Raw genomic sequence first — 144,179 nt, forward strand, 5'->3', positions numbered from 1 at the left:
ATCTCAGGATTGTATATGGTGACATATATATACTTTGATAATGAATTTACTTTGAACTTTAACTTTGGCGGGAGGAATCATGTAAATGCTGCAAAAATGTGCACCTGATCAAAAACATACATAAATATGAATCACGGGCAGCACAGTAACATAGCAGTTAGTGCATCACTTTCCAGTGCAGGCTGTAAGATTGGGGTTCAATAAGGAATTTGTATGTTCTCCCTGTGACCACATAGGTTTCTTCTCAGAGCTCCCGTTCTCTCACACATTCCAAAGACATACAAGTCGGAGTTTGTAAGTTGTGGGCTGCCCCCAGCACATCCTCGATTCAAAGGACCATTTCACTGCAAATTTCAACGTACATGTACAAACCTGTCCAAAGGTCTTAGGCACATATATACAGCTAAGGTGCCGAAGACTTTTGCACAGTACTGTAATAGTTTTATGCATTGCGCTGTGCTGCAGCCACACAAAAAAAAACTAATTTAATGACGTATGTGAGTGATGATAAACCTGATTCTGATATGGGTCTCTGTTGTGGACTGAGAGTGGAAAGGGGGCAGGGAGAGAGGAATAATGGTTGGGAAAGTGGGAAGGGAGAGGGGAGGGAGCTGGAAGCACCAGAAAGACATTCTGTAATGACCAATAAAACCAATTGTTTGGAATAAAATGATCTTGCCTGGTGTCTCAGTGCTGGCTGTGTCTGCATCCTTATCATCCCCCACGCCTGACACTCCTTCCTTGCCACTTGTCCCACACCCCTCCTGATGCACCATTTCCACCATCCTTTGCTCCCGCCAGATTTCCAAGTTCGCTGTCCGCTCCACGTTGACAAATATATGACTGTGCAAAAGCCTTAGGCATCCTAGCTGTATATTAGATTATGAGGACACTCAGTCCTCGTTTATTGTCATTTAGAAATGCATGCATTAAGAAATGATACAATGTTCTTCCAGAGTGGTGTCACAAAAAAAAACAGGACAAACCAAAGACTAACACTGACAAGACCACATAATTATAACATATAGTTACAGCAGTGCAAAGCAATACCATAATTTGATAAAGGAAAGACCATGGCACAGTAAAAAAGAAGTCTCAAAGTTCCGATCGACTCCTGATAGTCCCGATAGCAGGTGGTAAAAGGGAGAAACTCTCCCTGCCATAAAACTCCAGGCGCCGACAACTGCCAATGCATTGGAAGCACCCGACCACAGCCAAATCTTGAGTATGTCCAAAAACTTCGAGCCTCCAACCAGCCCCTCCGATACAGCTTCCCGAGCACCATCCTCTGCCGAGCGCTTTGACCCCTCCCCGGCCGCCGAGCAACAAGCAAAGCCGAGGACTCGGGGCCTTCTCCTCCGGAGATTCTGGATCACACAGTAGCAGCAGCAGTGAAGAAGGCATTTCAGAAGTTTCTCCAGATGTTCCTCTGTGCTCTCACATCTGTCTCCATCAAATCAGGATTGTGCACAGCACCCTACTTGACAGGTAACAGATATCATTCACCGGAGTGTCCGCTGCGCGCTGCATAGCGTCACCATCTTCTCCTCCTCCCTATGCTTGTGTGTATTTGTATTGTTGGTCTAGGGGTATGATCTTCACGTGGAATTCAATACCACTGTCTGTAAGGAGTTTGTACATTCTTCTCCATGAACACGTGGGTTTCCTCGAGGTCTTCCAGTTTCTTCCCACCGTTCAAAGTTAGTAAATGATTTGGTCATTGTAAATAGCAATCATATGAATGGTTTGAAAGAGGAGTTAATGAAGCCATCTTTGTCAAACTGGAAAACCCATCTCTGAACAGAAGGGGTGCGGTATGACACCACTTATCAGCTACTTACAATGCAGTCCTAATATCTCTAACCTACACATCTCCACAACAGTTCGCGCCTCCATTCATGCAAAGATAAAACTAATGACCCTCTCATTACCTCTACGACTCTTAATGACCCACATGTGATTGCTATACCTTTAAACAACTCTCAGAGTTTATAAGCCGGAAAACGACTCACCATGGATCAGAACTGAAGAAGCTTCCTGGATGAGTGGTGAAATGTCTTCTAAACAACACAGAGAGCCCAGTTGCCTTGATTTACTACTACTTGATGTTCTATTTAAGGTTATTCTAGACCAGTGCTCAACACTGAGTCCTGGATTTGAGTTCAGTATGAGATACTGTTCTGTATGCTCAAGTCCCAAGTAAGTGAGCTCAGAGCTTGATTATTTCTTGTCTTATTCTACAAATAAATTTTCATTGCTATTTTCCACTGTTAAATCCTGAGTTTATTCTATGCCTAGGTCTGCTTGTCTGAAGATTGTTACAATGAGAGGAGACATGATTTATATAAAAATGAAGGATATAGATAGGGTAAATGCAACTAAGTTTTTTTTCTGCTGGGGTTAGGTGAGACAAGAAATAGAGGCTACTGGTTAAGGATGAAAAGAGAAATGTTGAAGGTGAAAATGAGGAGAACTTCTTCACTCAGTGGGTGGTGAGTGTGTGGAATGAGCTGCCAGTGGAAGTGATGGATGTGTGTTCAATTTCAGTATTTAATAGAAATTTGCATAGGTATGTGGAAGAGAGGGGTTGGAGGACTATGGTCTGGATGCAGATCAATGAAAATACATGGAATACATGTTCAGTACCAACTAGTTGGGCTGAAGGGCCTGTTTCTGTGCAGTAGTGTTCTATGTTTCTATGACCATGTTTGACCATGTTCTTTTTTTTAACTTTCCTTGGTTAGAACAATAGTCCAGAGGACCAAATCCATACCATTATTCCTGCATTTTGTATTGATCTATTATCATACATGATATATATGATTATGAAGACTCGCAGTCCTCTTTTATTGTCATTTAGTAATGCATGCATTAAGAAATGATACAATATTTCCTCTGGTGTGATATCACAAAACACAGGACAAACCAAGACTGAAAAGAAACTAACAAAACCACATAATTATAACATATAGTTACAACAGTGCAACAATACAATAACTTGATGAAGTCCGTGAGCACAGTAAAAGTTCAAAGTCTCTCAAATGTCCCACATCTCACGCAGACGGGAGAAGGAAGAAAAACTCTCCCTGCCATGCCTGACCACGGTCCAACTCTGAGTCATCCGAAAACTTCGAGCTCTGATCAGCTCTCCGACACCGAGTACTGAGCGCCATCTCTATCCAAATGATTTAACCTCCATCTCGGTCGCCAACGGCAAGCAAAGCCGGGGATTTTGAGGCCTACCCTCCGAAAGATTCTCGACCGCACAGTAACGACAGCAGCGAATGAGCATTCAGAAATTTCTCCAGATGTTCCTCTGTGCTTTCACGTCCATCTCCATCAAATCAGAATTGTCCACGCCCCTATTTAACGGATATGATATCATTTTTCACCGGAGGGCTGCGCACGCGCGTCGTGCTGCTATCGCCTCCTCCCACCTCCCTTAAGTAATCATCAAACATTAATGGAGTTGTCTGTGAAATATCAAGCAATTTATTATAATCTGCAGAAGTCAGGCAAAATGAACGTACGGTTTAAAAAAAATAATCTGCTTGCAGCAACATCACAGACATGCAGGTTCAGTAACACACTACCATTGATGGGGATATACCCTCCCCACCACTGAGCATATCGACAAGGAGTGCTACCACAAGAAAGCAGAATCCATCATCAAGGATCCCCACCATCCAGGCCATGCTCTCTTCTCACTGCTGCCATTGGCAAGGAGGTAGAAGAGCCTGAAGTCTCACAGTTCCAGGCTGAACAATAGTTATTACCCTTCAAGCATCAGGCTCCTGAACCAGTATGGATATCTTCACCCACTTCAACTCTGCACTGATTCCGCAACCTACTGACCCCCTTTCAATGACTCCACAACTCAAATTCTCAGTGTTATTTATTGCTATTATTTGTTTGTATTTGCACAGTTATTTGTCTTTTGCACATTGATTGTCAGCCGTCTGTGTGTAGTTCTTCATTGAATCTGTTGTATTTTTGTTCTAAAATGATTCTCAGGGTGGTATATGGTAACATAAATTAACTTTGAAGTTGAACTTACAACTTTAAATACATAGTAATTAAACAAGTCAGTGATGAAATTTTCTTGGATTGAAAGATTTACAATTTACCTATTTGGGTGTAACAATTGCTAAGAATTATAAACACCTATTTAAAGAAAAAATTCTTGCCCTATTGAATTATGTGAAAAGGGCACTATCACATTAGTCGCCCCACTCTTTATCACTGATTGGCTGAATTAATTCTATTAAAATGAATATCCTGCCTAAATTTATATACCTTTCTCAGGCCTTACCCGTTTTTATTCCTAAGCCCTTTTTGGATTCTCTTGATTCTATCCTATCTTCTTTTTTTTTTAAGCCCATTCTTTTTAATTTTCCATGTTCAGATTGGCTCATATGTGTTTCCTGGAGGAAAGCTATTTGTGCCCTCTCTTTTTTCAATTTAGACATAATCTTATTTCTTTTAATTGGATTCAAAACCCAATTAACATTATAGGAAATTATTTTTACCAATTCAGTTTGCATTTTTCTCTAGTAGAGTGTCAAACTACAAGGAAAAGCTGCAAATATTCAGACGCGAATGTACAGAGAATACAGATTAATTAAGAGAAATGACTGAAAAGAGTAAATCGGACTTAAAAGTAAAATGAAAGCTGGTAACTGAAAATAATCTAGGCGGAATAACTTGAATGATAGCAATATGGTCGAGACATAAATAGGAGAAAATTCTCTATGATTATTCAAACTGCTGAGGGCCCTCTAACACAGGGTGATTTTGAGGTTATCCCTCTGAACTGAGGCGGGTCGGTGCTCAGGCCTCACTGTGGGAAGTCGGGGAAAATTTTCAAATGTTATATCCTATCTTCTTATATATGGAAAAGCAAACATTCTCGATTAAATAAAGTCCACTTTCCAAAAGTTAAAAAGAATGGAGGTTTGGCTTTACCAAACTTTAGGTTTTATTACTCGGCAGTCAATATACGAAATCTTACGTTTTGGTCATATTACATTAAATCGTGAGCACTGTCTAGTATGGGCCTCTTTAGAAGCTAGCTCTGTTTTAAAAAAAACAATTTCTCTTCTTGGATCCTCACTTCCTTTATCTTTTTTAAAAAAAACTGACTGACAATTTGGCAATACCTGAGGATCTGGTTGCAATCTAGAAAATACTTTGGTTCATTGAGCTTTTTCTCTTTCTAGTCCCATCTCTTCTAATTGTTTTTTTTTAACTTTTCATGAGTGATGCAATTTGTAAAGAATGGGATAGATTAGTTATTAAATGCTTCCAGGATCTGTTGTGGAGTAAGTCTCTTTTCATTTGAGCAATTGTCAGCTAAATATAGCTTACCAAACCCCACCCTTTTCGCTATCGACAAATTAGACTTTCTGCAATCTCAATTACATACATTTCCTGTCAGTCCTGCTAAGAAATTATTAGATGTAATTTCTAATTCGTAACTTTTCCTTGATGGTTCAATATCCAACATTTATGGCATGTTGTTGGGAATGAGAGAGGCTCCTTTAGACAAAATTAAAAATGCCTGGGAACAAGGTTTACAGATTTCAATTTCTGAGGAGACTTGGAATGAAATTTTTAAATCAGTTAACTTAAGTATGTGCTTGCCACACCCTCCTACAATTTAACTGGTCCATAGGGCCCAAATGTCCAAAGACAAGCTATCTCGTTTTTATCCGGATATATCTCCCTATTGTGATAGATATAACAATGGAGAGGCTTGACTAATTCATATGTTTTGGTATTGGAGGTGTGGTATTGATGTGGATAGAGAATTGGTTGGCAGACAGGAAGCAAAGAGTGGGAATAAACGGGACCTTTTCAGAATGGGAGGCGGTGACTGGTGGGGTACCGCAAGGCTCAGTGCTGGGACCCCAGTTGTTTACAATACATATTAATGACTTGGATGAGGGAATTAAATGCAGCATCTCCAAGTTTGCAGATGACACGAAGTTGGGCGGCAGTGTTAGCTGTGAGGAGGACGCTAAGAGGATGCAGGGTGACTTGAATAGGTTAGGTGAGTGGGCAAATTCATGGCAGATGCAATTTAATGTGGATAAATATGAGGTTATCCACTTTGGTGGCAAAAAGAGGAAAACAGATTATTATCTGAATGGTGGCCGATTAGGAAAAGGGGAGGTGCAACGAGACCTGGGTGTCATTAGACGCCAGTCATTGAAAGTGGGCATGCAGGTACAGCAGTCGGTGAAAAAGGCGAATGGTATGCTGGCATTTATAGCAAGAGGATTTGAGTACAGGAGCAGGGAGGTACTACTGCAGTTGTACAAGGCCTTGGTGAGACCACATCTGGAGTATTGTGTGCAGGTTTGGTCCCCTAATCTGAGGAAAGACATCCCTGCCATAGAGGGAGTACAAAGAAGGTTCACCAGATTGATTCCTGGGATGGCAGGACGTTCATATGGTGAAAGACTGGATGAACTAGGCTTATACTCATTGGAATTTAGCAGATTGAGGGGGGATCTGATTGAAACGTATAAAATCCTAAAGGGATTGGACAGGCTAGATGTAGGAAGATTGTTTCCGATGTTGGGGAAGTCCAGAACAAGGGGTCACAGTTTGAGGATAAAGGGGAAGTCTTTTAGGACCGAGATGAGGAAAAACTTCTTCACATAGAGAGTGGTGAATCTGTGGAATTCTCTGCCACAGGAAACAGTTGAGGCCAGTTCATTGGCTATATTTAAGAGGGAGTTAGATATGGCCCTTGTGGCTAAAGGGATCAGGCGGTATGGAAGGAAGGTTGGTACAGGGTTCTGAGTTGGATGATCAGCCATGATCGTACTGAATGGCGGTGCAGGCTCGAAGGGCCGAATGGCCTACTCCTGCACCTATTTTCTATGTTTCTATGTCTGAGTCTTGAAAAATACTGGAAGGAAGTATTCCAAACTTTTTCTGTACTTTTTAAAGCAAATTTTAAGCCTAACCCTTTGACTGCCTTGTTTGGTATTGTTGGAGGAAAAAGGTATAACTTGTGGAGACATCCAATTTGCATATATTGGCTTTTATTTCTCTTATAGCTAGGAGGGCGGTGTTGCTTAAATGAAAGGATGTTGCTCTGCCTACTCACGTTCAATGATTACATGATGTTATGTCATGCTTAAATTTAGAGAAGATCCGTTGTTCAATTTCTGATTCTAACCAAGACTTTCAAACATCATGAGGACCATTTTTGAACTATTTTCAAAATCTTTGATTGGTGTTAAAGTACAGATGTTGGCTAATAACATAATTTTATTACATGCTAAGGATTTTTTTCCGTCTCTCTTTACCAAACAGTTTTGATCTTGGTAGGGGGTTTAGATTTTCCTTTTAATAAAACTATCATATTTCAATATTACAATTTAATTTAATTTGCATATTTTATGAGTATGGGGTACTGTGATTGTAAGTGTGACTTAATTATAATGTATTCAGTGTTATTCTATCTTTTTTTGGTTCGTAATATAGATCTTCATGTACTCTGTATTCTTCTATGTGGAAATTAATAAAAATATTGAAACAGAAAGATTTACTGGCTGAGTTCTAAGAGACTAATGAAGCCAATATACAAAATCCTCTTCTGACAGAGCAGTTTATGGCCAATAGCTTAGATGTGTGGGTAGTTTATGGCATGTCCACACTGCCTGACATTAACACAGAATGTAGCAAAAACATTTCCCTTCCATACATTTGTTTCTTTGTGCTTCCAGTACTTGTCATTTATTTGTGTTGTTCTTGTCTCTGTGGGCTCCTGATAAATTCACTGGTATTTACTTATTTAGAGATACTGTCCTCCTGGCCCAATGAGATGTACTGCCCAGCAGCCCACCTGTTGAACAGCAGCTTAATCACAGAGAAAGTTACGATGAACAAATAATCTACTAACTGGTACATCTTTGGACTGTGGGAGGAAACCAGAGCACTCAGAGGAAGCCTTACTCATTCATAGGGAGAAATGTATTAACCCCTTACCGATGATGTCAGAATTGAACTCTGAACTCTGAACTCTGAACTCTGAACTCTGTTGCCCCGAGCTGCAATAGCGTTGCACCAACTGCTAGCTAACACAACACCCTACGTGGTGCCCCTTGCTGTAAACTTGCCACATAGAGTGAATTGCAGTTAATTGTGCCATTAGGTAATCAGGACAGTCACTTATTTGGGACAACTCTTTATATATTTAAAAAAAACAGAAGCTAATTGAGAAAATAGCTGGGTTCCTCTTGTTTATCTCGGTCAGAGCATAATTGGAACAAGAGACTGCTGTTGAACAATTTTTAACCAGCATCTGTTGCACTTTTGTGGTGGTTAGACTGCACTATTCTTGGAGCAAACAGTTTTAGAATAGTCCAAATTTCGACTGTACCTCTTCCTAGAGATGCTGCCTGGCTGTTGCGTTCACCAGCGACTTTGAGTTGTGTTGCTTGAATTTCCAGCATCTGCAGAATTCCTCGTGTTTGAGTTTTAGAATAGTGTCAGTTGTGTGTGTGCTTGTGTGATGTTATCTGTTTGGGCCAACGGACACCGATTGAAATAGCAGTGATTTTTAAATTAGTTTGTTTTCCATTTTTACACTTAAAATATCCGACCATTGCCAAGTTGCCACAACACCTAGCGCAAACGCAGTGCAGATAATTTTGTTCACTTAGTCAATCGAATGAGCATGGCAGCATACACTGGATGAATTCCTCTGATGACCACTAAGAACTAATAAATAGTTTTATGGTACTGTAGTAGTATTAGTATGCTTTTATTTGTCCTGTATTTTGTTTAAATACATGCTTTGTTACTCAGTTAAACGGTAGTTTGTCATTTTTTAAAAACCTTTTTAACTATTTACTTGAAACTTTGTTTAATTGATGCAGGGCTTATTTGGGACAACATGCACTGATCCTAATATCTCCAACTTAACCAGAGTCCATTATACTTGTCCCTGTGTACGCCTGATGTATTGCCTTGAATTTCTTGGCACCAAGCTGGTATTATCTTGACCAAAATTCAAGGTAAATTTATTATTTAAAAATGCATACATTCATCATATGCTGAGATTCACTTCCACACAGACATCCACAGAACAAAGAAATTACAATAAAATCGATGGAAAAACCACACACAAAGTCTGACAAACAACCAACATGCAACAGCAGACAAATAGTGTAAATCCAAAGAAAAGAAACAAATAAGTAAATAAATAATACTGCGAAAGAGTCCTTGAAAGTGAATCCATAAGATGATGTGGGTAAATAGAGGTGCTGTTATCCCTTCTTTGTAATGATGGTTGCAGGACAAATCTGAAATGATAACGCCTAGGAACTTAAGGTTACTGACCTCCTTCATCTCCGATTCCCATGTACCTCCAGTTCCCTATCCCTGCCGTCAATATGACACCATCTTGACCACAGTGGAATATAGTCAGCCCAGGAGAAACGCAGGTTGCTGGAGAAGAAAGAGTTACTGAGGGGGGAGAGGGATTTGCTCCTTCTCCATTTCAAACCGTCTTCAGCTAGAAATTCCCAGGGGGCCATGCAGAATAAAAACAAAAATTCATCAAAAGTGATTTCTACAGAACGTACAACAAAGAGTTCAGTACAGGAATAGGCCCTTCAGCCCTCAATAACTGCGCTAAACACGATACCAAATTCTAAACAAGAGATTCTGCAAATGATGGAAAACCAGAGTAACACACACAAAACCTTTAAAAGAATGAAGGGGGGGGGTCTCATTGAAATCTATCAGATATTGGAAGGCCTAGATAGAGTGGATGTTCAGAGAATATTTGATATAGCAGTGGAGTCTAGGACCGGGGGCACAGCCTCATAATAGAGAAACTTCTAATTAGAAATGATGAGGAATTTATTTAGCCAGCGGGTAGTGAATCTGTAGAATTCATTGCCATGGTTAGCTGTAGAGGACAAGTCTTTGGGTACAACGGTTCCCATCTTTTTTTTGGTGTTGGCGTGTGGCCAAGTGGTTAAGGCGTTCGTCTAGTGATCTGAAGGTCGCTAGTTCGAGCCTTGGCTGAGGCAGCGTGTGTGTCCTTGAGCAAGGCACTTAACCACACATTGCTCTGCGACGACATCAGTGCCAAGCTGCATGGGTCCTAATGCCCTTCCCTTGGACCACATCGGTGGTGTGGAGAGGGGGGACTTGAAGCATAGGCAACTGCCGGTCTTCTATACAACCTTCCCTAGGCCTGCGCCCTGGAAACCTTCCAAGGTGCAAATCCATGGTCTCATGAGACTAACGGATTAGATTATGAGGACACTCAGTCCTCGTTTATTGTCATTTAGAAATGCATGCATTAAGAAATGATACAATGTTCCTCCAGTATGATATCACAGAAACACAAGACAAACCAAGACTAAAAAACTGACAAAAACCACATAATTATAACATAGTTACAACAGTGCAAAGCAATACCGTAATTTGATAAAGAACAGACCATGGGCATGGTAAAAAAGTCTCAAAGTCCCGATAGCCCCATCATCTCACGCAGACGGTAGAAGGAAGAAAAACTCTACCTGCTATGAACCTCCAGCGCCGCAAACTTGCCGATGCAGCACCCTGGAAACACCCGACCACAGCCAACTCTGAGTCCATCCCAAAACTTCGAGCCTCTGACACCGAGCACCGAGAACCATCCTCTGCCGAGAGCTTCGACTTCAACCCCGGCCCTGGCCGCCAAGCAACAGGCAAAGCCAAGGATTCGGGGCCTTCCCCTCCAGAGATTCTGGATTGCACAGTAGCAGTGGCAGCGAAACAGGCATTTCAGAAGTTTCTCCAGATGTTCCGCCGCGCTTCTCACGTTCGTCTCCATCAAATCAGGATTGTGCACGGCATCCTACTTGACAGATTACAGATATTCATTCCGGAGTGGCCACTGCAGGCTGCGTTGTGTCACCATCTTCTCTTCCATGCCTATATTATTAGGTTTTAAGGTGTTAAGATTCTAGAGAAACTCAGCAGTTTAGGCAGCATCTATGGAGAGGAATTATGTCCACTTTTTCAGCTGAAACCTGATGAAGGGTCTTAAAGATTCTTGTATATATAAAAAAAATGATTGCCGTGTGGTAGAATGTTTGATGTTTGTTTGTGTGGACTGAATGGCTTGAAGGGCCTGTTTTCCTATCTTATGACTCTATGATTGTGATTTCAAGCAGTAATAAAGGAACATCAGCAAGAAACTTAAATTGCATCATGAAAAAGTGCTGATGACTTTTAAAGTGCATTGTCTTCATTACATAAGAATTATGTTCTGTGCCTATAAAGACATTGCCTGTGCCATAAATCAAACCCTTTAGATTATATTTTCTTTCTGTTCACACTCGAGTCTTTCTCATGCACAATTAAAAAATCAATAGGTTCAAATACAGGGATACTAAGCACATATTTGAATAGTCATTCACAGAATTATTCAGGGAGATCCAATGTCACTACTTCACTCGCTATTGGCAATACAACTGGAGATAGAAAATTGTTAGAATGGCGGTGGGAATCCTTGTATGTCTTTCACCACCACTATAAGACATGGGAGTAGAATTGGGCCATTCAACCTAGCAAGTCTTGCCTTGGTAGGCATGAGAAACAGCACTGGTAATAGGATGAATCCACCAGATAATTGTCTCTCAAATGAGGAAGCACACAAACCCATCATCCTAAATGAACAAGCTCTCCACAGAGGGCAATATTCAGTGCAGGACCGCATCTCATGAAATGAAAATTTGCCTCCAAGCAAGTTGGATATCATAAAATGCAAGGAGACAGTGTACTGTTAAGGGCAAGACCCTTAACATTCTTGATGAGCAGAGGTTTCCTGGAGTCCAAGTTCATAGCTCCCTGAAAGTGGCTGCATAGGTTGTCAGGGCGGTTAAGAAGGCATATGACTTGCTTGCCTTTGTTAGTCGAGGCACTGAGTTCAAAACTCTGGTCATTAGGTTGCAGCTTTATAAAACCCTTTTGTCTGGAGTACTGCACACAGTGTTGTCAGCTCATTTTTAGGAAGGAGGTTGAGGCTTTGGAGAGGGTTCAGAAGAGGATTAACAGGATGCTGCCTGGATTATTGGGCATGTGCTATAGCGAGAGGTTGGACAAACTTAGGCTGTTTGCTCTGGAATGTCAGAGGCTGAGGATAGATCTGATAGAGTTTAATAAAATTATGTGAGGCATAGATAGAGCAGCCAGGCAGAATCTTTTCCCCAGGGTTGAAATGTCTAATAAAACAGGGGATGCATTTAAGGTGAGGGGGGATAATTTCAAAGGGGAGGTGAGAGGGCAATTTCTTTACAGAGTGGTGGCTGCCTGGAATGCTCTTTTTTTTAGATTATGAGGACACGTAGTTCTCTTTTACTGTCATTTAGCAATGCATGCATTAAGAAATGATTCCTCCGGTGAATGATTCCTCCGGAGAAATGAATTCCTCCGGTGTGATATCACAAAAACACAGGACAGACCAAGACTGGAAAACTAACAAAACCACATAATTATGACATATAGTTACAACAGTGCAACAATACCATAACTTGATGAAGAACAGTCCATGGCACAGTAAAAAAGTTCAAAGTTTCTTGAAAGTCCCGTATCTCACGCAGACGGGAGAAGGAAGGAAAGTCTCCCTGCCATGCCCGACCACAGTCCGACTCTTACTGGAGCGGTGGTAGAAACAGATACATTATGGACTTTAAGAGACATTTAGATAGGCATATGACTGTGAGGAAAATGAAAGGATATGGGCATTGTGTAGGCAGAAGAGATTAGTTTAGGTGGGTATTTTATCACTTATTTAATTGGTTTGGCACAATCTTGTGGAATGAGGGCCTTTTCCTGTGCTGTACTGTTCTACGTTCTGGGCAATAGAGTATGGATGCAGATCCTGCAGTCTAAAGGCTATCTAAGAGAATAATTTTGGGAATGAAAGGGTTAATGCATCAGGTGGTTGGAAGAGTGGAGAGATGTTCCTAACAAAGTAGATTTAAGGTGTTCCTTCCCTCTGTTATCCTGCAGGTCACCCTCGGGCAAGGTGTAACACCTGCTTAGCCTCTCCAATCGGGGTCACATGAAGCCACAGGAGCAGGTGGTGGATGGTCATGTGAGCAGTTGGTGCACATCACAATTCCTGGTTATGTGACCACTGGCACCAGGCAGACTATCTCTAACAAGTATTGAAAACGGCTGAGGTCACCCATCTTGTAAAGGCACTGCCAAAAGAAGGCAATGGCATACCACTTTTGCCAGAAAAATTTGCCAAGAATAATTATGATCAAGGAAAACGTGACCACTCACTATGACATGGCACTTAACGAACGAATGGATGCTTGAGGAACATTGGATGGCCCCAGGCCTGTATTGGCTGGAGTTTAGAAGAATAAAACCTACTGAATATTCAAAGGCCTAGGTAGAGTGGATGTAGGGAGGATGTTTCCTATAGTGGGGAAGTATAGGATAAGAGCACACAGCACAGAACAGAAGGATGTCCCTTTATAATGGAGATGAGGAGGAAAATCTTTAGCTAGAGTGTGGCAAATTAGTGGAATTCTTTGCCATGGACAGCTGTGGAGGACAAGTCATTGAGTATACTTAAAACGGAAGTTGATAGGTTCTTGATTAATAAGGGTGGCAAAGGTTATGAGAAGGCTGGAGAATGGGGTTGAGAGGGATAGTAAATCAGCATGATGGAATGGTGAAGATTTGATGGATCATATGGGTTAATTCTGTTTATTTGTCTTATGGTCTGAATGGATCTTTTGGGTGCAGCTGGTCCTCCCAAATCAATGGCCATTCTCTCATATATGGTTTAATACGGTTGTGGCAGCTGCAGGAATATCAAAGTTCAGCATAAGTTTATTTTCAAAGTACATGTATGTAACCATATACAACCCTGAGATTCACTTTCTTGTGGGCATTCACAGTAAGCACAAAGAAACCCCATAGAATCAATGAAAAACTGTACCCAGGATAGACAATCAATGTGCAAAAGAACAAACTGTGCAAATACAGAAAGAAAACAAGCAAAATAATAATAAGTAGATAAATAATATCGAGAACATGACATGAAGAGTCATTGAAAGTGTGCCCGTGGGTTGTGGGGCAGTTTGGTGTATGGGTGAGTGCAGTTGAGTGAAATTATCGTTCTGGTTCCAGAGCCTGATGGTTGAGGGGTAATAACCATTTCTGAACTTGGTTCTGTGGGATCTGAGCCTCCTTCCTGATGGCAGCAGTGAGAAGAGAGCATGGCCTGGATAGTCCCTGGTGCTTGATGCTGCTTTCATGGAGCATGGAACCAAATTGAAACCTTTGCGCAAGAGCAAAGCATCCTCCATGTACCTTGGCAGAAGGGTTGCTCAGGAGAGCAAGCTGAAGACAGGAGGGCCAAAGTAGTTAACACATTTAAAATAGATGCAGTGGACTCCAGCTTCGAGACCGCTTAGTTCATAATTAGCCTGGAATCCGAAGTGCAGTGAGCTTTGGATGATGCCAGGATTGTGGGAATTGAGGGTTACTAAAAGGTCAATGGATTCTATGAGCTAGCACACACAGACAGTGTGATTTAAGAAAAGAAAAGGTTTTAAATATGAGCTGGCTCAGAAAAGACACTTGGAGCTACGTAGATTATTTCTGTGTGGGTCTATAGAAAGCTTCCACAGTGCAATGAAGAGTGTGCATTTCAAGTGGAAAGACTGTTTTCTGCCCATGCAACTTGGTTGATTTGCATAGAATGTACAGTATGATACAAAAGTTTTAGCCACATATATATAGCTAGGGTGCCTAAATTTTTGCACTGTACTCTAGTAATTTTATGTATTCACTACTGTTGCTGCTAAAAAAATAAACTTCATGATGTGTGTGAGTGATGATAAACCTGACTCTGATATGGGTCTCTCTTGTGGACTGAGAGTGAGAAGGGAGCAGGGAGAGGGTATCGTGGTTGGAAAAAGGGGAAGGGGGTGGGAAACACCAGACAGACATTCTGAAATGATCAATAAACCATTTGTTTGGAATCAAATGACCTTGCCTGTTGTCTCGGGGTTGAGTGTCTCTGCACACACTAGCCCCTACCCCTGGCACTCCTTCTCTGCCACCTGTCCCACACCCCTCTCGAAGTGCTCCTCCCTCACCATTCTCAAAATTTTTGCTCCTGCCAAATTTACAAACTCACTCTCCACTCCAGTTTGACAAATACAGAACTGTGTAAAAGTCTTAGGAACCCAAACTATATATATATATGTGCCTAAGAGTTTTGCACAGTACCGTAGAACATTGCATCACAAGCACAGCCCATTAACCTACTCTCACCCTTCCCTTCTGCATAATCCTCCATTTCTCTATCTTAAGAGCTTCTAATTGTTGTCGGTAGGCAGAACGCCCAGCACCGCATGAACAAATAGGCAAGCCAAAGACTTCAAGGTTTGTAATTTAACGACCAGAAGATCTGTTGGAATTTGAACTCTGTCCAAATATTTATTGATCCCAACAGGCTTGAGGGCGAATGGGATTAGTTAGCTTGGCATCACTGTTGAGGCAGTCCTTGTGAGGTGAAGAACCTGTTCTATGTTACTCTCTGTCAGCTGAAACAATTGAATAATCTAGTTAAAAATTATACTCTTTAGAATTTTCATCCTTATAGTTAACACTAGAAAAAACAGAGAGACAACAGGCAAGGAGAAAAGGGGGAATGTAGAGAGTGCCACCCGAAGACAGACTATTCATTCCCAAGAGCTGGTCCACATTGGCAAAGCCAGTGTACAGTCCATTGGATCTACACTCAAATACTGAAGTTTGTATCAGCTGAGATATTCCTGACAGCAAAAGCGTACATGTAATTGTAATGAACACAGGAACATGAGAAAAATCCGTGCAAGTTTAGGACACTGTCTCTCAGGCCTTCGCTAGAGTGATCGGCATCAATCGTCACTTCCCCACTCGTTCCCTGTAGACTTCAATTCCCTGATATTTCAATAAAATTGCAGCACCTAAACAGAAAAAAAGCCTGACCAACCAAATTGTGTTACCATTGCAGCCGAGGCTCACATACATCAAACAAATGCAGATTTAAAGCCAAAACTCATCGAAAATCCCACAAAGTATGACACACACAAAGTATATGTCGGGCAGAAAATGGACTGCACAGGGGAGAAAAAGCTGAGAAGCGTCATGCTGAAGTTTCAAAAGGTGTAATAGTCTGCATGCTGTTGATGAAAAATCTGATTATGGTGAGAGTGACACAGGACTGTGTTCCCTCGAGATTTACAGTGTGAAAATTAACAATAGGCAAGCAATATGGCTTATGCCAGAAGTGAACGATGAAATTAATTCAAATGGAATTCGACACTGGCTCAGCTGTTTCAGTCATTCCAGAAAATGAATTTTGAACAGCATTTCAAAGATACTAAACTGAAGCCTGCAGATATCTAACTAAAAACTTATGCCACGGAAAAAATGACTTCTAAAAACATAGAAACATAGAAAACCTACAGCACAATACAGACACTTTGGCCCACAATGCTGTGCCAAGCATGTACTTATTTTAGAAATTACCTAGGGTTACTCATAGCCCTCTGTTTTGCTAAGCTCCATGTACCTATCCAGGAATCTCTTATAAGACCCTATCATATCCGCCTCCACTACTGTCACCACCAGCCCATTCCATGTATTCACCACTGTCTGCGTAAAAAAAAACTTACCCCTCATATCTCCTCTATACTTTCTTCCAAGCACCTTAAAACTGTGCCCTCTCCTGTTAGCCATTTCAGACCTGGGAAAAAGTCTCTGACTATCCACACGATCAATGCCTCTCATCATCTTATACACCTCTATCAGGTCACCTTTTATCCTCTGCCACTCTAAGGAAAAAAGGCGGAGATTAACTCAACCTATTCTCATAAGGCATGCTCCCCAATCCAGGCAACATCTTTGAAAATCTCCTCTGCACCCTTTCTATAGTTTCCACATCCTTCCTGTAATGAGTTGATCAGAACTGAGCACAATATCCCAAGTGGAGTCCTATATAGCAGTAAGATTACCTCTCAGCTCCTAAACTCAATCCCACAGTTGATGAAAGCCAATGTACTGTATAAATTTTTAATCACAGAGTCAACATGTGCAGCAGCTTTGAGTGTCCTACGGACTTGGACTCCAAGATCTCTCTGATCGTCCACACTGCCAAGAGTCTTATCATTAATACTATATTCTGCCATCATATTTGACCTAACAAAATGAACTACTCACACTTATCTGGGTTGAACTCCATCTGCCACTTCTCAGCCCAGTTTTGCATTCTATCAATGTCCCGCTGTAACCTCTGACAGCCCTCCACACTATCCACAACACCCCCAACTTTTGTGTCATCAGCAAATTTACTAACCCATCCCTCCACTTTCTCATCCAGGTCATTTATAAAAATCACGAAGAGAAGGGGTCCCAGAATAGATCACTAAGGTACACCACTGGTCACCGACTTCCATGCAGAACATGACCTGTCTACAACCACTCTTTGCCATCTGTGGGCAAGCCAATTCTGGATCAACAAAGCAAGGTCCCCTTGGATCCCATGCCTCCTTACTTTCTCAATAGGCCTTGCATGGGGTACTTTATCAAATGCCTTGCTGAAATCCATATACACTACATCTACTGCTCTACCTTCATCAATGTGTTTAGTCACGTCCTCAAAAGGGTCAGTCAGGCTCGTAAGTCACAACTTGCCTTTGATTAGCCATGTTGACCTATTCTTAATCATATTACGCTTCTCCAAATGTTCATAAATCCTGCCTCTCAGGATCTTATCCATCAACTTACCAGTCACTGAAGTAAGACCCACTGCTCTATAATTTCCTGGGCTATCTCTTGAATAAGGGAACAACACCTTCAACTCTCCAATCATCCGGAACCTCTCCCATCCCCATTGATGATGCAAAGATCATTGCCAGAGGCTCAGCCTCCCACAGTAGCCTGAGATACATCTCATCCTGTCCCGGAGACTAATCCAACTTGATGCTTTCCAAAAGCTCCAGCACATCCTCTTTCTTAATATCTATATGCTCAAGCTTTTCAATCCACTGTAAATCATCCCTACACTGGTCAAGATCCTTTTCTGTAGTGAATACTGAAGCAAAGTATTCATTAAGTACCTCTGCTATCTCCTCCAGTTCCATACACACTTTTCCACTGTCACACTTGATTGGTCCTATTATCTAACATCTTATCCTCTTGCTCTTCACATACTTGTAGAATGCCTTGGGGTTTTTTTTAAAGCTGCTAGTCAAGGCCTTCTCATGGCTCCTTCTGGCTCTCCTAATTTCATTCATAAGCTCCTTCCTGCTAGCCTTATAATCTTCTAGATCTCTATCATTACCTAGTGTTTTGAACTTATCATAAGATTTTCTTTTCTTCTTGTCTAGAGTTACAACAGCCTTTGTACACCATGATTTCTGTACCCTACCATCTCTTCACTGTCTCATTGGAATGTATCTATGTTGAATGCCACACAAATATCCCCTGAACATATGCCATATTTCTGCCCTACATTTCCCTGAGAATATCTGTTCCCAATTTATGCTTCCAAGTTCCTGCCTGATAGCTTCATATTTCCCTTTACTCCAATTCAACGCTTTCCTAACTTGTCTGTTCTTATCCCTCTCCAGTGCTATGGTAAAGGAGATGGAATTGTGATCACTATCTCCAAAAAGCTCTCCCACTGAGAGACCTGATACTTGACCAGTTTCATTTCCCAATACCAGATCAAGTACAGCCTCTCCTCTTGTAGGCTTATCTACATACTGTGTCAGGAAACCTTCCTGAACACACCTAAGAAACTCCACCCAATCTAAACCCTTTGCTTTAGCAAGATGCCCGTCAATACTTCTGTTGAAATAACATTTGTGACCGTGAAATACAACAACCAATGAGCAACATTATGTGCTAAAAACAGAAGAATCAGCATTGTGGAGACATTAGTAGCTGAGCCAACTACCACTCAATTGGAGATCCATCCACCATTTGCATGCTACATCCCCTGCAACAGAGTCGACTGAAAGTAAATTAAGAATGGTATTGGAAGATGCCACAGCTATCTCCATGCTGAACACCATGAACTGTTGCCCACTAGAAGGTGAAGAGGTATTGCTGCTAACCTCTGTACCTCTGGTTGGAAAGCATTTTGGACCAAGGAAGGACGATGCTGCTCAGAGGAGTCATAAAAGTGACGAAAGCTTTGATCCAACTACCTCAGTTTTTGTAGGCAACATATCTGAGAAAGCTTCTGATAGGTTCATCAGGCAGTTACTTGGGATGAGTGTCTTGGTTTTAAGCTGGAAGAGAGTTCAAGGATCTTCAAGAAAGTTACAATTTGGCTTTTGTGAGTATAAAGAACCAAAATCTGCATGCATGAAGGTTATTGCATGAATTTCAAGTGGGAGACAAAAAACTGCTTGTAAAAATAAATGCAATGACCAAAGCCCAGCTGGATGAATGGAAGGTCAAAAAGAAAGGAGTCAATGATTCAAAGAAGGTACAAAAAAAAGAGGATTTGTCAGGAGATTTTGTGGATGAGGAAACCAAGAGAAAAGAAGATAGTAAAGGGACCAATAAAAAGATCAATCAGAGAATATTCCAGTGAACTAAATGCACCTTCCCTAGATAAAGCTGAACTAACTCGAAGCAGTAAAAGGAGGCAAGAAATGAAGAGAAAAAATGTAAAGAAGAAAGGGAATGGTGTGAAAGATAGATGGAATGTGAGAAAGACAAAGGAAGAGATCGCAGTAGATCCAGAGAGAGAAAAGGAGAAGAAAAATGCCTGGAGCTGTCAGAAGAATTTCCTATAGTCTCACTGTCGACTCCTACAACTACCACAGAGGAGGGCCTGGAACCATGGATTATTTTCACAGCCATAAGTCGCAATGGCCAAGCAGAGTGAATATGTAAATACATTGTTTGATTAAGCATTCTTGTTGATATCCATAATTTGTTACAGATTGTATGTATAAATACATGAATTGAATACATCATCACTCTACCACGTGATACGTACATGCCTTGTTTAAAGTAAACTTGAAGTTAAACTCACATTTAAGATTCCCATGTCTTTCTTTGAATTAGCTTAATGTTTTAAATTTACAAAACATAATACCCTGCTCCTTTCCTTTCTCCCATGGTCCACTCTCCTCTCCTTTCAGACACCTTCTCCTTCAGCTCTTTACCTCTTCCACCCGCCTGGCTTCATCTAAAGCACACTAGTTGAACCTCCTTTCCCTTCCCCCAAATTTTTATTCTGGCATCTTCCCTCTTCCTTTCCTGTCCTGAAGAAGGGTCTTGGCCTGAAACATCAACTGTTTACTGATTTCCATGGATTCTGCCTGACCTGCTATGTTCCTCTAGGATTTTGCACGTGTTACTCTTGGTTTACAGAATTTGCAGAATCTCTTGTGTAATGGAACATGAGAGGGAAGGGTTAAATTTATTATGGAGTAGGCTGAAAGATCCAAACAACATCAGGAACCAAAGGGCCTGTACTGTGCTGTAATATTCTAGGTCGTAATACTCTGGAGAACCAGAGAACCAGTGGATGTGGTATATTTGGATTTTCAAAAGGCTTTTGACAAGGTCCCACACAGGAGATTAGTGTGCAAACTTAAAGCACACGGTATTGGGGGTAAGGTATTGATGTGGATAGAGAATTGGTTAGCAGACAGGAGGCAAAGAGTGGGAATAAATGGGACCTTTTCAGAATGGCAGGCAGTGACTAGTGGGGTACCGCAAGGCTCAGTGCTGGGACCCCAGTTGTTTACAATATATATTAATGACTTGGATGAGGGAATTAAATGCAGCATCTCCAAGTTTGCGGATGACACGAAGCTGGGCAGCAGTGTTAGCTGTGAGGAGGATGCTAAGAGGATGCAGGGTGACTTGGATAGGTTGGGTGAGTGGGCAAACTCATGGCAGATGCAATTTAATGTGGATAAATGTGAAGTTATCCACTTTGGTGGCAAAAATAGGAAAACAGATTATTATCTGAATGGTGGCCGATTAGGAAAAGGGGAGGTGCAACGAGACCTGGGTGTCATTATACACCAGTCATTGAAAGTGGGCATGCAGGTATAGCAGGCGGTGAAAAAGGCGAATGGTATGCTGGCATTTATAGCGAGAGGATTCGAGTACAGGAGCACAGAGGTACTACTGCAGTTGTACAAGGCCTTGGTGAGACCACACCTGGAGTATTGTGTGCAATTTTGGTCCCCTAATCTGAGGAAAGACATCTTTGCCATAGAGGGAGTACAAAGAAGGTTCACCAGATTGATTCCTGGGATGGCAGGACTTTCATATGAAGAAAGACTGGATGAACTGGGCTTGTACTTGTTGGAATTTAGAAGATTGAGGGGGGATCTGATTGAAACGTATAAGATCCTAAAGGGATTGGACAGGCTAGATGCAGGAAGATTGTTCCCGATGTTGGGGAAGTCCAGAACGAGGGGTCACAGTTTGAGGATAGAGGGGAAGCCTTTTAGGACCGAGATGAGGAAAAACTTCTTCACACAGAGAGTGGTGAATCTGTGGAATTCTCTGCCACAGGAAACTGTTGAGGCCAGTTCATTGGCTATGTTTAAGAGGGAGTTAGATATGGCCCTTGTGGCTACAGGGGTCAGGGGGTATGGAGGGAAGGCTGGGGCGGGGTTCTGAGTTGGATGATCAGCCATGATCATAATAAATGGCGGAGCAGGCTCGAAGGGCCGAATGGCCTACTCCTGCACCTATTTTCTATGTTTCTATGTATGTCGTACATTGTATGCTTTATGTTCAAGTGACCATCCCCTTGATCTGCAACTATGATCTTTCTTGAAAACTAATGGACGCATCTCAATATTTACAGTACCATAAAAACAAGGGATTCAGAAATCTAGAGTGACAAACACAAATGCTGGACAATCTCGAGCAAGTCAGGTGGTATCTATGGAGGGAAATGTTAGGACGTATTCTGGAGTTAGTTCATGTAGCAAAATCTTAACTTCAGCAACCAATCTTCAGACCTGAATGTGGATTGTAGTTTAAATTTAAATTACAGCCCTGTTTCCTGGAGCTGTGGGCAGCAGTCAATTGAAAAACCAGGCAATGCTGATTAACGTTCATTTTGGGTGTCCGGAGTGTGGGTGCGAAGAAGGAGGTATCTAGAAAATTGTCCTTTGATCTTTAGCATATAAAATGTCATGCAATATTGGGTCAAGAGGTCTCTTCCACCGAGTGTCTCATTTTGTTGAATAAAACTCCTCTGCATCCATTAGCTTCAGTAGCTCTTTGAAGACTTTCTTCACATTACGACATGAAATAAACAATGAACGTTTTGGGCCAGGACCCTTCATCAGGATGGAAAAGGAAAGTGGTAAAAGCCAGAATAAGAAGGTGGGAGGAGGGGAAGGAGTACAAGCATGAAGATATTAATGCTAGTGTTGAAATAACAATGGAATGGCATAATATTCAGCCTTTAATATTATTAGCAGTAATATCAACACTCATCTACTTCAGTCCCTTTGGGGCAAGTTCCATTTATACACTAAATTAATACATGTTTTATTTTATCTACACTTATGCCAGTCAAATCTTTAATTAACAGTTTTCCTTCGACACACAAACATTTCTTTTGTTAAATCTTCAGTTACAAGAAAACCTTCAGCACAAGCCTTAAATGTATTTTGAAACCTTAACTAAAGGTTAATGGGTTATTGGCATCCTGATTGCCAATAATTCAATGGTCTAACGGCCTTCCATTTGATTTCACTCCTTAGTGGTCACATCATAAGCTGATGAAAGAAATTTCTTTAGTATCAGCAAGTTCAGTAAACTGTGATTTAGATTAGACAATGTCAAACTTCATTGTGAATTTAGTTTTGTGTCATTAACAGTCCCATTTTCCAATGATAACGAACAGAATTCTTCAGCCTTTCCAAGCTATACAAATGATGCATCTACATGGTCAGTGCAAGTCTACTGAACTTGGATTTTCATCTTTGAATGGTTGATCAAAAAGGGTCACACGTACTGCTCTGTCTACACTTCTCAAGAGCAGCTTCTATCCCACTTCTTTAGACAATTGAATGAACACAGCATCAGATCGATTGTGAGAATGTGCTGTGCGTGCATGCATCTGATTGATCATGTTGTGTATCGAATGGGCCCCCTACACGCGGAGAGAATCCTCTTTCGGGTGCGGACTTTCAAGGTTGGATGTTTTTGTCTCTGCGGTCCCGGTTCGTAGCACTTCTACTGTAAGTTCCCCAACAAGTTACTAACATGACTCAGTAAAAACATTTAAGCTTCTGAGTTCCTTGTCGTTCCTGCTTTGTGCATATGTAACAGCTTGGATCTCTTATACAATAAGATGGACTCTTGATCTCACAATCTATCTCTTTATGACTTTGCATCTTGTTGTCTGCCTGCACTGCCCTTTCTCTGTAACTGACACACTTTATTCTGCATTCTGTTATTCTGTTCACTTGTACTTTGTTCATTATGTGCCATATTGTATAACGGTGGGTAATCATGGTCTGTCCATGACCATGATTATTCTTGGCAAATTTTTTCTACAGAAGTGGTTTTCCATTGCCTTCTTCTGGCCAGTGCCTTTACAAGATGGGTGACCCCAGTACCTTTCACGGAACGTCTGCCTGGCGTCCTGGCCTCAGTTGTCGCATAACCAGCAGTTGTGATATGCATAAGCTGCTCATAAGACCATCCAACACCTGCTCCCACAGCTTCATGTGACCTTGATCGGAGCGGGTGGGGATAAGCAGGTTATGCCTTGCCCAAGGTTGACCTACAGGCTAGCAGAGGGAATGAGCGCCTTACACCTCCTTATGTAAAGACGTATCCCCACCCCGCCACCTATTACCTCAGTACATGTGACAATAAGAAACCCATTTACATTAGACTTTGCCTCTCTACCTGACAAATGTTTTACTGCTTATTACACCACTGGCAATTCAGGTAGCAATGAAGGTCCTTCATCTTTGCTGATGTTTGGGACTTCCTTCATTGTGTCAGTAGCTCCCTCTTGGTTTTCATTACTGTCAGACCTGTAAGTCTGGGATGGAGACTCAGAAATACCATCACACTTAGATGTAGAAAGATTCTTCATTGCTGGTTCCATACCAGTTTTGCTTTAATAGTCAAGGTTGTTAGCCCTGAGCTGAACTCCTGAACCTGGAGAGCCAATGGACCACTCTTGGTCTGGCCTTTACCCTTTGACCTGTCTGGCATAGGTGACCCAACGAAGTGCCAAATCATGAAGCTCTGACTCCAGCCAACATAGCTCTCCAGGTCATTGAAGGACACAAGCCTCCAAACCAAGACAAGGTTGTGGACTTCTTGGAGGACCTACCTGGCAAATTGTAGGTTGTAAATTTGTTTATTATTGTCACATCTCCTCCCTCCCTGCTCCATCTGTTAGCCCCCCCATTTAATCTCCTCCGATCAGCTACCAGCATCTGTCTCATGCTTCTCTCTGAACTCTTCATACTGTCTATGTGCTGTATGTACAGTACTGTGTAAAAGTCTTAGGCACATATATATAGCTCGAGTGCCTAAGACCTTAGCACAGTACTGTATTTGTCAACATGGAGTGAAAAGCAAGTTTGTAAACCGGGCGGGAGCAAAAGATGTTGGGAATGACGAGGGAGGGGTGTGGGACAGGTGGCAGAGAAGGGGTGTCAGAGTGTCCACTCCAAGGTGGGTGGAACGGGTGCAGACTCACCCAGCCCTGAGATACCAAGCAAGGTCATTTGATCCTAAACACTGGATTTATTGATTGTGACAGAATGTCTCTCTGGTTCTTCCCACTGCCCCTTTCCCCAACCATGATTCCACTCTCCCTTTCCCCTTCCCGCTCTCAGTCCACAACAGAGACCCATATCAGAATCAGGTTTGACGTCACTCACATATGTCACGACTTTTTTTTGCGGCAGCAGTAGAGTGCAAATATATAAAATTACTACAGTACTGTACTGTGCAAAAATCTGAGGCATCCAATCTATGCACACGCACATAGGACTTTTGCACTATACTGTATTTTCAGTCCGGATGCAGGGTTTTCTATTGAAACATCGATCATTTCTTTACCTCTCTTGACCCCTTTCAAGAAGTTTATTGTTAACTTGCTTCAGATTCCAGTGGCTCTAGTTATTCTATTTTGCTGTGCCTCTGAGCCTGATGGGCAGGTCAAGTCCATTGCCCTCCTGGTGCCAGTCTCCTAAAGCAGGCACTCTATCATGAGCTGCGTCACGGGCAGAGAGATAAAGATTCAAAGTGTCCTAAAAGACTCCTTCAGGAAGTTCAAAACAGAAAAAAATTGAAAACAATGATAAAAAGATACAGTTCCGAAACAGGGCCAGCAGATTTCTGAATGGTCCATGAATCCCTAAGCACTGCATCGCTATTCCACTTTACCTTGATTGTTTGATTGATTTATCTTTGTACGTATTAATTTACCTATTTGTTTGTTTCTTTGTTTATTCATTTATTCATTTGTTTATCTTTTTTTTGTTTGTTAATCTACCTATAGTATTTGTTGAAGCCCTTCATTGTTCGTAACAAAGATATCATGTCCAGCTGTCTATGTGATACTCAAGCCAGGGCAGTAGGATATGTAGATCAAGCTTTGTCCATGCAGTAGGCTCCCTGTCTCCATGCAGCTGATAAGTCCAAAGGAATGACAGAGACTGATACAGTTTGGTACCAATAGCATCGCAGGAGTTGCCAGTCAACGTTGAAGTCAACGTAAGACTGCCTTAGGGACTCCAGCGCTGGATTTTTTCCCTCAGGTTTTACTCCTGAAGACTTCTCCATCAGGGGGTATAGCTGCAAGGCGGTTGAGTTTGAGATCAGAAGTTTCTTCCTCCTAGATGAGCTGCCAACCACAGCTGACGAGCTCCATCTACCTGAAGTGGTTGGTTTTAAGGTGCCAGTAACCCACCTTTGCCCCCTCTCCCATCAGTAGAAATGGTTCCACCAGGTTTAGTAGCTAAGCCACACATGAAGGCTAGGGCTTGGATTTGGATGTCTGAGGCTACTTACTTATTATGACCTGTAGTACTTTCTATGTCCTGTACTACTGCCACAAAATGACAAATTTCATAACATGAGAGGCGGAGCTAAGTAGTTATGGCGCCCAACGGCGACTCCTTTGCTTGCATCTTCGAAAACAGTCCTATTTCCATCTTTAATATCTCTCTTTTTCTCTTTCAGTGTTCTTCTGAAGACCCTGACCTGGAGTTACACACTGACTATGATTCTTTGCGGGAATGGGACCCCCTATCGGGGTTCCACACTCAGCCGCTATTCGGCATGCCAAAGGCTTGGCCTAAGATTTTGGCTCGAATTCAGAAGCCTGGGATCTCGAGGAACTGGAAACAGGCGAATCAAGGGTCGGTGTCGCCACTGGAGACCCGTGTGTCGTTGGGGGAGTTGGAAACATCTACTGTGTGCCTGGGGACCTGGATCCTTGCGCTCTCCAGGCACAGAGCTCAGAAAAAGCGACGTAACGGACTTTTAACACCGTAAGCCAGCGAGTTGTTTGTTATCTTTCCCCACTCACTGGAAAATTGAGTCACCTCTTTCCCATTTATTAGGAGAGAGAGAGCCTGCAGCATGTTGAATTATTGGGTGAACAATGTAGTCTTTGGGGTAACTGCAAGTCTGTGTCTTTGCTATCGCTTTGCTCACGCTTGAGTTCTGGTAGTGGGTGCGCTTTATTTTTGCCGGTGGGGGGAGGGAGATTGTCGCTGGCTGCCGCTTACGCACGTGAGGGAGGGGAGTTAGAGGGGACTTTAGGGTTCTAACATTTAACAGTCATTTATTCTTTTGGGGCAATCCTCTGTTCTCGTAGATGGTTGCGAAGAAAAGCATTTCAGGATGTATATTGTATACATTTCTCTGACATTAAATGTACCTTTGAACCTTTGAATGCCTCAATGATATTTAAGCCGATTTCGATGCTGAGATTCCCATGTCCAGGTCTCTGAAGTGGGAATTCAACCCACAACCTGTTGGCCATGTGTTTTACATAACATCAGAGTAATGTTTGACAGCCACATCTGAGACGGGCTGAGATATGACTGTTATCTGCCAAGTCGCAATACACTTTAGTCCTCTCCTTAATGTCCTGGAGGAAAGATCACACAGTTACGCTGCTGCTTAACACATCCTCTCCCCACCTTGTGCTTCTTTTCTTGAGAAGAAAGCTTGCTTCTGATCAAAGGCCAAATAGCAAGCCTAACGTTGCATTCCTGACAGCCTGTCAGCAGTTGAAGTCACATTGGCTGCTGGTGTGTTTCCTGGAAATAGTACAATCAAACCATGGTGTGTCCATGCCAAGGGAGAGCCTTCTCAATCGGTCTGCCTTGGTGTGATCAAAGTGGACTCTCAGTACAAAGCCTGCAGTAAAAGCAAACTCTTATTGTTCTTAACTCCTAGTGTTCCCTGAGTTCCCCAGGAGGTTTAATGATGCATCAGTGTTACCATGTGAAAATCGGATTAGTTCACTCACTTCTTTGATGGTGGTTGTCCATCATGTCTGACAAAGACAGGAAGCCCATGCCGGAGAGTCCTTTTATGTGAAGAAGCCGTTGCACTGAGTCAGTTTAGTCTCTCAACCTCAGAAGTCCGGGTCTGGTGGTACAACCAAGCAACACAAACTGTGGTCGTCCTTGGTTGCAGTGTATGACCATGACATCTTCTGTGCCTGGTCATGCCTTTCAATCTCCATGGAGCATTGAAGTACTGCCTTCCTAGCCGTTGGATCTCACTGTAGATCTCATCCACCTAATCCACCAGAGCTGTCTTCGTATGCTATGACAGGCAGGTCTGTATGTCTCTGGGGTATGAGACCACCGGCTACCCTCGCCTGGTTTAGCCTGGCTGTCAAAGCAGTAATTAGCTGCATGGCCGCTGTTGCTTGCAGACAGCAACTTGGAGCCATGGGTGAGAGCTGAGTGTCTTAAACGCAAAACACTCTGCAGATTCTGGGCTCAAAACAACACTCACAACACACTGGAGGAACTCACCATGTCGGGCAGCATCCGTGGAAACGATCAGTCAACGTTTCGGGCCGGAACCCTTCATCAGGACTGAAGAGGGAAGGGGCAGAGGCCCTATAAAGAAGGTGGGGGGAGGGTGGGAGACACTTTCCTCCAGCGTGTTGTGAGCGTAGCTGAGTGTCTGGTGGGAACTAAAGGTGAGTGAGCTACCTTGAGGTGGATATGACAACCCCTTCACCTGAGGTGCTACCCCTCTCTGGACACTCCATACACTCTTTGATAGAGAAAAAAAATACCGTAACTGACGCTGTGGTCAAAATCTCTTCATAGAGATCCTCCTCATAATTCCCTAGTGATCTCCTTTGTATTTCTGAATGCAGTTTACATAACACTAAAAGCAGATGTCAAACAAATAGTCCTGAAGAAGGGTCTTGGCCTGAAACACCAGCTGTTTCTTCATTTCTATAGATGCTGACTGATCTGCTAAGCTTTTCCACCATCTTTTGCATGCTGCTTTGGATTTCCAGCATCTGCAGAATTTCTCATGTTTGTGCTAACCAAGCAGATGTCATGATAAGCAAACAAGAGCAGCCTACGTCAATGGTTTTCAAACCATAGTCAGGAACTTCAATCAGGTCTGTTTGAGGAAATCTCTGCTCAGTTATCATCAACATATCACCTGCAGCACCAGGGGTCCCAACACACTCGACCACTGTCACACTATGACTAGGAATGCCTGGCGTTCCATACCCAGACCACAGTTTGGGAAATCTGAGCACTCAGCTGTCCTCCTTCTACCTGCATACAGGCAGAGGCTAAAGAGCAAGGGTCCCGAGATAATGACAAAAAATGAGGTTGCCACGTGGGCCTGTGAAGAGGTTATAGGATTGCTTTGGGTCAGTAAATGGGCCACGTTCAAGGACTTAGCAGAGGATCTGAACAAATACGCCATGTTTGTCATGACTTTGTAAAAACAGTCACAGATGAGTCTGTTCCCACAAAGTCATTCAGCGTCTTCCCTAACCAGGAGCCCTGGATGAACCATGAGATCTGCAGTCTGCTGAGGGCAAGATCCGTGGCATTCAGGTCTGGCACCCAAGTTAAATACAAAAGGTCCAGGTATGATCTCTGGAGAGCCTGGTCATGAATGAAGCGGAAATTCCAGACCTAACGTGAGTCACTGGGGGTTGCTCAACAGCTGTGATAGGACTTGAGTGTTATTACCTCTTATAAAGTGAGCTCATCTAGTTTTCACTCCTAGATGAGCTTAATGCCTTTTCTGCTTACTTTGACCAGCAGAACATGGAGGCATCCTCATGAACAGTCCCCAATGACCCTGTGATTTTAGTCTCCAAGGCCACCTTGAAAGCAAGTCTTCAGGAGGGTGAACCCATGGAAAGCACCTGGTCCAGATGGAGCCCTGGACAAGTATGAAAGACCTTTGCTGATAAACACACACAAAATGGAGGAACTCAGCAGGTCAGGCAGCATCTATGGAGAAAAGTACAGTGGGCATTTCGGGCCAAACCCCTCCAGTAGGACTGGAGAAAAGAAGCTGAGGAGTAGATTTGAAAGGTGGGGGAGGGGAGAGAGAAACACAAGGTGATAGGTGAAACTTTGGAGGGGGATGAAGCAAAATGCTAGGAAGTCGACTGGGGAAAGAGACAGGAGGCCATGGAAAAAAGAAGAAAGGGGGTGGGGAGGAGAACCAGAGGGAAGTGATGGGTGGGCAAGGAAATAACATGAGAGAGGACTAAGGGGATGGGAAATGGGGTGGAGGCATTACTGGAAGTTTGAGAAATCGATGTTCATGCCATCAGATTGGAGGCTACCCAAAAGGAATATAAGGTGTTGGTCGTCGAACCTAGGTGTGGCCTTATCTCAACATTGACTGATTGTTTCCACGGATGCTGCCCGACTTGCTGAGTCAGAGGAGCCAGTGCAAGAAGGTGGTGTGCAGTCTAGCAGAGAGTGATCGTCTTAATTGCTTTTCTTGTGGTCGCAGAACCCACCGTTAATCTGAAATGCTGCAAGTTCAATTCACTGATTTATTGGCGGATGGCAGGGGAGATGAGTGGCCTTCCTGCCAGCGAGGGCTAGGCCTCAGGTCATGGTGCTGTCTGCTTACAGCTGCCCAGGGGAGAGGAGGAGTGACGTGGCATCCAAGCTGGAGTCAGTGCTGTCCCCCAGTGTTCACCTGCCAGAACCCCTCTGGTGTCTGATTGTAGATTGCTGCAACATTCATGGATGTAGGATCTTGGACTGTATATTTTTTATGTCTGACTGTACTTTACTGATATCTTGTATGTGCCTGCTCTCTCATGTCTGCTATGTGTGCCTCATGCTGTGTGTGACCGTTGGTGTTGTGTTTTGTATCTTGGCCCCAGAGTAACACTGTTTCATTTGGCTGTATTCATGGGTACTCCTGTATGGTTGAATGGCAATTAAACTTCAACTTGAACTTGAACTATTGTTGTCACATGTACTGAGGTACTGAGAGAAACCTGTCTTGCATACCAATCGTACGGATCAATTTATTAGAGGTAGATTATGAAGACCCTTTTTAATGACAAAGGGTCTAACCAGTAATCCTGTAACACCGGGATAAGGCTGGTGGTATATGCTTGAGCCTAATGGTGCTTCCAGGCTTTTGTATTGTCTGCCTGATGGGAGAGGGGGAACAGAGAATGTCCAGGGTGCGTGGTGTCATTGATTGTACTGACAGCATTGCTAGGGTAGTGTGACATATAGACCCCATAGATAGTCAAGATGGTGCCAACGATCATTAGCAACTTCACTGCTGCCATCAAGTAGAAGATACAAGAGCCTCAGGACTCACACCACCAGGTTCAGGAACAGTTACTACCCCTCAACTATCAGGCTCTTGAACAAAAGGGGATGTTCCCACAACCAATGACCTCACTTTAAGTACTCTTGATTTTGTTATTTCATGTTCTCGGTATTTGTTGTTATTTATTTATATTTTCATGTGCACGGTTTCTTGTCTTCTGCACTCTATGTGATCTTTCATTGATCCTGTAATTGATACTATTCGATAGATTTGAATACACCCACAGGAAAATAAATATCAGGATTGTGTATAGTGATATCTATATATTTTGATAATAACATTTATTTTGAACTTTAGAGGGGAGGTTGATTTCCATGATGTGCTGAGCTGTGGCCACAACTCTCTGCAGTATCGTACAGTCACAGGCAGAGCAGTTGCCGGGCCAAGCCGCAAAGCATCTCGATAGGTCAATGACTGGAGTTTTTTTCACTTTCATTAAGGGGAAGATTTCCATCATGACACCATGCCACTCGGCCCTCTATCTACTTCCTGCACTCCGACTCTTCATCATTTGAGATATGGCCTAATGCGGTGGTGCTTTCTGCACACTTCGTGTGTGGAGTGAGAGCAGAATCTGGCCACTCAGTCGTGTGTGTACAGGGAGTAGAGGACGTGACCTTGTGTCAAGTTGGGGATTTGTGGTGAAGTACTGTACTGCTGCCACAAGGCAATAAATTTCATGACCTTTGTCAGTAATGATTCAAAAGATTGAAAGTACATTTATTATCAAAGGATATATGCAGTATACAAGCCTGAGATTTATCTTCCCACAGACAGCCACGAAACAAAGAAACACTGTGGAACCTGTTCAAAAAAACCTTCAACATCTCCCCCAAATGTGCAACAATTAAACAAATCGTGCAAGAAACAAGAAAAAGCATGCAATAACACAGAATATAAAACACAAAATTGAAAGTGTCCATGTCCAGTGTTCATTATCTGCAGGCTGTCCTGATTCGAAATTGTCTAAAATAGCAACACAAAAAGGAATGAACAGTCCAATCCACAAACTACAGACCCAGAACTTCGGTAACATCCTTGACAGCATTGAGGGGGAGAGAGACCAGTCGAACACAGGGAACGTCCTTCAGCAGCAGCGAGTGAGAGGGAGAGAAAGACTGTCACATGCAGACATCTTCCTCTGGCAACAACGAGTGAGAGGCTGGTAGAAGACGTTACAAACTCCCTCGCCTTCTGCACTCACCTCGATGTTACAACTTTTCTCTCATATTTTAATCAGCAAGATCGGTGAGAAATGGATTCGATCATGGGCTCGTGCCCCATCTCTTAAGCTTCTTGGCCTCAAGGCCACTGTCCTCCTGGAACTTTCTCGGAGACAGCAAAGTGCCAGATTGCTCAATCAGCCTGAAAACACACCATCAAGCTATAGATCACAGGCTCCAATAGTACCAGAACCACATTTGAATGAAAAAGATGTAACAGAAACGAACAAAACAATTTCATGGATCAACTGGAAGATGTTGCCTGTGGTAGTGATGTTTGTAGATGCCATCTTTCTTCCCTTAATAATCAACCTGGTTCTGATTCTGTAAATTTAGAAAAAACAAAGCAGGCTGTGATATTTGGTAAAACTATTGATGGGCATCAAATAGAGTCATAGAGAGATATAGCAAGATAAGAGGCCTTTCAGCCCATCAAATTTGCACTGACGATCAACCACCTATTTACACTATTCCTACAGTAATCCCATTTTCTTCATTCTCCTCTCGTTCCCATCCACTCTCTGCAGCTCCACCGCTCACTTACACATTAGGAACAATTGACAGTGGCCAATTAACCTATCAACCTGCACGTTGTTGGGACATGACAGGTAAACAGCACAACAGGAGGGGTGGCATGGTCGCACAGCGGTTCATGTAATGCTATTACAGTGCAAGCTTTAAGATTGGGGTTCGATTCCCTCTGCTGCCTGTAAGGAGATTCACCCTTATTGATTTTGTCTTCCTTTTACAATACTACTCGTCCTGTTGACTGCAACTTTGCCCGATCATCAGTCTCTCCTTGCTAGGAGCCCCACTACACATTGCCTCTGTTTGTAAACCAGCTATCTCATCTTCAGCATTATCACTTCAGTTCCCACCCTCCGCTAAATTAGTTTAAAGTCACCTGAACAACTGTAGCCAACCTGCCTGCAAGGGTATAGGCTGAGGTACAGTTGACGTTTCGGGCCGAGACCCTTCGTCAGGACTGCCTGACGAAGGGTCCCGGCCCGAAACGTCGACTGTACCTCTTCCTAGAGATGCTACCTGGCCTGCTGTGTTCACCAGCAACTTTTTATGTGTGTTGCTTGAAATTCCAGCATCTGCAGATTTCCTCGTGTTTGCAAGGGTATTGGACCCAGTTCCTCAGCCACACATTCACCCACCAGATCGTTCTATTCTTACCCTCACTGGCACATGGCACAGGCAGCAATCCAGAGATTACTACCCTGGGGATTACTACTCAGGTTTCTACCTAGCTCCCTAAAGTCTCTCTTCAGGACCTCCTCACTTTGTCTGTCCATGTCATTGGTGCCAATATGTACCAAAACTTCTGGCTGCTCACACTGGCCCTTTTCTGAGATGTTTGCATTAACAAGTTGGTGTGCAGCTGCACCTGACAAAGTGGCCACTGAATGCACCAGTACTCTGGTATCCTCCGACAGTCCAAAGATGTAACGGTTAATAGGTTCATTAGTCATTAAAAATTGTCCTGTGCTTATACTGGTGTTAAATCGGTAGCTGGGCATTGTGGCTCATTGTGGCAGAAGGGCTGTATCTCTAAATAAAAATAAATAACAGAACAACAACAGCTGGAAATGTTAAGAAAATGAAGGTGCTGCTGTACAAACTCAGGTTTAAAATGAATACAAAACCTGTCGATATTTTGAGAACAGAAAATGGCCTTTACAGATTGATTTTTTGTTCCCCAACAGGCAGTGATTGAATAGAAAAACACTTGTGTACAACAGCTCAAAGCCACTGAGCCAAATGCCCTTCACTTGGGCTATCATGGTATCCACCACAGCTCAAAGGAGATTTTCTCAGAGTTTGATTATAATTTAATTCAGATCTCTGGCTTTTGGGAGTGAATCAGTCAAAACTGGATTATTAAGAGTTCTGTTGATATTTTTGGCTGAGAGGAATGAGAGCAGAGAAAATTGCATCAGCACAGTGCCTCTGTATAGAGGAAAAGCTGTTTATCTGCATTTTTATAACGAGAGTTTCCACTCGGTGTCCAATTTATTAGACACCTCCTATGCCTATTAATTAGCCACTGAGTGTATGTTTGTGGTCTTCTGATGCATTCCAACCACTTCAAGTTTTGGTGTGATGTACATGTAAAGGTGATCTTCTGCACACCACTGTTATAATGTGTGGTTATTTGAGTTACTGTCACATTTCTGTTAGTTGAACCAGTCTGGCCATTCTCCTCTGACCTCTGACGTCTGTCATTAGCCAGCTGTTTGTTGTCCACAGAACTGCCGCTCACTGGATGTTTTTTGTCCTCCTGGCCATTCTCTGTAACTCTAGAGACTGCTGTGCGTGACAATCCCAGGAGATCAGCAGTTTCTGAGAGGCTCAAGCCACCCCTGTCTGTCACCAACAATCATTCCATGATCAAAGTCACTTAGGTCACATCTCCTTCCCCATTCTGATATTTGCTCTGAACAACAACTAAACCTCTTGACCATGTCTGCATGCTTTTATGCATTAAGTTGCAGCCACATGATTGGTTGATTAGATACTTGCATGAACAAGCTGGTGTTCAGGAGTAACTAATAAAGTGACCACAGAGTGTACTTTTGACTTTTAGAAGTGAATTGTGTAAACTGTTTTGCCCCCAACTTAGCAGAACAATAACAGTTAGAACTTTTAAGAAAATGAAAATGCAGCCGCATAAACTCAGGTTAAAAAATGAACCTGAATACAGACATGTCGATATTTTGAGAACAGAAAATGGCCCGTGTGGATTGATTGTTTTCCCCACAGGCAGTGATAGAGTAGAAAAGCATTTGTGTACAACGCTGAGAAAACCACTGACCATTAATTTGGGCTAACATGGTATTCCACTGCAACTCAGCGTTTGTTAATAATTTAACTCAGATCTCTGCTCTTTGGGAGTGGCTCAGTCAAAACTGGATCACAAAGTGTTTTTTTGGAACTTTGGCTGAGGGGAATGAGAAGAAAGAAAATTCGTCGGCTCAGCGTCCCTACAAAGAGAAAAATATGTTTACCTGCATTTTTATAACTCTATTCTATAAGATTTTTTCCTGCTATTGACTGTCTAAAAATAGCTTATGAAGGAGTCTATGATGTGACTGTTCAAATTAAAGTTTTAATATTATTCAATAACGTTATTTATTTATTTATTGAGATACAGCATGGAATAGGCCTTTTTCCAGCCTTTCGAGCCACACTGCCCAGCAATCTCCCGACTTAACCCCAGCCTAATCATGGGACAATTTACAGTGACCAATTAACCTACTAATCGAATTAGGAGAATGGGCAAGAAATTGGCAAAAGAATTACAATGTTGGAAAATGTATGGTCATGCACTTTGTTAGAAGAAATAAATGTGCAGATTATTTTCTACGTGAGGAGAAAATCCAAAAATCTGAGATGCAAAGGGACTTGGGAGTCCTTGAGCAGAACACCTTAAAGGTTAACTTACCGGTTGAGTCGGTTTTGAGGAAGGCAAATGTAATATTAACATTCATTTCAAAAAGTCTGGAATTTAAGAGCAGGGATGTGATGCTGAGGCTTTATAATGCAATGGTGAGGCCCCTGTTCTCTCGCACACTGCCTTCGGCACCTCCACCATATTGATCATAAGTTTAACTGCAAGATAATGTTTTCACATGTAGCCTTATTTTTTTCCCTTCAGTTTGACTATAGCAGTGTGAAAGATATTACCATCTTTATTAGAAATGGCCTTAAATCCACCGAACAATAGGGATTACGTTTCAGCATTATCAAATATACAGTGCTCTACAGACAATAGTTGGTGGTAGTTTTTATAATAAGGGATTAAGGAGAAAGGACAACTTGATTTTCTCTTCTTTTGCTATTGACTGTTAATGCTTCACTTTGGAGTAACATTAGAATCAGAATCAGGTTTAGTATCACTCACATACATCACTCTGCAGACGTTTTAGGCACCTTGGCAAAATACTTGGGCACACATAAAAAAAAATTCTGAAACTCATCTCTCCCATTTCATGCACATCTGCTCTCACCCCATCCTCTCGCCACCCCACTAGGAATAGGGTTCCCCTGGTCCTCACCTATCACCCCACCAGCCTCCGGGTCCAACATATTACTCTCCGTAACTTCCACCACCTCCAATGGGATCCCACCACTATGCACATCTTTCCCTCCCCCCCCTCTGCTTTCCGTAGGGATCACTCCCTACGCGACTCCCTTGTCCATTTGACCCCCCCATCCCTCCTCACCGATCTCCCTCCTGGCACTTACCCTTGTAAGCGGAACAAGTGCTACACATGCCCTTACACTTCCTCCCTTACCACCATTCAGGGCCCCAGACAGTCCTTCCAGGTGAGGCGACACTTCACCTGTGAGTCGGCTGGGGTGATATACTGCGTCTGGTGCTCCTGACGTGGCCTTTTATATATTGGCGAGACCCGACGCAGACTGGGAGACCGCTTTGCTGAACACCTACGCTCTGTCCGCCAGAGAAAGCAGGATCTCCCAGTGGCCACACATTTTAATTCCACATCCCATTCCCATTCTGACATGTCTATCCACAGCCTCCTCTACTGTAAAGATGAAGCCACACTCAGGTTGGAGGAACAACACCTTATATTCCGTCTGGGTAGCCTCCAACCTGATGGCATAAACATTGACTTCTCTAACTTCCACTAATGCCCCACCTCCCCCTCATACCCCATCCATTATTTATTTATATACACACATTCTTTCTCTCACTCTCCTTTTTCTCCCTCTGTCCCTCTGACTATACCCCTTTGCCCATCCTCTGGGTCCCCCCCCCCATTGTCTTTCTCCCTGGGCCTCCTGTCCCATGATCCTCTCATATCCCTTTTGCCAATCACCTGTCCAGCTCTTGGCTCCATCCCTCCCCCTCCTGTCTTCTCCTATCATTTTGCATCTCCCCCTCCCCCTCCCACTTTCAAATCTCTTACTAACTCTTCTTTCAGTTAGTCCTGACAAAGAGTCTCGGCCCGAAACATCGACTAAACCTCTTCCTATAGATGCTGCCTGGCCTGCTGTGTTCACCAGCATTTTTTATGTGTGTTGTTCTGTAAATTGAAGATGCTTTCAAAAGTTTCTAAATATCAAAGAAATTACTATACAGAACAGTTAATAGTGGAAAAAAAAACTAAATCAAATCAATATTTAGTGTAGCCACTCTTTGCTTTTAAAACTGCATCAATTCTCTTAGGTACACAGTCATGCAGTTCTATAAGGAAATCGGCTGGTAGGTTGACCCAACCATCTTGGAGAACTTGCCACAGTTCTTCTGCAGACTTCATCTGTCTCATATGCTTCTGTCTCTCCAGGTAATCCCGGATAGCCACAATGATGTTGAGATCAGTGCTCTGTGGAGGCCATACCATCTGAAACTACATCAAAACTTGAGGATACCAAATACTTTTGCACAGTACTGTCAATTATACACAATTTTTTATACAAAAAGACATCAGCTAAACGAAACATTGCACTCAGCAGCCACTTTATTAGGTACACCAGTCCACCTGCTTGTTAATGCAAATATAATACTGTGCAAAAGTCTTAGGCACTCTAATTATATATATATATATGTGCTAAGACTTTTGCACAGTGCTGTATATCATGAAATTTGTTGTTTTGCTGCAGCAGTTCATTGCAATACAGAATAATAAAAAATGTAAATTACAATGAGTACATATAAAAAAGAAAATTAAATTAAATAAGTAGTGCTAAAAGAGAGAAAAATATAGTGAGGTAGTGTTCATGGGTTGAGTGTCCATTCAGAAATCTGATGGCAGGGAGGTACAAGCTATTCCTGAAACATTAAGTACGTGTCTTCAGGCTCCTGGACATCCTCCTGATGATAGCAAAGAGAAAAGTCATGCCTTGGGAGAGGGGTGTCCTTAATAATGGCTGCTGCCTTTTGAAGGCATCCTGGGTGCTGTGGAGGCTGATGTTCATAATGGAACTGGCAGAGTTTACAACTTTCTGCAGCTTTTACTGATCCTGTGCAGTGGCCCTTCCGTACCGGACGATGATGCAACCAGTTAGAATGTTCCTCACGGTGCAAGTGTAGTAATTTGCAAGTGTCTTACTTCACAGAGTTCACTAGCTTTTAATAGGGCTGCTGTTTGATTCAGATTCAAATATATTTGTCACATGTAACATTGAAACAGAGTGAACCTCTGCAAGTTTTGCCACACATTCTGGCACCAACATAGCATGCCCACAACTGACTAACCCTAACCCAAATGTTTTGTAGAATGTGGGAGGAAATCGGAGCACCCAGAGGAAACCCGCGTGATCACGGGGCAAATGTACAAAGTCCTTACGCACGGTGGCGTGAACTGAACCTCGATCATGATTACTAGAACTGTAAAGCATTAGGCTAATCTGATGCATATTATCAAGTACTGGAACACGTATTTAAACTGAGAAAAGGAAAGTTTAACGGAGATATGGGGAGAGAGGTTTTTTACATGGGGAGTGGTTGGAGTCTGGAACACTCTTACTTCACAGGGGTAGTAGTGTATGCAGATACAATCCGTTCATTCTTTATATGTTGGTTGTATGTGCATGGCTATGATTGCTCTTGGCAAATTTTTCTACAGAAGCAGTTTGCCATTGGCTTCTTCTGGGCAGTGCCTTTACAAGACAGGTGGCCCCAGCCATTATCAATACTCTCCAGAGATTGTCTGCCTGGCATCAGTTGTCACATAACCAGGACAGATACAACAGGGCATTTAAGAGGCTTATAGAGAGACCCGAATATACCGGGAATGGAGGAATATGGAACCCTCCACGCAGGTGTTGAGGGCCAAAGGGCTTGTTCTTGTACTGTACTGGACTATAATCTATTTCCATCTTTTTTTCATTTACCCTATGGATGCCTCTCATGATTTAATACACCTCGATAAGGTCACCTCTCAGACCCCCACACTCCAACTAAAAGAGGTGTAAGTCAATTTCTAGTAACTTGCATGAGTTACTTTGAACAGGGAAGAGAGTTAACCTTTGTTACAGCAATACAATACAGAACAAGGCATATACACTCAGTGGCCACTTTATTAGGTACACCTGTACACCTGCTTGTTAATGCAAATATCTAATCAGCCAATCACATGGCAGCAACTCAATGCATAAAAGCATGCAGGCATTGTCAAAAGGTTCAGTTCCTGTTCAGACCAAACATTAGAATGGAGAAGAAATGTGATTTTGACTGTGGAATGATTGTTGGTGCCAGACGGGGTAGTTTGAGTATCTGAGAAATTGCTGATCTCCTGGGATTTTCATGCCTACAGCTTCTAGGTTTAAAACAAATGGTGGCAAAAAAACAAAAACAGTTCTGTTGGTGAAAATGCCTTGTTAATGAGAGAGTTCAGAGGAGAATGGCCAGAGTGGTTCCAGCTGACAAGAAGGTGGCAGTAATTCAAATAACCACGTGTTACAACAGTGCTATGCAGAAGAGCATCTCTGAATGCATAACACGTCAAACATTAAGTGGCCCAAAATGTCGACTGTACTCTTTTCCATAGATGCTGCCTGGCCTGCTGAGTTCCTCCAGCATTTTGTGTGTGTTACCTGGACTAATAAAGTGGCCACTGAGTACAGAGAGTGCAGCAAGATCAAAGATAAATTGTTTTTTGCTTTGTCTCATTTTGAATTCTCACAGCAACCGATCACTTGAATTTGTGCTAACTTTGCAGCTGTTCAGAATTAAAATGCACAAAAATTTGTACGTGCTTTGCGCTACCGAATGAGAAATGTGCATTTCGTATCACAGGGCTGTGGTCAGCTGTGGCTGATAAATGATGAAAGTCACATTTGTTCACCCAACCTGATTAAATCCTCTTTCCTTCTAGGGACCCTCTGACAGTCTACTGGAGTAACTAGGGTTTTATTACATTTCTCCCCTTTCAACAGAAGTGTTATCTAAAATATTGATCTTATTTCTGCACCGGGTTTTGTTTTGTGATTAAATGTATTTTGTTTATTTATTTGGAAATACAGCATGGTAATGGATCTTTCACATTTGGAATATTGGGGGCAGATTTGGGTCCTTCGTCTAAGAGAAGATGTGCTGACCGTGGAGAAGGTCCATAGGAGGTTTGGCTTTGTTCCGTGCTGTAAGATTCTACGATTCAACGAGTCTAATATGTTGAAGAACTAAGCACCAAATTAGGTCCCCTACCAAGAACGACCATGTCTTGATTTGACCCCGAAAAAGGCCATTCAGCCCATCGAGGCTATGCAGGGTTTCATATTACTCCCGTCAGTTCCGTGCCTCAGTGAAGCAGCCAACATAATCAGCAATCCCACCCACACTGTAAGTGTTATCTTCTCCCTCCTCAAAAATTATGCATAAGATACAAAAGCCTGAAAGCAGGTACTTTCGGATTCAAGGACAGTTTCTAACCACTGTCCATAAGATATAGGAGCAGAAGTAGGCCATTCGGCCCACCGACTCTGCTTTGCCATTCAATCATGGGCTGACCCAATTTGTCCAGTCATCCCCACTCCCCTGCTTTCACCCCATAACTTTTGATGCCCTGGCTAGTCAAGAACCACTGTCATAAGACTATTGTACAATCTCCTATGAAAATGAGATAGAAATAGACTATTAACCTCACAATCTACCCTGGCCTGGCCTTGCACCTTACTGTCTGCTTGCACTACACTTTCTCTAGAACTCCAAAACTTTATTCTGCATTCTGTTATTATTTTCCCTTGCACCCTCTTGATGTCTTGACGTGATGGCATGCAAAACAAACTTTTTCTCTGTATCTCTGTACCAACTTGGAAGGGAAATGTTGGGGTCCAAAACGGTCTGGTGGTCTGTCAACCCAATGAAGCCATGGACTTCAGGATTGGCTTCATCTGCCTCAGAGCTAAGCTGACTCTGCAGCTTCTGGACCCACTTCCGTGAACTCTGCAGGCTCACGTTCTCAATATTGTCTGTTTACTTTTTTGTATTATTTGCACGACTTGTCCTCTTTTGCACTTTGGATGTGTATTGATTTTTGGTTTTCCATGGATTCCATTGTATTCCCTTGTTTTCCAGTGGGTGCCTGCAAGAGAAATGAACCTCAAAGTTGTATATGGTATAAATCCTTTGATAATAAATTTATTCTTGAAATTTGAACTTTTTGAAACAAAAGGAGATTGCAAAACCGTGTCCTCGTGAAAACTGAGCCACCCTGATAGTCTCTCCCCTCTTACCTAAGCAAGACTGAACTATTGATTATCATGACAGCATTTTACACATCGTTGTGACAAACCTAAGGGGTGTAAACTTTATTCTATTTTAAAGCAATTATATTGTCATCTCAACCATAATGATTTGAGCAGGCATTGAAACTGATGAGGATACCTCAAACATAATTCAAATTTTAATTAAACTAAGAATACTGTATGTGGTTTTAATCCTGAAATATATATAACTTTCTATAATTTGAAGACCACGTGATGGTCCGTGATATTGTGCTAAGGTGCAATTAGTTGAAATTAACTTTAGGATTTCATTAGTGAGAAGCACTATCATTTGAAACATCCTTACGCATCATATCACAATAAAGCAAGTGCTTGGTAAGTGAAAACTATTGTCAATGGCTCCTAAACTAATTGGTGCCCACATCCTATTAGTCTGTCATCTAGAACTATGTCAACAATCCCTTTAACAAGCCTCAAGACTGTTCAAATGTCCTCCAAACTTTTCGTGACTCCTTTGAATTTCTTTTTCTTCCTGTCTGCAGTATTCTGTTTGTTTGGTTGGTGTATTTATTTGTTATTCGAAGATAAAGTAGGGAACAAGCCCTTCTCGCCCAATAAGCTGCACCCCTCAGCAACCCACCTATTTAAACTTACCCTAATCACGGGACAATTTGCAGTGACTGAATAAACTACTACGTGATATGTCTTTGGACAGTGGGAGGAAACTGGAGCACCAGGAAGAAACCCACGTGCTACAAACTCCTTACAGATAGTGCAGAATTGAACCCCAGAACGCTCCAATCTCCAATAGTGTCATGCTAGCTGTAACACTATTGTGACATCCCCAATGGTTATTCCTCCTTTTAACTTTTATTTTGCTCTTCTCTTCTTTTAATTTGCTCAAAAAGTCAAAGACAAAGTAAGTTTATTATCAAAGTACTGATGTAGGGTCTCAGCCCATAATATGTTCTCTTTATTCCTTTCCATAGGTGCTGCCAGACCTGCTCAGTTCATTCAAGCATTTTGATTTTGTTTTTATTGAGATACAGCACAGAACAGGCCCTTCCAGCCTTTCAAGCAGTGCTGCCCGATTTAAACCTAGCCTAATCACAATGACCAATTATCCTACTAACTGATATATTACAGGGTGAGCATACAAACTCCCGACCAGCAGCGGTGGGAATTGAACCCTGGCTGCTGGCCGCCAGTACTGTAAAGCGTAATGCTGACCACTACACAACAGCTTGTGTGTGTGTGTGTATACGTACTCTGGACTTCTAGCATTGCATAATCTTTTTGTTCAGGTGTATCTGTCTGTCACTATATACTACACTGAGCTCCATTCACCAGAGTGTGGTGAATCTGTGGAATTCTCTGCCACAGGAAACAGTTGAGGCCAGTTCATTGGCTATATTTAAGAGGGAGTTAGATATGGCCCTTGTGGCTACGGGGATCAGGGGGTATGGAGGGAAGGCAGGTACAGGGTTCTGAGTTGGATGATCAGCCATGATCATACTGAATGGAGGTGCAGGCTCGAAGGGCCGAATGGCCTACTCCTGCACATAATTTCTATGTTTCTATGTTTCTTGCAGATATTTACAAGAAAATTAAAGGAATATGATAGAATTATGAAAAACTATAAATACAGACAAATAAAAAATGTGCAAAAGAAGTCAGGTCATCCAAATATAGAAAAAAATGAATACATAATACTGAAAACATGAGTTATAGAGTTCCTGAAAGTGAGTCCATAAGTTATGAAATCAGTCCAGTACTGTGGTGAGTGAAATTGTCAACACTGGTTCAGGAACCTGATCGTTGAAGGGTAAGGGCCATACCCTCCAAATATCCCAGCCTGCTTCTCGGTTTTTTTGCACTACCTTACTTCCCATTTTTCGATTTTCTATTTATGATTTATAATTTAAATTTCTAATATTTACTAATTGTGACTATTTTTAATATTTTTAATACTTAATATTTGTAATCCAGGGAGTGTGAAGCGCAGTATCAAATATCGCTGTGATGATTGTACGTTCTAGTACCAATTGTTTGGCGACAATGAAGTATAAAGTATAAAGTATAATAACTGTTCCTTGACACTAGTGGTCTGTGACTGAGGACTCCTGTACCTCCTGTCCAATGGTTCTAGCATATGTCATCATGATATAATCAACAGTGAAGAAGAATATCTAAAACTGCAGTGGGATCTTGATCGTGATCAATTGGGCCTGTGGGCCGAGGAATGGCAGATTGAGTTTAACTCAGATAAATTGAAGGTACTGTATTTGGCTAAAACAAAACGGGGCACAATAAACACAAGAGAACCAGTGGGTATGTTGATAGCATATTGAGACTTACAAGGATATCTGGAGCTACGTGAATTATGATCTTGAATGTTTAATGACATCACTCCAGTTAGTTAGTCTCAAAGCTCGAGTAGCTTAGAGTGAGAGATCTGCAGCTCTGCTAAATTGCTCTGAGCGAGACTTGCATGAAAATTAATCAGGAATGCAAACTTTGAAAGAATAATGGCTTGTCAGGAATACAGTATTTAGGGGTATTCCTCAAAGGTTCAAAAGGTTCAAAACACTTTTTTATCAAAGTATATATATGTTATCCTTTACTACCCTGGGATTAATTTTCTTGCAGGCAGTCAAAGTAGAATATAATAGAATCAATGAAAAACTGCACAGAAACAGACTGACAATAACCACTGTAAAAGAAGACAAACTGTGCAAACACAATAAATAAGTAAATAAATAAACAAACAAACAAACAAACAAATAAATAAAACTGAGAACGTGAGTTGCAGAATCCTTGGAATTAGGCTGTGGAATCAGTTCAGAGCTGAGGTGAGTGAAGTTCGATGAGCTGCAATAATTAGAAGAGGTTGTTCGTAGGTGATGCAGTGCAAGGTTTAAAAACAGTGCAGGCACCTCTGAGGCTTTTCCTGGGCTGAAATCATAAATATCTATTAGACACTTGGTAGATTTGAAAAAGAACAAGCAAGGTGTAAGTGGAGTGGCCATTGAGTGAGTGGACAGTGTTAGAGTGGTCAAGCTTTGGATCAACAGGCTTGGGCAAACACAGGCAGAGGTCCGAAGTAAGTTTCTAGTAAGATTTTTATTTCTGTTTGTACATAGCTAGAGTACTGAGAATGGGTCCAGAGTTAGTGGTGTGTTCCTCGTGTGAGCTGTGGGAACTCTGGGTGACCTCCAGTCTCCCTGATAACTACATCCGCACAAAGTACACTGAGCTGCAGTTTCTTAGAGACCGTGTAAAGGAACTGGAGCTGTAGCTTGATGACCTTTGACCCATACGGGAGAATGAGGAGCTGATAGATAGGAGATAGTCACTTCTAAGTTGCAGAGGCACATATCTGCGTGATTGTCAGGAGAGGGAAAGGGAATAGGCAGCCAGTGCCGAATACACCTGTGGCCATTCCCCCCCAATAATAACTATACCGATTTGGAAATTGTTTGGGGAGGCATAACCTACCAACGGGAAGCTGCAATGACCTGATCCCTGGCATTGAGTCTGTCTCTGTGGCTCTGAACAGAAATAGGTGAGAAGAGGAGTGCAGTAGTGATAGATTATTTCATAATTAGAGGAGCAGACAGCATGTGAAAGAAATAGACATCTGGATGCTATGTTGCCTTCCAGGTGCCAGGATCAAGGATATCTCGGACAGTCCATGGCATTCTGAAGGTGAGGATGAACAGCTGGAAATCATAGTGCATATTGGTACCAACAACATAGATAGGGAAAGGGAGAATATAGTGAGTTAGGTAGAAAGCTGAAAAGTAGGATGTACACAGTAATAATCTTTGGGGGCCTCTCCCAGCCTCGCATCACCAAGATATGTTGCAGGGACCTCAGCGTCCCCACCAGTTGTGATGCTGGTGACCAATGTGAAACAGAGTCCAGGGAGGATGGTCTCTGAGGTGGGATGTCTCAATGGTCCTGGGGAGTTTGCAGTCAACACCCGCCATTGTCTGCGACGAGTTTGTATGTTATCCCCGTGACCCTGGTTTCCTCCAGGTCCTCTGGTTTCCTCCAACATCTCAAGGACATATGGGTTAGGGTCATAATTGGGTGGCATGGACTCGTTGAGTCAGAAGGGTACTTTACTGTGCTCTGCAGTACTGTACACCATATGCAACCCTGAGACTCATTTTTGCAAGCATTTTCAATAACTCCATAATAGAATAATAACCATAATATAATCAGTGAAAGAACGTACCAACTTGGGCATTCAGCCGCTGTGCAAAAGACAACCAACTGTGCAAATACAAAAATAAAGAAGTAATAATAAAAACATAAATAAGCACAAATATTGAGAACATGAGATGAAGAGCTCTTGAAAGTGAGTGCTTAGGTCGTGGGATCATTTCAATGAAGGGCAACGTGAAGTTGAGTGAAGTTATCCCTTTTGGTTCAAGGGCCTGATAGTTGAGGGGTAATAACTGCTCCTGAAACTGGTGGTGTGAGTCCTGAGGCTCCTGTACCTTCTTTCTGATAGCAACAGTGGGCAGAGAGCATGACCTGGGTGTTGGAGTTTCCTGATAATGGGTGCTGTTTTCCTGCAACAACACTTCATGTAGACGTGCTCAATGGTGGGGATGGGTGTGACCGCTTGGGTTTCCTCAGGGTACCCTGGTCTCAACCTTCATTCCAAGGATGTATGGTTCAGGATTAGTAAGCTGTGGCCATGCTATGTCGGTGTTGGAAGCACGGCAACGCTTGTGGGCTGCCCCCAGCAATTCCTCAGACTGTGCTGTTCATTGATGTAAGTGGTGTATTTTACTGTATTATTTTTTCATATAAAGCTAATTTCTCTTTAAGTTTTCATCAGAGCTTCCTATTGGTGGTCCACGGTCTGCTCTAATCCCTCAATGAGGCTACTCTAGGGTTGGAGAATCAAAACCTCATCTTCACCTTGAGTTTCTCTCTCACCTCCCCCCTCCCCACCTTTTAACTCTGACCCTCATCTTTTTTTACCAGTCCTGCTGAAGGATTTCAATCCTGAAACGTCAACTATACTCTTTTCTTTTTTCATTATTACTAATTTTTTATTGCAGCACCAACAAATTACATTCAATACATCCAGTTGCCAGTTACACTTCCACTGTTTATCCCAGCCACCCCCTAACCTTCATTATCATCACCTCTCTCCCCTCCACCAACCAACTGAATAGTAGTGCATACACAGACAAAACATTCCTATTTTAACAAAAGATCTTTTAAGTTAGATATCAAATTTGTCCACATTAAGATTGTGTTTGTTCGTGAATGTACTATTTTCCATGGATGCTGCCCGGTCTGCTGAGTTCCTCCACTATTTTGCGTATGTTGCTTGGATTTCCAGCATCTGCAGATTTTCTCTTGTTTGTGATCTCATATTCCATCTGGGTAGCCTCCAACCTCATGGCATGAGCATCAGTTTCTCTAACTTCTGGTAATTCAGCACCTTTCCTGTTCCCTTTTTCCATTCCCCATTCTGGCTCGCTATCTTACTCCATCTCTTTTCCTCATGTGCCTATCAAATGGTTCAAAGGGTTTAATTTAATATCAGAGAATGTACACAGTAAACTACCTGAGATGCTTACTCTTGATAGAGACATCCAGGAAACAAGAAACCCCAAAGATAGTAACATCAGAACCATAAAGCCCCCTCCCCATCACATGCACAAACAGCAGCAGAAGCATCATCTCTCTCCCCCTCACACCAGCAGGAGCATCGACACCTCTCCACACACCCCACTGTACAACCAATACTAAAGCCCCAAAGAGACCTTGATCTAAAGTCCATCAAAATCTACAGTCCATGACCCAGAACTTCAATTTCTCAGACAGGTTCTCTCTCTCCAGTGAGGGAGAGAGAGAGAGAGAGAGATTGCTCCTGCAACAACAATAGTGGGAGACCTGCAGTTCAATGTTCTGATGTTAAAATCTAGGCGTCGCTTCTTCAAGACCCCGACTCTCAAGGACTGACAGGAGCTCACTCACAGAGAGAGAGGGATCGAATATATCACCTCCCTCTGGTTCCCCTTCTTCTTCCCTTTCTCCCATAGTCCACTCTCTTCTCCTATCAGATTCCTTCTTCTTCAGCCTATTATCTCTTCTATTTGTCACCCAGCTTTTCACTTCATCCCCCTTCCCACACTCACCCACATTTCCCCTCATCTGGCTGCACCTATCACTTCCTATATTGTACTCCTTCCCCTCCCTTCACCTTACTCTGGCTTCTATCCCCTTCTTTTCCTGTCCTGATGAAGGGTCTTGGCCCAAAATGTCCATTATTCTTCTCCATAGATGCTGCCTGGTGTACTAAGTTCAGGAGCATTTTGTGATTGGACCCCTCATAATCTTTGGCACTACAAGGTACATCTCACATTTCAAAGTTCGGAGATGCAGCGGGACTTGGGAGTCCTCGTACAGGATATCCTTAAGGTTAACCTCCAGGTTGAGTCAGTAGTGAAGAAGGCGAATGCAATGTTGGCATTCATTTCTAGAGGAATAGATTATAGGAGCAGGGATGTGATGTTGAGGCTCTATAAGGCGCTGGTGAGACCTCACTTGGAGTACTGTGGGCAGTTTTGGTCTCCTTATTTAAGAAAGGATGTGCTGACATTGGAGAGGGTACAGAGAAGATTCACTAGAATGATTCCGGGAATGAGAGGGTTAACATATGAGGAACGTTTGTCCGCTCTTGGACTATATTCCTTGGAGTTTAGAAGAATGAGGGGAGACCTCATAGAAACATTTCGAATGTTGAAAGGCCTGGACAGAGTGGATGTGACAAAGTTGTTTCCCATGATGGGGGAGTCTAGTACGAGAGGGCATGACTTAAGGATTGAAGGGCGCCCATTCAGAACAGAAATACAAAGAAATTTTTTTAGTCAGCGGGTGGTGAATCTATGGAATTTGTTGCCACGGGTAGCAGTGGAGGCCAAGTCATTGGGTGTATTTAAGGCAGAGATTGATAGTTATCTGTGTAGCCAGGGCATCAAAGGTTATGGTGAGGAGGCGGGGGAGTGGGACTAAATGGGAGGATGGATCAGCTCATGATAAAATGGCGAAGCAGACTCGATGGGCTGAATGGCCGACTTCTGCTCCTTTGTCTTATTTCACATAGGGAGCCACTGATCTGAAGCAATGACACAGTAAGCAGCCTCCATGTAACAAGTGCAGCTTTGGCACTGACTCCAAGGATTCTTTGCCACAGGCAGCTGTGGAGGCCAAGCCTTTATGTATATTTAAGGCAGAGGTTGATAGATTCTTGTTTGGTCAGGGCATGAAGGGATGTAGGGAGAAGGCAGGAGATTGGGGTTGTGAGGAAAATTGGATCAGCCTAACTCTACTCCTATATCTTACGGGCTTATGGCATGAAAAGAAACAGGTAGAAACCCCTGGCAGAGGAATATGGGGCAAACATATACAAATTCAATTAGGTTACATGGGAATCTTTGACAGCATGGCCCAGTCAGTCCAAAGGAGCTATTTCCATCCTGTATAAACCTACGACTCTACGTTTTCTCAGGCAACTTATTCCTCATCTGTGATAGAATTGGCCAATCTCACATTATTATCTCAGAGCTCAGAAAACCAGAATAGAATTAAGCCATCTGCAGTCCAGAGTGGCTGTCTGAGAGGAAATGAATATCCAGGTAATTAGAATAATTAGACAATTAACACAATGCTTTATTCTGGTCTCCAAAGACAGGGCACAGAAAGGCATCACATCAAGGAGAAATAATGTGACTGATGCCATTAACACATGGAAAAAATAGTAGGTTCTTTGTTGTTTAATACGTTAAATATAAAATCTATTACTGTAATAAAATCAGTGCTACGAATGCTGGCCATAGCATTATTATTATAACCAATGATTCAACATAAATCTGTCTGCGCAGTTTAACCTTTTGCTTAGACCCGTCACCTCAAAATATTAAATCAAAGTGATAATGAAATTCACAAGGGTATTAGTTTCTGGAAAAAAAATCACAATTTGACATCAAGGTTCAAAGTAAGACACAACACACAATCAGGAGAGCTAAGGTCACAGAATCAGGAAAACCAGCTACTAAACGAAGCATTTTTTTTTGCTTTCTCTCTGCAGAACTGTGGTTCTATTGTTTGTATTACTCATAGAGAGCACCTTATCTCCTTTGTAACATGGATTACAGTGCGAGCTACAATACAGCATGAGAGCACCAGAATATTAAAGCAAGGATGTAACACTAAGGCTTTATAAGGCATTGGTCAGACTGCGCTTGGAGTACTGTGAACATTTTTCAGCTTCTTTATCTAAGAAAGGATGTGCAGGCATTGGAGTAAGTCCAGAGGAAGTTCATGGCAATGATCCCTGAAATGAAAGAGGTAACATGCGAGGGTGCCTAATGGCTCTGGGCTAGAGTTTTGAAGAATGATGGGTTGGGGGTGGGGATTCTCATGTAGGTGGGAGCCTATGGAATATTAAAAAATCTTGATGGAATGGACATTAAGACGATGTTTCCTAGAGTGGGGGAGTCTAGCACCAGAGGGCACAGCCTCAAAATACAAGGATGCCCCTGTATAGCAGTGATGAGGAGGAATTTCTTTAGCCAGAGGGTGGAATTTATTGCCACTGACAGAAATGGAGAATAAGACATTTAAAGGGGAGTTTGTTTAATTGGTTCTTGATTAGTGCGGGTGTCGAAGGTTACAGGGCAGGAATGGGGTTGAGAGGAATAATAAATCAACCGTGATGGAATGGTGGAGCAGGTCTCAATGGGCCGAATGGCCTAATTCTGCTGTATGTCTCATGGTCATTTCAATGTCTATGTTACGATAGCATCCCGTTGTTGTCACTCTCCCTACTAATTCATTCATGGAGGTATGTACAGCAGAGACACTTAAGAGTTTAAGGTGAGAGGGGGAAAGTTCAAAGATGTCTGGGACATGTTCTTTTTACACAGAGTGGTGGGTGCCTGGAAAACACTGCCAGGGTCAATGGTGGAAGTCTTTGGTACAAATCTATAGCTGGATTGTCTAAGACTTTTGCACAGTACTGTAGTAATTTTATGTATTGCACTGTACTGCTAATGCAAAAAAGACAAAGTTCATGACATATGTGAGTGATGACAAACCTGATTCTGATATGGGTCTCTGTTGTGGACTGAGAGTGAGAAGGGGCAGGGAGAGGGGAATCATGGTTGGGAAAAGGAGAAGTGAGAGTGGCGGGAGTAGGAAGCACCAGAGAGACATTCTGTTGTGATCAATAAACCAATTGCTTGGTATCAAATGACCTTGCCTGGTGTCTCAGGTCTTGGTGTATCTGTACCCATGGCATCTCCCTGTCCTGACACTCCTCTGCGACCTGCCCCACACAACTCCCACAGCATTCCATCCTCATCTTTCCAAACATCCTTTGCTTCTGCTAGATTCACAAACTCACTCTTCACTCCACGTTGACAAATACCGTACTGTGCAGAAGTCTTACACACACTAGTTTATATATGTGCCCAAAACTTTTGCACTGTGTTGTATATTATAGAGGCATTTAAGAGATTCTTAGATCAGCATGTGAATATGTAGAGAATGGAGGGATAGAAACAGAGAAACATAGAAAACCTACAGCACAATACAGGCCCTTCAGCCCACAGAGTTGTGCCGAACATGTCCCTACCTTAGAAATTACTAGGCTTACCTAGAGCCCTCTATTTTATTAAGCTTCATGTCCCTATCCAAAAGTCTCTTAAAAGACCCTATTGTATCTGCCTCCACCACCGTTGCCGGCAGCCCATTCCACGCACTCACCACTCTCTGAGTGAAAAATTTACCCTGGATATCTCCTCTGTACCTACTCCCCAGCACCTTAAACTTGTGTCCTCTTGCGGCAACCATTTTAGCCCTGGGAAAAAGCCTCTGACTATCCACACGATCAATGCCTCTCATCATCTTATACACCTCTATCAGATCACCTCTCATCCTCCGTCACTCCAAGGAGAAAAGGCCAAGTTCACTCAACCTGTTTTCAAAAGGCATGCTCCCCAATCCAGGCAACATCCTTGTAAATCTTCTCTGCATTCTTTCTATGGCTTCCATATCCTTCCTGTAGTGAGGCAACCAGAACTGAGCACAGGACTCCAAGTGGGGTCTGAGCAGGGTCCTATATAGCTGCAACATTAACTCTCGCTCCTAAATTCAAGTCCATGATTAATGAAGGCCAATACACCGTATGCCTTCTTAACCACAGTGTCAACCTGCGCAGCTGCTTTGAGCGTCCTATGGACTCGGACCCCAAGATCCCTCTGATCCTCCACACTGCCAACCATTAATATAATATTCTGCCATCATATTCGACTTGCCAAAATGAACCACTTCACACTTATCTGAGTTGAACTCCATCTGCCACTTCTATGCCAGTTTTGCATCCTATCAATGTCCCGCTGTAACCTCTGACAGCCCTCCACACTATCCACAACACCCCCAACCTTTGTGTCATCAGCAAACTTACTAACCCATCCCTCCACTTCCTCATCCAGGTCATTTCACGAAATCATGAAGAGTAAGGGTCCCAGAACAGATCCCTGAGGCACTCCATTGGTCACCGACCTCCATGCAGAATATGACCCATCTACAACCACTCTTTGCCTTCTGTGGGCAAGCCAGTTCTGGATCCACAAAGCAATGTCCCCTTGGATCCCATACCTCCTTACATTCTCAATAAGCCTTGCATGGGGTACCTTATCAAATGCCTTGCTGAAATCCATATACACTACATCTACCACTCTTCCTCCATCAATGTGTTTAGTCACATCCTCAAAAAGTTCAATCAGGCTCATAAGGCACGACCTGCCCTTGACAAAGCCATGCTGACTATTCCTAATCATATTATACCTCTCCAAATATTCATAAATCCCACCCCTCAGGATCTTCTCCACCAACTTACCAACCACTGTGGTAAGACTCACTGGTCTATCATTTCCTGGGCTATCTCTATTCCCTTTCTTGAATAAAGGAACAATATCCGCAACCCTCCAATCCTCCGGAACCTCTCCCGTCCCCATTGATGATGCAAAGATTATCGCCAGAGGCTCAGCAATCTGCTCCCTCGCCTCCCACAGTAGCCTGGGTTACATCTCATCCGGTGCCAGCGACTTATCCAACTTGATGCTTTCCAAAAGTTCCAGCACACCCACTTTCTTAACATCTACATGCTCAAGCTTTTTAGTCTGCTGCAAGTCATCACTACAATCACCAAGATCGTTTTCCATAGTGAATACTAAAGTAAAGTATTCATCAAGTACCTCTGCTATTTCCTCCGATTCCAGACAAACCTTCCCAGTGTCACACTTGGTAGGTCCTATTCTTTCACATCTTATCCTCTTGCTCTTCACATACTTGTAGAATGCCTTGGGGTTTTCCTTAATACTGCCCACCAAGGCCTTCTCGTGGCCCCTTCTGGCTCTCCTAGTCCATGTCCAGGCAGAAGGGATTAGTACAATCATGCATCATTACATTAATAATTTTGGCTTAATATTGTGGCTAAAGGCCCTGTTCCTGTGTTGTACAACCCTCTATAAATGCTTAAAATTCCTCAGGCTGGGGTATTTTTCCAAATGACATGAACGAAACCTCCAATATTTTCTCCCATCCTCGCCCAGGATGATCAAGGGTTCAGCACACCAGCTTGAAAACTTTTTCCACACAATGGCGCAGCTGGTAAAGCTGCTATCTGGCAGTGCCAGAGACTGGAGGTTCAGTTCTGACCTCAGGTGCAGTCTATGCGCAGTCTGTGCATGTGTGGGTTTCCCCCGTTGCTCCAATTTTCTCCAACGTTCCAAAGATGTACGGGCAAATTGGCCACTGTCAAATGCCCTGAATGTTAAGAAGAATCTCAGGATTTTATGTGGTTACATTTATGTCCTCTGATAATAAATTTTACTTTGAACTTTAAACTTTTAACATGCAGTTGAGTAGTAGAATCTCATTCCCATTCCGATATGTCAGTCCATGGCCTCCTCTACCTGAGGCCATACTCAGGTTGGAGGAACAACACCTTATATTCTGTTTTGTCTCCAACCTGATGGCATGAACATCGATATCTCAAACTTCCAGTAATGGACGCCCCCTTTTCCCTCTTTCACCTTACCTCATTGCCTACCTATCACCTCCCTCTGGTGCTCCTCTCCCCTTTTCTTTCTTCTATGACCTTTTGTCCTCTTCTGTCAGAGTCCCCCTTCTCCAGCCCTGTATCTCTTTCACCAATCAACTTCTCAGCTTCTTTTTTAACCTCCTGCTCCCAGTTTCACCAATCACCTTTTCTTTCTGTCTCCACTCCCCCTACTCCCAACTTTTAAATCATTTCCTCATCTTCTTTTTTCCTCAGTCCTGCCAAATGGTCTTGGGCCAGAATGTCGACTGTACTTTTTTTCCACAGATGCTGCCTAGCCTGCTGAGTTCCTCCAACATTTTGTATGTGTTGAGAGGAACCTGGGTTCTCAGTTGATGAGATGGTGATTAGTGTGGGATTAGTGCAAACAAAGTTATTGAGTCATAGTATAGAAACAGGATCTTCAGCCCACCTAGTGTATATCACTCTTCAGCTTGGTTCCATCTTACTGCAGTTGGACCAAAGCCCTCCATGCCCCTCTCATTCATGTACCTATCCAAGCTGCTCTTACTGTTATACAACCACTTGTGGATCTACCACTTCGGTTGGCAGATCGTTCCACATTCTCACCACCCTCTGAATGAAAACCCTTCCTCTTAGATTCCCCATAAGCATTTCACCTTTCACCCTGAACTTATGACCTCCAGTTCTAGTCTTACCAAACCTAAGGCGAAAAAGACTACATTCATTCAATCCCTTATACCTTTATAAGGTCGCTCTTCATTCTCATGCAGTCAAGTGAATAAAGTTATAACCTATTCAACCATTCCATATGCCTCAGGAGTTAAAGACCCAGCAACATCTTTGTAAAATTTCACTGCACCCTCTCAAGCTAATTGACTTCTTTCCTGTAGGTACCTGACCAGAACTGCAAACAATACTCTGAATTCAGCATCACGAACTCTTATACATCTTCAACACAACATTCCAACTCCTGCACTCAATGTCCTGATTAATAAAGGTAGATGGTGGGTCAACAGGTCACCATGGTCCTATGTTATGGAATATAGGACCATATTATACAATTTCCTCATTGTTCCATGGTCTAAATCCCAGAACTTATTAATAACACTACGGGAGCACCTTCGCCTGAAAGAACTGCAGTATTTGGAGGTGTTAGTTTGCTGCTATCGTCACAAGGATAATTGGAGATGTTGACCTTACAAGAAATGCCCTGTTACGACACGTTCCCAACTATGCCAGCTTCAGGCGTTTATCCGCTCTAACTCTCCAGAATATGGATAACTGGTGCAGCTCCTTTTAGGGTTCAGGGCTGTCCCGATAATTGGCAATCATGTTTTGGGTGCCAACGATTGAATATTTAAAGAGTATCTGAACTGAGGTTTGGTGTTCAATCATAAACCTAACTTGAGATATTATCCAGCAGCTTGTTTTTGCACAGTTCTCCTTTCAGCTTAATACCGTGTCTCAATTCAAGCCTTGGATACTCTAGAACTTTTTTTTAGATTAGATTATGAGGACACTCTGCCCTCGTTTATTGTGATTTAGAAATGCATGCATGCATGAAGAAATGATACAATGTTCCTCCAGAGTGATATCACAAAAAAAGCAGGACAAACCAAAGACTAACACTGACAAGACCACATAATTATAACATATAGTTACAGCAGTGCAAAACAATACCATAATTTGATAAAGAACAGACCATGGGAACGGTAAAAAAAGTCTCAAAGTTCCGATCGAAGGGAGAAACTCTCTCTGCCATAAACCTCCAGGCACCGACAACTATCGATGCATTGGAAGCAACCAACCACAGCCGACTCTGAGTCCATCCGAAAACTTCGAGCCTCTGACCAGCCGTTCGACACCGAGCACCGAGTACCATCTCTGCCTAGCGCCTCGACCCCATCCCGGCCGCCGAGCAACAAGCAAATCTGAGGATTCGGGGCCTTTCCCTCTGGAGATTCAGGATCACACAGTAACAGCGGCAGCAAAAAAGGCATTTCAGAAGTTTCTCCAGATGTTCCTCCGTTCTCTCACGACTGTCTCCATCAAATCAGAATTGTGTACGGCACCCTACTTGACAGATAACAGATATCATTCACCGGAGTGGCCGCGCAAGCTGTGTCGCGCCGCCATCTTCTCCTCTTCCAAACCATTCTCGTCAAGGTCTCTCGTCACACGCCCAACACTCAAATGGATAAGATTATTTCCTCTCATTTCATTGGATCAGCTTTCATCATTCTAACTCTTCAGAGAGCTCAAACAATAGATTATTTTTGCCTCGGCTGAGGTTTTCCCCCCTTTAGAATGTGCATCTGTGACCATTTAATTGAATTTGCAATGCCTTGATCCAATTAATGGCAAACATATTTGTTGGTTCGTTATGTGCCGTGTTGTATGACCTAGGTGATCATGATCTTTCCATTTCTACGATTGTTCTTGGCAAATACTTCTACAGAAGTGGTTTGCCATTGCTTTCTTCTGGGTAGCATCTTTACAAGAAGGGTGGCCCCGGTCACTATCAATGCTCTTCAGAGATTGTCTACCTGGCGTCAATGGTTGAATAACCAGGACTTGTGATATGCACCAGCTGCTCATAAGACCATCTACCATCTGCTCCCATGGTTTCACGTGACCCTGACTGAGGAGCTAAGCAGGTTACCTTGCCCAAGGGTAACCTTTAAGCTAGCGGAGGGAAGGGATGCCTTAAACCTCCTTTGCTAAACACGTGTCTCCACCTCACCACCTTGATAAATATGTACAAACGCAGAAAATAATATTTCATTTTCCAGGTGGAGGTTCATACAGCGGTCTATGCTTATTTACTTATTTATTATTTTGATTTTTATTTCTCAGATATATCAGAGAGAAGACTAGAAAAATAGAGAGAAATTAAAAATTAAAAAAATTAAGATTCATGTAGATGGCGCAGATCTGAAATAATAACAGTGCTGGAAAGTGCTGGAAACACTCAACAGGTCAGTCAGCATCTGTGCAGAGAGAATCAGTTAACACTTCAGATCTGGGTCCCTTCACCATAACTTGGAAAGAGGGTAAACAAATTAGACTGAGGAGCAGAAAAACTGGGGTGGGGGTGATGGGGAGAACAAAGTGAGAATAGCAAAAGGAATAGGGGGACATAATGGATAACTGCAATCAGCACTACTCTGATCTGATCCTACGACCTGCAGACTCACTATCAAGGACTCTTTACAACTCGTGTTCTCAACATTGCATTTGATTTCCACAGCTTGCCAGTCTTTTACACATTGCTTGTCAGTCTTTATCTCTCTATGTATAGCTTTTTTTTTGTAAATTCTATTGCATTTTTTATCTTGTAAATGCCTGTAAGAAAATGAATCCCAAGACAATGTACAGTAAGAAAGGATGTGCTGACATTGGAGAAGGTTCAAAGGATGTTCACAAAAATTATTCTGAGTTTGAAAGACTTTTCATATCAGGAGCGTTTGATGGCTCTGGGCAAATACTCACTGGCATTCAGAAGAATGAGAGGGGATACTTTTGTTGATGAAAATATATCCTTAAAAGTTTTATCTGACTGTTGTGTAAATTTTTTATCTCTGTTATTCTTCTTCCTCCCTCAGTCTTAGGTAATGTTAATCTAAGCACGTTTGAGAGTATCTAGTGTTTTCTAAAATTTGTCATTTCTGTTCTTTTTCTTTCTAAGTTTTACAGATCGGTTTCAGCGCAAGATATTATTCTAAAAGAATACGATAATATGGGTATAATGGAAGCATTTATTGGCTTTGTTATATTTTTATTATTGAGTTCTGTTTGGCAGATTTTCTTAAGCCTTGAAATAAATTCTGTTAAAATTTTCCCCTTACCACACTATTTTCTTTGCTTGTTGATATCCCAGATACTTTGTTTCATATTCATCCATCAGTTGTATTGTATCCTGCTGCTCCGTTTTGTATTCTATTAGCTCTAATTTACCTTTCTTTATGTTTAATGTTCTGCACTTAACTAATCCAAAGTTCATGCTTATTTCGTTCAAAATTAGTTCTACTATTCGATTTGATTGCTTTAGGTTTACTGATGAAGGAGCACATAATTTCAAATTGTTCATGCATAGAAGATGTGACAAGGTATAATTCGCTTATTTGTTTCTGATTTGATACCTAATTTTTGTTCGATTCAATAAATTAGAGAGTGGGTTTAGAACCATTGTGGGCTTAGAGAGTCTCCCTGGAAAATGCCTCGGTTTATTTTGATAATGGTGGTTGTTCTTTTTTGGTTGTTAATAGATAATGTGATTATAGTACACCAAAGTTTCATCAGATGTTGAAGGAATTTCTCAAATACTGGGTGTTGTTTATTATATTATGAATTTCTATTAACCATGTGCATGGGACAGTGCCAAATGCTTTTTGGTAGTCGCTATAACAACATTATTTATTATTATTTCTCTTCTGCATTTGCACAGTTTCTTGTCTTTAGCACATTGGTTGTTTTCCATTCTGTTGACTGCGGTCTTTCATTTGTCTGTGTTTAGCCCTTAACCTCCATCATCAGGGATCCCCACCACTCAGCCTATGGTCTCTCCTTGTTGCTGACATTAGGAAGGAAGGTGGAGGAGCCTCAAGACCCACACCACCATGTTCAGCAACCGTTATTATCGCTCAGCCATCAGGCTCTGGAATCAGAGGGAATAACTGCACTCAACTGCACTCACCCAATCACTGGGCTGTTCCCAGAACCTATGGACTCACCTTCAAGGGCTCTTCCTCCCATGTTCTTTGATGTTTAGTATCATATTTGGTGCAGACATTATTTCCAAAGGGCCTGTTTCTTTGCTGTATTGTTCATTGTTTGGTGGGGAAGAGGGGAAGAGGACCCTGTAGGAGCAATCCGAAAAGCCACAAGAAATTGGTGTTCGAAATTCCGGGTGATATATTAAAAGACTACTGTGCACCAGGAGATCAGTCAAAGGAGATCTACCTGAACATGAACTTGGTACAGCTTTAGCATTCTCAGTTGACGGGAATACCAGTAAATCTACATTTTGGTAATGGGATGGTAGTTACAGAAATACTAAATTAAGTAGCAGGTTACATTTTTTTGAACAGAGATGAGGAAGAATTTTCTTTAGCCAGAGGGTGATGAATCTGGAATTCGTGCCACAGCCAGCTGTGAAGGCCAAGTCATTGTGTATATTTAAAGTGGATTTTGATAGGTTCTTGGTTAGAACACGTGTCAAGAGTTACAGGAGGCTTGGTTGGAGAGGGATAATAAATCGACCATGATAGAATGGAGGAACAGACTTGATGGGCCAAATGGCCTAATTCTACTCCTATGTCTTATGGCTTATGGTCCTGATTACAAAATAAAAATATTATCTACAGGGCTAAGAGTATTACAACAATGGGTGCATGCTATAATATAATCAATGATCTCCCTGAAACCAGGATGTCATCACTGCCGCATTCCACAACTCTACTTCCAGGCCGCAGTTCTCTGTTAGCTCAGTAGCACAGTCCGCGTCTCCAGTTGTAAGCCCTCACTATTCTTCCCCAAGCTTTTGTTGCATTTCACCCTCTTCCGCTTGCTCTGATTCTCTCCCTCCCCACCCCGGCTTCTCCAGCACAAGCTCTCTTGCAGCCTACTCTGTTTCACTGGATATGACCTCGCCTTTGGATGTGAACAGATTATGCAGAACGTAACCTGCTCTCTTCAAGCTATTGCTATATTGTTGTGCCTCTAACAGTGCGAAAAGTTAATGAAATTGACCTTTCCCAGAGCCTATTGCACAATTTCTTATCCATGTGCAAGTTCTGTACCAGAAGTGACGGTAAAAATGAATTGTATCAAAATCATTTTCTTTCCTTCACTGATGTTTCATTAAAATATAAAGGGCAATTCTTGACTAAGTGCGATAGGATAGAAAGGCTGAGAGTGAGACGGCTGACTATGTCTTATCACTTCAGTCAGGCAAGTTGTAATATAAGCGGTCAGCTTGTTATTATTCATTTAACATCACCGTTTCTATACAGTACAGTGCTGTCGGAAGTCATAGACCCATAGAGACATACCCCACCGACATAGGCTCTTCAGCCCAACTGGCCTATTCTGCCCAAGGAGGCCACCTAAGTTAACCCCCTGTCTGCCTGCATTTGACCAACAGCCCTCTAAACCAGGGTTTCCCAACCTTGCATATGCCATGGATCCCTACCATTAACCAAGGGTCTGTAGACCCCAGGTTGGGAACCCCTGCTCTAAACCTTTCCTATCTATGCCCCCGTGCAAATGTCCTTTCAATAATACAGCAGAAGAAAGAGCTGGAGGAACTGCAAGTTCAAAGTAAATTTTATTACCAAAGTATCACCATACATGACCCTGAGATTTATTTTCCTGTGGGCATACTCAACAAATCTATAGAATAATAACTATAACAGAATCTATGAAGGACCGCCCAACTTGGGCATTCTACCAGAGTTCAGAAAACAACAAACTCTGCAAATATGAAAAGAAAAAATAATAATAATAATAATAATAATAAACAACTCAACGGGCCTACCAGCATCTGTGGAAGGAAACAAACAATTAACATTTTGAGCTAAGACTCTTTCCAGTCCTGATGAAGGGTCTTGGCCTGCATCATCAATATCTTATTCCCTGCCGTAGATGCTACCTGACTGGCTGAGTTCCTCCATCATTTTGTGTATGCTGCTATATACCTTGGCTCGCCTTAGTTATAATGGTCCTGGAGAAGCATGCCACCATCCAAGAGAGATCAGTCTACTTGTGAGGGACACCAAGGACAAGCTGACTGCACAAACCCATTTCCCACATTTAACACACCATGGGTGGTTTCTAGTATCAGGGAAATGCTCTGCAGTGTTGCACAAGTGGTGGAGTACCCTCCACTTGTCTACATAAACATATCTCCAACAGCACTCAAGAATCTCAACACCATCAGGGACAAAACTAATTGCTTATTTGATGCACTATCACCCTAACCATTCATCTCCTCCACTTCCTGTAGTATGCATCACCTATAAAATTCTCTGTAGAGTCACAGAGCTACAGAGACCTACAGCACAGAAACAGTCCTTTCGAACCATCTAGTCCATACTGAACTGTTATTCTGCCTAGTTCTATCAACCAGCATCTGGTTCACAGCTTTCCATATCCCTCACACCATGTACCTATCCAAATTTCTCTTATATGTTGTAATCACATCCATCATCTTCGTTGACTCCGTGATGCTATGAAATTGTGGCTCAAATATGAGGAGCTCATTGGTCTCGTCCTACACCAAACTCTCAATAACATGGTAGATATTCAATGCTGCAATATCACACCATGCAATCCAGTCGCTATGGACTCTGTCTACACTTTCTGCTGCTTCAGTAAAGCAGACAACATAATCAAAGACCTCACCCACACTGGTCATTCTCCCTTCTACCCACTCCTGTTGGGCAGAAGATACAAAAGCCTGAAAGCATGCACTACCAGGCTCAAGGACAGCTTCTAACCTGTGTTCACAATTGAAGTGACCTCTTGTATGATAAGATGATTTCTTGGCCTCACAATCTACCTTGCACCTTGTATGCACTTTCTCTGTAACTATAATATCATATCCTACGTTCTGTTATTGTTTTTCCCTTGGGCTAGCTCAATATACTAATATGATGAGATGGAATTCAAGACTCCAGATTGTTTATTGTTACTCTTCAGTACACGAGTATAAAGCAGAATGGATTGTTACTCTAGATTGTTATTTTGGATGATATGCAGAACAAAATTTTTCACTGTATCTTAGTACATGAGATAATAATAAACCAACTTATCAATTTGTCATTGTCATCTCTACTACCAGAAACCCTCCATGACTCTCTTTTCTATTTGTTCCTCCCCACCAGCCTACAACCTGGCACTTATCCCTGCAAGGTACAGAAATGCTCCACCTTTCCACTGCCCTTTTATCTTCTCCCTCATCTCCTCCCAGGTGAGGCAACACTCCACCAGTACATCTTTTGGGCTCGTCTATTATATCCGGTGCTCCTGATGTGGCCTCATCTACATTGGTGAGACTCATCGTAAATTGGGGGACAGCTTTGTTGAACACCTCTGTCCCATCTGCCAAAAGTGGAACATCCCGGTGGCCAACCATTTTAATTCTGTTTTTCTATTCCCATTCCAACATGTCGGTACATAGCGTCTTCTTGTGTCCCAATGAGGCCACTCTCAGGGTGGAGGAGCAACACCTCATATTCCATCTAGGCAGCCTCCAGCCTCATGGCATCGATTTCTCCTTCTGGTATTTTTTTCCCTCACCCTTCCCTCTTCTTCTATTCCCCACTCTGGCCTCTTACCTCTTCTCACCTGCCTATCACCTCCTCCTGGTGCCTCTCTGTCTTGCCTTTCTTTCATAGTCTCCTCTCTTCTCCTACCAGGTTTCTTCCTTTGACGTTCTTTACCTTTCCCACCCAGCTGGCTTCACCTATCACCATCTAGTCATCCTCCGTCCCGTCCTCCACCTTTTTATTCTGGCACATCTGTCCTCCTTTCCAGTCCAGAAGAAGGCAATCAGCCTGAAACATTGACTGTTCGTTCATTTCCATAGATACTGTCTGACCTTCTGAGTTCCTTCAGCATTTTCTTTGTGTTACACTAGAAAAAATAGCATTTTCATCCAACAATAAAGGTTAAAAAAAGCAAACATTAACCAGAGACTAGATGATACAATAGATTGATATTTAATAAGAAAATAGATTTGATGGAACTCAACCAATATATTATTTGTCTCTATCACTTTCACAGCAGAAAGGAGATGGAAATAAATGGGGGAAAAGAGAATCCCAGTAGAACTTGCATTGTTAACTGGAATGCACAATGTGCTTTTACTAGAACATTAGGCTAATAATTTTATCATAATGATATGATAATTATACCATATTCTATGCTCTCAGATGTGTTTCTTTTTCCTCCTGGGCTTAGAATAAATATTCATCTCCCTTCTCTTTGTACGCACCGACTCCTTCACCTGCTGAGGCTGGGCTCAATTGAGATGAGACTATTGAATTCTGCGAGACCCTGATGCATTTTCCAGCTAGTACGAGGAATTTGTATTATGGTAAGTGCTTATTAATCAAATTTCAAAGTTCCAAGTATGGTTATTATCAAAGTACATATATGTCACCCTGAGATTCAATTTCTTGCAGGCATTCACAGTTATATAAACGCAATGGAGTCAGTGAAAAACTATTCCATTACAACGATGGACAAAACAACCAATGTCCAAGAGATGACAAAGTGTGCCAATACATAAAGAAAAACAAATAATAATAAATAAATAAGTAATAAGTAATATTAAGAACATAAGCTGTAGAGTTCCTGAAAGAGAGTATTTAGGTTGTAGAATCATTGTTGGGGAGAATGAAGTTACTGACTCTGGTTCAGGACCCTGATGGTTGAGGAGCAATAACTGTTCCTGAACCTGGTGGTGGGGGTCCTTGATGATGGATGCTGCCTTCCTGTGATAGCTGTCTTTGTGGATGTGCTCAATGTTGAGGAGGACTTTACCCGTGATGGACAGAACTGTAACTATTACTTTTTATAGGCTTTTCCATTCCTGGGCATTGGTGTTTCTATACCAAGCCGTGATGCAACCAGTCAGAATATTCTCCATTGTGCATCTAGAGGAGTGTGTCAAAGTTTTCGATGACATGGCAAGTCTTGGCAAACTTCTAAGAAAGTAGAGGCACTGCTGTGTCTTCTTTGTAATGGCACTTATGTACTAGACATAGAGTAGATCCTCTGAATCCTCTTAATGGCAAATGATCGCAACCAATTTGTAACACAGAGAGATTCCACAAACAGCACAAGAGCACACAAGGGCACAAAAATGGGTGCAGGAATAGATGCAGGAAATATTGCAAATGCTGGAAATGCAGCACAACTCCTCATTCTCCAACCTGATGGTATGAATAGTGATTTTTCTAGCTTCTGGTAATTCCCCCCCCCCCACTCTATTCTCTTTTCCATTCCCAATTTTGGGTCCCCTCTTATACCGTCACTTCTCCTCACCTGCACATCACCTCCTTCTGGTGCCCCTCTTCATTCCCTTTCTCCCACGGCCCAGTCTCTTCTCCTATCAGATTCTTTCTTCATTGGCCCTTTACTTCTTCCACCTGTCACGTCCCAGCTTCTAACTTCATTGCCCCTCCCCTACCCACCCACCTTCTCTCTCACCCAGCCTCACCTATCATGGGCCAGTTTATATTCCGTCCCCAACCCCCATCCCCTTATTCTGACTTCTGCCCCCTTCCTTTACAGTCCTGATGAAGGTCTTGGCCCAGAATATCAGCTGTTTGTTCTCCTCCATAGATGCTGCCTGACCTGGTGAGTGCTTCCAGCACTTTGAGTGTTTACCTCAGATTTCAGGCACTTGCATAATCTCTTGAGTTGACATTTTTGGTGTCCTCTACATTGGAGAGACTAAATGCAGATTGTGTGACTGTTTTTAGAGCACTTACATTGTAACTGCGTTATTATAAGTAGATTAATTTGTCCTCTAGCAGGTACTAATGTTCACACTAGCAAACATAATAGATGCAGAATGGGCCTTTATGTTATAAATTTTAGACTTAAAAAATCTATTCTTGTTGACCTACTGATTCTAATAACTTTACTTAACTTCATTTGCCCCGGCATTGAAATGTTCCCACAACCAACGGACTTACTTTCAAGGACTCTTCATCTCATGTTCATATTTATTGCTTATTTTCTCACACAGTCATAGAAAAACACAGCACAGAAACAGGCCCTTTGGCCCATCTAGTCTATGTCAAACCATTTAAACTGCCTACTCTCATCAAACTGCACCAGGACCATAGTTCTCCATACCCCTAATTTATTTATTTTTTCTTCCCTTCTGTTTTTATTTGCACACTTTGTTGCCTTTTGCACTTTGGCTGAGCAACCTAGAGGGTGGTCTTTCATGGCTATTATTCTATAGATTTTGAGTATCAACACAAGAAAATGAATCTCAGGGTTCTATATGGTGACATACAGCATAAGTACTTTGATAATACTTTGACTTTATGAGTATTGTACCAATGTCATATTTTACAATTTCATTTCTTCAAGTGAAACACATTGAAATAAGAACAAATCTGGTAACCCAGACATCACTGGCATTGATCTGACTTTCACCAAGCCAAATATTATTGTATAAACAGGCCAGTGTATGAGTCACAAACTATCAAACATTTCAGAAAACTTTGAAAATTACACAGAGAGCAGACTAATATACCAGTTTTGCAATAACTGCAGGGAGAAAAATTAAAAGAATGGGATGATTGCAATAATCTTCATTCAGCTCTACTGAAGGTTAATAGAACTTGATTCCATTAAACACCTGGAAGACTCATAAACAGATTTGTGGGTGGAGAGGAAAGTTAGATGAAAATGGAGACCCTTTGGAAGCTCAAAAGGCTGAAATTCCTCAGTCTGTGCTGTATGGTCCAGTGAGTACACCAATAATTTCTACAGTGATCAGTATGTACATAGAGAGATGAATAGACTTAGTTACATATCTTAACAGACCACCATCATTTATTAACAGAATCACTGCTATAAATTCCAACAAAAATACTCAAGATTACACTGGGTTTTATTTAATCACATTTGTTAAAGTGGCATCCCAAGAGTGGAAGCAAAATGTGGATCTTTTGCAAATCCTTACCAATTGGTCTTGTATTGCCATAAGGAACCACTCTGTTTCTGGGATGAGGTCTCCAGCTCGAAGCCAGATGCTGGACACTTCCTTGTCAACATCTAGTCTGCTCCATTTGTGAGGATGTCTTCCATGGAGGGTCATACTCTTCCATTAGTTCACTTTTTCTTCTATAGTGAGAAATTCTTCAGTTTTCTGGATCTTGCCTTAATTTAAGTTTAGTTGTGTGTACTTCTTATCAGAATTGTGTATGCTCATGTGGAGTGCTGAATCCTGTTTTTGTTGATGACAATATATCCTTAGAAGTTTTATCTAACATTTGTGTATTTTTTTTATTTCTTTTATTCCTCTCCCTCCTTCTGTCCTAGGTGGTGTTCAAGTATACAGTACATAGTGTTCTCTAAAATGTCTCATTTCAGTTCTTATTTGTAAATTTTCCAGATCAGTTTTGGATCAAGATATTATGTCAAAAGAATACATTAATATGGGTATAGTGAAGGTGTTTATTGTCAACATTATATTTTTATCATTGAGCTCTGTTTGGTAGAGTTTCTTATATAGTCATAGTCATAGTCATAGTCATACTTTATTGATCCTGAGGGAAATTGGTTTTCGTTACAGTTGCACCATAAATAATTAAATAGTAATGTGTAAATTATGCTAGGAAATAAGTGCAGGATCAGCCTATTGGTTCAGGGTGTCTGACCCTCCAAGGGAGGAGCTGTAAAGTTTGATGGCCTGAAGATATCTTGAAGTAAATTCTGTCAAAAGTTTCCCCTTTAGCACACCCTGATCTTTGCTTGTTGATGTCCCAGATACTTACATGTTTCATGTTCATCCACTGAATGATTTGTATCCTGCTGCTCTGTTTTATATTGTATTAGCACCTTTCTTTATGTTTAATATTCTGCACTTATCCAGTCCAAAGTTCATGTTCATATCTTTCAAAAATAGTTCTACTGTTTGATTGAATTGCTTTATTTTTATTGATGAAAGAGGGTATATTTTCAAATTGTCCATGCATTGAAGGTGTGTCAGGGTATAATTTGTTTGGTTATTATTATTATTAATCTTTTCTCAACTCCAGCTGGTAAAACCAGAGGTACGGGTATAGATAAGCACACTCATTTTGTCAATTGCTAGGAACTTTAGTTGTAAAAGAGCGCCTGAAGGCTTTGTGTGTCAATGCAAGGAGCATTCGTAATAAGGTGGATGAATTGAAAGTGCAGATTGTTATTAATGATTATGATATAGTTGGGATCACAGAGACATGGCTCCAGGGTGACTAGGGATGGGAGCTCAACGTTCAGGGATATTCAATATTCAGGAGGGATAGACATGAAGGAAGGGGAGGTGGGGTGGCGTTGCTGGTTAAAGAAGAGATTAACGCAATAGAAAGGAAGGACATAAACCGGGAAGATGTGGAATCGATATGGGTAGAGCTGCATAACACTAAGGGGCAGAAGACGCTGGTGGGAGTTGTGTACAGGTCACCTAACAGTAGTAGTGAGGTCGGAGATGGTATTAAACAGGAAATTAGAAATGTGTGCAATAAAGGAACAGCAGTTATAATGGGTGACTTCAATCTACATGTAGATTGGGTGAACCAAATTGGTAAAGGTGCTGAGGAAGAGGATTTCTTGGAATGTATGCGGGATGGTTTTTTGAACCAACATGTCGAGGAACCGACTAGAGAGCAGGTTATTCTGGACTGGGTTTTGAGCAATGAGGAAGGGTTAATTAGCGATCTTGTCGTGAGAGGCCCCTTGGGTAAGAGTGGTATGGTGGAATTCTTCATTAAGGTGGAGAGTGACATAGTTAATTCAGAAACAAAGGTTCTGAACTTAAAGAGGGGTAACTTTGAAGGTATGAGACGTGAATTAGCTAAGATAGACTGGCAAATGACACTTAAAGGATTGACGGTGGATATGCAATGGCAAGCATTTAAAGGTTGCATGGATGAACTACAACAATTGTTCATCCCAGTTTGGCAAAAGAATAAATCAAGGAAGGTAGTGCACCCGTGGCTGACAAGAGAAATTAGGGATAGTATCAATTCCAAAGAAGAAGCATACAAATTAGCCAGAGAAAGTGTCTCACCTGAGGACTGGGAGAAATTCAGAGTTTGGCAGAGGAGGACAAAGGGCTTAATTAGGAAGGGGAAAAAAGATTATGAGAGAAAACTGGCAGGGAACGTAAAAACGGACTTTTATAGATATGTAAAAAGGAAAAGACTGGTAAAGACAAATGTAGGTCCCCTGCAGACAGAAACAAGTGAATTGATTATGGGGAGCAAGGACATGGCAGACCAATTGAATAATTACTTTGGTTCTGTCTTCACTAAGGAGGACATAAATAATCTTCCAGAAATAGTAAGGGACAGAGGGTCCAGTGAGATGGAGGAACTGAGCGAAATACATGTTAGTAGGGAAGTGGTGTTAGGTAAATTGAAGGGATTGAAGGCAGATAAATCCCCAGGGCCAGATGGTCTGCATCCTAGAGTGCTTAAGGAAGTAGCCCAAGAAATAGCGGATGCTTGAAGGGCCGAATGGCCTACTCCTGCACCTATTTTCTATGTTTCTATGTTTCTATTAGTAATAATTTTTCAAAACTCGTTAGATTCTGGACTAGTTCCTGAGGATTGGAGGGTGGCTAATGTAACCCCACTTTTTAAAAAAGGAGGAAGAGAGAAACCGGGGAATTATAGACCGGTTAGCCTAACGTCGGTGGTGGGGAAACTGCTGGAGTCAGTTATCAAGGATGTGATAACAGCACATTTGGAAAGCGGTGAAATGATCGGACAAAGTCAGCATGGATTTGTGAAAGGAAAATCATGTCTGACGAATCTCACAGAATTTTTTGAGGATGTAAATAGTGGAGTGGATAGGGGAGAACCAGTGGATGTGGTATATTTAGATTTTCAAAAGGCTTTTGACAAGGTCCCACACAGGAGATTAGTGTGCAAACTTAAAGCACATGGTATTGGGGGTAAGGTATTGGTGTGGGTGGAGAATTGGTTAGCAGACAGGAAGCAAAGAGTGGGAATAAACGGGACCTTTTCAGAATGGCAGGCGGTGACTAGTGGGGTACCGCAAGGCTCAGTGCTGGGACCCCAGTTGTTTACAATACATATTAATGACTTGGATGAGGGAATTAAATGCAGCATCTCCAAGTTTGCGGATGACACGAAGCTGGGTGGCAGTGTTAGCAGTGAGGAGGATGCAGGGTGACTTGGATAGGTTGGGTGAGTAGGCAAATTCATGGCAGATGCAATTTAATGTGGATAAATGTGAAGTTATCCACTTTGGTGGCAAAAATATGAAAACAGATTATTATCTGAATGGTGGCTGATTAGGAAAAGGGGAGGTGCAACGAGACCTGGGTGTCACTATACACCAGTCATTGAAAGTGGGCATGCAGGTACAGCAGGCGGTGAAAAAGGCGAATGGTATGCTGGCATTTATAGCAAGAGGATTCGAGTACAGGAGCAGGGAGGTACTACTGCAGTTGTACAAGGCCTTGGTGAGACCACACCTGGAGTATTGTGTGCAGTTTTGGTCCCCTAATCTGAGGAAAGACATCTTTGCCATAGAGGGAGTACAAAGAAGGTTCACCAGGTTGATTCCTGGGATGGCAGGACTTTCATATGAAGAAAGTCTGGATGAACTGGGCTTGTACTCGTTGGAATTTAGAAGATTGAGGGGGGATCTGATTGAAACGTATAAGATCCTAAAGGGATTGGACAGGCTAGATGCAGGAAGATTGTTCCCGATGTTGGGGAAGTCCAGAACGAGGGGCCACAGTTTGAGGATAGAGGGGAAGCCTTTTAGGACCGAGATTAGGAAAAACTTCTTCACACAGAGAGTGGTGAATCTGTGGAATTCTCTGCCACAGGAAACTGTTGAGGCCAGTTCATTGGCTATATTTAAGAGGGAGTTAGATATGGCCCTTGTGGCTACGGGGGTCAGGGGGTATGGAGGGAAGGCTGGGGCGGGGTTCTGAGTTGGATGATCAGCCATGATCATAATAAATGGCGGTACAGGCTCGAAGGGCCGAGTGGCCTACTCCTGCACCTATTTTCTATGTTTCTATGTTTCTATGTTTCATACTATTCTATTGGTATTTAGAGTTGTAGCACTCTGACGATTTACATAGATATTACTGTGTAGCCCTAATTGTTCAAAGCTATTGTGCAGTGACTTTGGGATGACACCAGTTGTATTATTATTATTATTAAAATTATTTCTCTTTGTATATTTGCACAATTTGTTACAGTTTGTCTATCTTTGCGTGCAGTTTTTCATTGATTCAGTAGTGTTTCCTTGTATTTACTGTGAATGCCCACAGGAAAATGTTGGTAGCATGATAGTATAATGGTTAGCACAACACTTTACAATATAGTTGACACAGGTTCAATTTCCACCACTGCCTGCAACTGACTGTGTGGGTTTTCTCCAGGTACTCTGGTTTCCTCCCACAATCCAAACACCTACTTGTTCATAGATTAATTGGTTATTATATATTGTCCTACATTCCCATTAAAATTATACCACTCACCTACCTAACAGGGGACCAACCATCAACCCTCAAACACCAGCCTTGTGAACCAGAGTAGATAATATCACTCATCCTAATATTGTACTGATGGACTCATTTTCAAGGACTCTACAACACATATTCTCAATATTTATTTTTGATTATTATTGCTTGTTCTTCTTTTTGTATTTGCACAATTTGCGGTCTTTTGCATATTGTTTGTTTGTCCATCTTTGTCTATGTGCAGCTTTTCTTTGATTCTGTTGTGTTTCTTTGTATTTGCTGAGAGTGGCCACAAGAAAATTAATCTCAAGGTCGTATTGGGCACAACAGTAGTATGGCGGTTAGCACAATGCTATTACAGCTCAGGGCATCAGAGTTCAGAGTTTAATTCTGGTGTCATTTGTAAAGAGACACTGTGGATTGTGTAATTTTCCCCGGGCACTCCAATTTCCTCCCACAGTCCAAAGACTTAGTGGGTAGGTTAACTGGTCGATGTAAATTGCACATCGATTATAATTAAATTGGGGTTGTTGTGGGGTTTATTGGGGTGACACATCTTGAATGGCCTATTCCATGCTGTATCAGTAAATAAATACATCAATAACTGTGGTGACATATACAGCACTGTGCAAAAGTCTTAGGCACATATCTGTAGCTGGAGTACCTAACAATTTTGCACAGAACTGTATTTGTCAACATGGAGAAGAGAGTGATTATTGATGTTTGCACATGTGACCTGCTAATTGTTGGTTGCTCATGGCTGTTTGCTCTATTGTCTGGTAAATTGTTGGTTGCTATTGTGTTGTCCGTTCTGGCATTGTCCTGTGTTTTATGCTTGGCACCAAAACACAATCTATTCTGGTATGTCTCATATACTGTCAATAAAGTGATTCTGACTCTGATTCAGACCTCAGTAGCACAGTCAAGGACAAAATTGAGTTTCATTGCCATTACATGAGAGCAGTAAACTGTGAGTGGTGAAATACTCCATCTCAAGGGCTTTTACCATCAACATAACATGGGCTAAAGCTTCTGTATTGGATATTCTTGTGACATTAAATGAGACAGTGAGCTGTGCTGCAGTTTCAGTGACATAGGTTCAATCCTGACAATGAAACATAGAAACGTAGAAAGCCTACAGCACAATAGAGGCCCTCGGCCGACAAAGCTGTGCCGAACATGTCCTTATTTTAGAAATTACTTAGGGTTACCCATAGCCCTCTATTTTTGATTTTGATTTGAAATGTAATCACTTTGATCGTGGAGTGATGATTGGTGCCAGATGGGGTAGTTTGAGTGTCTCAGAAACTGCTAATCCACTGAGATTTTCTCACACACAACAGTCTCTAGAATTTACAAAGAATAGTGTGAAACAGAAGCATAGAAACAGAAATCTACGGCACATTACAGGCCCTTCGGCCCACAATGATGTGTCGACCATGTAACCTACTCTAGAAACTGCCTAGAACTTCCCTACTGCATAGCCCTCTATTTTTCTAAGCTCCACGTACCTATCTGAGTCTCTTAAAAGACCCTGTTGTATCCGCCTCTACCACCTTCACTGGCAGTGCATTTCACGCACCCACCACTCTCTGTGTGAAAAACTTACCTCTGACATCCCCCTTGTACCTACTTCCAAGCACTTTAAAACTATGCCCGCTCGTGTTAGCCATTTCAGCCCTGGGAAAAAGCCTCTGGCTATTCACATGATCAATGCTTCTCATCATCTTATACACCTCTATCAGGTCACCTCTCATCCTCTGTCACTCCAAGGACAAAAGGCCAAGTTTACTCAACCTACTCTTATAAGGCATGCTCTCCAATCCAGGCAACATCCTTATAAATCTCTGCCGCACTCTCTCTATAGCATCCAGAACTATACAACTCCACAAACACACAACTTTTGTGTGTAGAACAAAAAAAATCCAGTGTGCAACAGATCTGTGGCAAAAATGCCTTGATAATAAGAGAGGTCAGAACAAAATGCCCAGACTGTTTCAAGCTGACAAGACGGCAAATAACAATGTGCTAAAACATTGGTGTGTGTAAGAGTTTCTCTGAATGCTCAGCATGTTAAATCTTGAAGTAGATGGCTACAGCAGCAGTAAGCCACACTGGCTTGCACTCTTCTACCTAATAAAGTGACCCTTGAGTGTATACGTACTTTCATAATAAACCTACTTTGACTTCAATGGTGAGCATGGACTTGATGGGCTGAAGGGCCTGTTTCCTTGCTTTATGGCTCTATGACATATCTCCAGCTGTTTAAAATCGATGGCACGTTGTTTGGACAGGACGACCTGCATTATTCAAAGGCTCTGAATTTCATTTGACTGTTCTTGATGAGATTGTACTCTGTTGAGGTGATCACAGAATGAAAAGTTAATATATTTTGACTGTAATCTGAGCCATATTGCTTTCCCCTACAAAAAGGGTTGCTAACCCAAATTGAATTGCGCTGTCTTAATGTCATTTCCCAGTAGCATCTGCTGTGTTCTGCATGTGTGAGGTTGAAAGTACATCGGTATTGATTAATCTATTTTATCTTTGCAATTTCTTTGTGCATCCCAGCTTGCTCAGAGGTTCAAGGATCAGCTGCTTAACCTTGACTGGTTTACTCAAGAATATCGAGAGCAATGAACCTATTCATGATCTGCCCAGAGAGGTAAGTAAGATTATCAGGCAGCAACTCAACCAACCTAAAGGCAAAAGGCAAAAAACAAAATGCTAGAAACACTGGCAACAGATCCAACCCTGTATTTGGAGAGAGAGAAAGAGAGGGGCAGTAAGAAAGGAGAGAGAGAGAGAGAGAGAGAGAGAGAGAGAGAGACAGAGAGGGAGAGACAGAGAGGGAGAGAGACAGAGAGGGAGAGAGAGAGAGAGAGAGAAAGGGGGAGAGAGAAAGGGAGAGGGAGAAAGGGAGGGATGGAGAGGTGGAGAGAGAGAAAGAGGGGCAGTAAGGAGAGAGAGAGAGAACAAGGGAGAGAAGGAGAGAGAGAGAGAAAGAGACAGAGAGAGAGGGAGAGAGAGGGAGATAGAGAGAGAAAGGGGGAGAAAGGGAGAGGGAGAAAGGGAGGGATGGAGAGGGGGAGAGAGAAAAAGAGAGGGAGGGATGGAGAGGGAGAGGGAGTGAGACAGAGAGAGAGGGAGAGGGAGGAGGAAAGACAGATAGTGAGAGAGAACAAAAGAGGAAGAGAATGAGAGAGGGAAAGAGAGAAAAATTGAGAGAGAGTGAGAGAGAGAGGAAGAAAAAGAGAGAGAGAGAGAAAATGAGACAAGGGCATGAGAGGGAGAGGGTGTGGCAGCGCCTCTACTTTCTTAGAAGTTTGCGCAGATTCGGAATGTCAACTAAAACTCTGACAAACTTCCATAGGTGCGTGGTGGAGAGGATCCTGATCGGTTGCATCATGGTCTGGTATGAGAACACCAATGCCCTTGAATGGAAAAATCTGCAAGAAGTTACATATACAGCATAGTCTGTCACAGGTACATTTTTCCACACCGCTGTGCACATCTGCACGGAGCACTGTCGCAGGAAAACATTATTCATCGTCAAGGACCCCTGCCAGCCAGGCATCTCTTCTCATTGCTACCGTTAGGAAGGACGTACAGGAGTCACAAGTCTCACACCACCAGTTTCAGGAACAGTTATTGTCTGCCAACTATCAGGCTCTTGAAGCAACGGGGATAACTTCACTCACCCCAACAGAGAACTGATTCCACAAGCTATAGACTCAGTGTGAAGAACTCTCTAACTTCTGCTGTCAATATTTATTGTTAATTAATTAATTTATTTAGTATTTTTTCATTTCTTTTGTATTTGCAGTTTGTTGTCATCTGCAGATTGATTGGTTGTCCATCTCTGTCGTGTGCGAATTTTCATTGATTTCATTGTGTTTCTTTCTAACTATAATGAACACTCACAAGAAAAAGAATCTCAGGGTATATATATGGTGACATATGTGTAATTTGATAATAAATTTACTTTGATCTGATATTGTGTACAGGTCTGTTTTCTTTATGGGAGAAACACAGAGTCAGTCTCGTTTGCTCATTTTTATTTGATACCCCTCAAAACTCCCACTATTATGTGCTTATCCAAAAGTACTTTCAATGTTAGCTAAGATATCAATAAGCTTGAAAGAGTGCAGAGAATATTTGCAGTGATGTTGCCAGGACTTTGCTGAATCCTAATGTAGGGTCTTGGGCCAAAATGTTGACAGTTTATTGTCCTCCATATATGCTGTCTGACCTGCTGAGCATTTTGCGTGCGTTGGTCTTGTACATTAAGGTGACATGCTTTTTTCTCTTTCGGAGGGTCTCGCATTCCTGAAGCTCCCTTCCCCAAGGTCTTTTCTAAACTAGAGGGCAACAATTCTTAACACATAGAACGTTACAGCACAGAGCCCATTCATCCTATGCTGTGCCAACCTTTTAACCTACCCTATGATCAATGTAGCCTCTCCCTTCCACATAGCTTTCCATTTTGCTATCATCTATCTGCCTATCTAGGAGCCTCTTAACATTCCCTGAAGTATCTGACTCAATGTATGATGTTCCATGCACTCACCATTCTCTGTGTAAAACTTTTACCTCTGATGTTCCCCCCCAAATTTATTTTCTTCCAATCACTTAAAATTGTGCCCCCCCCCATATTAGCTCCTTAATATAAAAGGAGATGAAAGGTTACTGGGCTTAGTTAGAGCTGAGATTACAATCAGATAGTTATGACCTGAATAAAAAGTGGCACGGCACAAAGGAGGGGGGAGCAGTTTGTGGCCAACTCCTTCTCCTCATTTGTATACTCAGTGGCCATCTTTTAGGTACACCTGTACACCTGCCCATTAATGCAAATATCTAATTAGCCAGTTATGTAGCGGCAACTCAATGCATAAATGCATGCAGACATGGTCAAGGGGTTCAGCTGTGGTTATGAATGGAGAAGAAATATGATCAAAGAGACTTTGACTGTGAAATGACTGTTGGTGCCAGGCAGTCTGGTTTGTCTATCTCAGAACCTGCTGATCTCCTGGGATTTTCACATACAACATACGGTAGAGTTTACAGAGAATGGTGCAAGAAACAACATCCAGTGGGTGGCAGTTCTGCGACTGAAAGCACCTTGTTAATGAGAGAGGTTAAGAGATGAATGGCCAGACTGGTTCAAGCTGACAGGAAGGCAACAGTAACTCAGACAACCTCGTCTTACAACAGCAGTGTGCAGAAGAAATGCACAATACGTCAAACCTTGATGGGTTACAGCAGCAGAAGGCTATGGTCATAAGTTAGTGGACACTTTTTAAGTATATGTAAAAAAGTGGCCATGGAGTGACATAGAGTCTATACACATTGTTTTACTCTTCCACCCTAGCACTGGAAGACAATTTTATTTCAAAAATGCTGATGCTGATTTCCTCATTCTTGGTTGAAGGCATTGAAGATAGTAGATTATGCAAATCAGGAAATAATTGATTAGCTGTTGACTATTCAATTCTTGGAATTTTGATTTGCACTGAAGGTATTGTGAAGGGAGATCAAATGAAACGCAAAGCCGTAGCTCGTCACATATCACCCGTCCTACACTTCTACTCAAAGTCAAAGTTAACCCTGTAATTACAGCCCAATTTGCCTTACAAAATTGCCTCTTGGAATTTCTTCTGAGGTACAGTTCTTTAAAGCATTTTCAAAGACCTTGAACACAAAGTCAATGTTATCCAGACAACGTCTGATAATATAATTCAGAAGGCTTGTAGGCAAAATTAAGTGAGATTTTGTTATTATAATGATTGCAAAGGCAATTATAGCTTCAAGTAACTTAACATAGCTCAGATCATAAATTACCTAATTAAAATATGTCAATGGGAAAGGCCATTTAGTAAATTGATCTCCTTTTCTGTACAAAATTAAAAACACAGTTTTTAAATCATAATCTCTCATTTGGTACTTTTTCATCAATAGATACAGCATGATAACAGCCCCTCCCAGCCCAATGAATCCGTGCACCATCCAATTCTACCCATGTGACCAATTATCCTACTAATCCGTACGTCTTGGAATGTGGAAGGAAATCAGAGCACTGGGGGAGGGGGGAGAAGATGACGGCGTGACAACAGCGCGTGCAGCCACTTCGGTGATGAATATCTGTAATCTGTCAAGTAGGGGACCGTGCACAATCCTGATTTGATGGAGACAGACATGAGAGCACAGCGGAACATCTAGAAAACTTCTGAAATGTCTGCTTTGCTACCGCTGCTGCTGTGTGGTAACCGGAATCTCTGGAGCTGAAGGCCTTGAAATCCTCGGCTTTGCGTGTTTCAGCGGCCAGGGAGAGGTCGAAGGCGCTCGGCAGAGGATGGCGCTCGGGAGGCTGTATCAGAAAGGCTGCTTGGAAGCTCAGAGTTTTCGGATGGATGGACTCAAGGTCGGCTGGGGTCGGCTGCTTCCAAGGTATCGGCAAGTTGATGGTGCCTGGAGGTTTATGGCAGGGAGTTTCTCCCTTTTGCTGCCTGCTATCGGGGACTCGGGAGTCGATCAACTCGGGACTTTGAGACTATTTTTTTTTACTGTGCCTATGGTGTGTTCTTTATCAAATTATGGTATTGCTTTGCACTGCTGTAACTATATGTTATAATTATGTGGTTCTGTCAGTGTTAGTCTTTGGTCTGTCTTGTTTTCTACGGTATCACTCCAGAGAAACATTGTATCATTTCTTAATGCATGTATGCATTTCTAAATGACAATAAAGAGGACTGAGTGTTCTCATAATCTAAATCAATGCAGTACAAACTCCTTACAGACAGTGGCAGGAAATGAATCCCAGTCACTGGTGCTGTAAACCATAATGCCAACTGCTACGCTACCATTCCGCCCTGGATTTCAGTCTGCGGTTCATATACTACAACAAATCTTTTATGAATATGAGGTACTTCCATAAAGAGTCACAGAGAAATATAGTATGAAAAGAACCGAGCAAACAGGCCCTTCATAAGTCAATGTATTGAATACAGGAGATGGGATGTAATGTTGACATTGTACGTAATGTTGGTGAGGTCTAACTTGGAGCACTCTGTGCAGTTTTAGACACCTACCTACAAGAAAGATGTAAAGAAGGTTGAAAGAGTGCGGAGAAAATTTACAAAAATGTTGGGATTTGAGGCCCAGAGTTATAAGGAAAGGCTGAATAAGTTACGACATTATTCCTTACAATTTAGAAGATTGGTGGGAGATTTGATAGAAGTATATAAAATTATGAGGGATACAGACAGGGCTAATGCAAGCTGGCCTTTTCCACTGAGGTTGGATGAGACTACAACTGGAAGTCATGGGTTAAGGGTGAAAGGTGGATAGTTTAAGGGGAACATGAGGAGGAACTTTTCACTCAGAGGGTGGCGAGAGTCTGGAATTAGCTGCCAGCATAAGTGGTGAATGCAGGGTTGATTTCAATATTTAAGAAAAATTTGGATTAGTATACGGATGAGAGGGGTATGGAGGGCTATGGTCCAGGTGCAGGTGGATGTTTCAGTATTGACTAGATGGGCTGAAAGGCCTACTTCTATGCTGTAGTGTTCTATGCCTCTATGACTCTAACTCATGCTGATCATCATCCACTTGTTTATGTTAATACTAAACTTACCCCATTTTTTTAATGTTCCCCACAATCTCATTAATTTCTCCCAGATTTTTACACTTTGCCTACACATAGGGTTGATTCGCCATGGCCAATTCACCTACCAACCTGCGTATCTACCTGCATCATTACTGGAAGAATCCACAGGCTTTGGAGAGGGTGCAGAAGTGGTTCACCAGAATGCAGCCCGGATTAGAGAGTGTGAGCTCGAAGGAGAGATTGGACAAGTTTGGCTCACTTGGTCTGGATAGTCAGAGACTGACAGGAGAACTGATATGAGTTTCAAGCATGAGAGGCATGGATAGGGTAGACAGTCAGGATTTTTTGTTCCCAGGGATCTCATTGAAACTTATCGAATGTTGAAAGGCCTCGATAGTGCGGATGTGGAGAGGATGTTTCCTGTAGTGGGGGAGTCTAAACCAAGAGGACACTGCCGCAGAATAGAGGAATGTCCATTTAGAACAGAGATGAGGAGGAGTTTCTTTAGCCTGTTATGTACCCCTGGGATTCATATTTTCTGCGAACTATCACTTTAAAACGTTGGGAGAATGAGACTGACTTTTGGACACTGTTTGAGCTGAGAGAGAGAGAGAGAGAGAGAGAGAGGGGGGGTGGAGTTATTTGATGGACAATTGATGTTATGGTTTCTCTAAAGCGTGTTTATACTTTATACAAGGATGCTGCGTGCTAGTGAGTTCTTACAGAGAGAAAGCAACGAGCAGCTCGTGGGTTGCCATGGTGACCAAGGGCGGCGTTAATTGATGGACAGCTGGTGTTCCGCATGCTGAGATAAATACAAGGTCAGCTGGTTGTTAGAGAGACACACGTGGTTTCGGACACTGGATAAGCTTTGTTGTGCCCACAGGAGGGTGGATTTTTGGAGGATCAATCGGGAGAATCGATCAGTGGCTCTCGCAGTGTGGAAAAGGTGTGACCGGTGGGAAGTGTGCCAACCCTAGCCTGAGTTGATAACTTTACCACAGAAGATGGTCTCCTTTTTGTGGTCACATTCAGTGACTTTAAAGGAAGAGAAGAGAGGAGAGATAGGTTTGAAACAGAAGAAACCTAGTGATTAAGAGGTCACTGTTTGGACTCTCTCCTAAGTAGCCCGTAAGGGTGAGTTTGAGTTCTATTCGAATACGAAGGTGTGACTGTCACTTAGTTAATCCACAGGAGTGGGTTCTCTGGTGAGGGGAAAACCTTTATGAATACGACTTGTGTGTTACCCTTTGGGTGTGGTAGTTCACTGAAAAAAGGCATCCCTGTGGCAAATCACTGTTGGAGTTATTTCGTATGTCATGGAACTGGATAAGTGGCTATTTCGTTGTGTGTTTGGGGTAACCTTGTGGAACCTACCGGTATGTCGACCCTTGCCTGGGTGGTGGTTCCCTTGAAGAGGGTCCCCTTTATGATAAACTACTGTTAGTGATAATCCATACGTGCATTCTGTTGGAGTATCCTGTGGCCACCACTTTGAGATGCCCCGTAGCTGGGTTTAGGTGTGGTACCACTTGTGTTGAAAGGATATTTGTTGAAGATCACTGTCAGTGATATTTCGTGTGTGGAGTGGAACAACTTCAGAGATAAAACCTACTACTATTGTTATCTTGTATTGCTGTTGTGGAATCTGTGGGATATTGACATAATTGCCTTCTCTCGACATTTACCCTGGATTACAAATATCTCTCTCTCATCACCTATTCCGTGGATGAACTGAACTTTCATACTTTACCATCTCAAGACTCTTAGCCTTGTTTGCCCCAAGTTCAATAGTTTGGGAGTTATATTTACACACATACATACATGTAACACTGTTAACCTGTTTGATTTATCTGATTTTATATTACTGTATTGCGTAGTTAATAATAAAATAGCTTTTGTTAATAGCAATACCAGACTCTAGCTGTGTTCCATTTCTGCTGGTTCTTTAACCCGTTACGGGGTACGTAACAAGCCAGAAAATCTGTGAAATTCATTGCCACAGGCAGCTGTGGAGCCACGTCATTGAGTCTATTTAAGGCAGAGGTTGATAGATTCTTGATAAGTCAAGGAATGAAGGGATACTGGGAGAAGAGAGCTTCCTCCTCACTGTGGAACACCCTAGGGTCTTAAAACAGTTTGGCATTAGGCATACCTGCAGTGTTAGTAGACCTTATATTCCTCTGGGTAGCCTCCAAAATAACTGCATGAACATTGATTTCTCGAACTTACGAAAATTTCCCCCCACTTCTCCTTCACCATTCCCCACTCTCTTTTCCCTTTCTCACCTCATCTCATCCCCTGCCCATCAGCTCCCTCCTGTGTTCTGCCATGGCCTTCTGACCTCTCCTAATAGATTCCCCTTCCTCCAGCTCTTTATCTCTTTCACCAGTCGACTTCCCAGCTCTTTACTTCACCCCTCCCTCTCTCCCGGTTTCACTTATCAGCTACTACCTTGTACTTCTTCCTCCCCTCCCCCCACCTTCTTACGCTGACTTCTAATCTCTATTTTCCTGTCCTGATGAAGGGTCTTGGCCTGAAACGTTGACTGTTTATTCTTTTCCATAGGTGGTGCCTGGCCTGCTGAGTTCCTCCAGCATTTTGTGTGTGTTGTTTTGGATTTCCAGCATCTGCAGATTTTCTCTTGTTTGTATTAGTAGACCGTCTATATATATATATAGTAGTTGCGCGCAAATGCGCTACTAAAGAAACACACGAAGGCAGAGAGAGCTGAACTCAGAATGCCTTTACAGGTTCAAAATCGCATGCTTAAATCTCCCCTCCCATGGGCCCCTGCGACCCACGGGGCAGTCGTGACGTCAAACTGTCCCCGGAAGGTCCGCCCCGAGCGGGTAGTTCCAAATGCGCTACCGCGTGTCCCGATGGCAGTTCGAGTCCCGCGTGTGCGGGCCGTCACAATATATATTTTTATTAATATGGGATATTCTAATACCAATAATTGGCCTCTGTGTCATCAATATTTAGCATCAGGATTTGGGTTAGATCTCCAAAATCCTTTCTCCCCACAGAGTTAAGCTGTTCCATGTTAATCGTATTCCGTGGACATTAACGGATTAGAAATTTAACAGTAAGTAATAAACCGGAAAGGATTTTCTGAAATAGTTACCGACTGATAGTAAATACTGACCAATCAACCAGCTCACAAATTCAAGCTCCAACTCTTTTCATTAGTCCAAACTTAAAACCAAAATAATCTCTCCCATTTGAAGCCAACTGATATTGTTGCAGAATGTTGAGATTCCCAACAGATGGGAGCAGGGAGAAAGAGAAAGCTGAAGTTAATTAGAACTCTTGGTAACTGCTTTGTCCTTCACAATGAATAAGACAATCATAATTTATTCAAAGTGATGACAATGAGGAGCTAGCTTTAATGTGAAGGCATGATCTTTGTCAATTAACCAAGATCAATGAAGTAAATCAGAAAAGACTTGAAATACTCAGCAGATCATGCAGTATCTTTGAAGACAGAAAAGAAAACAAATGTAGCATTTTAGTAAATGACCTTTCACCAAAACTGAGAAAAGTTGAGACAAAAAGTTAGGAGTTGAAGAAGGAAGGTCTGTGATGGGGTGGAATTAGCTCAAAGTTCAATAAAGTTCAAAGTAAATTTATTATCAAAGTACATATAGGTCACCAAATACTATCAAGAGATTCATTTTCTTGCAGACATTCACAATAGAACAAAGAAGTACAATAGGATCAATGAGAACCTAGACAAAGACTTACAAGCAACCAATGTGCAAGAGAAAGCATTGATAATAATAATAGTAAATAAGGACATTAATAATACTGAGAGCATTGGTGGAGAGTCCTTGAAAGTGAGTCTATAGGTTGTATTCAGTGATCAGTTCAAAGTTCGAAATAAATTTTATTGTCAAAGTATATATATGTTACCATATATAACCCTGGGATTCATTTTCTTGTGGAAAAACTCAATAAAATCTATTGAGTAATAACCATAACAGAACCAATGAAACAGTGCCCAAATATGGCATTTTATGAAAGTGCAGAAGACAACAAATCATGCAAATACAAAAATAAGAAATAAAAGTAATAAATGAATAAACAATAAATATCGAGAACATGAGTTGAAGAGCCTTCGAAAGTGAGTCTATTGGTTGTGGTCAGTCCTGATGAAGGGTCTCGGCCTGAAACGTCGACTGCGCCTCTTCCTATAGATGCTGCTTGGCCTGCTGCGTTCACCAGCAACTTTGATGTATGTTGCATTGGTTGTGGGGACATTTCAATGATGGGGTAAGTGAGGTTGAGTGAAGTTATCCCCTAAGGTTCAAAAGCCTGATTGTTGTGGGGTAGTAACTTTTCCTGAACCTGGTGGTGTGAGTCCTAAAGCTCTTGTACCTTCATCCAGTAGCGAGAGAAGAGCACGTCCTGAGTGGTGAGGGTCCCTGATGCCAAATGCTGCTTTCCTGCAAAAATATTTTAAGAAGATGTGCTCCTTGGTTGAGTGGGCCTTACCTGTGATAGACTGAGCCATATCCACTACCTTTTGTAGGATTTTCCATTCAAGGGCATTGTTGTTTCAGTTCCAGGCTGTGATGCAGCCAGTCATACAGACATTGAGGTGAGTGAAGTTATCCAGAGTGGTTCAGGAGCCTAATGATTGAGGGATAACAACTGTTCCTGACCCTGGGGTGTGGAACCTAAGGCTCCTGTTTCTCCTTCCTGATGGTAGCAGTGAGAAGAGAGCGTGACATTTTTGGTGGTTGTCCTTGAGAGGTGGATTGTCAAATAGTGTTGGCACTGGCTGCAGGGAGACCAATGCTGAAAAATAATTTTAAAAATCGTCCTGGGAGACAGGTAAATAAAAAACAAATGAATTCTGAAATTGCAGCAGTGGTGGTGCCGTTGGGAAAACGTTTCAGTTATTATTTTTTCTCTCATAAGCACACCTCCCACAAACTTATCTCTTCAAATTCTCCAGTCTTTATATCACATTGTACATAATCTATTCCTCCTTTTTTTGTCACCCACCAATGATCTGCTTGGCTATCATAGTAGTCATGTGAACGCTCAAATCAAGTATGATGTTCTCCCAAATGGATATCTCTTGACAAGTCTTCAGATGACTGTTTGTAGAGGCCGTTCTGGGATCCTCATATACAAGTTGGATTCTTTAATGGAGAATGCCTGTGATTGACTTTGTTTAACATAGGCAGCCTGATGCACCCACAGGTAGCCATCACACAGTCCTTGACAGATTGGGGTCAGCGTCTAGTGGCATGGAATGCAAGATGACTGGAGACTCTTCAGTCTTCATCCACCTTCACTGCTGTTTTGATATATCATCATCTTCTGCCAGCTCTGCTGTTGAGGTCCTTGTTGGATTGCTGTTTGTCTGGAAGCTCCCCCTTGACTGTACCATCATGGGTGGTCCTACCAAGAGCTAAGCTCCAGACAGCACTATACTCGGAATCTCAGGAAGACACAAGCCTTGGATCCTTAGCTGCCAAGTTCTATGTACGTGTGAATTAGGGGAGGAGTGAGATTTGGAGGAACCGTGTGGCCCCAGATGAAATTATCCAAAGCCTTAAAACTTTGCAGAAGAGGAGCTTGAGACCACACTGAAGACACAATGGTTAATGCCCTTTTCTACCAGTACTGTCTCATTGTAGGAAGTCAGCTGAATGTGTTGGCTTGTTGTTCAGTCCACTGATGCATGTCATCTTCCCTTGGCCTTTGATCTGTAACTGGATATCACCAGTCTAATGAGAACTCTCACGGCCTCCCAGTACAAGATTCACAGCTAACATCCTGACCTCTTCTGAGTGTGAGATACCCTTGCATCCAAAACCAAACAGTGAGAGTGGAAAAAGATTAGATTTTCAGAGACATGAGCCAGCTCACAAATCAGGCTGACTTCCAACACACCAAAGGATTTAATTAGTGGTATTTCGACAGACTGGTCTGTGAATTCAACTGAAAGAGGCAGGAAACATCAAATAAATATGAAAATTGAGAGACGGAGACTTTGAAAGAGAGAAAGGGGGAGATTATGAGTGAGGAAGAGAGAGTGAGTGAGAGAGACAGACAGAGAATAGGAGAGAGACTGAGAGACAGGCAGAGGAAAAGACAGACTGGCAGACAGTCAGCCAGAGTCAAAAACAGACAGCCAAAGTCAGAGATAAAGAGACAGACAGAGTCTAAGTAGCTCTGAAATAGTCACCTCATTATAGGAAGAGTGTGAAAGTTTCAGAGAGGCTGCTGAAGAGATATACCAGGATCATGCCTGGATTAGGGAGCATGTCTTATGAGAAAAGGTTGAGCAAGCTTGGGATTTTCTCTTTGGAGGGAAGAAGGATAAGAGATGATTTGATACAGATGTACAAGGTGATAAGAGGCATCAATAGAGTGGATGTCCATTGCCACATTTTCAGGATGACAATGACTTATACAAGAGTACATAATTTTAATGCACTTGGAAAGAGATGTCAGACAGGCTTTTTACAGAGTAGCGAAATGGACGGACTGCACTGCCAGGAATGGAGGGAGACGCAGATGTATTAGGTACATTTAAGAGACTCTTAGGTAGGTATATGGATTAAAGAAAAATAAGGACATTACTGTGTTATGATGTGTGTAGATAATAATGAACTTTGTTTCCAGTGTGCAATGTGGGCAGTTCACCCGGAAACAGAAGTGGCATTAGTGAGCAGGGTCACACGTGCTCATGACAAGCAGATGGTAGTCTGTAAATAAATACATTAGTTTTACCCATGCTAAGTTTGCCTTTAATCAAGAACAAACATAACAATTACAACAGGAGACTGTGTTACAAGCTTGTCAGAATCAGAATCAGGTTTATTATCACCAGCATGTGTTGTGAAATTTGTTAACTTAGTAGCAGCAGTTCAATGCAATGCATGATAATATAGAAAGAAAAGAAATAAATAAGTGAATCAATTACAGAAATATATATGGGTATAAGAAATAGATTGAAGATAGTGCAAAAACAGAAGTATATATTTTTAAAAATTGAGATAGTGTTCATGGGATCAATATCCATTTAGGAATCAGATGGCAGAGGGGAAGAAGCTGTTCCTGAATTGCTGAGTGTGTGCCTTCAGGCTTCCGTACCTCCTACCTGATGGTAACAGTGAGAAGAGGGCATGCCCTGGGTGCTGGAGGTCCTGAGTAATGGACGTTGTCTTTCTGAGGCGCTGCTCCTTGAAGATATCTTGTATACTACAGAGGCTAGTACCCAAGACGGCGCTGACTAATTTTACAACTTTGTGTAGCTTCTTTTGATTCTGTGCAGTAGCCTTCCCCTCCATACCAGTCAATGATGCAGCCTGTCAGAATGTTCGCCATGGTACATCTATAAAAGTTTTCAAATGTTTCAGGTAACAAACCAAATCTCTTCAAACTCCTAATGAAATATAATCACTGCCTTGTTTTCTTTATAGCTGCATCAATATGTTGGGTCCAGATTAGATCCGCAGAGATCTTGACATGCAGGAACTTGAAATTGCTCACTCTCTCCATTTCTGATCGCTCAGTGAGCACAGGTATGTGTTCTGTTGTCTTACCCTTCCGGAAGTTCACATCAGCTCTTTCATCTTACTGACATTGAGTGCACGGTTGTTGCTGTGACACCACTTAACCAGCTGGTATGTCTTGCTCTTTTACGCCCTCTCATCTCCATCTGAGATTCTACCAACAATGGTTGTATCATCCACAAAATTTGTAGATGGTATTCGAACTAAACCTAGTCACACAGTCATTGGTATAGAGGGAGCAGAGCAGCAGGCTATACACACACCCGAGGTGTACCAGTATTGATCATCAATGAGGAGAAGATATCATCATCAATCCACACAGATCATGATCTTCTTGTTAGGAAGTCAAAGATACAATTGCAGAGGGAGGTAAAGAGGCCCAGGTTCTGTAGCTTATTGATCAGGACCGTGTGAATGATGGTGTTGAACGCTGAGCTATAGTCAATGAACAGCACCTTGACATGGGTGTTTTTGTATTGTCCAGGTGGTCTGTGTGAAGAGCCATTGTGATTGCGTCTGCCGTAGACCTATTGTGGTGATAGGTAAATTGCAGTGGGTCCAGGTCCTTTCTGAGGCAGGAGTTCATTTTAACCATGACCAAACTCGCAGAGCATTTCATCACTTTGATGTGAGTGCTACTGGGCGATAGTCATCAAGGTAGCTCACACTACTCTTCTTAAGCACTGATATAATTGTTGCCTTTCTGAAGCAGGTGGGAACTTCCACCGTAGCAGTGAGAGGTTGAAAGTGTCCTGCCATTTGGTTGACAAATGTTTTCCAAGTCTTACCAAGCACTCCAGCAGAAGTGTGCCACCTTGCGAGGGTTCGCCCCCCCCCACCCTTAAGGGCAGCCTAACATTGACATCCAAGATGCTTGTGCACCTGTTTCTCAAGTAACTGCATCCTTCCATAAGCATGAGGAATAATATGCACACAGTTTCTGAGTACACAGTATTATGTATACTGTACACAATATCTAACAGGTGTCAAGGTATCAAAATGGCTGTAAAAAAAGCATTATATAGAGGGGTGAATATTTGTCTGCAATTGTTGGTACTAATCACACAATTTATGATGGCTGCGCATTGTTGCCAAGTTACTGGAGTCAATATTATTGTTGGCAAGATGTTAGAGTCAATAATTAAAGAGGAAATAACCAATCATTTAGGAAAGCTGAATATAATCAAACTGAGTCAACATTGTTATATGGAAGATAAATATTATTTGAAATACTTGATTGAATTTTGGAGGCTGTGACAGAGAGAGTTGATGGGCGAACCTGTAGCTGTAGTATATTTAGATTTCTTAAAGATATTTGACAAAGATGTTAAAGAATAGCTTCACTTTTCACATTGAGACTTTGAAACATGCAGGAAATTGTGTTGCTTGTGTCGAGAATGTGCAATGGGCAGACTGCAGGTGTTGCAATGCTTCCCGCACCATCATAGCATGCACAGGATTTACCATCCTAACCTGTAATCTTTGGAATGTGGGAGGAAACCAGAGAGATGTCACTTAAGAAGCTAGTGCATAAGTTAAGAGTTCAAGCTATTGGAGGAAGTATAGACTGAAAACTAGCTCTCATATTGAAAATGAAGTGTTGGAATAAATAATAAAAACAAGAGATTCTATAAATGCTGGAAATCTTGAGTAACAAACACAAAATGCTGGAGAAACTCAGCAAGTCAGTCAGCATCCATCAAGAGCAGGGTTTCCCAATCTTTTTTTATGCCATGAAGGATGTTGCTTGGATTGGGGAGCATGCCTTATGAGAATAGGTTGAGTGAACTTTTCTTCTTGGAGCGATGGAGGATGAGAGGTGACCTGATGGAGGTGTATAAGATGATGAGGGGCATTGATTATGTGGATACTCAGAAGCTTTTCCCCAGGGCTGAAATGGCTAGCATGAGAGGGCATAGTTTTGAGGTGCTTGGAAGTAAGTACAGAGGAGATGTCAGGAGTAAGTTTTTTATACAGAGACTGGTGAGTGCATGGAATGGGCTGCCAGTGACGGTGGGGAGGCGGAAACGATAGGGTCTTTTAAGAGACTCCTGGATAGGTACATAGAGCTTAGAAAAATAGAGGGCTATGAGTAACCCTAGGTAATTTCTAGGGTAAGGACATGTTCGGCACAGCTTTGTGGGCTGAAGGGCCTGTATTGTGCTGTAGGTTTTCTATGTTTCCATGTTTCTAACTCCTACTATTAATTGAGCAGTCTGTAGACCCCTGATTGGGAATTCCTGATAAAGATGAATAAACAGTCTTAACAGTCATTCTAAGATCCTTCATCAGGACTGGAAAGGAAGGGGGAAGAAGTCAGAAAAAGAAGGCAGGAGGAGGGGAAGGAGTGCAAAAGGACAGATGAAGCCAGGTGAGGGGGAGAGGGGATGAAGTGAGAAGGTGGGAGGTGATATATGGAAAAGGTAAAGGACTGAAGAATGAGCAACACACATCAAAGTTGCTGGTGAACGCAGCAGGCCAGGCAGCATCTGTAGGAAGAGGTGCAGTCGATGTTTCAGGCCGAGACCCTTCATCAGGACTAACTGAAGGAAGAGTGAGTAAGGGATTTGAAAGTTGGAGGGGGAGGGGGAGATCCAAAATGATAGGAGAAGACAGGAGGGGGAGGGATGGAGCCAAGAGCTGGACAGGTGATTGGCAAAAGGGATACGCGAGGATCATGGGACAGGAGGTCCGGGAAGAAAGAGAAGGGGGGGTTGGGGACCCAGAGGATGGGCAAGAGGTATATTCAGAGGGACAGAGGGAGAAAAAGGAGAGTGAGAGAAAGAATGTGTGCATAAAAATGAGTAACAGATGGGGTACGAGGGGGAGGTGGGGCCTTAGCGGAAGTTAGAGAAGTCGATGTTCATGCCATCAGGATGGAGGCTACCCAGACGGAATATAAGGTGTTGTTCCTCCAACCTGAGTGAGTTCCTCTGCCACCCTCAGGTTGGAGGAACAACACCTTATATTCCGTCTGGGTAGCCTCCAACGTGATGGCATTGAACATCGACTTCTCTAACTTCCGCTAATGCCCCACCTCCCCCTCGTACCCCATCTGTTACTTATTTTTATGCACACATTCTTTCTCTCACTCTCCTTTTTCTCCCTCTGTCCCTCTGAATATACCTCTTGCCCATCCTCTGGGTCCCCCCCCCCGTCTTTCTTCCCGGACCTCCTGTCCCATGATCCTCTCGTATCCCCTTTTGCCTATCACCTGTCCAGCTCTTGGCTCTATCCCTCCCCCTCCTGTCTTCTCCAATCATTTTGGATCTCCCCCTCCCCCTCCAACTTTCAAATCCCTTACTCACTCTTCCTTCAGTTAGTCCTGACGAAGGGTCTCTGCCTGAAACGTCGACTGCACCTCTTCCTACAGATGCTGCCTGGCCTGCTGCGTTCACCAGCAACTTTGATGTGTGTTGCTTGAATTTCCAGCATCTGAAGAATTCCTGTTGTTTGGACTGAAGAATGAGTCTGATTAGAGAGGAGGGTGGACGATGGGAGAACGGGAAGAGGGAAGGGTACCGGAGAATGGTAATAGGCAGGTGAGGAGAAGATAAGAGATAAGAGGGGCGCCAGAACAGGAAATTTAAAAAGAGTGAATAGGAAGGGCAGAGAAATTATGAAAGTTAGCAAAATTGACATTCATGCCATCAGATTGGAAGTTACCCAGATGGAACATGAGGTGTTGTTCCTTCCTCCAACCTGAGAGTGGACTCATCATGACAGTGGAGGAGGCCATGTTGTAATGGGAATGGGGAGTGGAATTAAAATGGTTGGCCACTGGGAAATCTAACTGGTTGACAATGGAACAGTGGTGCTCAACCTCCGCAAAAGATTTCTCAGCTTGCCAATGATGTGAAAGAAGGTGGAAGGGATTGTTGTGATGTAGATATTGTAATTCTGCAACAAATTATACACTCAGTGGCCATTTTAGTAAGCATCTTCTGCACGTTATAAAATGGCCAATTGAGTTTATGTTTGTGGTGTTTGCTGGTGTAGCCCACCAATTCAAAGTTTGATAGGTTGTGTGTTCAGAGATGCTTTTCTGCACACACTACTGTTGTAACATGTGGTTATTTGAGTTACCGTCACCTCCCTGTCATCTTGAACCAGTCTGGCCATTCCCCTCTGACTTCGCTCATATTCATGACATTTTCGCCCACAGAACCGTTGCTCGCTGGAATCTTTGTTTTGTTTCTCATACAGACTATTGTGTGTGAAAATCCCAGGAGATAAGCAGTCTCTGAGAACATACCGGACATACTTAAACCAAAAACCGTGGATGAAACAAGAGATTCATATTCTGCTGAGGGCTAGATCTGTGGCATTCAAGATCAGTGATCCAGAACTTTAAAATAAATCCAGGTATGACCTACGGTAGGCTATTTTAAGAGCTAAGAACAATTCCAATTGAAGCTAGGTTCAGAGTCAAATGTTGCATTAGTTCTGGCAGGGTTTGCAGGCTATTACATTGTACAAAGCAAAACCTAACATCATTAATGTCTGTGATACTTCACTCCCAGATGAGCTCAACATCATGTATGCTTTGAAAGGGAGAATAAAACTGTGCCTATGTGAATCCCAGCAGGATTTTTTGACCCCACGATCTCCGTCTTGGAGGCTGATGACAGGACATTTTTCAATAGGTTGAACCCTTGTAAGGTGTCAGGCCCTGATGGTGTATCTGATAGGGCACTGAAAACCTGTTCCAACCAACTGTTGGGGGTGCTCAAGGAGTTCTTCAATCTCTCACTATTGCAGTCAAAGTTTCCCACCTGCTTCAAAAGGGTGAACATCATTTCCAGTGCCCAGGAAGAGCAGGGTGACCTGCCTTAACAAGTATCACCCAGTTGCACTCACTTCTACTGTGATGAAGTGCTTTGACAGGTTGGCGCCAGGATCAACTCCTGCCTAAACAAGGACGTGGACCTGTTGCAATTTGCCTAGTGCCACAATAGGTCTACAGAGTATACAGTCTCACTGGTTCTCAGCCTGAGGTCACCTGGACAATAGCAACACCTATGTTGGCTGCTGTTTATTGATTACAACTCATCTTTCAGCACCATCATATCCTCTGTTCTAATTAGCGTGTTCCAAAACTTGGGCCTCTCTACCTCCCTCTGTAATTCAATTCTTGAATTCTTCAGTGGGAGTCTGGAACTGACATCTCCTCCTCACTATGAATCAACACTGGCACACCCCAAGGATGCGTGCTTTGTCCACTGCTCTTCTCTCTCTCCACCCATGACTGTGTGGCTAGTCACAGTGCAATCACCATGTACCGTATAAATTTGCTGACGACACAACTATTGTGAGCAGAATTTCAGGTGCTGACTAGGAGGTGTACAGGAGTGAGATAGATCAGCTGGTTGAGTGGAGTCCCAACACCAACCTTGCACTCAGCGTCAGTAAGACCAAGGAATTGATTGTGGACTTCAAGAAGGGGAAATCAAGGGAACACACACCAGTCCTCAGCAAGAAATCAATAGTGGAAAGAGTGAGCAATTTCAAGATCCTGGGTGTCAACATCCCTGAGGATCTATCCTGGGCTCAACATATTGATGCAATTACAAAGAAGGCATGACAGAGGTTGAAAATATCCTGCCATTTGGTTGATAAAAGTTTTCCGAGTCTTACCAAGCACTCCATCAGGAGCGTGACACCTTGCGAGGGTTCACCCTCCTTAAAGGCAGCCTAACATTGACATTCACCTGTGTTCACAACGTGCTGTAGCATTCTTCTTAAGCAAATCCAGGATAATACATTACAAGTAAAGGAGGGAGGAATAGGACTTGTTTTGCTGTTGTTCTTTTGTTGTGTAGTGTGTCACTTAGGCTGTGTTGGTTGTTAACACGAATGACACATTTCACTGGATGTTTTGATGTGCATGTGGTAAATAAACGAATCTGAAATCTTTCCTTTTACAATTACACACAGTTCTGTTGAGGTCACACCTGGATTACTGGCCACAGTGCTGTTCCCATTACCGAAAAAGGATTTTGTGATCTTTGAGGCAGCCCAAAGGAAATTTATCAGGCTATTTCATGGGATGACATGGAGAAAGATGAGACAATTTGGGTCTATATTTTGTGGATATGGTAGAAAAAACGTGACCTTATACAATCATAAGTGTGTTTGACAGGGTTTGACAGATGTTCTTTCTGGTGGAGAAGTCACAAAAGAATATAGTTTGAAAATCAGGGTCAGGCATTTAAGACTAAAACATTTCTTCCCTCAGATGGTAGTGAGTCTCTGAAACTCTATGCTCCCAAGAGTGGTGGAGGCCGGATTAGAAATATTAAAGATGGAGAAAATAAATTTTTGGAGGATTGAGAAATTAAGGTCTGTAGCACAGAAGAGATGGGGTCTGAGATACTCCATCTGATACTATTTGACCCACAGATTTCCACAAGAAGATTGCTGATGCCATGAGATATATCAGCCATGTTTATGTTGGATGGTGGGGCAGGCTAGGCAACCTACTCACACCACAGGGTGTGGCACAGTAGTGTAACAGAAGTTCATTGCTTTATAGTTTCAGATGGTAAAAAATACAAACTAGTTTGTTTGGTGGAACACAAGCCGGATTGCATTTGTCTGCATCTGCCCTAGTGCATGATGAGGAACTGCTGCGTGCTTGGTCTTGCAGAAACGTGGCTCCAGGACAACATCCCATGCACCATAAATCCACAGGCCATCCCACTCATGGGCTTTATTATTTATTTTTATGACTGTATGATTTTCTTCTATTATAATTACATGTGTCTTATTCTGTGTGTGACTGTTGATACTGTGCTTAGCATCTTGGCCCAGAGAAATGCTATTTAATTCGGCTGTATTCATGTGTACAGGTGAATGACAATTAAGCTTGAACTTAAACAGTGCCTGCAATCCTGTACTGCATTCTATTCCTGCTGCTATCTGTGAAGAGTTGTATGCTCTCCCTATTGACGCAAACACGAGGAAATCTGCAGATGCTGGAATTTCAAGCAACACACATAAAAGCTGCTGGTGAACGCAGCAGGCCAGGTAGCATCTCTAGGAAGAGGTACAGTCGACGTTTCAGGCCGAGACCCTTCATCAGGACTAACTGAAAGAAGAGCTAGTAAGAGATTTGAAAGTGGGAGGGGGAGGGGGAGATCCAAAATGATAGGAGAAGACAGGAGGGGGAGGAATAGAGCCAAGAGCTGGACAGGTGATTGACAAAAGGGACATGAGAGGATCATGGGACAGGAGGCCCAGGGAGAAAGAAAAGTGGGGGGGGGAGCCCACAGGATGGGCAAGGGGTATAGTGGGAGGGACAGAGGGAGAAAAAGGAGAGAGAGAAAAAAAATGTGTGTATATAAATAAATAACGGATGGGGTACGAGGGGGAGGTGGGGCATTAATGGAAGTTAGAGAAGTCAATGTTCATGCCATCAGGTTGGAAGCTACCCAGACGGGATATAAGGTGTTGTTCCTCCAACCTGAGTGTGGCTTCATCTTGACAGTAGAGGAGGCCATGGATAGACATATCAGAATGGGAATGGGGCGTGGAATTAAAATGTGCGGCCACTGGGAGATTCTGCTTTCTCTGGCGGACAGAGCGTAGGTGCTCAGCGAAACGGTTTCCCAGTCTGCATCAGGTCTCACCAATATATAGAAGGCCGCTTCGGGAGCACCAGATGCAGCCTCCAACCTGATGGCATGAATATTGACTTCTCAAACTTCTCTTACTAGCTCTTCTTTCAGTTAGTCCTGATGAAGGGTCTCGGCCCGAAACGTCGACTGTACCCCTTCCTAGAGATACTGCCTGGCCTGCTGCGTTCACCAGCAACTTTTGTGTGTGTTGCTCTCCCTATTACATGTTTTTTTTCCTTTTGCTCTAGTTTCCTCCCACATTCTAAAACATACTTTTGGGGTTAGTGTTAGCAACTTAGAGGCAACTCTGGAAACTAAACCCTTGAATTAGGGTTCCACGAATTCACTTGTTTGAGGCAGCATGTGAAGAAATATTAAGATGAAAGAGGATTCCCACAAAGAGTTATCTGTGTTAAGTGCCACTACAGGGCCTGTGTGGCTTCATTTCAATATATAATAATTTTGATATGATTGGGATCATTCTTTCTCCTTCATCAGCACCCATTTCATACATTTTCCTGGTTGCCAGATGTAATCAGTAGAGTATTAGAGTGGATGACTTTCAAGTGGTTTGTCATCAGGCACAATTGATCGTCCTGTGCAGTGGAACCCTGGCTCTGTGCTGCCTGGGAAGAGTGTGTGATTGTCAAATTATTTACTGATTATGATGCAAACAGTGGAGGAAGCAATGACTTTGAACACTTTAAAAGAGTACAAGTGTCATTAACCAGTTCTTTCCCTCTGTCACTACTTAACAGCTCTCAGTCCTGCATTGTGGCAGGTCCCCGGGGTGATGAATGAATCTATGTCCATGACACATAATTGTTTCCACTGGTAGATGAGACCAAATCTGGAGGACATAGCCTCAAGATCTGGGGGAATAGATTTAGGATGGAGATAAGGAGAAACTGATTTTCTCAGAGAGCCCCAGAGTAGCATTGGGGGCTAAAATCACAAACAAGAGAAAATTTGCAGATGCTGGAAATCCAAGCAACACACACAAAATGCTGGAGGAACTCAGCAGGCCAGGCAACATCTATGGCAAAAAGTACAGTTGACGTTTCGGGCCGAAACATCGACTGTAATTTTTTCCATAGATGCTGCCTAACCTGCCGTTCCTCCAGCATTTTGTGTGTGTTGAAGCAATAGAGGCTATCACATTAAATATATTTCAAATTTAAAAGTACATTTATTATAAGACCATAAGACAAAGGAGCAGAAGTCGGCCATTCGGCCCATCGAGTCTGCTCCGCCATTTTATCATGAGCTGATCCATTCTCCCATTTAGTCCCACTCCCCCGCCTTCTCATCATAACCTTTGATGCCCTGGCTACTTAGATACCTATCAATCTCTGCCTTAAATACACCCAATGACTTGGCCTCCACTGCTGCCCGTGGCAACAAATTCCATAGATTCACCATCCGCTGACTAAATAAATTTCTTCGCATTTCTGTTCTGAATGGGCGCCCTTCAATCTTTAAGTCATGCCCTCTCGTACTAGACTCCCCCATCATGGGAAACAACTTTGCCACATCCACTCTGTCCATGCCTTTCAACATTCGAAATGTTTCTATGAGGTCTCCCCTCATTCTTCTAAGCTCCAAGGAATACAGTCCAAGAGCGGACAAACGTTCCTCATATGTTAACCCCCTCGTTCCTGGAATCATTCTAGTGAATCTTCTCTGTACCCTCTCCAATATCAGCCCATCCTTTCTTAAATAAGGAGACCAAAACTGCCCACTGTACTCCGTGAGGTCTCACCAGCGCCTTATAGAGCCTCAACATCACATCCCTGCTCCTATACTCTATTCCTCTAGAAATGAATGCCAACATTGCATTCGCCTTCTTCACTACCGACTCAACCTGGAGGTTAACTTTAAGGGAATCCTGTACGAGGACTCCCAAGTCCCGTTGCATCTCAGAACTTTGAATTCTTTCCCCATTTAAATAATAGTCTGCCCATTTATTTTTTCTGCCAAAGTGCATTACCATACACTTTCCAACATTGTACTTCATTTGCCACTTCTCTGCCCATTCTTCCAATCTATCCAAGTCTCTCTGCAGATTCTCCATTTCCTCAGCACTACCGGCCCCTCCACCTATCTTCGTATCATCAGCAAACTTAGCCACAAAGCCATCTATTCCATAATCTAAATCGTTGATGTACAATGTAAAAAGAAGCGGCCCCAACACTGATCCCTGCGGAACACCACTGGTAACCGGCAGCCAACCAAATAGGGTCCCTTTATTCCCACTCTCTGTTTCCTGCCAATCAGCCAACGCTCTATCCAAGTATGTAACTTTCCCGTAATTCCATGGGCTCTTATCTTGTTAAGTAGCCTCATGTGTGGCACCTTGTCAAAGGCCTTCTGAAAATCCAAATATACAACATCCACTGCATCTCCCTTGTCTAGCCTACTGGTAATTTCCTGAAGTATATCTAAGTATATACTGTACACTTTATATAACCTTGAGTTTTGTCTTCTACAGGCAGCAACAAAACAAAGAAACCCAATTGAAGCCATTAAAACAAAAGACAGTCAAACACCCAATGTGAGGAGGAAAAAAATTGTGTAAACAATAAAGAAAACAAATAACATTTTGAACTGAAAGTGAGTCCACTTCCAGGAAGCCAGACGTCATTTCAGCCGGCTCAGGAGCCCACTAGTTGCAGGCCACAGCGTCAGTTCAGCGCTGAGACGAATAAACCTCTCAGGTCATTCCTTGCTGTCCTATCTGGGCCCTGTTGCTTCGATAAGCTTGTGCCCCCAAGCCCCACCGCCTCAGTGCGACCCATATCCACCCTGACACAATTAGATAGGTTTTTGCATGGCAGAGGAATTAAGGGTTATGGGGAAAAGGCAGGAAGGTGGAGTTGAGTCCATGGCCAGATCAGCCATGATCTTATAGAGTGACAGAGTAAGCTCAACAGAACAGATGGCCAACTCCTGCTCCCAGTCGCGCCACACTTTACAGCACCAGTAATGACTAATTGGGGTTCAATTCCCATCCAAAGTTCAAAGTAAATTTATTATTGAAGTACGTATATTTCACCATATACATCCCTGAGATTCATTTTCTTGCGGGCATACACAGTAAATCCAAGAAACACAATAGAATCAGTGAAAGACCACACCCATCAGGACGGACAAACAACCAATGTGCAAAAGACTACAAACAAAAAAAAAAGCGATATATAATTGAAAACATGGTATGAAGAGTCCTTGAAAGTGAGTCCATTGCAGTCTGTAAGGAGTTTGTAGATCCTGACCAGCATGGATGGGTTTCCTCTGGGTGCTCCCACTTCCTCCTATATAAGAGGTAGGGCAAGTATGCTGTGGGCAGGCTATCTTGGCACCAGAAACATGGCAACATTTGTGGGCTGCGCCAGCGCATTCTCGGACTATGTTGGTCATTGATACAAAATATGCATTTTACTGGTTTTTTTTGATGTTATGATACACGTGACAACTAAAGCTAAACTTTATCAGATTTTTATCTTAATTCTTACATTCTTATAATATCATGACACTTCTTCAATGGTTGTGGGTTCAAGCCCTGAGCACAAAGTTTCGGGCAATCTAGGTGGTTCCCTGATAGAGTTAGATAGGGCAAGGAGGAATGTACTTAGCACGCTGCCTTCATCAGTCAGTTCACTGAGTCGAAGGGTTGGGACGTTATGCTGCAGTCATACAAGACAACTTGGAGTGGTGTTCACAGTTCTGGTTACCTTGCTATAGGAGATGCAGGATTAAACTGGAAGGGGTGCAGAGAAGATTTACGAGAATGCTGCCAGGACTTGAGATCCTGAGTTGTATGGAGAAGTTGCTCAGGCTAGGCCTTTATTCCTTGTGACATAGCGACTGAGGGGTGACCTTATAGTGGTGTGTAAACTCAGGAGGGTTATAGGTAGTATGAATGCACACAGTCTTTTCTCCAGGGTAGAGGAACGGAGAGCTAGAGGGCATAGGATTGCACTTTTAAATACATCTTTCCTACAACAGGTTGACCAAAACTACACAACACTCCAGCTGCGGCCTCACCAATGTCTTCAAAGTTCAATGTACTTTGAAGACATTGATAGAGTTGAAAGTACATTTATTATCAAAGCATGTATACACTATACAACCATGATCGAATTTAGATTGAATTCTTCTGTGTATCGTCAGTGATTTCTGTTCGTCAAGATTCTGTATAGTTTGCCTGAGCTCTTGTTTGTTTTTCCAATTAATTTCTGTAATAAATTTTAAGTTTTATTTGAATTAACAAAGCTTCTGTGATTCCTGCACTTGAGTTTGCTAGTGACCCTAACAATGCTGGAATTGAACTCTGAACTCTGAGCTTTAATAGCTTCACGCTAACCGCTATTCTGTTGTGTCACCCTATGATTGTATAGGTTGTATATGGTATGCATACTTCGATAATAAATTTACTTTGAACTTTATACTTTGAAATTTCTTAATTTTTATGAATTGTTTAACTTCTGTGAAACATTCCTCGTGTAAGACATTTAATCAATGACACTTAACTCTACTACTGTACGATTTGGTTCAAATGTGCACAAAGCACTCAAAAAAGGGACAGAGAATTCCAAATGACATTGAGAACAACACCTCAAAAACTTCAAAACAAGCTTCAAGATGGAGCCAACCAAAAACACGACCAATGGTGAAGTCTTGCAGAGAGTTCACAAGATTGCTTCTTTTATGTCTTCTTCTTTCAACAATAATCCTACTACTAAGCTGCATGTGATTGTGTGTATTTGTACCAATTCAGCGATCTGGTGCTTTCCTGTCTCTAAGGGAGTTCGATGAGGTAGGGAGTGGAGAATGCAGTCTGGTGGCCTGGACGCCTGGAGATGGGATGTAAGTCATGATCAACTCCACTGAGTCGCTTTGATTGAGGAGTTGAGCTAGGCTGAAGTCAACGAAGATGAGAGTAGAGTGTGAGTGGATGACTGGCGCCGCCTGGCTCCGTTTTACCAGTCTTCCTCTCCCTCTTGTGAGCTGTTGTTGGAGAAAAGCACAGCAGTCTCAGAATCCACATTGCAAGGATTGATTGACAAAGCTCAGTGCTGTGGACTCGATTTGGGGGTCTTTGAGGTTCACGTTGTGTGTGCTTATGAGTTCAGGTTACTCTTTTTTAGCTGTTTTTGAATGGTTTGATAGGGGGCGATCGGTGAAGACCGGGTCACTTTGGTGAAGACTGGCTCTGTAGCCGGCAGCCAGCAAGGGGCGCAATGCTGGAATGAACTAAACTTAATGCTCTGGGACTCTTGGTTTGTCATTTAATATTCTATGTGTTGTTCAATCACTTTTTGCTTTTGGTTTTTTTGAACAGGTTCGTTTTTTTTTGTGGCTGCCTGCGGGAAGATGAACCTCAGAATTGTGTTCTGTATACCTACTTTGATAATAAATGTACTTTGAATCTCTGAAGCTTTTCAACTACTGACTCTCACATCAAGGAGGCCCTGCTTCACCTGTGGCAGTATCTGTCCATCACACAATAGCTTCATCAGCCACTTTGGAACCCCCATGACTAGAATAGACGGACATCAAAATTCAAAGTTCAAAGTAAATTTATTATCAAAGTACATATATGTCACCATATACAATCCTGACATTAATTTTCTTGTGGGCATACTCAATAAATTCAAATATAATAATAACTATAATAGAATCAATGAAAGACTGCACCAACTAGGGTATTCAACCAGTGTGCAAAAGACAACAAGCTGTGCAAATACAAAAAAGAAAGAAATAATAATACTAAATAAATAAGCAATAAATATCAAGAACATAAGATGAAGATTCCTTGAAAGTTAGCCCAAAGGTTGGGGGAACATTTCAATGATGGGGCAAGTGAAGTAGAGTGAAGTTATTCCCTTTGGTTCAGAAGTCTGATTATTGAGGGGTAATAACTATTTCTGAACCTGGTGGTGTGAGCCCTGAGGTTCCTGTACCTGATGAGGCACTTAAACCAGAAAGAGAAGCAAGAAGCACACATCAAAGTTGCTGGTGAACGCAGCAGGCCAGGCAGCATCTCCAGGAAGAGATGTAGTTGACGTTTCGGGCCGAGACCCTTCGTCAGGACTAACTGAAGGAAGAGTGAGTAAGAGATTTGAAAGTGGGAGGGGGAGGGGAGATCCAAAATGATAGGAGAAGACAAGAGGGGGAGGGATGGAGCCAGGAGCTGGGCAGGTGATAGGCAAAAGGGATACGAGAGGATCATGGGACAGGAGGTCTGGGAAGAAAGACAAGGGGGGGGGGACCCAGAGGATGGGCAAGAGGTATATTCAGAGGGACAGAGGGAGAAAAAGGAAAGTGAGAGAAAGAATGTGTGTATAAAAGTAAGTAACAGATGGGGTACGAGGGGGAGGTGGGACATTAGCGGAAGTTAGAGAAGTCGATGTTCATGCCATCAGGTTGGAGGCTACCCAGACGGAATATAAGGTGTTGTTCCTCCAACCTGAGTGTGGCTTCATCTTTACAGTAGAGGAGGCCGTGGACAGACATGTCAGAATGGGAATGGGATGTGGAATTAAAATGTGTGGCCACTGGGAGATCCTGCTTTCTCTGGCGGACAGAGTGTAGGTGTTCAGCAAAGCAGTCTCCCAGTCTGCGTCGGGTCTCACCAATATATAAGCAAGAAGGATGTTCAGACCTGAATGGTATTTGCTTATTTTTCATTGTTTGAATAATTTGTTCTTTTTTATGCACATTGGGTATTTGTCATTCTTTTTAATGGGTTCTAAAAGGTTTCTTTATTTTGCTGCTTTCTGTAAGAAGCTGAATCTTAAGGTTGTGTATAGAAACATAGAAAACCTACAGCACAATACAGGCCCTTCAGCACAAAGCTGTGCTGAACATGTCCTTACCTTAGAAATTACCTAGGGTTACCCATAGCTCTCTATTTTTCTGAGCTCCATGTGCCTGTCCAGGAGTCTCTTAAAACACCCTATCATATTGAGGTTGTACAAAAAGAGAAAATAATAACAGAATGCAGAATGCAGTGTCACAGTCACAGAGAAAGTGCAGTGCAGATTGACAGCAATGCGTAAGGGCCACGACCAGGTAGAACTGAAAGATCATGTGTTCATCTTTACCAACAAGAGTTCTGTTTAAGAGCCGTATAACAGCAGGACAGATACTGCCCTTGAACCTGGCAGTACAAGTTTTCAAGCTTCTTTATCTTCTGCCTGATGAAAGGGGTAAGAAGAGAGAATGGCCAGGGTGGAGGTGTCTTCCTTTGTGATGGCTGCTTTCTCAGGCCCTGGAACATCTGGACAGCAAAGATGCATACATCAGGATGCTCTTTATCAATTACAACTTGGCATTTAACATCATCATTCCCTCAAAATTGATCAGCAAACTCCAAGACCTGGGCCTCAATACCACCTTGTGCAATTGGATCCTGGATTTCCTCACTTGTAGACCCCAATCAGTTCGGATTGGCAAAAACATATCTCCTCCACAATCTCCAACAGCACAGGGATGTGTACTTAGCCCCTGCTCTACTCACTTTACACCTATGACTGTGTGGCTAAGCACAGCTCCAACATCATATACGCGTTTGCTGATGACACCATTGGTGTGGGCTGTATCAAGAGTGGTGATGAATCAGCATACAGGAGGGAGATTGAAAACTTAGCTGACTGGTGTCATATCAACAGCCTCTCACTTAATGTCAATAAGACCAAAGAACTGATTGTAGACTTCAGCAGAGGGAAACCAGAGGACTATGTGCCAGTAATTATCAGATGATCAGAGGTGGAGAGTCAGTAATTTTAAATTCCTGGCTGTCACTATCTCAGAGGACCTGTTCTGGACCCATCATATAAATATTATTGCAAAGAAAACACGACAGGTTCTCTACTTCAGGAGTCTGCAGAGCTTCAGCATGTCATTGAAAGCTTTGGCAAACTTCCACAGATGTTTGGTGGAAAGTGTGCGGACTGGCTGCATTATTGCCCAGTTTTGGAACACCAATGCCTTTGAGTGGAAAACCCTACAAAAGGTAATGGATTTGGCCCAGTACGTCATGGGTAAAACCCTCCCAACCATGGAGCATATCAACATGAAACTTTCTGTAGAAAAACAGCATCCATCATCAAATATCGTCAGTGCCCAGGCCATGCTCTTTTCTGACTACTGCTATCAGGTAGAAGGTATAGGTGCCTCAGGACTCATACCACCAAGTTCAAGAATAGTTATTACCCCTTCCTCAACCACTGGGCTCTTAAACAAAATGGGATAGCTACACTCGTTTAACGACTCATTTATACTGTTATTTCATGCTTGTTAATAGTTCCTGATGTTTAGTATAAATTACCATTCTATAGCTTTGCTAAGTATACCCGCAGAAAAATAATCTCAGGGTTGTATGTGGTGATACGTGTGTACTCTGATAATACATTTTACTTTGAACTTTGAAGTGTAGGCAGAGTCAAAGAAAGGAATGTTTTAGTTCATTGGAAAGGGTACAGAGGAGATTTACCAGGATGCTGCCTGGTTTAGAGAGTATGCATTATGATCAGAGATTAAGGGAGCTAGGGCTTTACTCTTTGGAGAGAAGGAGGATGAGAGGAGACATGATAGAGGTGTACAAGATATTAAGAGGAATAGATAGAGTGGACAGCCAGCGCCTCTTCCCCAGGGCACCACTGCTCAATACAAGAGGACATGGCTTTAAGGTAAGGGGTGGGAAATTCAAGGGGGATATTCGAGGAAGGTTTTTTACTCAGAGTGGTTGGTGCGTGGAATGCACTGCCTGAGTCAGTGGTGGAGGCAGATACACTAGTGAAGTTTAAGAGACTATTAGACAGGTATATGGAGGAATTTAAGGTGGGGGTTTATAATGGAGGGAGGGTTTGAGGGTCGGCACAACATTGTGGGCCGAAGGGCCTATACTATTCTATGTTCTATGTAGTTCTGCAGCTCTCTGCACTTTCTTCTGGTTGGCAGAGCAGTTGCCAAACCAAGCTGTGGTGCATCCGGATATGATGCCTTCTCTGATGCATCTGTAAAAATCGGTGAAGGATTTTTGGAGACGTGTCAAATTTAATTAGGCTTCTGAGGATGTAGATGCACTGGTGCATTTTCTTGGCTGTGGCATCTATGGACCAGGACAAGCCAGAGGCGACATTTAGGATCTTGAAGCTCTCAACCATCTCTATCCCCATCCCATTTCTTCGTTGGCAGGTCCCGGTCTTTAATTTTCACAGCTGGGTCTCTATCTGGGAAGGCAAGATTACCTTTGTTAAAAAAAAATCTTGATATAACAAATGAAGTCACCTTTTGGAAGGGAGAAGAGTACGTTTTTAAACTTAGCAGAAGCAAGTATATTACTTTGTGAAGTTTATCCATAGGATCACTTAGTCAAAGTCTCTCAGGCTTAACCATGTCTATAGGCTCACATTTTTTCTGAGCACTAATTTACAACCCGTTCTGTACTCATCTCACCAATGGGATGTTTTGTAACTCAGAGCCTTTAAAAAGGCATCTGCTGACTTTGGAAAGTGAGCAGTGTTTATTAATAGTGCATTATTGTTAAGTGCAGGTGAAGTGTTATGTGCAGCTGGATGAACAAAAGTGAAGTACAGGCTGCTGGTTCTTGGGACCACTATCAAACTGGACACCAGTAAGATTAACTGAGGGAGTTTAATTGATTAAAGCTGAAGTTTTCTTTTCCCCCTGTGGCTTGCTGTGGTATTGAACTCCTTTATGTCTCCATGTGAAATCACTTTCGGATGATTGCAATTAGCTGATTTCATCAAGCCACAGGAGCAGCTATTTACCTCTCAAGAATAGAACCAACCCCTTTACAATTAACTCTGAGGGGCAGCCCAGTGAGTTAATAACCTAGTGGATCTTTTATGCTGAGCTGCTTAAGCTGGTGGAGAAAAATAGTGGGGACCAAACGCAAATGATCCATTGTAGTTGTTCAAAGTACATCTACTTACTGCATGATATGCCACTGATGTTTAGGGCAGCAATGAAGGTCCTCCATCCCTGATGGTGTTCAGAGCTTCCCTTATCCTGTTGGTTTTCACTACTGTCAGTCATGCATTTCCCAGGTGGAGACTCAGGAATACTGTCACACTCAGATGTAGAAGGATTCTTCACTGCTGTTTCCATAACAATTTTGTTTTACCAGTCAGGATTGTTAGCCTTGAGCTGAACCCGCAAATCTGGAGGATCACTGGACCAATCTTAGTCTGGCCTCTACCCTTTGATCTCAGTGTGGGCATGTGGCCAAGTGGTTAAGCCATTGGACTAGTGACCTGAAGGTCGTGAGTTCGAGCCCCAGCCAAGGGAACATGTTGTGTCCTTGAGCAAGGCACTTAATCACACATTGCTCTGCGACGACACTGGTGCCAAGCTGTATGGGTCCTAATGCCCTTCCCTTGGACAACATCGGTGTCGTGGAGAGAGGAGACGTGCAGCATGGGCAACTGCTGGTCTTCCATACAACCTTGCCCAGGCCTGCGCCCTGAAGAGTGAAGACTTTCCAGGCGCAGGTCCATGGTCTTGCAAGACTAATGGATGCCTTTTACCCTTTAACCTGTTTGCTATTGGTGACTCTACCAAAAGCCAAAGCAAAAGCTCTGACTTCCAGCCAGTATAACTCTCTGGGTCACTGAGGCACGCACACCTCCAAACTAAGGCAAGGTAGTGGTCCTCTTGGAGGAAATACGTATAGGTATAGGTACAGGGTTCTGAGTTGGATAATCAGCCATGATCATACTGAATGGCGGTGCTGGCTCGAAGGGCCGAATGGCCTACTCCTGCACCTATTTTCTATGTTTCTATGTAACTATATACTGCCCTGTGATACATTATTAAGCCACATTCACAGTAGATACAAGGAAACACAATAGAATCAATGAAAAACTACACAGAAACAAAGATGGACAGCATCCTATGTGCAAAAGGCAACAAATTATGAAAATACAACTATTGAGAACATGAGTTGTAAAATCCTTGAAAGTGTGTCCACAAGATGTGGAATCAGTTCAGTGTTGGGGTGAGTGAAGTAATCTATGCTGGTTCACAAGCCCGATGGTTGAGAGGTAGTAACTGTTCCTGAACCTTGTAGTGTGGATCTACCACTCCTGTACCTCTTTCCTGATGGCAGCAGCAAGGAGCGAGCTCTGCCTGGATGGTGGGGCTCCTTGTGGATGGGTGCCACTTTCCAGCGACAGCACTCCTTGAGGATGTGCACAGTGGTGGTGAGGACTTGACCTGTGATGGATGGGGCTTTAACCACTACTTTTTGTAGACATTTCCATTCAACGGCATTGGTGTTTCCATACCAGGCCGTGATCCAACAAGTCAGCATACTATCCACTGTGCATCTATAGAAGTTCTCAAAAGTTTTAGATAACATGCCAAATCTTTGCAAACTTCTAAAAAAGTAGAGGTGCTGTTATGTCTTTTTTGTAATGGAAGTTACCTGCTAGACCCAGGATGGTTCCTTTGAAATAACAACACTGAGGAATTTCAAGTTGCTGACCCTCTCTACCTCTGATCCTCCGATAAGACTTAGCACCTCCGATGTCCTCCTGAAGTCAATAATCAGCTCTTTGGTTTTGTTGACATTGAGTGTGAGGTGGTTGTTGTGGCACCACTCACCCAGATTTTCAGTTTCCTTCCACTGTGTTGATCCGTCACCACCTTTGATCTGGCCAATGACAGTGGTGTCGTTGTTGGGACATACATTATCAAAGTAGACGGGAGACACAAGAGAATGTGTTTGGAGTGTAGGAGAAAACCAGAGAGGAGAGCATACAAACTCCTTACAGACAGTGTCAGGAATCAAACCCTATCTTGTATAATTGTGTTACATTACATTGCTGCTGCCAGTAATTTGTCATGCTGTTGGACTGTGCTCCCATGATATAGTCATAGCATAAGTAAATTCATCTCATCTAAAACGCCACCCACCAACCCACAAGGCCACAGGGCTGTGTGCTGAGTCCCCGGCTCTACTCACTTTATACTTATGTGATGCTAAGCTGAGCTCCAATGCCATATTCAGTTTACCGATCACACGATTGCCATTGTCTGAATCAAAGATGAATCAGCATATAGGAGGGAGATCAACAATCTAGCTGAGTAGTGCCACATCAACAACCTCTCACTCAATGTCAGCAAGACAAAAGAGATGACTATTGACTTCAGGAGGGGGAAACCAGAGGTCCATGAGCCAGTCCCCACTGAGGGACCAAAGATGGAGAAGGTCAGCAACTTTAAATTCCTCAGTGTTATCTTTTCAGAAGGTGTATCCTGGGTCCAGCATCTAAGTCCCATTAAGAAAAAAGCATAGTAGCACCTCTACTTCCTTGCAAGTTTGTGAAGATTTGGCATGTCACCTAAAACTTTGACAAATTTCTATTGTGTGTGGTAGAAAGCATATTGACTGGCTCCATCAAAGCCTGGTTTGGAAACACCAATGCCCTTGTACAGAAAAGCCTACTAAAAGTAATGGATTCAGCCCAGTCTGTCATGGGTAAAACCCTCCCCACCACTGAGCACATCTACTTGGAATGCTGTTGCAGGAAAGCCATATCCATCATCAAGGACTGCCACACACCCACCACCGCCAGCCATCCAGGCCATGGTCACTTCTCGCTGCTGTCACCAGGAAAGTATAGGAACTTCAGGACTTGCACCACCAGGTTCAGGAAAAGTTATCATCCCTCAACCATTAGGCTCTTGATGGGGATAACGTCACTCAACTTGTGCCAGCACAAAACATTTTCTACAACCAATCATCTCACTTTCAAGGACTCTTCATCTCATACTTGTAATATTTATTGCTTAGTTATTTATCACTATAATTTTTTTAATCTTTTTGCATTTGCACAGTTTGCTATTTATTTCTTTTGCTCATTGGTTATTGTCAATGTTGTTGGGTGCAGTCTTTCGTTAATTCCATTGTGTTTCTCGAATTTATTGTGGTTGCCTGAAGCAAAATGAATCTCAATGTTGTACTGTATGTACATGGTGACATTTACGTACTTTGGGGTGTCCAGGGAGGGTTAGTACCTCTGGTGAAAGGGCTTGTATTGTCCCCCTCAGGATAGCTCATACACCTTTTGTTCTCACCTGACACTCAGCTCTCACCCGTGGCTCCAAGTAACTGTTTTCATGTGACAGTGGCCACAATCTAATACACTGCTTCGACAAGTGGGCTAAACCACGTGACGGCAGCCAATCTGCCTGAACACTGGTGATTAGGGATATGACTATCTTACCATGCGAAGTCAGTTGATCACCAGTGAGATCCAACAGGCAAGAAGGCAGTTCTGCAGAACTCCATGGAGAGTGAAGGGCATGGCAAGACACAAAAGGCATCATGGTCATCCACTGCAACCAAGGAGGTCTGCAGTTGTGACGATTGCTCAACATTGCAATAGGGCTTTGAGGTCAACAGAGTGAAAGTGCCCCATTGCAATGGCTTTTCCACTTTAAGGCTTTCCTGAACAGCTACCCTCGTCAAAACTGAAGGGCAACCGATACATATGTACTTTGATAATAAATTTACTTTGAACTGTGATCAACATTTATGCTGGCTCAGTTAGACTGGTTTCTTATCCTAGCACCACTTGACCAAGTTTTCATGGCTTGGGCACATGCCTAACTCCCAGAACGATAGGGTCTTTTAAGAGACTCCTGGACAGGTATATGAAGCTCAGAAAAATAGAGGGCTATGGGTAACCCCTAGATAATTTCTCAGGTAAGGACATGTTTGGCACATGTTTGGCTGAAGGCCCTGTATTGTGCTGTAGGTTTTCTATGTTTCTATGTAACATTCTCCAAAGTTCAAAGTTCAAAGTAAATTTATTATCAAAGTGTATATATATAAAAAAATATATTACCATATACAACCCTGAGATTCATGTTCTTGTGGGCATGCTCAATAAATCCATAGTAGAATAATAACCACAATAAAATTCATGATAGACCATGCAAACTTGTGTGTTCAACCAGTGTACTGAAGACAACAAACTGTGCAAATACAAAATGAAAGAAATAATAATAATAATAATAAACATGCAATAAGTATCGAGAACATGAGATGAAGCGATCTTGAAAGTGAGCCCATAGGTTGTGGGGACATTTCAATGATGGGGCAAGTGAAGTTGAGTGAAGTTCTCTCCTTTGATTTTACAACCTGATGGTTGAGAGCTAGTAATTGCTCCTGAGCGGGTAGGCAGGTGACAATAAACTGGATCTTGAATATTTTGGTTTAAGACTCCAAACCTATCCTGATGCTTACCATTCAAGGGCATTGGAGTTTCCATACCAGGCTGTGATGCAGCTAGTCAATATACTCTCCACCACACATGTATAGAAGATTGCACCTCTGCTCCATCTGCCACAACAGACAGGATCTCCCGGTTGCCACCCACCTCAACTCTGCTTCCCATTCCCATTCGGATATGTCCATACATGGCCTCCTCTATTGGTATGATGAGGCTAAACTCAGGTTGGAGGAGCAACACCTCATATACTGTATAGATAGTCTCCAGCGCCTTGGTATGATTAGATTAGATTATGAAGACACGCAGTCCTCTTTTATTGTCATTTAGTAATGCATGCATTAAGAAATGATACAATATTCCTCCGGTGTGATATCACAAAAACACAGGACAGACCAAGACTGAAAAACTAACAAAACCACATAATTGTAACGTATAGTTACAACAGTGCAACAAGACCATAACTTGATGAAGAGCAGACCATGGCACAGTAAAAAAGTTCAAAGTCTCTCGAAAGTCCCACATCTCACGCAGACGGGAGAAGGAAGAAACCTCTCCCTGCCATACCCGACCACAGTCCGACTCTGAGTCGTCTGAAAACTTCGAGCTCTGATCAGCTCTCCGACACCGAGTACCGAGCACCATCTCTATCCGAATGCTTCGACCTCAGCCTCGGTCGCCAGCAGCAGGCAAAACCAGGGATTTTGGGGCCTACCCTCCGGAGATTCTTGATTGCACAGTAACATCTGGAGAAATTTCTGTTCCTCCGCTTCTCACGTCTGTCTTCATCAAATCAGAATTTTCCACGGCCCCTATTTAACAGATACAATATCATTTCACTGGAGAGCTGCGCGCACTGTGTTGTGCTGCCATCTTCTCCTCCCGCCTTTATCTGAACATATTCTGAACGTAGAATTCTCCAACTTCCGGTAATTCCCTCCCCGTCCCTCCCCTATCCCTATTTCACTCTGCCCTCTCCCCCAGCTGCCTATCACCTCCATCATGGTTCCGCCTCCTTCTATTACCCATTGTGTTTTCCCCTATTCCTTCTTCACCTTTCCTGCCTACCATCTCCCTGCTTTCCCTCCCCCACCCCTTTATCTTTCCCCTTACTGGTTTTTCACCTGGGACCTACCAGCCTTCTCCTTCCCACCCTCCCCCCACCTTAATAGGGCCTCTGCCCCTTCCCCCTACAGTCCTGATGAAGGGTTCCGGCCCGAAAAGTCAACTCATCGTTTCCATGGATGCTGCCCGACCTGCTGTGTTCCTCCTGCGTGTTGCAAGTGTTGCTTTGACCCCAGCATCAGCAGAGTATTTTGTGTGTAGAAGATTGTTAAGGTTTTAGATGTCATACCAAGTCTTGGCAAACTCCTAAGAAAGTAGAGACGCTGCTGTGCTTCCTTTGTAATAGCACTTATGTGATGAGGAATTTAAAGCTGCTGACCTTCTCCTTCACTGATCCTCCAATGAGGACTGGCTCATGGACCTCTGGTTTCCTCCTGAAATCAGTAACCAGTTCCTTGGTCTTGCTGACGTTGAGTGAGAGGCTGTTTTTGTGGTACCTCTCAGCCAGATTTTCAATGTCCCTTCTATATGCTGAAACAACCTAGCCCTACAATCCCAGACTAATAAGTGTATCTGAAGAAGGACCTTAAAGGAGAAGAGAGTTTGAGAAATGTAAATGTTTCGGGAACGAATGTCAGAGCTCAGGGTCTTGGCAGTTGGAGGCATGCCTACCAAGTCTGAATTGAATGACATGCCCACTATTTTTCTTCACCAATTTATGCAGCTCAGCGTAAAAGATCCACTAGGCCTTTAACTCACTGGCTGGCCCCTTAGAGTTAATTGTAAAGGGGTTGAGAAGTCAATAACTGACTTCACAGTGGAAAACACTGCATGAAACCTCATCTTTGGTCTCTAAGTTGCTAATTCACTGGAGGTTATCATGTGGTGTTACTTACAGCAGTATCTCCTGATTATGCAGGGCACTGACTTTTATTCTTCGACAGATGACGTCTTTGTAATATTTCTTTTAATGATTAATCAATAACTAACCCTTTGGGGGAGTTAACCACATAAAAAAAAACTTCAAAACCGATTTAACCGTATTACCAGGGACAGCATCGTTGTTACCTTCTTAAATGTTTAGTAAGTCTGGATTTAATAAGACCAGAAGACAATAAGGCCATAGGAGCAGAATTAAACCATCAAGTCTGCTCTCCCATTCAACCATAGCTGATTTATTTTCCCACTCAACCCCCTTCTCCTCCCTTCTTCTGTAACCTTTGGTACCCTTACTAATTAAGAACCTATCAGCCTCAATTTTAAAGGTACCTGATGACTTGGTCTTCACAGCCATCTGCGGCAATGAATTTCATAGATTTCACCATCCCTTTGGCTAAAGAAATTCCTTCAACTCTGTTCTATCCTTGTATTCTGAGACTGCCCCCTCCAGTTCTGGACTTACCCACTACTGAAAATATCCTCTCCACGTCCACTCCGTCAGCCCTTTCAATATTTGGGACATTTGATTGAGATCCCCCTCATTTTTCTAAACTTCAGTGAGTACAGGCTGGGAGCCATCAAATGCACCTTATATGTAAACTCTTTCTTTTCTGGGATCATCCTCATAAACCTCTTCTGGAATCTCTCTAATGCCAGAACCATTTCTAAGATGGTTGTGGGAAAGATGTTTCCAACTTTGGGAAAGTCTAGGACCAGAGGGCACAGCCTCAGAATAGAAGTGACTGAGCTATATTTAAAGCAGAGGTTTTTAGGCTCTTGAACAGTAAGGGCATCAAAGGTCACGGGGAGAGGGCAGGCGAAAGTAATTGAGAGGATAAAATAAATCAGCCATGATCAAACAACAGGAATTCTGCAGATGCTGGAAATTCAAGCAACACACATCAAAGTCGCTGGTGAACGCAGCAGGCCAGGCAGCATCTGTAGGAAGAGGTGCAGTCGACGTTTCAGGCCGAGACCCTTCGTCAGGACTAACTGAAGGAAGAGTGAGCCATGATCAAACTTGGTGGGCTGAATAGCCTAATCACGCTTAAATGTCTGGTGGTCTTATAGGCCAAAGCAGCCAGCATAATCAAAGATCTCACCTCTCCCAGGTATTATTTCTTCTCTCCCCTCCCACCCCCCGATCAGGCTGAAGATACAAAGCTTGAAATGCATATACCACCAGGGCTCAAGCACAGTTTCTAACCTCCTATTACAGGACTATTGAACAGCTCCCTGATCAATAAAATGGACTCTTGCTCTCACAATCTACCCCGTTGTGACTTTGCTCCTTACTGTCCATCTGCACTGCAGCTTCTCTGTAACTGTAACACTTTATTCTACATTACACTATCATTTTACCTTGTACTACCACAATGTCCTGTTGTAATGAATTGATCTGCATGGATGATATGCAGGATATACTGCGTACAGATTTATTCTTCATGCCTGGGGAAGGCTACACCAACTTCAGAAGCAGAGCCACAAATCTTTACTTTATGGATATTGTACAATGACCCCGGTCCATTCCTGCCACTGTAAGGAGTTTGTGCATTCTCCCTGTGACAGCATGGGCTCCTCCACTTGCCCCGGTTTCTTCTCACATTCCAAAGACATATCAGGTCAAGTCACGTCAAGATTATTGTCATTTAACCATATACACGTATACCGCTAAACAAGACAATATTTCTCCGGACCAGGGCGTAAAGCACAGTAGTACACATTACACACAATAACTTAGGAAAGTAAGAATTAAATCTACAAATGAATTATGCATAGATAAACAAAGTAAAGTGCATAAATTAAATATTGTAGGGTAAAGTACAAGTCATCCGGTGACACCTCAAAAGCGTTGTGGCAGGGAGTTCAGAAGCCTACTGTCCTGAGAGGAGAAGCTGTTTCCTGTCCTGATGCACTTGTCTTTATGCATTGCAGTCTCGTGCCTGATGGTAGGAAGTCAAAGAAGATGCTGGACAGATGGCTGGGATCTTTGATAATACTAAGAGCCCTACGTACATAGCACTCATGATAAATGTCCACGGTGGATGATTGGGAGACCCCTATGATCTTCTCAGCCATTTTCATTGTCCTTTATCTGGACTTCCGGTCCGATGCACTGTTGCTCCCATACCAGATGAAGATGCAGGACGCTGTCAATGGTGCCCCTACATAATTCAGTTAAGATGGTGGGTGGGAGTCTTGCTTACCTCAATCTCTGCTGGAACCGGAGGCACTGATGTGCCTTCGTATTCATGAAAGTGATATTGAAGAACCAGGAGAGGTCATCCTTGATGTGAACACCCAAGAACTTGGTGCACTTAACTCTTGCTGCGGAGGGACTATATATGCACAGAGGGGGATGGTTCATCTACACCTTCCTGCACTTACATTTGGATAAGGATTAATTATTTGTGAGCATGCTATGTTGAAACCAGAAGCATGGTGAAAATTGTGGGCTGCCCCCAATACATATTTGGACAGTGTTGGTCATTGATGCAAACAAAGCATTTCATTGTCTGTTTTGATGTACCTAGAACCATAGAACCATAGAACACAACAGCACAGAAAACAGGCCATTCGGCCCTTCTAGTCTGTGACGAAACATTATTCCGCTAGTCCCATTGACCAGCATCCAGTCCATAACCTTCCAGACCTCTCCCATCCATGTACTTATCCAATTTATTCTTAAAACTTAAGAATGGGCCCGCATTTACCACGTCAGATGGCAGCTCGTTCCACTCTCTGAGTGAAGAAGTTCCCCCTAAACCTTTCCCCTTTCACCCTAAAGCTATTTCCTCTCGTATGTATCGCTCCTAATCTGTGTAAAGAGCCTATTTGCATTTACTCTGTCTATACCCCTCATTATTTTGTAAACCTCTATCAAATCTCCCCTCATTCTTCTGCGCTCCAAGGAATAAAGTCCTAACCTGCTCAATCTTTCCCTGTAACTCAACTCCTGAAGACCCAGCAACATTGTAGTAAATCTTCTCTGCGCTCTTCCAATCTTACTGATATCCTTCCTATAGTTAGGTGACCAGAACTGTACACAATACACCAAATTTGGCCTCACCAATGTCTTATACAACCTCCCCATAACATCCCAACTCCTATACTCAATACTTTGATTTATGAATGCCAGGATGCCAAAAACCTTCTTTACAACCCTGTCTACCTGTGATGCCACTTTCAGGGAACTTTGTATCTGAACTCCCAGGTCTCTTTGTTCCTCCACTCTCTTCAGTTCCCTTTCATTTACTGTGTATGTCCTACCTTGATTTGTCCTTCCAAAACGCAACACCTCACACTTGTCTGCATTAAATTCCATCTGCCATTTTGTGGCCCATTTTTCCAGTTGGTCCAGATCCCTCTGCAAGCATTGAAAGCCTTCCTCACTGTCCACAACGCCTCCAATCTTAGTGTCATCATCAAACTTGCTGATCCAATTTACCACATTATTATCTAGATCATTGATATAGACAACAAACAACAATGGTCCCAGCATAGATCCTTGATGCACACCACTAGTCACATGCTTCCAGTCTGATAAGCAATCATTCACTAGCACTCTCCGTCTTCTCCCACACAGCCAATTCTGAATCCAGTTTACAACTTCTCCATAGATACCTCGTGTCTGAACCTTTTGAACTAACCTCCCGTGTGGGACCTTGTAAAAGGCCTTACTAAAGTCCATGTAGACAACAAACCAAAAAAGTCCTGTGACAAAAAAGCAAAGTTTTCATCTTCATCTGTGTCTACTGTTATAATGAATTAATGTGCATGAACATTATGCTAAATTAGCTTTTTGCTTTAATTTGGTACATATGACAATAATTAACCAAGTCACCAGTTTACCAATTTTCTATCCAGGAGAAAAGAAGGGTTTCTGTCCAAAATGCCAACTCTTTATTCATTTGCATTGATGCTGCCTGATCCGCTGAGTTCCTCCAGCATTTTGTGTGTGTCACTCTTGATTTCCAGCATCTGCAGAATCTATCTGATCCCCATTCCCATTCTGCCATGTCAGTTCATGACCTCTTCTTCTGCCGCAATGAGGCCACTCTAAAGTTGGAGGAGCAACACCTCATATTCTGTTGGGGTAGCCTCCAATGTGATGGCATGAACATCAATTTCTCTAACTTCCAGTAATTCCTGTCAAGATGTACTATCCGTAATATCTATCAAGATGGCGCTGCGTGAGGCAGCCACGATTAGAGCTCCGTTCCAACTTTACAGTATACTCACGATTTCTACGATTTCCTTTGCATTTCTAGTTCAAGTAGCTGATAGTCACATGGGATTCAATAGACTGACTCTCCAGAATATCGGGAAGTCGGCATTTCCCCACTCTGTGCTGCCTGTTCTGCACTGGGATCCGGCTTGCGTGATCAGTGGGAGACTCACCTACTACACCGTGACTACCTCGGAAGTGGCATCAGAGGCGAGGGAGAAGGGCCGACGTCCTGGTGAGGTTGAGACGGTGTGCTAATTGGCTGCTGCCCCCTAGCATACTCCTGGCTAACATTCAATCCCTGGATAATAAGCTGTGCGAACTGAGAGCCAGAATCTCCAACCAGTGGAAAACAAAGAAATGTAATGTTTTGTCCTTTGTGGAGACCTGGCTGATGGAGGAGATACTGGATCATGCCATCGAGCCTTTTGGGTTCTCCCTGTTCTGGGCAGACAAATGTAAAAACCCCTCTGGGAAAAGTAAAAGAGGAGGGGTATGCTTCATGGTCAATAATGCCTGGTGCGACCCCCGGAACGTGCATGCCCTCAAATCCATTTGTTCTCCGGACCTGGAGTACCTGGTGCTGCTGTGTAGACCTTACTGGCTGCCTAGGGAGTTCACGGCTGTTATTAGCACAGCTGTGTATTTTCCACCACAGGCTGATACTGATCTGGCTCTCAAGGAACTGTACAAGACTATCAGCACCTTGAAGACTGCGCACCCGGAGGCTGCCTTCATCATCGCCGGTGACTTAAGTAGAGCGTTGCTGACTAAAGTCTCTCTGAAGTTTTGCCAACACATCCAGATGAGCACACAGGGAGACAGCATACTTGACCACTGCTACCCTCCTTTCCGCAACACTTATAAAGTGCTCCTTCACCCCCCATTTGGAAAAACATATCACTCCTCCATATTTCTGGTGCCCAGGTACAGGCAGAAGTGGAAATTTAAAACCATCCACTGTTGGTCCGACCAATCGGCCTCCATGCTGCAGGACTGCTTTGATGACATTGACTGGAATATCTTCCATGATGAGGATGTCTCCGAGTTCACGGAAGTGGTCATGAGTTTCATCCAAAAGTGTATCGAGGATGTTGTCCCCCAGAAATCGGTCAGGGTCTATCCAAACCAGAAACCCTAGATCAACAGTTCTGTGCGAGCAGCACTTACCGTAAGAGACAGAGCTCATATTGCCGATAACCAACTTGAACTCGAGAAAAACTTCTTCTTCATGCACAAAGTCATCAAGGCAGTGAAACAACAATACAAAGACAAGATTCAGACTCAGCTTTCCACCAACAACACACGCAGCTTATGGCAAGGTCTGCACACCATTGCAGACTTCAAAGTTAAAGGCAGTGGAGGTTCCAACAATGATGCCTCTCTCTCAGAGGAGCTAAATCTTTATTACACTCGATTGGATGTCACCAATGCTGAGCCCCTGAGGAGACCTGCAGATGATGCGAGTGGCAGCTTGGTCATCACTGAGGCCGAAGTACATAGGTGTTTCCAACAAGTGGACAATCGCAAGGATGCTGGACCGGACAGCATCCCGGGGGAGTGCTCAGGAGGTGCGTAGCACAACTGGCAGGTGTGTTAACAGACATTTTTAATCTCTCCCTCTCCTAGTGTAATCACCTCCTGCTTCAAAACATCCACCATTGTCCCTGTACCTAAAAAGACCAAGGTAACATGTCTGAATGACTGGCGTCCTGTCACACTCACCTCAATAATAAGCTAATGCTTTGAGAGGCTGGACAAGGACTACATCTGCAGCTTGCTACTGCCCACACTGAACCCCCTACAATTCGCCTACTGACACAACTGATTGACAAATGACGCAATAACCACTGCACTACACACCGTCTTTACACACCTGGAGAAGAGGGATGTTTATTTGAGAATGCTGTTCTTGGACTACAGTTCAGCATGCAACACCATAATTCCCTCCAGGCTCGACAAGAAGCTCAGAGACCTCGGCCTTGACCCTGCCTTGTGCAGCTGGATCCTGGACTTCCTGTCAGATCGCCGGCAGGTGGTAAGAGTGGGCTCCCTCACCTCTGCCCCTCTGACCCTCAACACAGGTGCCCCTCAGGGCTGTGTACTAAGTCCCTTCCTTTACTCTCTGTATATTCATGACTGTGTTGCCACCCACAGCTCCAATCTGCTAATTAAATTTGCTGACAACACTACACTGATTGGCCTAATCTTAAATAATAATGAGGCAGCCTACAGAGAGGAAGTCATCACCCTAATACAGTAGTGTCAAGAAAACAACCTCTCCCTCAGTGTTGAAAAAAAAAAGAGCTGGTTGTGAACTACAGGAGGAATGGAGACAGGCTAACCCCTATTGACATCAATGGATCTGAGGCTGAGAGTAAGAATAGCTTTAAGTTCCTTGTCAGAAACACCGAGGATTTCGTGTGGTCTGTACATACCAGCTGTGTGATGAAAAAGGCACAACAGCGTCTCTTTCACCTCAGATGGTTAAAGGGGTTTGGTATGGCCCCCCAAGTTCTAATAACTTTCTAGAGGGGCACAACTGAGAGCATCCTGACTGGCTGCATCACTGCCTGGTATGGGAACTGTACTTCCCTCAATCGCAGGTCTCTGCAGAGAGTGGTGCGGACAGCCCAGAACATCTGTAGTTGTGAACTTCCCATGATTCAGGACATTTACAAAGACAGGTGTGAGAGAGGGCTCGAAGGATCATTGGGATCCTGAGTCACCCCAACCACAATCTTTTCCAGCTGATACCATCTGGGAAACGGTACCGCAGCATAAAAGCCAGGACCAACAGGCTCTGGGACAGCTTCTTCCACCAGGCCATCAGACTGCTTAATTTATGCTGACACAACTGCATTTCTATGTTATATTAACTATCCTGTTGTACATAATATTTAATATAAATTACTATAATTGCAGATGGCACATTTGAACAGGGACGTAATGTAAAGATTTTTACTTCTCATGTATATGAAGGATGTGAGTAATAAAGTCAATTCAATTCAGTTCCTCACACTCACCTCGATTAAACTTGTAGGCCTAGAAATAATATTGAATATCCCTTCATGGAGGAGAAATACTTCAAAATCCATCCAGGAAGCTCCAACACAATAGCATGAACATTGATTTATCTTTCTAGTAATTTTCCTCCTCATTTACTCTTCTTCAATTCCACATTCTAGCCTCTCACCTCTTCTCCACATCTGCCTATCACTTCCCCCTGGTATTCCTCCTCTGTCCCTTTCTCCCATGATCCACTCTCCTGTCCTATTAGATTCATTTTTCTCTAGTCCTTTGCCTTTTTCACCTGACACCTCCCAGCCTCTGGCTCCATCCCCCCTCCCCTACCCACCTGGCTTCACCTATTATCTTCTAGCTTGTCCTCCTGCCTCTTCCCCCACTTTTTTTATTTTAGCATCTTCATCCTTCCTTTCCAGTCCTGAAGAAGGGTCTTGGTGCAAAACGTCGACTGTTAATTCATTTCTATAAATGCTGCCTGAGCCGCTGTGTCCCTCCAGCATCTTGCGTGTATTGATCTGCAGAATCTCTTGTGTTTATGAAGTTTGCCACCCTGTTCACCAACCTAAGTATTCTTCTGTGGCATCACTGATTCCCAGTAGCTGCAACGGAGATCACGTAGAATCACTTGCTTGGGTTACTCCTGGAGCAACTCCAAAACCAGTTTCTGTCACTACAAAGGATGTTTATAGAAACCCTACCTCCTGCAGATTCCTCTCCAAATCTCTGTGAGATTTTGACCTGGCAATATATTTTATTTATTTAATTTTATTTTATTGAGATACCCCTCCGGCACTTAAAGTCACACCACCGAACAACCCCCAATTTAACCTTAGCCTAATCACAGGAGAATTTACAAGCACCAATTAATCTACTAACCAGTAAATCTTTGGACTGTAGGAGGAAAACGTAGCATCCGGAGAAAACCTACACATTCCACGGACAGAACATACAGACTCCTTATAGATGACGTCAGAATCATCTTCCGAACTCCAAGGCCCAGAGTTGCAATAGCGTTGTGCTGACTGCTACCCTACTGTCACTGCGTCTCAATCTTTAGGCTCCTTCTTCGATAGCAACATTAGAGCCATAGAGTCATACATCATGGAAAAGGTCCTATGGCCCAACTTGCCCATGCTGACTGTATTGTCCAGTGAGCTAGTACCATCTGTCCATGTTTGGTCCATAGCCTTTAAACCTCTCCTTTCCATGTACGCACCGAGATGGCTTTCAAGCGATGCTGATGTGCCCACCTCAACCACTATTTCTGGCAGCACATCCCCAAAACACTGCACACCTTGTGTGAGAGGCTGCCCCTCATGTCCCGTTTACATCATTCTCCCCAGATCTTAAATCTATTTGTTTTTAACAACCCCTCACCGGGATAAAAGACTGTGCTTTCAGTTTGTATCTGTCCCTCGTGATCTCATAAACCACTATCAGGTCACCCTCAATCTTTATCATTTCAGGGAATAAATTCCTAGTCTATGCAACCTTTCCTTGTAACTCAGTTCCCAAGTCCAGTCAATATATTGGGAAGTCTATTCTGCACTCTTTCCAGTATAATAAAATATTTCCTATAACACGGTGCCCAGAACTGTACACAATATTCCAAGTGTGGCCTCACCAACATCTCATATAACTGAAAGATAACTTGCCAATTCATATCCTCGGTGCTCTAAGTGATGAGGCCAACATGTCAAATGTTTTCATCACTATCCTGTCTACCTGTGAACCTTATTCACCATTCTGTCTCCCTGTGACACTGCTTCACCATCCAGTCTACCTGTGACCCTTCTTCACCACGCTCTCTACCAATTGTTATGATTGTTCTTAACAACGGCAAACAGAATGATTAAAAACACAAATATATTTATTTCCAGTAATGGCTCTAGCTTCACATGAGTAAGTGTGCCCAACTCATGGCTTCACTTGAGTTTCCCAATGTCACTTCCAGGTCTGGGTGAACCACCCTTATTTCCCACTGCGAATTGCAGTTTTTTATTATGTGCGCAGCCCTCCGGTGAAAAATGATGTTGTGTCTGTTAAATAGGGGCCGTGGACAATTCTGATTTGATGGAGAATGGACGTGAAAGCACAGAGGAACATCTGGAGAAATTTTTGAAATACCCGTTCGCTGCTGTTGTTACTGTGTGGTCACAAATCTTTCTGAGGGTAGGCCTCAAAATCCCCGGCCTTGCCTGTTTTTGGCGACCGAGAAGGAGGTTGAATCGTTCGGACAGAGATGGCGCTGAGTACTCGGTGTTGGAGAGCTGATCAGAGCTCAAAGTTTTCGGATAACTCAGAGTCGGATTGTGGTCGGCATGGCAGGGAGAGTTTTTCTTCCTTCTCCCATCTGCATGAGATGTGGGACATTTGAGAAACTTTGAACTTTACTGTGCTCATGGACTTCTTCATCAGGTTATGGTATTGTTGAACTGTTGTAACTATATGTTATAATTATGTGGTTTTGTCAGTTTATTCAGTTTTGGTCTGTCCTGTGTTTTGTGATATCACACCGGAGGAAATAATGTATCATTTCTTATTGCATGCATTACTAAACGACAATAAAAGAGGACTACGTGTCTTCATAATCCTAATGCTAATAACATTTCTTCCTCTTTAAAGAAAAAGCAAACACAATACTATGCCCTCATAAACCTGCAAGAATCAATAATGCCATGCAACAAAGATAACTTCAATTGTAATGAGCAAATGCTGTCCCTTATTCACTCATCAACTTTCAATCAGTCTCTATGGTTCTTTGATTATCCCTTTGGGTCTGCTATTTGTCTCCACAGATTTAATGGTTTCACGTGCTGTGGTAATATTAGTGACTTTTTGAGAATTCTGATCAACATGTTTATTTTTTCATATCCATCTGCCAAGATCCTATCTATTGTCCCTGTTCTTGATCTTGTTGTGTGACCATAATTTGTTCCAATATGCCTCATAATGGAGCCATTGACTCCACCCAAGTGATCAGTGAGTCTTTACACAAGTTCTATCTGATTCCATGTTATGAGTTTCTCAAGTTACATCAGGTAATTATCCGAGCTCCTCAAAGACATCTGCGTACACTTCTATTGGAATAGCATGGCCATCTTTGGTCTGTGGAGTTGCTAAGAAAAACTCTTTTCACCAGGTTGAGCTTTTGACATTCACTCAGACCTAATATTGGCTGTACTCTATTTTTTACAATCAGTAGCTGTGCCTTTATGTATTGTGCCTTGTGCTTGAAGGTCACTATACAGCCCCCTTTTATTGGAACATTTGCTCCAATGTAACCTGTCACTTTTAATTTCACTGGGTAAATCTTGCTCTCAACTTTAGGAGTCTTGTAATCATTCATAGACAACAGATTCACCTGGGTTCCGGTGTCAAGCTTGAATGGAATTACTGTCTCATTCACAGTCACTGAGACAATTCTTTCTCTTTTATCAGCATCCACAACTAGAGAATCCACAAAAACTTCCTCCATTTCCTCAGGAACAGTGTGCATCTTTCTCATGGTAGCCCCAGTTTTGCAACACTATGCAAAATAATTCCCCTTTCCACACTTATTGCAGGACTTTCCATAAGCAGGACATATCTTTCGGATGTGCCTATCTCCACGTTTGCACCATTTGCTGTTTGAGACTACCTCTTTGCTATGCTGTTGCTTTGCGAAATGCCTTGTGCTCTGCCCCTCTTTTTTCACAGCACACTATGATTTTTCTGCTCTGTGCAGCTTCTTAGCCTGTGATCATGTGGTCTCTGCTGCTCTGCATGTATCCACTGCCTTTTCCAGTGTCAAATCTTTTTTTACAGAGTAATCTTTCTCTGAGAACAGTATCTGGGATTCCACAAACTATTTAGTCCCTAACTAGTGAGTCTCTCAAATCTCCAAACTCACAGGATTTACTCAGTGTGTGAAGCTCAGCTATGTATTGGCCAAAGTTAACACCTTGTTTCTGGTCACAGGAAAATAACGTATCTCTCAAACCTGATGTTTTTACTTGGGACAAAATATCAAATTTTGTCATCAAAGTGTCCAATATAAAAGCTATCTCAAACATTTGAAAGCTTTTGTAAATGTCCAAAGCATCTTCACCAATTACATGTAGAAAGATAGATGTTTTCAATTTTTCATCTGCTCCTCCAGCTTGACTTGCTGCTAAATATAAAAATTGCTGTTTGAAGCATTTCCAGTTATCAGTAGATTTCCAGTAAACTGCATAGGTAAGGGAGGACTTAGCTAATCCATAACTGAATTTTCAGGCCTCTGTTCTGGATTTCTCTTTGTGAATCTGGTAACCAATGGCAGCTTCAAGATACAACATGTTCTGTTACCTCACAGGCTGCCGGAATCTCCCATTGTGTCTTTTTTACACCCCCCCTCCCCCCACTGGAACTAGTACCTCTTTCTTCCGTGTGCACGGTGTTCATTTCTGTTCCATATTTAGACCTCACATGACTTCTGACACCATGTTTCATTTGTTCTTAATAAAGGCAAACAGTGTGAGTAAAAATACTAACACATATTTATTTATGTTTAATGGCTCTAGCTCCGCACTAGGGCACGTGCCCAGCTCATGGCTTCAGCTTGACCTGAGTGTGTGAACCCAGCTTCCCAACGTCACTTCTGGTTCTGGGTGAATCCCCTGCATTGCCCACTGGGAGCTGCAGTTCTTTGTTATGTACACAAATAATAACACACTTGTTATGTACACAATAATAACCCTCTTCACACCCTATCTACCTCTGACCCTTCTTTACCATCCTGTCTACTTCTGACCCTTCTTCACCACCCAGTCTACCTGTGACGCTTCTTCACCTCGTTGTCTACCTCTAATTTGTTTGATTTGAGGATTGGACTCTATAGTTCATGTTATACTGTATTCCTGGTTTCTGGTCACTGCTACTTGGTGCGATTTTGATCGGGCAGACTGGCTATGCGGCCTGCAGTCAATGAACGACACAGCACTAGACTGAACTGAACTGAGCTGAAACTGAGCATTCCTGGACTGTTTTGCTGGCATTGTGGTTTAATGTTTTATATTCTGTATGTTTTTCTTTGTTGCTTGCACAATTTTTTTTTGTGCAATGGGAGATGGTGTCTTTCTGAGTACATGTTCCATGGTTTTCTTTGTTTCATGGTTGTCTGTCCAGCCAGAATAGCTAGGGGAAGGTTGATGCCCCAGACTGTTGTGTTCCAGGAGAGGAATCTTGGAGCACATCCTGAGCTGCTGCCTGAAAGCTCCTGGAGCTGGCCAATATCGCTGGAGACACAACCAGGTATTGAAGACACTCATGGAAGCAATCCTCTTAAGAATCGGTAATAACAAATGAGTTCAACGCTGCAATCAAGCCATCACCTTTGTGAGAGCTGGAGAGTAACCAGAAGCAAGAGTAAAGTCACCCACAGGGATTCTGGCACCCAGGGACGACTGACAGCTCATGACTGAGCTGGATAAACAACTGTTGACCTCACAGCACATTGTCAAGACTACCTTAAGACCAGACAACCTCCTGGTCTCAGAGGCAACAAAAGGCATCATCTTGCTGGAGCTGACAGTGGCGTGGGAGAAACGTCTGGAGGAGCCCCATGAGAGGCCGCTTGCCAGATACGAGGAACCGGTCAGTGACTGTTGGAGGCAGGGATGGAAAGCAAAGTGCGTGGCCATTAAAGTGGGCTGCCAGGGTCTCGCTGGACACCACTGATACAAGGAGGCAGAGAGCCAATAGCAGCATCAGCCAGGCAGCAGAGAAAGCCTCAAGATGGCTCTGGTTGAAGAGAGCAAGTCCATGGGGATCTGCAGCACATGCTACCAGAGCACAAGTCATGGCTTGATCAACCACAGCTGGGCCGCCTGGGTGAGGGTGCCTGATGTTGAAACATTTGAAAACAACCGATGACTTCAGGTCACATCTCTGATTATGCACTCAAAGCATTGTGAGAAGCATTCTTCAAAAGTGGAAAGATGAACATCATACAATGTTTCATAATAAATGCACTTTGAGTCATGTGGTTGTTAAACACTAATCCTATAAGATCCTACTTTTATCCTCCCTGTATTCTCATCAACTCCCCCACTCATCAGCACACTATCAGTCGCCAATGAGATGAGAAATCTGTGCGTCTTTGGGATGTGCAAGGAAACCAAATCGCTTTTGTGGTTTGTGGTCACAACGAGAGCATACAAGCTCCACCTAAGGCAGTGACCAAGATGAGAGTTGAACCAGAATCTGGGAGGTAGCAGCCCTGGCTTTAAGCTTAGAGTGATAGAGCACTACAACACAGGGAAAGGTCCATGACAAGTTATTGTTCCATCGACATGCATATGGACCATACCCCTCCATACCCCTCTCATCAATGTACTTAGCCAAAATTCTCTTGAATATTGAAAGCAAACCCACATCCACCACTTCTGGTGACAGCTCATTCCACCCTCTTACCATCCTTTGATTGAGGAAGTTACCCTTCAGGTTCACCTTAAACATTTCACCTTTCACCCTTAAACTACTGTTACGTACCCCGTAACTGGGTTGCCAAACCAGCAGAAATGGATCACTCAGTTGGAGTCTGGAGTACTAGAACTAAGAAAGTTTTATTAAAGAAACAAGCAACACAGTAATCGAAAGGATAATAAATGCAACAGTTCAACAATGATAACCACACATGTGCACAGAATTAAGATAACAGCATCAATCAAGCTCTATCGTTGTCTAGGGGTAAATGACCAATTTCAAAATGACTCAAAGTTCAGTCCAGTTTAGTAGTTCAGTTCGCAGTAATCGTTGCCATGGCGGTGGACAACGTGGGGGAAGAGAGAGATAGAATAGGAACAACTCATCATTCAGAACGGCTTCACTCACAGACCAGCAAGATGGCTCACAGACCAGCGAGATGGCTCACAAACAGCTTTTGGGCAGGTCCTTGGTGATGTCACCTGAGGTCACCGACTGTGACCCCTCCTCCAGATGCGGTCGATCCTCTGCAGTGAACCCGGCACCCAGGCAAGGGCGGACACACACCGGGTTCCCGCTGATCGTACCTTTCCACCCTTGTCGTTGTCTGGGACTTCTCACCCACTCGTGAGAAGCGCACCGCTTCCAGGGTCTCGTTACCTCGGGTGGCGTGTGTGTCTGTCTTAGCGAACCTGTCCCTTTTTATCCCCCTGCTGGGGTATCGCCTGTCCATCACTTCAAACAGTTCAGGGCTCAAAGGGGGGAGCCGCTCCAGACAGCTCTTCCTCCCACATCCCTTCATTACACATCTCCAGACGCTGCTCCATTGTTCCTTATCTCTCCTTCCCCTGAGGGCAGGTGGCAGACCAACTGCTGATGCCACTGATGCTAGCCCAGGCCAGCAAACATCTTAATTTTATGTGTATTCTCGTAACACTACATAAACAAACATTGTGGAGACACAAGGCATTCTGCAGTTGCTGAAGATCTGGAGCAACACACTTCAAATCCTGGAGGAATTTCCACCCATCTCTCTCCCTGGCTATCCACCCCATAGGATGATGATGGTTCCTTTCAGTCAGTTAGTGGGGTTTGATATGTGCATCCTGGAGTGACTGTACAGGCCGATCCTTGGCAGGCTCTGCTTGCCACATACTTGGCAGGTGAGGCCTGGAGGGGCAGCAGGGGCAGAAGCTCTGTTGTGGAGCTTCCTGTGCCTTTCCTCTGTTGCCTCGTTGAGCTTGTTCTCAGCAGCGTCCACACCTTTTCTGATGGCGTTCCTCCGCTGTGAGCAATCTTGAGCCAGATCCTCCCATGTTGATGGGGCAATGTCAGCTTTCTTGAGGCTCCTGTGCAGAGCATCCTTGTACTGTAGTCGCTGGCCTCTTTGTTTTCAGGTACCACTGGACAGTTGGTCGTACAAGATGTCCTTGGGCAGTCTTCTGTCAGTCATTCTGACAACATGTCCTGCCCAGTGCAGTTGGGCTGACATCAGCAAGGTTGAAACTGCTGGCATTCCGGCTCGAGAGAGGACTTCGGTATTGGAGACCTTGTCTCGCCAGGTGATCTTCATCAGAGAACGTAGGTGACACTGCTGCAGTTGGTCAAGCTGGCGTAAGTGTCTCTGATATGGGCAACATGTCTCACATCCGTATAACAAGGTTGATATGACAACAGCCCTGTACACCTTGCATTTGATGGCCAACCTGATTTCTGTGACCACACTCGATCTTTCAGCTGACCAAAGGCAAAGATGCTGCCTGACCTGCTGACTTCCTCCAGCATTTTGTATTTCAACTTCAGAAACTGCTGCAGATGAACTTGTAGGCCTTTGTTCCTTAAGCAAAATTGTTTTCTTCTCTCAAACAGCCAGAACTCACAAGATAAAATAAAAATAGCAAGCTAGTATCATAAAGGTTAGTGATGACTGAGTTTATTTCTGGTGTTAAGTTCAGTAATTCCTCAGACAGTTAGAAAATCTGCCTTTCCATTGCCATGGGTGGCTGTGGAGGTCAAGTCATTGGGTGTACTTAAAGAGGCGGTTGATGGGTTAGAACAACCATAGAACATTACAGCACAGAAACAGGCCTTTTGGCTGTTTTTGGCTGTGCCGAACCATTTTTCTGCCTAGACTCACTGACCTGCACCTGGACCATAACCCTCCATACACCTCTCATCCATGTACCTGTTTTTCTTAAATGTTAAATGTGACCCCACATTTATTACTTCACCTGGCAGCTCATTCCACACTCCCGCCACTATCTGTGTGAAGAAGCCCACCCCCAATGTTCCCTTTAAACTTTTCCCCCCTCACCCTTAACCCATGTCCTCTGATTTTTTTCTCCCCTTGCCTCAGTGGAAAAAGCCTGCTTGTATTCATTCTATCTATACCAATCAGAATTTTGTATACCTCTATCAAATCTCGCCTCATTATTCTACGCTCCAGGGAATGAAGTCCTAACCTATTCAACCTTTCTCTGTAACTCAGTTTCTCAAGTCCCGGCAAGATCCTTGTAAACCTTCTCTGCACTCTTTCAACCTTATTAATATCCTTCCTGTAATTTGGAGACCAAAACTGAACACAATACTCCAAATTCAGCCTCACCAATGCCTTATACAACCTCACCATAACATTCCAACTCTTATACTCAATACTTTGATTAATAAAGGCCAATGTACCAAAAGCTCTCTTTATGTCTCTATCTATCTGTGACGCCATTTTTAGGGAATTTTCTATCTGTATTCCCAGATCCCTCTGTCCTACTGCACTCCTTAGTGCCCTACCTTGTATATTCTACCTTGGTTTGTCCTTCCAAAGTACAATATCTCATACTTGTCTGTATTAAGCTCCATATGCCATTTTTCAGCCCATTTTTCCAGCCGGTCCAAATCCCTCTGCAAGCTTTGAAAACCTTCCTCACTGTCCACTACACCTCCAATCTTTGTATCATCAGCAAATTTGCTGATCCAATTTACCACATTATCACCCAGATCATTGATATAGATGACAAATGACAATGGACCCAGCACTGATCCCTGTGACACTTCACTAGTCACCAGCCTCCACTCTGAGAAACAATCCCCTACTACCATTCTCTGGCTTCTTTCATTGAGCCAATGTCTAATCCAATTTACTACCTCTCCATGTATACCTAGCGACTGAATCTTCCTAACTAACCTCCGATGCGGGACTTTATCAAAGACCTTCCTGAGGTCCAGCTAGACAACATCCACTGCCTTCCCTTCATCCACTTTCCTGGTAACCTCCTCGAAAAACCCTAATAGATTTGTTAAATATGACCTACCTTGCACAAAGCCATGTTGACTCTCCGTAATACGTCCCTGTCTATCCAAATACTTGTAGATTCTATCTCTTAGTACTCCTTCCAATAATTTACCTACTACTGACGTCAAACTTACCGGCCTATAATTTCCAGGATTACTTTTAGAGCCTTTTTTAAACAACGGAACAACGTGAGCCACTCTCCAATCTTCCGGCACCTCACCCATAGATACCAACATTTTAAATATATCTGCCAGGGCCCCGGCAACTTCAACACTAGTCTCCTTCAAGATCCGAAGGAATACCCTGTCAAGTCCTGGGGATTTATCTACTCTGATTTGCCTCAAGATAGCAAGCACCTCCTCCTCTTCAATCTGTAGAGGTTCCGTGAGTATAGGTTCTCGATGAGTAAAGTTGTTAAAGGTTATGGGGGAGAAGACAAGTGAATAGGGTTGATAGGGAAAATAAATCCACCGTGATGGACAGGTAAGGCTGGCACAATGGGCAGAATGGCCTAAATCTGCTCCTAAGTCTTATGGTCTTCTGGTATATGTTCTTTCTGACACCAGGTTACAGATTCTGAGAAACAGAATTCCTCAACAACCTTGTGGGTGTCAAGTGAGAATACAAATCACACCTGTTTAATTATTTTTGATGCACCTCATGCCTCATAAATTGCAGAGGAAAAGACAGAGGCTTAAGTTGCGGAATAGAAAAAGTATGCATTCCACATTCAAGCAGGTTCCCTCGGGTACTTTGCAAGCACTTGTACTGTAAGTATTTTGCTTCCAAATTAATTTCAGCAGAACTCATGAATCTTGAAGTATTATGTTCTGCTGTACACGATGGACCCATGATCAAAGCTTCCTCAATCTTCACAGCTTTGATGAAAGAAACTTACTCTCAGTGGCAACTTTATTAGGTACACATTTCCAGTACTGGGTAGGAACCCCACCCCACACCCCCGCACCCCTTGCACCCCCGCAATAGCCCATCCACTTCAAGCTTCAACATGTGTGTTCAGAGATGCTCAACTGCACACCACTATTGTAATGCATGTTTATTTGAGTTACTGTCAGTTTGAACTAGTCTGGCCAATTTTCCCTGACCTTTCTTATGAACAAAGCATTTTCACCCACAAAACTGCCACTCAGGGGATTTTTTGTTTGTTTTTCATACCACTCTCTGTAAACTCTAGAGACAGTTATGCATGAAAATCCCAGAAGATCAGCAGTTTCTGACATACTCAAACCTCCCTATCTGGCACCAACAATCGTTCCACGGTTAAAATCACTTAGATCACATTTCTACCCCATTCTGATGTTTAGTCTGAACAACAAATGAACCTCTCGACCATAAGGCCATAAGACCATAAGATATAGGAGCAGAATTAGGCCATTTGGTCCATCAAGTCTACTCCACCATTTTGTCACGACTGATCCATTTCCCTACATCATTAGTCATGCCCTGACTAATCAGGAATCTATCATCCTCTGCCTTAAATATACCCAATAAGTTAGCCTCCACAGCTGCCTATGGCAACAGATTCCACAGATTCACCACTCTCTGGCTAATGAAATTCCTTCTCATGTCTGTTCTAAAACGTTGTCCCTCTATTCTGAGTCTGTGTCCTCTGGTCTTAAATTCCTCCACCATAGAAAGCATCCTCTCCACATCCACTCCATCAAGTCCTTTCAACATTTGACAGGTTTCAATGAGATCCTTCCTCATTCTTCTGAATTCCAGTAACTACAGGTTCAGAGTTTTGAAACCCTTGTCTGCATGCTTTATTGCATTGAGTTGCTGCCACATGATTGGCTGATTTAATAGTTGCATGAAGTATCAGGTGTACAGGTGTAACTAATAATTGTGGCATTTGGAAGGTGCACTGTGTTGCTGTGTATTTCAGGCATTTTTGATTGTTATTTTATTGAGTAAATATTTGTCCACAATGTTTAAATTATATCCCGAATTAGACATTAACACTGTGCCTTTTCCAGTCATATCTTTATTGTACTTGCACAAAAAAAATCACATATATCCCACAGATATACTTATCCCTCAGAGTGTGCTGGGGTCAATGCCATTTTTGTTAAATCCTATTGAATTTTGGGATTTATTTTCTGCTCACTTACTGTGCATCCTTAATCACATCTTAAACAGAATGGCTTCTGGGTCAATTGCTAAGGGCAGCTACGAGGCCAATATTATGCTGTGAGTAAGGAGGCACATAGAAGACACATTGGTTAAGGACAACCGAGATTGCCCTTTGACCACCCAGCTAGTGAAAACAGCTTCCGTATACTGTATTCACACTTCCTTATCAAGATACAGTCATGAAGCATGCAAACAAGGCCATTTAGACCATCTAGTCCATGCTATTTAAGCCAACCCCAGTTGCCAGCATTTCGCTTATGTCTTTCCGAATGGCTCACTTGTTCAAATACTTTTTAAGTGATATTAATGTACCTGCCTCAAACACTTCCTCTGGCAATTCGTTCCATTGACTGAAAAACCCTCAGGCCCCTACTATACTCTTCCGCTCTCACTCTAAACCTATGGCCTCCATAAGACATAAAACGTAGGAGCAGAATTAGGCCATTTGGCCCATTGAATCTGCTCCACCTTTCCATCATGGCTGATTTATTATCCCCTTCAATTCCATTCTCTGCCTTCTGCCTCTAACTCTTACAAACCTATCAACCTCTGCTCTAAATATTCCCAATAACTTGGCTTCTGCAGCTGGTTATGGGAATGAATTCACCATTCCGTGACTCAAGAAATTCCTCCTCATCTCTGATCTTGGGGAATATTCTTGTACACTGAGCCTGAGCCCTCTGATCCTGGACTCCCTCATGTTCACTCTATTTTGGCCTCAATCTAGTTTTTGATGCCCAAATCCTGAAAAAAGCACTGAGTGCACCTACCCTCACTGTAACCCTCATGATATAGAGATCATTTCATGTCCATGCTAATTTACAGAGCAATCCTATTACCAGACAATTATCCCTGTAATTTATTCTTTTCACATTCTGATCCACTCTATCTGGAGTCGATCATTCACCTACAAAAAAGATTAACTGTAGAACTGAAATCCTTTGGTGATGGTATTTGGTATTGGTTTATTATTACGATGAGGAAGTCTGCAGATGCTGGAGAACAATGTGCAACACACACAAAATGCTGGAGGAACTTAGCAGGTCAGGCAGCATCTATGGAAGTGAATAAACTGTCGACGTCTTGGGCTGAGATCCTACTTCAGTCCAGCATTTTGTGTGTGTTGCTCGTTGTCTGTGTTGCTCTGGTTCATTATTGTCACATGTAAAAAATAAAGTGTAAATCTTGTCTTGTGTACTCTTAGAACATAGAACATAGAAAACCTACAGCACAATACAGGCCCTTTGGCACACAATGCTGTGCCGAACATGTCCTTACCTTCGAACTACCTAGGCTTAACCATAGCCCTCTATTTTTCTAAGCTCCATGTACCCATCCAGGAGTCTCATAACTCTATCATTTCCGCCTCCACCGGCAGCCCATTCCAAGTATTCACTACTTTCTGCGTAAAAAACTTAACCCTGACATCTCCTCTGTACCTACTTCCAAGCACCTTAAACCTGTGCCCTCTTGTGGCAGCCATTTCAGCCCTGGGAAGAAGCCTCTGACAATTCACATGATCAATGACTCTCATTATCTTGTACATCTCTATCAAATCACCTCTCATCCTCCGTTGCTCCAAGGAGAAAAGGCCGAGTTCACTCAACCTATTCTTATAAGGCATTCTTCCCAATCCAAGCAACATCCTTATAAATCTCCTCTGCACCCTTTCTATGGTTTCCATGTCCTTCCTGTAGTGAGGTGACCAGAACTGAGCACAGTACTCCAAGTGGGGTCTGACCACGGTCCTATATAGCTGCAATATTACCTCTCGGCTCTTAAACTCAATCCCACAATTGATGAAGGCCAATGCACCGTATGCCTTCTTAACCAGAGAGTCAACCTGCGTAGCAGCTTTGAGTGTCCTATGGACTCGGACCCCAAGATCCCTTTGATCTTTCACACTGCCAGGAGCCTTACCATTAATGCTATATTCTGCCATCATATTTGACCTACCAAAATGAACCACCTTACACGTATCTGGGTTGAACTCCACCTGCCACTTCTCAGCCCAGTTCTGCATCCTATCAATGTCCCGCTGTATCTTCTGACAGCTCTCCACATTATCCACAATGCCCCCAACATTTGTATCATCAGCAAATTTTCTAACCCATCCCTTCACATCCTCATCCAGGTCATTTATAAAAATCACAAAGAGTAGGGGTCCCAGAACAGATCCCTGAGGCACCCCACTGATCACTGACCTCCATGCAGAACCACTACAACCCCCATCTACAACCACTCTTTGCGTTCTGTGGGCAAGACATTTCTGGATCCTCAAAGCAATGTCCCCTTGGATCCCATGCCTCCTTACTTTCTCAATAAGCCTTAATAGGGTACCTTATCAAATGCCTTACTGAAATCCACATACACTACATCTACGGCTCTACCTTCATCAACGTGTTTAGTCACATCCTCAAAAAATTCAATCAGGCTCGTAAGGCACGACCTGCCTTTGAAAAAGCCATGCTGACTATTCCTAATCATATTATGCCTCTCCAAATGTTCATAAATCCTGTCTCTCAGGATCTTCTCCATCAACTTACCAACCACTGACGTAAGACTCACAGGTTTATAATTTCCTGGGCTATCTCTACTACCTTTCTTGAATAAGGGAAAAACATCCACAACCCTTCAGTCCTCCAGAACCTCTCCTTTCCTCATTGATTATGCAAAGATTATTGCCAGAGGCTCACCAATCTCCTCCCTCACTTCCCACAGTAGCCTGGGGTACATCTCGTCTGGTCCCAGTGACTTATCCAACTTGATGTTTTCCGAAAGCTCCAGCACATCCTCTTCCTTAATATCTATGTGCTCAAGCTTTTCAGTCTGCTGTAAGTCATCGCTACAATCGCCAAGATCCTTTTCCATAGTGAATACTGAAGCAAAGTATTCCTTAAGTACCTCTACTATCTCCTTCGGTTCCATACACACTTTTCCACTGTCACACTTGATTGTTCCTATTGTCTCACATCTTATCCTCTCGCTCTTCACATACTTGTAGAATGCCTTGGGGTTTTCCTCAATCCTGTACTACAAGGCTTGTTCATGGCCCCTTCTGGCTCTCCCAATTTCATTCCTAAGATCCTTCCTGCTAGCCTTATAAGCTTCTAGATCTCTATCATTACCTAGTTTTTTTGAACCTTTCGTAAGCTCTTCTTTTCTTCTTGACTAGGTTTACAACAGCCTTTGTACAGCAAGGGTCCTGTACCCTACCATCCTCTCCCTGTCTCATTGGAATGTACCTATGCAGAACCCGAAGCAAATATCCCCTGAACATCCCCATACGTTTCCCTGAGAACATCTGTTTCCAATTTATGCTTGCAAGTTCCTTCCTGATAGCCTCATATTTCCCCTTACTCCAATTAAACATTTCCCTAATTTGTCTGTTCCCATCCCTCTCCAATGCTATAATAAAGGAGATAGAATTGTGATCACTGTCTCCAAAATTCTCTCCCACTGAGAGACCTGACACCTGACCAGGTTCATTTCCCAATACCAGATCAAGTACAGCCTCGCCTCTTGTAGGCTTATCTACATATTGTGTCAAGAAACCTTCCTGAACACATGGAACAAACTCCACCCCATCTAAACCCCTCACTCTAGGGAGATGCCAATCAATATTTAGGAAATTAAAATCTCCCACCACAACAGCCCTGTTATTATTACACTTTTGCAGACACTGTCTCCCTATCTGCTCCTCGATGTCCCTGTTACTATTGGGTGGTCTATAAAAAACACCCAGTCAAGTTATTGATCCCTTCCTATTCCTAACTTCCACCCACAGAGACTCAGTAGACAATCCCTCCATGAGTTCCTTCTTTTTTGCAGCTGTGACGCTGTCCCTGATCAACAGTGCCAAGCCCCCATCTCTTTTGCCTCCCTCTCTATCCTTTCTGAAACATCTAAAGCTTGGCACTTGAAGTAGCCATTCCTACCCCTACACCTCTAATTCTCTGCAATGGCCACAACATCATAGCTCCAAGTACTGATCCACGCTCTAAGCTCATCCGCTTTGTTGTGATAGACACAAAATAGACACATCTCAAACCATCGGTCTGAGTGCGTCCCTTCTCTATCACTTGCCTATACTCCCTCTCGCACTGTCTCCAAGCTTTCTCTATTTGTGAGCCAACTGCCTCTTCCTCTGTCCCAGGAATTCTAGTTTAAACTCTCCCCAATAGCCTCAGCAAATTTCCCCGCCAGGATCCAAATATAAATAAGTAGCAATAAATAAAAAGAACAGGAGACAACAAGGTAAGGAGTCGTTAGCTTGAGATCATTGGTTGTGTGAACATCTCATTGAAGGACTAAGTGAGTGTCATTATTCCCTTTGTTCAAGAGCCTGATGGTTGAGAGCTAGTAACTGTTTTTGAACCTGGTGGTGCAAGTCCTGAGGCTCTTGTACCTTCTACCTGATGGCAGCAGCGAGAAAAGAGCATGGCCTGGGCGTGAGAATCTCTCGTGATAGATGCAGCTTTCTTACGACAGTGTTTCATGCAGATGTGCTCAACGGTTGGAAGGGCTTTAACCGTGATTAACTAATCGGCCGGATGCAATAACTTTTGTAAGATTTTCTGTTCAAAGGCATTGGTGTTTCCATACCCAACAGACAGTAAATGCACTCTCCACAACACAGTTATAGAAGTTAATACTTACAGAAGAATAACAATGCAGAATGAAATGCAAAGGCTAACAAAAGAGTGCAGTGCAGGTAAGCAATAAGTGCAAGGTAGATCATGAGGACAAGTGTATAAAATGTCGAATCCAGAGTCTGATAACTGGGATAAGAGCTAATTTTTGGAAATAACAAGGGTGGAATGGGACCAAGACAGATAGAGTGCAAAGGAGCTTCAAGGGAATGTTGCCAAAACTTGAAGGCCTGAGTTATAAGGCAAGGTTAGGCACGGTAGAACTTTATTCCACTGAGTTCATGCAACAGAGGGATGACCTTCTGGAGATATATAAAATGGTGTATCTTTCTCCCAGAGAAAGGGAATCAAAATGTGACGGGCACAGGTATGAGGTGAGAGATGAAAGATTCAAAAGGGGCCTGAGGAACACTTTCTCACAGAGTATGGTGTATATGTGGAACACGCAGTCAGAGGAATCAGATTCAGAATCAGAATCAGGTTTATTATCACTGTCATGGGACATGAAATTTGTTAACTTAGCAGCAGCAGTTCAATGCAATACATAATATAGAAGAAAAAAAACAAAATAAAATAATAATAATGAATAGATAAGTCAATTACAGTATACATATATCGAATACATTAAAAATCATGCAAAAAACAGAAATGATATTGATGTACCAATAACTCCAAAAGACTGGAAGTAGAGTAAATACTGAAAGGCTTTTATTCGCAGTAAAATGTGACCTCCAGCATGCTGAGTATCTGCCTCTGGACTGAGAGGAGGAGCCAAGGCCCAATCGCCTTTATTCAGGCGTCTGTGGGAGGAGCCACAGGGGCAGTCAGCAGAGGGTATGTCCAGACAGGTAACCCAGTTACAACATATATATATGGTTTACCACAGATATATATTGAAAAAGTGAGGTAGTGTCCAAAGCTTCAAAGTCCATTTAGGAATCGGATGCTGTTCCTGAATCACTGAGTGTGTGCCTTCAGGCTTCTGTACCTCTTGCCTGACGGTAACAGTGAGAAAAGGGCATGCCCTGCGTGCTGGAGGTCCTTAATAATGGACGCTGCCTTTCTGAGACACCGCTCCTTGAAGGTGTCATGGGTACTTTGTAGGCTAGTACCCAAGATGGAACTGTCTAAATTTACAACCCTCCGTAGCTTCTTCCGGTCCTGTGTAGTAGCCCCCACACCCCCAGACAGTGATGCAGCCTGTCAGAATGCTCACAATGGTACATCAATAGAAGTTTTTGAGTGTATCTGTTGACATACCAAATCTCTTCAAACTCCTAAAGAAGTATAGCCGCTGTCTTGCCTTTTTTATAACTGCATCGATATGTTGGGACCAGGTTAGGTCCTCAGAGATGTTAACACCCAGGAACTTGAAACTGGTCACTCTCTCCACTTCTGATCCCTCTATGAGGATTGGTATATGTTCCTTCGTCTTACCCTTCCGGAAGTCCACAATCAGTGCTTTCATCTTACAGACATAGAGTGCAAGGTTGTTGCTGCGACACCACTACACTAGTTGGCATATCTCACTCCTGTACGGCCTCTCGTCACCACTTGAGATTCTACCAACAATGGTTGTACCATCAGCAAATTTATAGATGGTGTTTGAGTTATGCCTAGTCACACAGTCATGTGTATATACAGAGTAGAGCAGTGGGCTAAGCACACACCCCTGAGGTGCGCCAGTGTTGATCGTCAGCAAAGAGAACATGTTATCACCAATGAGCACAGATTGTGGTCTTCCAGTTAGGAAGTCAAGGACCCTATTACAGAGGGAGGTAAGAGATCCAGGTTCTGCAACTTTTCATTTAGGATTGTGGGAATGATGGTATTAAATGCAGAGCTATAGTCGATGAACAGCATCCTGATATACTGTAGGTGTCTGTGTTGTCCAGGTAGTCTAAAGCCATGTGGAGAGCCATGGAGATTGCATCTGCTGTTGACCTATTGTGACAACAGGCAAATTGCAATGGGTCCAGGTCCTTGCTGAGGCAGGAGTTCAGTCGAGTCATGACCAACCTCTCAAAGCATTTCATCACTGTCGATATGAGTGTTACCAGGTGATAGTCATTAAGGCAGCTTAAGTCATTAAGGAAATGTACAAGATGGTAAAAGGCATAGATCAAGTGGATAGACAGAGGCTTTTTCCTCAGGCAGAAATTGCTAGTACAAGGGGGCATAATTTTAAAGTATAAGGAGGATTTCAGAGGTATGTTCTTTACACAGAGAGTGGTGGGTGCATGGAATACCCTGCCTTCCTTCACTTCAAAGAGAAAAGCTAGGGTCTTTATGAAGGGTCACAGCCCAAAACACGAACTTCAGAATTTTGTGTGTGTAGCTTGATTCACCTACTCTCATAAAACATACTCTCTAATCCAGGCAACATCTTGGTAGGTCTTCACTACACCCTCTCGAAAGGTTCCACATCCTTCCTATAATGAATCAACCAGTATGAGATTGCCCACATTCTCAACCCTCAAGCTGGCTTGTACTTAAAAGGCCAAATTTACCTCACTACTTTTTTTTATTTCCTATTTTTTCCTCTCATTATTTAATTCAACTATTTAATATATATATATAGTTATTCACTTTTCTTTTTTTTTCTCTCTATTATCATGTATGTGGACAGGTATATGGAGCTCAGAAAAATAGAGGGTTATGGGTAACCCTAGGTAATTTCTAAGGTAAGGATATGTTCGGCACAGCTTTGTGGGCCGAAGGGCCTGTACTGTGCTGAAGGTTTTCTATGTTTCTATGTATTTAATTGTACTGCCTCTGTAAAGTTAACAAATTTCATGGCATTTGCCAGTGATATTAAACATAATTCTGCTTCTGGTTCTTTGATAATAAATTTACTTTGAAGTTTGAAATGGTCCTTTTTGTTTTTATAAGAATAGTTAATAAAATCTTAACTTCTTCTCACAGACACATATCGGATTTCCTGTTGAAAGTTGTTCGTGTATCTCCTTGTCTCTTTTTTTCACGCTCAGCTTTCTGGCTCATAATAGCTTGCTCTCTTCAAGCAATGTCTTCCTCATATCCTCCCTGGCTCTTTAGTGAAATATCTTAACCTTTAAATCCCCTATTAACCTTTAAAATCGATGATTAAACCAATCTCTTTCACGGAAAACGCAGGGGAAAGAAGGACAGAGTCACAAAAGCACAGATCATTTCCTCAGAATAGTCCAGCTGTTTTGAGCAGTGACTTTTTGCAGTCTTTGATTATAAATGTAATTCATTTGTGTTGCCATGACTGCACACATGAAGGAAGCTGGCAAGTGGACTTACATGCACGGCGGTGGCAACTTCCTTTTGAAGAAGTAAGCTTAACCAGAGGCAAAACATTTCAAAGCCCCAACACAGTATAGCATCAGCAATTAGTTGTTCGTGCTTCAGAACTTCTGTCAATGGCTGGGTAGACAAATAAGAATGGCCTACTTTTTTTTAACATGAGGAAAGATCTTAAGTTCCTTGAAGTTTTACAGCCAGGGGTGGTAATGAGAATAAGCACCCACTCCCTATTAAATGTTCCCAATGCTGTGAGCCTCAAGTAGCCTCTGAAAACCAAGTCCAGCTCCTGGCCTTCACGTGTGGCTTAGCTTCGATGCTCAGTGGAACTGTTTCCACTGACAGGAGAAAGGCCAAAGGCAGGTTACCATCACTCAAAAACTAGTTGCTCCCGGCAGGTAGGCCTCATCAGGAGTGGTTGGCAGCTCATCTAGGAGAAAAGGAAAGCTCTGATCTCAAACCTCCGTTGCCCTGTGGCTATACCCCTCAAGGGGAAAGCTTTGAGAGTAAGCCCCAAGGAAAAATCCCTAAGGAGTCCCTAAGGCAGTCTTATGTTAAGTTCAATGCTGAATGGCAACTCCTGCAACGCCACTGGTGCCAAACTATATCAGCCTCTGCCGTTCCTTTGGGTTCATCAGATGCATGGAGAGGGGGAGTCTGCTACATGGGCAACAGCTTGCTCTCCATATCGTACTGCCCAGGCTTGTGTATCTAGACAGCTAGGGCACAACATCTATGGTCAACTTTGACCTTGACCAACGGAGGCCTGACAGGAAAGATTAGTTTTATATTAAACACTACTGCACGGAAACAGGTCCTTCGGCTCTCTAAAATGTGACAATTGAACCTGCATCTATCACACTTGTTCTGCACTCACACCACCTCCTGAGTGAAAAATTTGCCCTCAAATTCACCTTAAATATTTCTCTTATTAGATTTAGATTAGATTAGATTATGAGGACATGCAGTCCTCTTTTATTGTCATTTAGTAATGCATGCATTAAGAGATGATACAATGTTCCTCCAGTGTGATATCATGGAAACACAAGACAAACCAAGACTAAAAATCTGACAAAAACCATATAATTATAACATATAGTTACAATACTGCAAAGCAATACCGTAATTTGATAAAGAACAGACCATGGGCACAGTAAAAAAAAGTCTCAAAGTCTCTCGAAAGTCCCATAATCTCACGCAGACGGTAGAAGGAAGAAAAACTCTCCCTGCCGTGAACCTCCAGCGCCGTAAACTTGCCGATGCAGCAACCTGGAAGCACTCGACCACAGCCAACTCTTGAGTCTGTCCAAAAACTTCGAGCCTCCAACCAGCCCTCCGACACCGAGCACCGAGCACCATCTCTGCCGAGAACTTCAACCCCGGCCCCGGCAACAGGCAATAGGCAAAGCTAAGGATTTGGGGCCTTCCCTTCCGGAGATTCTCGATTGCACAGTAGCAGCGGCAGCGAAGCAGGCATTTCAGAAGTTTCTCCAGCTGTTCCTCTGTGCTTCTCACATCTGTCTCCATCAAATCAGGATTGTGCATGGTACCTACTTTACAAATATCGATATCATTTCGCAGCGGCCGCGCGCGCTGCATCACGTCGCCATCTTCTCCTCCCCCCTTATCTTATCACCCTAAAGCTATGACCTCTCGTTCTATTCTCACCTAACGTAAGGAATAAAATCCTATTTGTATTCACTCTATATGAAGTCAGTTTAAAGAAAATGTTAGAAAGCATTTGGCAGAGGGCAAAATGTCAAAGGCAGTCAGGGGTGGGGTTTCAGTGATCGCCTGAAGTCTAGTCATGGCTCAGAACCTGTTCTGCCTCAGTAGATGTCTGTTGGATGGAGAAGTCCTCTCCGTCAGCTCTCTGCATTGATCGTGACTGCAGACAGGGAGAATTCCCACCCAATAAACTGACCCCAGAAGTAAGAGAGGTGACCAGAAACCAGGTCTTTTTGACTTTCTGAAGATTCTGAAAGCAGCAGGAGACGACAAAAGGGTTTAGGGACTGCATTTCATTCTGAAGTTTCCAAGTATGGACCTCTTTTCATACACTGTCAGGGTTCCTTCAACTATTTCAAAGGCATCTTCCATGCAATGGAAGCTCCCATAAACAGCATTGGGTTAACAAGCAGATCAGCTGCTTTTGTGTTCTGATTGGTGTTGGTGAGTGGTGGGAAGTAATCTCTGGAGGCCTTCTCTATCAGGACTGAATTAGAACAGGGCCCCACCTGACTGTGAAACATAGAACATAGAACAGTGCTGCACGCCCTTCGGTCTATGATGTCTGTGATGGACACAACGCCAAATTAAAGTAAATCTCTTCTGCCTGCACAATATCCATATCTCTCCACCCCTGCATCTCCATGTGTCCATAAAAAAGCCTTTTAAACTCCATTTTCACATCTGCTTCCACCACTACCCCTGGCAGCCTATTCCAGGCTCCCGGTGTAAAAATACTTAGAATCATAGAGCTACAAAAAAGAAACAAGCCCTTTGGCCCATCTAGCCTGTGCCAATCTAATATTCTGCTTAGCCCCATCGACCCGACCATAGCCCTCTAAACCCTTCTTGTCCATGTACCTATCTAAATTCCTCTTAAGTGTTGAAACTGAACCCGCATCCACTACTTCCACTGGCAGCTCATTCCACACTTGAACGACCCTCTGAGGGAAGAAGCCCCCCCATAAATATTTCACCTTTTACCCTTAACCCATGACCTCAACTTCTAGTCTTATGCAACCATAGTGGAAAAAAACATTAGTCCTATCTAAGCACCTCACAATTTTGTATACCTCTATCAAATCTCCCCTCATTCTCCTACACTTTAGTGAATAAAGTCTTAATCTGTTTAAACTTTCCCTATAATTCAGGTGTGCCATAATGTTCTATGTTCTCTGTTCAGTTGTCATAGCAACACAGTATAGAAACAACTCCTTCAGCGCAAAATGCACATCCAACCAAGTATTATTCACCATTTACAATTTAAAGTCCCAACTTATTCAACCTTTCTCCAAAAACTCACATCCCCTTTAAACTTTCTCCATTACACTTCTTTTTAAATTTTGAGTTACAGCACAGTAACAGGCCCCTCAGGCCCAACAAGCCCACAGCACCTAATTACATCCATATGACCAATTAACCTATTGACCCATATGCTTTGGAATGTGGGATGAAACTGGAACACCTGAAGTAAACCATGTGATCACAGGGAGAACGCTGTCCTTACAGACAGCAGTGGAAAAGCACATCGTCTTGCATTTGACATCTCTATGCTGGGAAACGGATTCTGTCTACCCCTATCTACGTTTCTCATCATCTTATAAACATATCAAATGGAACAGGAAGAGACGGCAACCCCAGAGGGACACCAAGCTGAAGGACACTGGTAAATGCGTTAATATGATCCTCTTCACTCATGAGAGAAAACCTAACTTTGGTCTCCAGGGCAAAGTCAGTCAAATGAGGCAGAAAAAAAAACCTGAAGGATGAATGAATATGAAGGGATATTGCAAATACTGTTGTGACGGTGATAAAGTTTCAAGGACATTCTCAAAGGCTGCCAGCTGGAGTTTTCAAAGACATCTTCAGCGTCCACTGCTACAGTCAATGAGTTTCAGTTGCTTCAAAAGGGTATCAATCATACCAGTGCCCGGGAAGACAATAGAGAGCTGCCTCAGAAACTATCACTCATATCTACTGTGATGAAGTGCTTTGAGGAGGTGGTCATGACGAGAATTAATTCCTCCCTCCCTCTATGGACTGTCTGCACTTCTCATTGCCTTGGTAAATTGGACAGCATAATCAAAGACACAGCCCATCCTGGATATTCTCTCTCCTCTCTCCAAATGGGCAGAAGATACAAAAGCTGAGAGCCCGTACAACGGCTCGAGAACAGCTTGTACCTTGCTGTTTTAAGACTATTAAACAGTCCGCTGGTGTGATAAGATGGACACTTGATATCCTACCCCGAGATCTTTAATTCAAAGCTCAAAGTTGAAAGTAAATTTATTATTAAAGTACACTGATGTCACCATATACTACCCTGAGATTCATTTTAGACAATAGACAATAGACAATAGGTGCAGGGGTAGGCCATTCGGCCTTTCGAGCCAGCACCGCTATTCACTGTGATCATGGCTGATCATCCACAATCAGTACCCCATTCCTGCCTTCTCCCCATATCCCTTGACTCCACTATCTTTAAGAGCTCTATCTAACTCTTTCTTGAAAGCATCCGGAGAATTGGCCTCCACTGCCTTCTGAGGCAGAGCATTCCACAGATCCACAACTCTCTGGGTGAAGAAGTTTTTCCTCAACTCCGCTCTAAATGGCCTACCCCTTATTCTTAAACTGTGGCCTCTGGTTCTGGACTCCCCCAACATTGGGAACATGTTCTGCCTCTAGCATGTCCAATCCCTTAATAATCTTATGTTTCAATCAGATCCCCTCTCATCCTTCTAAATTCCAGTGTATACAAGCTCAGTCGTTCCAATCTTTCAACATATGACAGTCCCACTATCCCGGGAATTAACCTCGTGAACCTATGCTGCACTCCCTCAATAGCAAGAATGTCCTTCCTCAAATTTGGAGACCAAAACTGCACACAATACTCTAGGTGCCGTCTTACTAAAGCCCTGTACAACTGCAGAAGGACCTCTTTTCTCCTATACTCAACTCCCCCTGTTATGAAGGCCAACATGCCATTAGCTTTCTTCACTGCCTGCTGTACCTGCATGCTTACTTTCAGTGACTGATGAACAAGGGCACCTAGATCTCATTGTACTTCCCCTTTTCCTAACCTGACACCATTCAGATAGTAATCTGCCTTCCGGTTCTTGCCTCCAAAGTGGATAATCTCACATTTATCCACATTAAACTGCATCTGCCAAGCATCTGCCCACTCACCCAGCCTGTCCAAGTCACCCTGCATTCTCATAACATCCTTCTCACATTTCACACTGCCACCCAACTTTGTGTCATCTGCAAATTTGCTAATGTTACTTTTAATTCCTTCATCTAAATTATTAATGTATATTGTAAATAGCTGCCGTCCCAGCACCGAGCCTTATGGTACCCTACTAGTCTCTTTTGTTGGGGGCGTTCACAATAGAACAAAGAAATACAATAGAATCAATGAACAATAGCACACAAATACCGACGAACGACAATTGTGCAAAAAAATCTCTGTGAAAATACAAAAACAAATGGTAATGATGATAATAATCTGGATAGAATTAAACATGAACTTTGGACTAGATAAGTGCAGAATATTAAACATAAAGAAAGGTGCAGTTGAGCCAATAGAATACAAAGCAAAGCAGCAGGATACAATACAACTGATGGATGAGTATCAAACATACAAGTATCCGGGACATCAACAAGCCAAGAAAATAGATCATAGTATGATAAAGGGAAAACTTTCTACAGGATTTGCTTCAAGGCACAAGAAAATCTGCCAAGTAGAACTCAATAGTGAAAATATAACAAAAGCAAGAAGCACTTTTGTTATACTCATATTAAAATATTCCTTTGGCATAATATCTTGGTCCAAAACTGATCTATAAATTTACAAAGGAAACTAAGAACGAAATTACAAATTTTAGACAACACACACAAAATACAGGAGGAATTCAGATGGCCAGGCAAATTCTATGGAAAAGGGTACAGTCGATGTTTCGGACTAAGATCCTTCATTAGGACTGGGAAAAAAAAGATCAGGAGTCAGAGTAAGAAAGTGGAGGGAGGGGATGAAGAACTGCAAGGTGATAGGTGAAACCTAGGGGTGTGAGGAGTGAAGTAAAGAGCTGGGAAGTTTATTGGTAAAGAAGAGATACGGGGTTGGAGAAGGGGGATTCTACAAGGAGCGGACAGAAGGCCATGGAAGAAAGAAACGGGGGAGGAGCACCAGAGGGATTTGATCGGCAGGTAAGATGATAAGGTGAGAGAGGGAAATGGAAATGGGGAATGGTGAGGGGTGGGGTCATTACAGGGATTTCAAGAAATCAATGTTCATGCTATCAGGTTGGAGCCTACCCAGACGGAATATAAGCTATTGCTTCTCCAAACTGAGTGTGGCCTCATCGTGACAGTTTGGAGGCCACGAACTGACATATCAGAATGGGAATGGGAAGTGGTGACCCATTTTAATTCCACTTCCCATTCCAACATATCACTCTATGGCTTCCTCTACTGTCGTAATGAGACCACATTCAGGTTGGAGGAGTAACACCTTATATTCCGTATGGGTAGGCTCCAACTTGATAGCATGAACATCAATTTCTTGAACTTCTGATAAGGTCCCCTTCCCTTCACCATTCCCCATTCCCATTTCTCTTACTTTATCTCCTTACCTGCCTATAACCTCCCTCTGGTGTTCCTTCCCTTATTCTTTCTTCCGTGGCCTTCTGTCCTCTCCTATTAGATTCCCCCTTCTCCAGCCCTGTATGTCTTTCACCAATCAACTTCCCAGCTGTTTACTTCACCCTGCCCCCCCTCCGAGTTTCACCTACCATCTTGTGTTTCTTCCTCCCCTCCTCCCACTTTCTTACTCTGACTCCTCATCTTTTTCTCCAGTCCTGATGAAGGGTCTCAGCCTGAAATGTCGACTTCACCCTTTTCCATAGGTGCTGTCTGGCCTGCTGAGTTCCTCCTGCATTTTGTGTGTGTTGCTTGGATTTCCAGCATCTGCAAATTTTCTCTTGTTTGTGATTCGACAAATTTTAGAAAACGCAACGTGTATTACCGATGATAGAAGGAAGAAGAGGAATAACAGATGAAAAAGCGTTACACAACAGTCAGATAAAATTTCTATGGATATATTTTCATCAGTAAGATCAGGATTCAGCATTCCTCATGAGCATTTGCAATTCTGATAAGAAGTACACATCACTAAACTTAAGTGAATGCACAACTGAGAAAAATAGAGAAAATATCATTATAAAAGAAAATGGCAGCGCATGACCCACCATGGAAGTTAGCCACACAATCTGAGCAAGCTAGATGTTGACAAGAAAGTGTCGAATACCTAGCTCAGATTTGAGGACCTCTTCCGAGAAACAGTGCTGTTCCTTGTGGCAATACAGTAGAAGGAGGTTAACAGAATACCAATGAGCAAAAATGCATCATAAAAGACCAACATATTCAAGGTGATAAATGCAGAAAATGCCAAGAGAAACCAGAAACAATCAACGCAGTACAGGATCCTGCTGCAGTTTAACCCAATCTGATTACTTAAACAGGCAAAATCAATTCTCCAAAATCTTGTTTTAAAATACAAAGTCATAAAAGAAACGATGCCTTACTGTAAATACAAGTCTAATCCAGTTTTAGAGTCAGAGTCCTACAAATTAAACTACCAATTGATCACAACAAATAGAACAATCCATAATAACCATCCAGATATAACAATACAGGATAAACAATGAAGAACAACTTATTTAATAGATAACAACTTACATACATTCCAAACACACATAGTATACAGAAATCAAGAAGTGATAAACATCAGAAATATGCTGAATTAGAAGAGGAAATTGAAGGACTGTGGAACATGAATAGGATATATATTGTCCTGATAGCAATATCTACAACTGGTATAATCAGAAAATCACTACACAATAACATTAAACAATTAGGCCTACATAGTAATATTTATGTAAATCTCCAGAAAACCACAATACTAAACACCACTAGAATAGTCCGATGTTTCCTAACCATTGAGAAATGAGTGCGCTTGGCTATGTCTGGACCTCAGATTTTACCAGCTTGAGCTAAGAAAAATAAAAATACAACAATATTAATAACAATAACCCATGAGGGTTTTTTGTCCCCAGGTGGTGGATTGGGGAAAGCCCTGCAGATATGCAGGGCAGGTGGGAAGTAAAATACTGCCCCCAGACCAAGTCAAAAACAAATCCAGGCACGTCTGCACCCAAAAGAGGCAGTGCTCTGGTCAGCGTCTGTTCTCTGCGTTCGGGGTGGTTCAGACCAAAACCTGTTCATTTTAGAAATAGAGATATGTCTAGAGAATAGTGATATGGCCACCGCCTAGCGATCAGCAGGGCGTGGCTGGAGCTAGCGCTGGGTGACTGGGTGTGACAGTATGCCAACTGCTTGTGTTGCACTACTGAATAGGTGGGCAGGCACCGGGAAACCCGAAATGGATACAGCCAGCGCACAAAGTAGTCCACCAACACCACAGGCTGCGACTGCTTCAAGTGTTCCTCCAGGGAGTTGTCCACTTACATCTGAGACCATTCAAGTAGTTAAGGGAAGAAATACTCACATGAAATGGTCATTAGATATAAACACATTCATAAAGTGTGTATATTATCGAGTAACAGAACTTGAAGCCGACATGACAGGATACGCGGACA

This window comes from Mobula hypostoma, chromosome 7, assembly GCF_963921235.1.
Source record: "Mobula hypostoma chromosome 7, sMobHyp1.1, whole genome shotgun sequence".
NCBI classification, from domain to species: domain Eukaryota; kingdom Metazoa; phylum Chordata; class Chondrichthyes; order Myliobatiformes; family Myliobatidae; genus Mobula; species Mobula hypostoma.